This window comes from Thalia democratica, chromosome 1, assembly GCF_965202585.1.
Source record: "Thalia democratica chromosome 1, ktThaDemo2.hap1.1, whole genome shotgun sequence".
Taxonomy (NCBI): Eukaryota; Metazoa; Chordata; class Thaliacea; order Salpida; family Salpidae; genus Thalia; species Thalia democratica.
The window spans coordinates 109,111,048-109,255,226 of record NC_139165.1 but is presented as its reverse complement, the minus strand read 5'-3'; the positions used below and the strand labels follow the sequence as shown (position 1 = coordinate 109,255,226).

The 144,179-nt window shown below is 23.3% G+C and overlaps 2 protein-coding genes across 6 annotated transcripts; both read left to right on the top strand.

Annotated features, from left to right (window-relative positions):
- The first annotated feature begins 8,400 nt into the window (after nucleotides 1–8,400).
- Nucleotides 8,401–29,444, top strand: LOC145849218 (vesicle-associated membrane protein 3-like). Of its 3 annotated transcripts, XM_082954351.1 has the most exons (7): nucleotides 8,401–8,460; nucleotides 12,231–12,269; nucleotides 15,767–15,857; nucleotides 17,301–17,374; nucleotides 18,250–18,334; nucleotides 22,104–22,155; nucleotides 28,361–29,444. In XM_082954351.1, exons 2-7 carry the CDS (start codon nucleotides 12,232–12,234, stop codon nucleotides 28,387–28,389), a joined length of 369 nt encoding a protein of 122 aa, XP_082810477.1. In that variant the 5' UTR covers nucleotides 8,401–8,460; nucleotide 12,231; the 3' UTR covers nucleotides 28,390–29,444. The 3 variants fall into 3 exon arrangements, with proteins under 3 accessions (XP_082810477.1, XP_082810479.1, XP_082810478.1); XM_082954353.1 differs by lacking the exon at nucleotides 12,231–12,269; XM_082954352.1 differs by lacking the exons at nucleotides 8,401–8,460; nucleotides 12,231–12,269 and adding an exon at nucleotides 14,355–14,418.
- A 9,710-nt stretch (nucleotides 29,445–39,154) lies between these two features.
- Nucleotides 39,155–76,407, top strand: LOC145849273 (phosphatidylinositol 3,4,5-trisphosphate 5-phosphatase 1-like). Of its 3 annotated transcripts, XM_082954430.1 has the most exons (29): nucleotides 39,155–39,345; nucleotides 40,294–40,357; nucleotides 40,839–40,980; nucleotides 43,372–43,480; nucleotides 45,969–46,088; nucleotides 47,487–47,636; nucleotides 49,674–49,770; nucleotides 50,054–50,152; nucleotides 50,452–50,556; nucleotides 50,793–50,916; nucleotides 51,219–51,413; nucleotides 51,929–52,128; nucleotides 54,162–54,261; nucleotides 59,873–59,987; nucleotides 60,583–60,705; nucleotides 61,007–61,125; nucleotides 61,389–61,559; nucleotides 68,020–68,109; nucleotides 68,561–68,683; nucleotides 69,235–69,290; nucleotides 70,202–70,319; nucleotides 71,193–71,316; nucleotides 72,561–72,630; nucleotides 72,864–72,937; nucleotides 73,259–73,326; nucleotides 73,911–73,977; nucleotides 74,438–74,521; nucleotides 75,775–75,862; nucleotides 76,217–76,346. In XM_082954430.1, exons 1-28 carry the CDS (start codon nucleotides 39,209–39,211, stop codon nucleotides 75,821–75,823), a joined length of 3,093 nt encoding a protein of 1,030 aa, XP_082810556.1. In that variant the 5' UTR covers nucleotides 39,155–39,208; the 3' UTR covers nucleotides 75,824–75,862; nucleotides 76,217–76,346. The 3 variants fall into 3 exon arrangements, with proteins under 3 accessions (XP_082810556.1, XP_082810573.1, XP_082810565.1); XM_082954447.1 differs by lacking the exon at nucleotides 74,438–74,521; XM_082954439.1 differs by lacking the exons at nucleotides 73,911–73,977; nucleotides 74,438–74,521 and having other exon boundaries at nucleotides 76,217–76,407.
- Nucleotides 76,408–144,179: the final 67,772 nt, after the last annotated feature.

The window sequence follows — 144,179 nt, the reverse complement described above, 5'->3', positions numbered from 1 at the left end:
ATATGCTTTTAACTTATGTTTATGAACTTTAGGACTAAATTGATAAATTTTATCATCTAAAAACTATATTACTAGTTCTATTTTAATCAGCCAAATATTTAAAAAACAAATTGCTAATGAACCTTAAACAACATTTAGAGGCATAAAAGTTATGTTTGAGTTTTAATATACTTAAAAATTGATAAATCTCATCTACTAAACAGAATGTACACTATATATAAAAAGAGTATTTCTGTTAGGTCATTTAAGTTTTTCAGACTCTTTTTTAAGTTTCAAGTATAAGTCTTGTACATAGTCTTTATATACTATAAGATTTGTAGACTAGTTAGACACTTCTGTAAAGTAAAGAACAAAAATAAAAAATAGACTTTTACTAACAAATATTTAGTTCTAAGGTTGTTTTAACGTAAGTTTAATGAATTATCTGGTACGCGACGTACTTTAGCTTGAAATATTTTTGTGTAAGTTTAGATATTTTTAATAATAAGTGCTTTATAATTCATTTTAATCTTTTCAAAAAGTTTCTGATAAAAAATAATGGAAAAATGGTTTCTGTAAGAAATTTTATTAAACTTTTATAAAGTTTTCAAAATCTATGTTCTTATAGTTTTTCAATTACATGTTATAAGGTATTTTGGTCTTGTATTACAAACTATATATAAAAGTGGATGTTTTTTTAAATAATTGAAAATCTATTTATCTGTACTTATTCATTTTTTGTTTGGTTTATTATTAACATCACTGTGTAAGTAAATTATTTATTTTATTTATTGTTCTATGCACCATACACGTTGCTTATATAGGCTTATTGTGAGTTTATCATTAGTTTCTTTTTTTTAGCTATAATGTATTAAGAAACAAAGTTGCAAAGAATTACAAAAAAAAGTACTTTAGCTTTTTTTAAGTATTAGTTTATCAATATTTACTAACGAAACACATAAATAATAATTTACAAAACTTTTACACTCTAAAAGATTACATTCGAAAGAAAAATAATGTATAAATAAAAGACCGTCAGTGAACAGTATAAATTGTTAATTGTTTATTGTTTTTGTAGTGATTATAAACCTCATCAATGAGGCATCAAAATAACGTCAAAATTAAATGGGCGCAAGGTAGTTATAATAAAAAAATTGTAAATCAATATGTGCATTTTGTTAATAATATTTTCTGTTGGAAATTTAAAATTACGTCATTATAACGCTGAGAGTGCTTGATTATTTCACGCTTGATTTAATTTAAGTAATTATTGTTTTCAATATTTTTGTGTTTCAAACTTCGAATATAAAGTCACTTTATTTGAAGTTTGATTAAAAATAGAGACAGCTGATTAACCCTTATAGCTCTACGAAATACTTTTAAAACTTACTGTAGTTTATTTTAATATAAGCTCTGTTTTGCTTAAAAATAATTTTTCCAATATATTGCTTTTAAGTTATCTAATTGCGTATAAGTTAAAATATTTTTTTCTTTAAATAAAATCACCTTGACTAAAATGTGTGTAATTTTGCTTTTATTTAGAACTATATTTTTACAAAGATATATTTTATGATTGTTTGATTTATGTACTTATAAAAAATTTACATGATCTAGAAAGCATTTTAACTATTTTTTTTATTTTTAAGGATACTTTTTAGTTTTCTTAATGCACCCTTAATTGACTTAGTGCTTGGAAATAGTATTTTGTTAGTTCAAATACCTATCAGAACCAGAATTTTTATTTTCTGAATGTTACTACAAATTTTGTTTAAGATTGAAAATAAATATATAAAGATCTCTACATTCACGAAATTCAACCTTATTTAAACACAATAGGAGGGTTGTCATAATTAGTTTTGTTTAACTTGTAATTTGTTTTATTTTTTAGACTAAAAACTTTAAATATATATTCTGCGACTGTTCTAAACAAATTATGCTAAAAAAAATACAACCGATCAACTTAAGACACTTTTTGTTATAAAGGAAAAATTTTAAAACAAAGTCAGTTTTGGCTACATACTCATAGTTACAATGGCAAGAATGAAAATCGAAAGTTTTTAGTAAGGTGCTCCAACCTACTGTGCTATAAATTGGTAGATAGTATGCAAAATTTGTAACTTTTCGCGAAATAAACTTAGTTAATTTTATATTATATTTATTTCAAAACAAAATTAAACCAAGTTAGATCATGGTTGGTCTCAATATCTTAATTAAAAGTCATAAAAAAACTGATACAAAACTTTTTTCATCTAATTAAAATTCAATCAGTTTATGCATTTGACTTGCGCACTTAAAAGACAAAAAAAACATATTGCTATATGTATCTTTTTTTTGCCAAGTAGGTCATTAAAAAGAGCTATAATAATTTTTCTTAATTGTCATAAAATATTTAATGATTTTGAAACATAGTTTACGATAAATTTAATTCTACGAGAAATGTGCTGGACATGACTTTAAACTGTATTCTAGTGGTGTATGACTCGATAACCAAAAGGTTTTTTCGTACATCAGGTCCTTGGACCAAATATTTGAGCGCTTTTTTTCGTTTGAAAAAATATAATAAACAATAATTTACGTTATAAACTCTACAAAAGAAAATATGACTAGTACGGTAATCGGTACCGCGTCATTCAAGGATAAGCTTCAACATTGAGCTAAACGGCCAAAAGTCAGTAACAAGTTTTCACAAGTTATGTAGTAATAAACTTTTGAAAAACTATTACTTTTGCATTTTAAGACAAAAAGTGTAAAAAGAAACTAGATAATTTTTTAAGTCGGTACGTATATTTTCTTTTATTTTTGTTTATTCATAAACTTTATCAAGTAAATCTTCAAAACTCATTTTAACAGTAATAAATTAGGCAAGCTATCCTTAAGAACACTAAGAAAAATAGTGTATATAGCCTTAATAGTCAAGGATGTTTAATCAGTAACAGCTACTATTTTTTGTTTTTTTTTAACTTGTTTCTTTATTTACAAATTTATTAAAACTTTTACAAATAAAATTTTATCAGAACTTATCAGTATTGTTAAATGATTTTGTATGTTATTTTTTTTTATACAAGTCTCAAATAAAAAACTTTAAGTTTAGTTCAATATTTCTAAAATGTGATGATTTAAGATCAAGCTTTTTTAATGTTTAAAAATCAATTATAAGGATGTTAAGCATTAGAAATTAACAATGTTTTGATTTTTTTCTTAATATGAAACTTAAGTATATGTTTTTGTTGTGTTTGAGATATGGAAACTGTTGATTAAAACGATAAAACAAAATATTATTAAATGATATATATATAAAAAAAACTTTAATACTTGAGGTTCATATAAAGAAACAAATCGAAAAATTGTTAATTTTAGTGCATGATATTGGTTATTTACAAAATGTTAAAGGAAACATCAAAAGTTTTACAATGATTTTTAAATTACAAACGACGTATACAAAAACAGTAAAAAAGTACTAATTTAAAAATTAAATAAATTTTTATTCCAATAAGGTAAAAAAAAACATTAAATATTTTTTATTGTATACCTGTTTAAATTTTTTTTTCCTTTTAGACCAATTTTTGCTTTTCTGCTTATTATTAATAAAAAATAGGTAAAAAAAAAAACTTTTATTTTAAGTTTTAAGGTATATTTTTAGTTTTATACCCTACTGATAACGTTTTGCTTTATTTTGTTTACGTTTATAGTGAGTTTTTCTTAACACCAAAATTAAAATAAGTTAAATTTTTATAAATGCTTGTTAAGTTTTAAGTTTTATTGAAAATAACAATTTAATTAATTTATTAAATATTTTTATTCGCTTAAGTTACTTCCTAGTAAAAATAAAATTTAAGTTCATATGTTATTATGGTTAGATTTGTAAAATGACTTTTTTTACTTAGTGATATCATTTTTAATTGATTACTTATTTGCAAACAACTTTTTACGTTTTAAAAAGAAAATTCGTAAACGATCAGAGTAAATTCTGATAAAACAGTTTTATATCGAATATTTTTTTAAAACAAAATCTTTCAATTTTTAGCTTTATAGTTTGTTTTCGTTTCCTTTATTGACTTTTTTTTTCAATTGCAGCTTGAGTCTTCTTTAAACTTATTCAATTTATTTACTCAAAAAGTATACTTAATCAAATACTCACCTATATTTTTCGAAAAAGTACATAAAAGTCATAGGATGGGCTTTTAGTAAAACTTTGTGATTGTTATTGTTACTGTTAGATAATATCATTTTTTAATAATACAATTTGCTAAGTTTATACCATAATAAGGACAAAAAGAAAAACAATCAAAATAATTCGTTTGTATGCATGGAATTTATTCTGTATTAATTTTCTCAAGTTATTATGATTCTTCTTTCTTTGTATATGTTTTAACCACGGATGCTTATTTAAGTTGATAAAAAATAAGAAGTTCATTATATTAATTATAGTTTTTTTAACACAAATCCAACTTACTTTATAAAACTGTCACTGAGCTACACACCACTTATTAAATAATCATATAGGCCACTCTTTTTTTACAAGTTAATTATAGACCATTGAGGGTCCAACTATTTTTATTACAAAAATTAATATTGGTTCTTATTTTAAAGTTTTAAGTAATTACTACAAGCCACATTTTATTGAATCTGAAGGTTTTATAATTTCTGAGATATTGTAAATTTTGTGAAAAGTTTAAGATAAGCTTATGAACCACAAGTTTTTGATTGTTGGTATTCTTTTTTTTTTAAAGGTAAAAAGTTTTCTTGAAGTTTTACAATCAGTAAACATGCTTTACTTTGAGAACCTTCAAATTTTCAAGAAATATTGTTTTTATAGTTTTAAAAGACTTTTAGCTTTGGGTTTTTAGAAATATTAAATATTAAAAAGAAACAGATAATGAAAATTAAAACATTCAATAAACTTGAATATGATATACTTGATTTGAAAATTAGAAGAAGATTGTTTAAAAATAAAGAGAAAATTATTTTTTCCCCCTTCATTTGGTTTTTGGTTTGCACCTTTCATAAAGAGTCTATAAAAGTCACATACTTTGAATGCTTATGTCTCAAAAGTTACTTAAAGTATCAAGTTAAGGGCGTAGGGGGGTTACCTTGATTTTTACAAGTTGATTTTATTTATAGAGTTTTATCTGAGTTATAAGACTTTTTTAACTGCTTGAACAATTCAAATATTTTTTTTTGAGATATGAGTGATCAAAGTCAGTGACCTCAATAGGTTCTCAATGGTAGGCGCAAACTAAAAATGCAAAAAGTACCATTTCACTAAAAATCTATCTACTCCTTCATTTTTTAAGCAATCTTCTTCAAATTTTTACAGAAAGTTTATTATTAAATTTTAAAAAGATTGAATGCAGGAATTTTTTATTTTTAAAAAATAGAATTTTTATTAAAAAAACCACCTACTTTTTGGTTTTTTTTATTCAAAATTTTATTTTAAAAATTTTTTAAATTCCAACATTCAATGTCTTTTTAATTATAAAATAACGTTTCTTGAAAATTTGAGGTCTCTAGCTCAAAAAATGAAGGAGAAGATAGGTTTTTAGTAATTTTTTAAAATTTCAGATAAAATCAACCCCAAGGAGTTTACAGTCCATACATTTGTATCTGAAACTTATTATAAAAATTATAACATCTCAAAAGTTTAATAATATTTTTATATTCTATAAAAAATTGCTTGTAGTTTGTACTCCAAGCTTTCATAGAAGATCCAATATTATTTTTAGTAAAAAAAATGTCGGACTCCCCCTATGCCCTTAATAAAGTATATTTATAGATTTTATATGGAAAGGCTGAGTAAAAAGTTATAAATTTTATTTTATACATCAAGGTTTCCAAGTTCATTCTCCTTTGGGGTCATTACAGAATTGTATTTGACCATGAGCATTAAAGGGGGAGACATGAGCAATAAAGGGGCCTCAGGGGGCCATGAGTTAATAATTTGAAACCTACAACAGATATTCGGGAGTTGATGATAAAGACAAGAAAAAAAGGTCTTAGGTGTTTTTTATGTAGACTTTTAAGAAATGTTGTTGAAGGGGGTCATAGCTTTTTTAGTTTTTTGAAGGGGGCCTTTTGAAAAAAGTTTGGGAAACTCATTTTACATGGTAAGTAGTAACATTTTGATTTAACACAAAAAGTCCATCATATAGATAAATATTTATTGTCATTGTCAAAATTTTCTTTTAATAAAAAATATATTTAAAGCAGCTTTACAGTATCTTTTCGATGTTTTAATACTATTTGTCAGAGTTTTCTACCTTAAACCTAATTTTAAACTACAAAAAAACCCAAAAATGTGTACTTTTAAAAACCTTGAAGAAGTATTTAAAATCTGGAGAAATTTTGCCAAAAACCAGTGGCAACCCTGGCTGACTCTATTCCTAGATATTTATTAGTATATAGTTTTAGCTTTCATATAACGTTCAATATTATTTTTTGTACAAAAATTTCTTGACTCCATAGCCTGAACAAAAGGGTTCAAATTTAAAGTGAGGAGCTTAAAAAAAAGCATGGTGTCTTCTTCTGCTACTTATTTTTTACTTCAATTTAGTGTCATTTCGTTTAGATCAAATCTATTTGATACACTTGAGAGATCATAAATGTAACATTCTTCACAGTCATACCTCAGTCTTATGCTAATATTTGGTCATCATTTTTTTAAATAGTTTTTTTATTTATGAGTAAGAGAATAGTTAAGATATTAATAATTTTAATAAGTGTTAGATCTATGTTTAAGTGAGATTTTTAGTTTTTTTATAAGAGTAAAGCCTTAAGGGGTTTTATAGAAAAATTTAAATAAATTCGAAATAGCTTGTAAAGTAATGCACTTTCATATATTTTTCTATTGTTTGAGTTTTTGAATGCTTAGTGTCATATAATCAGTCAACCAGAACGTAAGTATCTTTAAAAATGTTATCATTATTGTAATAGAGTTGTTGTATAAGGTCTAGAGCAGGGGTCGGCATGTCAAAACGGAACATTTTTTTATGTGCTTTAAAAAACATATTTAAAGACAACTTATTTGAACAGAAAAAAAATTAGGCAATAAACTATTGTTAAATTATAACACTAAAATTTAATTTTTGTGTTTTCGAAAATATTAGTATTTTAAACTAGTTGAATAAAAATTTAAATGTGGCCCGCGGGCCGCGCAGTTTGCCGACTCCTGATCTAGAGACTGAAAAGGAAAAGTATACTTGGTATACTCAAAAAATTTTAAACTTTTTGAAAATCTTAATACAACTTAAGATATTGTAATGCATTTTAATCTCAGGACATTTTTTTTTAATCTTGATTCAGGCTTATTTAGTCTATTTTTTTTTTTTTTATAATTTAAGTAAGTTAAATATCAATTATATATATTTGTTGATTTTTTTTTTATTATTTAGAAGAAACATGATTATGAGTTATAAATTTTTTTTTATTAAGAATAAACTTAAGATGACTCAGGAATATTTAAGTTCATTAGGATAGTTATTTGACTTAACCCAGTTTAATATTTTTTTTAAATCAGATATGTCAGGCACCTGTTAGAAAATATTTACAAAAATGTTGTAACTACAAAAAATAATTATGTAATTAACTTTCCTCTTATCCAATTAATTATGTGATAATTAATGCTTGACGTATAATTTGGTCAACAAAAACTTGGGTTTATTAAAATTATCAAAACATAAATGTATTTTCTTGTTTAAAAGTAAAAAGTGTTGCCACCCACCAAGTTGAAATTTTTGAAAATTTCAGAATAACTCAATCAAGTTATTTGAATTTGTTATTTTGGTTTGTTTAACTAAATTTAGTTTATGATTACTTTAATCTTTTAATAATGTTTTACTACTGATTTCATGTAAATTAAATATGAGTAGAGTAATTGTAATACTTATTTATTATTGTAGTTACATTTGCACTATAATAGTACTACATATAATGAGCTAATTAAATACTGTATTTTGTTATCTGTTTGATTTAAAATAATATATTTTATTGTATTTAATTAGTCAAATTTTGCTAATTTTAATTTAATTACCATTTACACTAATAAAATTAACTAGTTTTTGGATTATATATAAGCTGCATTTGTTCAAATATTCTATGTGTAAAATGTAGCAAAAACGGAAAAAATCAAACATTTGTTTTAACTTACTATCAATCTATTTCATCAGTATGTTGTATTAGTTTATTATTGAAAATTACTTCAGCTATTTTTAAGTTATTACACATATTTTGTATTATAAGTTTCAAATTTTAAGGTAGTGTAAATAATATTTTTATGAGATATAACTAATAAAAAAATTAGAACTTATAAGTTAACTAGATTTACATTTACAACTCATATTTATAGTTAACTATATTAATAATTAGTAAATACTCTGTTTTTTATTATTTATATATAATGGCTATTTTATCTTGATTTTTTTTTTCAGAAAATAGAAACATTAAGTAATTTGTTGTTGGATAAGTCTTCACACCATCTATAAAAATGTGAGTTGCACAATTAATTCTTAAAACTAGTTGCATGAATAGATGACAATATTTCAGCTAAAACTTGAGTAGTTTTAAGGTGATGAAAAATTAGATTTCATTTGCATGTAACAACCAATAGTATCAGATAAATAGATTTTTCTTTTCATAATCAGTTTTTTTAGATTACTGCCAAAACAAAGTTTGTTTATTAAACAAATCTTTTAAACGATTATTATTTTTTCAACTGAATCAAGTTTCCAAAAATAAAATCAGATAACCTTTTTTCTTAATTAGTAGGTTTTCATATTTTTATCAGGGTTGCCAAAAAAGTCTGGAATTAAAGAGAATTAAAAAAAAACCTGGAATCGAACAAAAATATAAATCTTGAAAAACTTGGTGTTTTAATTTAAAAAAAATTATAAGTAAAGTAATGAAATTTAGACTAGATACAAAAAATCTAACATATCAGGGTTCCAACCTTTTAGTCGAAAAATTATCCAGAGTGAATTAAAACTGTAAAGTCATTTTTTTTGTAATCCTTAAAAGAATTCAAAATTAGTATAATAAGTTCTTCAACTAAGTTGGTTACTCAATTTCAATTTATTGAAACCTTATCAACTGACTTTCAAAATCTAGAAAAAAACTGGCCTGTGGTTTTCATAAATCTCAAAGTTAGCAGGGTTGCCACATATGTTTTGAAATTTTGAAAATTTTTCATATTTAGGATAATGAAGTTTCTTATAAAAACTCAAGAAGATTTTAGGATTAGAAAAAATCTTAGGACATATTGTTTTGTTTTTCAATGAGAATTTTTTTTATAAAGCACATTAAAGTAGCATTATAGTTTTTTTTCAATATTTTTATTTTTTAAAACTGTTTTCTACCATAAATTTAGTCTTAACCAATAGTGAACAAAAAAAAAACTTGCACCTTCAAAAACTTGGAAAGTATGCAGAAAACCTAGAAAAAGTTATAAGAACTTTGCCAACCCTGTATTACCTAAATTAATCCTTGAATTTGAACCCTTAAAACCATTATTTAATTAAAGCACTTCAGTTAATAACATAATGTTTTTTACGTTTTTGAAGTAGAAAATTTATTATTTTCTGAAACTGCTTAGTAAATGTAGCATGTATTAAGCTAGCTTAATAATTTTAACAGTAAAACTATTAGTAAGTAAAACTAGCTTAATAATTTTAACAATAAAACTATTTAGTAACTAAAACTGTTTAAAGACCTTAAAACTTTGTGAGTTAGTTAACATAATTTAAGTTTAAGGTACCAAATACTCAATGACATCTACTGCGAATAACTTAATTAAGCTACTATTTTATTTAGATTCTGCTTTTATAATGATTAATGTTAAGTTTTTATATAGTTGAGTTTAGTAAGCTCTGATCTATTTATTTTAAATACTTGAATCATAATTAAGTGTATAGTATAATTTTATTCAAGGTCATATAAAGATGTTTTCAAATTTTTATTACAACTAAACTAACATTTAAAACTTTCATTTGCCTTGGTTTGTTCAATTTAACTTAAGGCCATAGGAGGGGTACGACACAATTTAATGTTGATATTATTTTAAAGATCTTTAAGTTAGAATGCAGTTGCTTTTTACTTTGTTAAAATTATTAAAATTAGTGTTTGAGATATAAGGAAATGAATTTAAAAAGCTTAATAGGTTTATTATGGAAGGACCAATGTAAAATGGTAAAAAGACTTCTACTATTTTTATACTCTTGATCTTAACTTTATCAGTAAATAATAAGTATTCATTTTGAAGAATTTTTTAACTTGGATAACAAAAAGCTTACTAAAAAAACAGGTTACTTTTTATTTTAATCATAAAAATATTTTTTTAAATCGTACGTTCGGATTAGTTTTCTATCAATATAAGAAACATTTCTTTAAAATTTGAGTTTAATATACAAAAATAAAAGAGTAAATAAATTTTTAATACGTATTTATAACTCCAAAAAATTGGCAAATATAATGTTTTTTCATACATTTGCAATGGAAAATTTTTACACAACTGATGATATCTCAAATATTAATGAATATGCTTTGTTCTGTGAAAAGTAGCTATATTAATAGCTTTTATTTAAGGTCTAGTGTTAATTTTTGTAAAAAAAAAAGTTGGCTCTCATATGAACTTAGTATGGCAGTTTTCTCAGAATTCAATAAAATTAAAATACTTTTTATTATGGTGTAAGAGTAATTTTCCTATAATTTTTAGAAAATAATTTTTGCAGTAGTTTAAACAGATTAACAAAGTATTTAAAATTACTTATTGCAAAATTATTTAAAATTTTTAAAGATTAGACTGAAAAAAAAACAATTGTTTGGAGTAGAAAACATTTTTGTTGAATATTTTTTTTTACAGTCTTAGTTTGTGCTTTTCAACTAGAACTTAAAGAATTTCATAACAAGATTGTTTAATGCTTTTATCTCAAGCATTACTCTGAATAAAAAATAATATGATAAGTAATTGATAGAAAAAAATAAGGTAATTGTATAAAAAGTGTTGAACTCCCCTATGGCCTTATTTTAAAGTACGCATACATATTTAGATTCAAACTTGGTATAGTAGAAATGCTTTAAACTTCTTTAGTGCTTATTTAGTTATTTTTATCAATATAAAGCAGTTTTTGAACTGAATTTTTAAAAACTTTTGTATCAATAATTATTGAATAAAGTTTAAAGCTACACAAATATATTAAGTGTTTTTGTAGATATATGAATTTAAAGTTTTTGATATTAACAAAAATGTTTTTTAATTATTTTATTAATATTTTTCAAACAAAAATTGGTTTTTGTGTTGACTAATTTTTTTTTGACTTAACTTTAATTGTTAAAGACTTATGTTGAATAAGTAATGAATACAAATATAGTTTTTAATTTTAGCCTATAGCAAGGCTACTTTTCAGTATAAATGTTGGAAAGTATAATGTTTATTTTAAATAGATATTGGACCACAAATAATTTGTTTAATCTATTAACTTTTTCAATATTAAAGCTTGATAACCGATAAAAAGTTTCAAGTTTTAAGGCCATAATGGGGGGTATAAAATTTTTTTTCATTAATTATTTAATAAAATAAGGTTTTTGTTTAAAAGTTAAATTATTGTAATTTTGAATTTTCCACTTTTGACACAAAAATCAAAGTTACATAAACTTTTAAAAGTCACTATAACCAACAGGGTTGTCAAAAAAACAAACAATTTGATAATTTAGGCAAAAAACCTGGAATTAAAATAAATCCTGTTAAGATTCACTAAAATAAGTAAAAAAACCTTTAATTATATGAAAATTATACATATAAAATAACAAAACTTGACTAGACAAAAAACTCTTATTATATATAAAAGTTCTATTGTTTTGGGGGAAGGCTAAGATTATTTTACGTTAATTATATTTGACCTTTGTTTAAAATAAAAAAATTGTAAGATTGAATTATCCAATTTTGGTTATCCAAAACAAAGTTACTTAAAATTTTAAAAGTCACTAACAGCGTAGTAGAATACAAAATATGAATAATTAAAAATTAAAATGTTGTACCTTTTATGGCCTTAGTTTGATTATAAATTTGTTTAACATAGTTGTGTTTTTAAAGAGCATATAAAAACTTTAATTTAATTAAGTAAATTATTTTGTCAAGGTAGAAACTCAACAAAAAAATAAAATTGTTTTACTAATTAATTTCCAAAAGTAAAATATATTAAGTTCATTTTTTAATATAAAAAATACCATTTATTATTTTCAAGTTTTTTTTTGTATATTAATAGAATGTCTGGATATCAAGCTGTACCAAATGAAAATAACAGGTAATAATAAATATAAGCGTTTTGTTATAATACTTTATATATTTGCAATAAATATCTTCATTAGCATTCTATTCTAGCATGTATTTAAAGCAGGTTTAATTTTTATTAATAAATAATGTAAGTGTTTAGTGTAATAATAAAGCATGCGTTTAAATCTATTTGGGTTTTAAAGTCTGTCTTTGCCTATTTTTTGTTTACTTTTAATATTGTTAATGTTATACCTATATGTTAAGTGTTTTTTTATTTATTCGTTTAAGTTGCACCACATACACTTGATTATGTATGATAGTCTATCCTTGAAAATTTAAGTTTTAATTTAATAGCTTACCAAGTGCTATGAAAAACACAGGGTTGCCACTTTACCTGGAAGTCTGGAAACACCTGGAATTTAACAATTTTCACATGTTCAGTAGTAAAATTTTGATTTGACTTAAATAATCTACCATAAAAAAATTGTCATCATCAAAAAAGTAGCTTTACAGTGTCTTTTCAATGTTTTTATACTATTTAACACAATTTCTTACCTTAAACTTAACTTTAAACTTGAAATAGACCCGAATGTGTCCTTTTAAAATCCTGTAAGAAATTTGGAAAACCTGGAAAATTTTCTGAAAAACAAGTGGCAACCCTGAAAGCATGAAATAATTTAAAAATACAAGTTTGTGTTTTGTTTTTCTGTATTAGTTACTAAATTCAAAATTAATTTGTTTTCAAATTTATGTTTATGTTTGTTAAGTATATGACCCAACTATGAAACATTCAATTAGGTTAATCTTATACATTTTGCCTACATTAATTTTTTTTTGCTGGTAAAAATGTGCTTTTTAGTTGTAACTGGTTTATTTTACTTACCCAATAAAAAAAATGCTAGCTTTGTTGTCAGTAATGACAGAATACAGGATTGATTTTGATAATATTTCGTTAATTTATTTATTTCCAGTTTATTGACTACAAAAAAATTTTATTAATTTTACATTAATTAAAAATACATTAACTTGTGAAAGTATTCAATAAAGACCACAAAACCAAAAAAAAAGACAAACTAAATTACAAAAATAATGTCACAGCTTTTGAAGAATTAGCTTTTGTATATAAATTGTAAAATTTAAACTTTATACTTGGTCTATTTAAAGTAATTTAACTGAAAAATATTAAAACATTTTCCATCTTAGTATGGTAGATTTTATTTTAATTAAGCAAAATCTGAAGTAAAAAAAAGTTTAGCTGGTATTTTTTACTAAGCTAGGGTAATATTAAGTTGTTCAGTAATTATAAAATATACCTGTAGCATAATTTTTATGAACTGCTTTTTATAGAACACTTACCTTTTAATACCTCAACTTTTTAATTTGTGTTGTTTAATTATTCTTAAGCTAGGGGGCTTAATGTTAAATTGTAGTTATCAAAATAAACCTGTAGCATAAATTTCATGAACTTGTATTTAAAGTAACTTTAATTTTTCAATTTGTGTTGTGTTTTATTATTTGTTAATGTTTATTCAATTGTTGACCGTATGTGTTGTATTAGTAATCAAGTTAGTAATCATATTAAAATTTTTTCATTATTATACTTTTTCTTATACCATGGGATATGTCACCATACTTTTTGTTTAACTTTAAAAGTAGTTGAGTATAACCAACTAAAAACGTCACCCACCCCTATTCTAGTCTGTAAAAGTGGTCCTAATTTAAGCTTTAAAAAGTTTTTATATGTATTCATATAAAAAATAATAACTTACCATGATTTAATTGTTTTACTTTTCATTTTATATAATGAAATATAAACTATATTTAAAACAGTTAAAAAATATAAATTATCATTAGAAAAGTATTAATTTTAAAAAATGGAATTGTTTTGATTCATCCACAACAGTAAATAATAGTTTTTTGTTATAACTGTCATTATGTTTAAAAAGAAAATAAGTTATCAAGTAGAAAAAATTTACATTAAAATGTATTTGTTGTTATTTGTCCATAATAAACTTGATTAATTCCATATTTGTTTGTTGTATTAGAGTTGTATATATCTTTTAAGAGAACAGTTTATATGTAGTACATATTTTACATATAAAACAACTCATCCAACAGGTATTTTAAAATAAGTTAATAGTTTTGATGGAATCAAAAACTCCCTTACTAGCCGAACAAAGGTAGATAATTTTTACAAATGTTATTGTATTTTATGCTGTAAAACTTTAAATATTAGTTTAAGTATACATACCGGTGATTTATTTTAAATACTGTATTTATTTTTAACGAGAAACAATCTGAGTCTTTTTATAAGTGTCTTAGTTAAGGGCATAGGGGGGTCCATATTTTTTTTACTAAAAATAATATTGGGTCATTTATGAAAGCTTAAAGTACAAACTACAAGCCAGTTTTTATGAAATTAAAAAATCTTATCAAACTTTTGAGATATTGTAGTTCTTATAAAAAATTTCTGATACAAACGTATGGACCACAAATTTATCAGGGTCAATTTTCTTGGAAATTATAAAAATCTCTAAAAACCTATCTTCTCCTTCATTTTTTGAGCTAAAGACCTCAAACTTTCAGAAAACATTGCTTTTATAGTTTAAAAGACTTTGAATGTTGAAATTTTGAAAATATTAAAAAATAAAATGTTTAGATAAAAAGAAACAAAAAAAAATTGGTGGTTTTTTTTTAATAAAAATTTAAAAAAAAAAAAAAAAAATTCTGCACTTAACCTTTGCAAAATTTAATAATATACCTTCTGTGAAGATTTGAATAAGATTGCTTAAAAAATGAAGGAGAAGATAGATTTTTAGTGAATTGGTCTTTTTTTTTGTGTTTTTAGTTTTCGCCTTCCATTAGGAACCTATTAAGGTCACTAACTTTGATCGCTCATACTTCAAAAAGTACTTTTAATTTTTTCAAACGGTTAAAAATGTCTGGTAGCTCAGATAAAACTCCATAAAATTCGAGGTGAACCCCCTATGCCCTTAATCTAATATATTTGAAAGTTTGTTATCTGAATTATAAACAAACAAATAGTTTTGCATGGTTTTCCAATCACATTTGTTGTGTTTAATTAATTAGCTTGATTTTTATTTAATGACACATATAAATTGATTAAAACAGATTTATTAAAACAGTTTTTGTAAACCAGCTCGGTAAGTTAATCAGTAAGTTTAGCTTTGAAACAAAAAAACTGAGTTTTTAATACAAATAAGATTTGTTTAAAACACCATCTTCACTTATTACAGTTTTACAAAAGCAACTTACGGTGTAAAATAATTTATTGTAACATCTAGTTTCTCCTTTCTTAATATTCAGGTTCAAATGCACCATTTCAGAAGTGCACCTGTATAATGTTTTATTAATTTTTTGATATTTTTTATTTTATTTAATTTTCAATTTCTCATCTCTTTTAAGGAGCATATCAAATTTTATAGTGATAGTTTTTTTAATGTTACAAGTACACACATCAACCTAATGTTTTATTTGTTTTTTTATGTAACTTGATTAATTTCACAGGTCATACGGAGGAACTTCAAACCCACAAGGTAACTATGGCGCTTCATCCACATCTAAAAAGTTGCAGCAAACTCAAGCTCAAGTTGACGAGGTAAGTGTAAAATTAATAAATATTTTAATTGTTATATTGCTGTTTATATATTTATTGCTGTGCTTCATCAACAAGTAAGTTAAGCAAAGTTGAATAAGAAATTGAAAAAAAAAAACTTAAATTTAGTTATTTGATGGCCATCAATAGTTTGTGATTCAATTCAATAAAAATGTAAAAAGCTAATGCGATAAAACTAAAGTTTTACATTATGTAATGGTCTGTTATGTAAGTTTACTGGTGAAAAAGTCTCACATAAAGTTTAAATAATAAAATCCAAATTTTAAAATGTAATGTTTAGTTCCAAGTTCAAAATATTTTGTTTGTACATGTTATCACTTGTTGGTAGTAGCCCATCATGCTTGGTTAACTCTTTTACCTCAAGTTTTCTTTATTCTGTAAAAAGTGTATGTCATGAATTAAATTTGAACTAAAATCTAGTTCTGTTTTCACAATATTTATATGTGAAATATAAGCTTTATTTAAAACAAGGTTGCTTACCAGATATAAACCATAAAATTGCAATAACCTTATATCACTTGTAATGAGAACCTTTTATTGTCCGTCACTATTTAAAGAATAAGTTATGCTTTAACAAGTTATCAAAATGATTTCTTTTTGTGCATTTAAAACTAAGAAATCCAATTTTTATCTGTATAATAAATAGCTCAGGATTCATGTGACAAAGGAAATTAAACCTTTTGTTATTTGAAACTTTTTTATGACTCCAAAAGCTAAACTAAAGTCAAATTCATTATGGAACTTGATATTAAGTTGATATATTATAAATATTTTAAATTGTTGTGTTTTAGGCTGCTGTGTAGTGAGATTAGACTTGGCATTAGAGATAGATTATAAATTCATGAAACTTAATTCATAGGCCACTGATGTATACTTATTTAATTCATGAAATATTTCGGTAGTGATATAATGTGTTATCAATTCATATAATGGTAATTTAGATTACTTTGATCATGAAGTAACTGCCATAAACTAAATAGTCTTAGTTTTTAACAGATAAGATTTTATGGAAGTTTATAAATATCTTAGAGATAAAAAAGACTCTATAGGTACCTTCAAACTTAAGCTGCTTGTTTCCATTATAACACTTATTAGGTAGTGGATGTAATGAGAACGAATGACAACATAGTTATTCTGATTACAACTTAAATATTTAAAATATAAAAAATACATCAGATTTCTATGCACAATAAAGCAAATTATTTCAGGTAGTTATCTATTTATTTTTATCACAATAATCATTTCAGGTAGTTATCTATTTATTTTTATCACAATAATCATTTCAGGTAGTTATCTATTTGTTATTATCACAATAACTATTTCAGGTAGTTATCTATTTGTTTTTATCACAATAATTATATTTCAGGTAGTTATCTATTTTTAATATGCATGTAACATTATATACAATAAAACAAATTATTTTAGGTAGTGGATGTAATGAGAACAAATGTGGACAAGGTGTTGGAAAGAGATCAGAAATTGTCGGAACTCGATGACAGGTCAGTAAATAATACTAGTATATAATAACCATTTAGTTTGTTTATATAATAAAATAAGGGACCAGAAATTGTCGGAACTCGATGACAGGTCAGTAAATAACAATAATATATATTAATTATTTAGTTTGTTTATATAATAAAATAAGAGATCAGAAATTGTCGGAACTCGATGACAGGTCAGTAAATAATTTATAAATAATAGACTGTAAAGTAAAAAATAAATAATCAATAGACAAGGGGTAGATAATGATTTCTTTATTATTTTTTAAACTTATTAAATAAATTAAATTATAAAATTAAAATTAAATAAATTGTCGAAACTTGATGACAGGTTAACAATGTTATATAATTTGTTAGGTGAATAATTTTTTTAAATAAAAATAAAATGTTTATTTGGGACATGTTCAAAATCCACCCAATCAAATTCGAGAACCGCTTACCGAACGAGGTTAGGGGTAACAGTGAAAGTGAAAAATAAATAAATAAAATTCAAAAAATATTTAAAATAAATTAGTAAATAAAGAAAGTGTAAAGAAAAATAGGGTTGATTTTGATCGGGTGGATTTTGATTGTATACCATTTATTCACTGGTTGACAAGTATATAATAACTCATTTTTCAGTTTGTTAAATCAATAAGCTACCAATTTAATATAAAGTAAATGTACAAAAGGTGAATAATAGTTGTTTTGTTTTCAACTTATCTAATACAAACTACAGGGCGGACGCTTTGCAGCAATTAAAACTGAATTAATGAGATCCTCAGTTATACTTATGAATATGTCTTATTGAATAAAACAATGTTTTTATGCAATAACTTTTTTTATTTAAATTTAGTCAAAATAATGATAATATTTTAATATACAACAATCCACAGGGCAGACGCTTTGCAGCAGGGAGCCAGCCAGTTTGAAACGCAAGCTGCTAAACTGAAGAGGAAGTACTGGTGGAAAAATTGCAAGGTATTTACTGTTGTTTAAATAAAAAAATATAAATATAAAATCTAAATTTAAAAGTAATTATTAAAAATACCGGTCGAAGAATTGCAAGGTATCTATTGTTGTTTAGATTTTAGAAAATACAAATATAAAATTAATATTACTTAAAAATAAAGGTTTTAAAATACTGGTGAAAGAATTGCAAGGTATTTAAATTATATAACTTAAAATGTAAAGTGAAATTAAGTTTACTAAACATTGTTTTTAAATCATGCTGGTAGTCAAAATATAAGACAATAAAAATAGGATTGTAAAAGTAAGTGTCTATTAAATTGCAAAAAACAAAGGGAAAAATTTTGTAGAAATTAATATGTGGTTGGAAATGTAGTAAAACCAAGGGTTTATTATATTTAAAAAATAATAATAAGTATGATTAAGTAAGTAGCTAGAAATTGTTTAACAAGCACAAACAATTAATGTGTATTTATTAGTCGGGTTTAAAAAAGTTGTCCAGTATTTTTTTTTTATTTAATTTTTATTGTTGAATATTTACTCTGATAGTTATTTAGTTTTATGATAAATGAAATATAAACAAGTTAAAGTGCTACATTATTTATATACTATAGTTTTACAAAGTTTGTTATTAAATAATGTGTAATAAATTTTAAGTTTTGTTCAAAGAATAACTTGAATGTTAAATGCAGTAATTAAACTTTTTTAACCATATTGCAATTCAAAAAGTATAACAAACTAAGTTTTACCTTAAAAGTCTATGTATAATAATTGTGTATAATAATTTAAAATATTACAATATTAGTACATTAAGTATTACTAAAGTAGGTGCAATTAAGTTGAATTAGGTATATTAAAATCACAAGTTCTACAATAAATAAAACATAAGAACAAATAAAAAGTTAGCAATGTTTACTTTACTTTTTGTACTCTTTAGAATAACAATGATGTAATGAACATAAACATATTTGTTCACTGTATTATTTCATAATATCTTTGTTTTGATAATGAAATCATTTTAGACTTATAGGAGAAAAAAAGAACTTAAAAATGAGCTAAAATGCATAGAATTAGACAAAAAATAATAATTAAAAATTTACATGTTTAAATACAATAAGTAACACTTAATGAAAATAACTAATTTGTAATTTCAATAATGAAGTATATTACTAAACTATTTGTTATCCATGTCTTTTTAACTAATCTTTTAATTCCAAAAGTTATGTTGCACAGTTTTATAACCAGTTAACTGACGACAAAAATCTTTAAAAAAGAATAACTTGCTGTATATTTAGATTCTTATAAGAAACGTTTTGAAATTAAAACAAGGAAATTGTTTTTAAAATTATCGAAATAAAATAGTTGTTTTTAGACTAGCTTCCTTATACAGTTGTGCAGTAGGGTGTTATAAAATAACTTCATATTATAAAATGTATATTTAGGTTCTCATAGGAAACGTTTTGATATTTTAAAACAAGGAAATTATTTGTTAATGTTATTGAAATAATTGAGCTGTTTTTAGACTAATTTTCTTATATGACAAAAAAAATATTGTTTTGTTCCTTTGACTGAAAGTTAGTTTTGAAGTTCAGTAGAACATTTTTCAACTGAACTGAAAATTCACAGTTTTAACTTTGTATGTATAACACATAAAATTTTTCTTATTTTTTTCAAAATAGTTTTTTTCTACATTCAGCACTAATTCTCTATTTCATAAAATAGTTTTAATACACTCTTTAACTTTTATTTATACTTTCTTTTGATACTACATTCTTAGGTTTTTTTAATTTGTTCAAGTCTTAAAACTCAATGGTTCGATATAAAATTCTTATTTTTAGAATGACTTGAAAATTTTTTATGGATATTTTGTTTGCATAAGTAAGTAAAAGTAAACAACCGTTAAACTTTTAAGACTTGAAAATTTTCTCATAACTGTTTTAAGTTGTTTTGCACCTTTTTATTAAAAAGTAGGGATTACATTTGCATACTTGCTACTTTTACAAATTTAATTTTTGTACACTATGATGTATGAAAATTTTAATTTATTTAAAATGTGTTACAATTGTGTTCTAAAGATAAACAGAATTCAAAGATATATAAGATAAATTTCACTAGTTGTTTATATATTATATTAAACGTAATTTAATACTGTAAACTTTTTTGATTAAGTGTATATTTAAACAATTAAGTTAAACTTACTTATGTACTGTTAAGTAACCATTTAAAATAATTATTAAAACTTTCATGTTTAAAAAGATATATTAAAATATTTTTTTTTTATTAATAAATTAATCATGCAAGTTTAGTTGAATCAAATTTTGTAGTTCCACTTACAATATAAAATTCCAACTTTTTATAAAAGTAAACAGGTGTTACTTCAACTATGTTTAAAAAAATATCGATTTATTATAAACCTAATCTAAATAATATACTTTCAATCTAAATTTTATTTAGTATATTTTCAGTAAGCAATTGTTTACTAAAGTAAAACGTAAACAAACATTGATAATAACTTAAGTTAAAATTATATATTTTTAAATCGAACGAAAACTACTTTCAAAAACATGAAAACATATTAAAAATATTGTTTATGTAATTTTTTTAAAATATACATTTAAAAGGCAACAAATATTGAAACACAAATAAATGTAAATAATATATTTATTTACGCTTCTAAGAACGCACACAAAATTTCAAAATGGAATTTCGAAAAAACACATCAATTATTTATCAGCCTAGTGAGAGAACGTTTAATTCTCTTTCTGAAGATAATAAAAACTGCTCCCTATCTGAAGTTTAAATTCGCTTCACTTTCTTATACAATGATGTTTATATTTTTGCTCACAAAGTATTTATAGTTCTCTAAATTTATTTATCTATTTTTATTTAAATCTTAGTATTTTTGTCAAATAAAGTTAATTTAACTCTGGAGTTGAGTGAATAGTTCACAAAAGAATAACAATTTTAAATGTTTTCTTTCTATACAGCTTATTTGTATCCAAACATAACCAAAAAATGTTAAATAAACTAATTATTATAATGTAGGGTTAGAACACCATAAAAAATTATATTCATAATATTTAATAATATTCACCAATTAAATAGCAAGAAAATTTATGTTGATGTGTATGGCCAAAATTTTATTTGTATTGTTTAAAAATAATTTTATAGTTAATGATAATTAGTTTCTGTTTTAAACATTTTATCAAAAACTTTTTAATCATAGTTTTAATACAATTTTTTTAAATGCTTACTAATTGTTCTGATATTTAAATATTTAACTCCTAAACATATATATATGTTAATATATATATATATTAATTAGTTAATAATTTTGATTATTTTCCAAAACAGATGATTATCATTTTATCGGTGATAATTGCTATCATCATTATCTGTGTCATTGGTGAGTAAAAAGAACATACGAAGACAAATATTTATGTAGTAAAATTTGTAAAAACTGTTGCATTATCTATGTAACTCGGCATATATGTTGTGAAATTGAAAGCATTTTCGTTCAGCTGAGTAATCATAACTACTTGATAAATAACAATGTATCAATTTAATTGTTCAGAATAATATATATATAAAATTTGTATAGGAGTAAACTTTAAATAAATACTTAAAGAAGTTCATGATTTAATCTCAAGCTCAATTCATTTTTAGTAGTATACACGCAGATTTAAGGTCTGCATGTGCTATATTTGTAAATGTAAGCATACAATTGTATATATCTTTCGTTGTAAAGCATGATTTTTATATTTGTTGTATTTTTTCACAGATGTGGGCCATTCTAATCACTGTTATTCTTGCCATCATCATCATTATTATTGGTAAGATTCTATTTGTTCATAGTAAGAATAATTAAATAAATAAGTAAGTAAAGAAATATTATTATACTAATCACTGTAATACTTGCAATCATTATTATTGGTAAGATACATTTGTTATTTGAATTAACATTAACTTCAGTAAATAATATTTTTTTATTTAAAGTTAGTAATTATTATAAGTTAATGACATAGATGAATACTAAATTAAAATAAAAGTTAGTTAAATATCACTGCAGTATTTCTAAACATTGTAAATATTATGTATATTTTAGGTATTGGTAATTTAAAATTTTAATAATTGAGTATATATGATTAAGTTAAATAAACGAATGTTAGGTTCATATATGTAAAATTATAGTTTTTATAACTGTAATTATGATAAAGAATATACTATTTGTTTACTGACAGCTATGTCGGTAATTATAAAATATGATATTTTTTAGTTTGTAATATACACGTTTTTCAATGTAAAATATTTTTTTTTAAACTTGAGAAACTTTTTATGTTTTTTCGCATTTTGTTAGCTAGTATTCTGTTTATTAAATCTTTATTTATATTTATCCAAAAGCAAGTAATATGGTTATATAATATGTTAATATGGTAAGTAATTTTATTAGTTAAGTGTACTGATTTAAACAACTATATGATTAATTTTATAATCAACATAAAAACTAGTCAAGTATCTTGCATAAGTCATCAAAATTTTAAACATGCAACAATAAGTATACTTGAAAAGTTCACAGCTATAAAAATTAGTATTATATTTTGGTATATATAAATCATTAGTTATAGTTAAGTAGGCTTAAAAAGTAAATTTTTCATGATTCATGTATATAATTCATTATTTGTAGAACATAAGTTTTACGCATTTAAGTTGTAACTTTATTTAAATGTTGTATAAAATAAAACAAAATGTTATAGAAATATAACCATTAGTGTTAGTTAAGCGTACTTAAAAAGTGCTGTTAAATAAACCGCTGATCAATAATTTATTTTGTTTATTTTAAACACGTGTAAATTTTCACAGTTTATACATATTTTAAAATTGAATTAACTCATTATCCTTATCAGCTTTCTTCTATACAAATATTCTAAATTTTCCAAATGAAGTTATTTTGAAAAAAAAATATTTACCTTAAATACTTGATGTTTAAATTTATTGATTTGGTTGAAGTTACTTAAAAACTTATTTAATTTCCTAAATTTATTTTATGAAAGTAATATAATACTTCTAGGTCACCTATATGTAGCATAAAAAACTTCATCACTTATTTATAAACAAACTTTAAAGTCAAAGCTATTTATAAAAGTTTTTTAAAAGCTACTTTAGTTTACTCTGTTGAGATTTGTATTGATTTGTTCCTATCTACTATTACTTTCTCCTTTTAAAAAGTCTCTTACCTTTTCGAAATTTGTTTTCACTGGTTTTAATGACATTTTATTGGTTTGGGCTGATTATTGGTTTAAATCTGTATACAGGTTGTTCATTATACATGTAATTTTACTTCAGTTGTTTTAATTGTATTATCTTTAAAATAATCATATACTAAAAAAAGTTTATCAGGTTTATAACTTGAACAGTTTATAAAACTTAATTAAAAACCATAAGTAATTGATTCTTCACCTGGTTCTATAACCTAGTATTTAGACTAAGTTTTGATTATTTGATATCTTAATTTTTATTATAGTGCTGACTAGAAATACCTTTTTACTAGTAAATTAAACTTTAATTTGCTTTTAATTGAAAAAGTTGAATGAATGGAATTAAGTTTGTCTTTAAAAAAATTTAAAATTTAATATGTTTATAGAAAATTAATTGTTGAAAATTTGTTAAATTGTAAACTTAGATAATTAAAAAAAAAACTTATACCAGCAGTCTTATATATTATATTAAGTTTTTTTGATTTTTTTTCATTTTGTCCATTTTAAATTTATAACATATAAATTTACTGTAAATCCAATGTTTAATTTCAAAATATCACCAAAAGCACCTTAAGGTAGTTTTCTCAAAAATGAGTTAGAAGCTATATACATATTGACACCAGATAAAAATACAAAATAACGATTAAAACTGTTTATAATAATTTTTTTATTGTTTAAACTAATTAAAATAAAGTCAAATATTTTAGAAACTAATGTATAATAAAACTGGACATGTGATTTTAGATTAAATGTAAACAAAGTAAAATACAATCAAATTAATCCATAATCCAAAGGTTTCATGTTCTATCTATCTCTTAAGTTTTTATCGTTCAAAGTTCGCAGTAATATTGTTTTTTTTTCAAAGTTAACTTTTTAATTAAACTGGACACACGTATTAAAAAGGCAATGAATCAAAAACTTAAAAGCCCCTGTTTAGTAATTGAAACGAAATTAAACAAAATTTTAAATGCGTAATATAAAAATTTATTGATTTGTTTTAACCTTTCACTAAGAAGGTTTTTCACAATCGCATTTGAGTTTTGAAATATTTTAAAAGTTAAAAGCTATCACTTTTAACGTTTGATTAAAGGTACATTTGGGAAATAATTTAATAAATAAAATTTATTTTTTCTGTACAGAGGGTTAGTTTTGAGAGGCGTGATTTATTTGTTTTTAATACTATATTATAAAATTATTTATTTGTTGTTTTTATTTATTTATTTAATATTTTTGGGTCTTAAAAATATACAAATAAATTTTTAAGTAAATTTCAACGTCATTGTAAATTTCTGCATTATTTTGATGCAAATTTAGTAAATTAGTTCTGCGAAAGTTATATTATTTTGATATTAACTTAATTGAAAATTATACTAGTTGTTCTAAAATATTTTATTCTTGAATCAGATAACTTGGATAGCTATTATAATTCATTAACTAGTGATAAAGTGGTTTTTGCATCATACTTTTCAATACTTTCCTGTGTGTTTATTAGTCATGTATGAAAACTACATGACTAATTTGTTGTTATTATGATGTTTAAATGTAATTTACCTTAAACAGCTAGTTTTGAAAGTATATATGTTAGGTTTAACAAATTTTTAAAATTCCACCACAAAATCAAAACGTTTTTAAAAGTTCGTTACATAAATGTTCAAACAAAATATTTAGAAAATATATACATAATTTGATTATGCCAACATATTTAGTAAATAGTAAGTTTATTAGTTAATAAAATACAAAAACTAGCTTGATTTCTTAATGGTTCTTATACCTTTTTCTCATATACTTGAATTATTTGATTTTTTAAATTTTTTAAACTTTGGTGAGGGAAATTTGTGAACTAGTTTGCTTAAGTTTGACAAAACAGTTCTTTTACAGACCCAAGTTATGTAATTTTATTAAAAAACAAGCTCTAAAACCAGTGTCCAAGGCTTTATTTTACGCTGAAAAAATGAGTAGACTTAAGCTTGAAATTTATATAATCTTTTATTAACTTCTGTTCACTTCTATTGTTAAAATATGAGCTTAAACGCTACTCTTACATATTCCAACAAAGTTTTACACCACTGAAAGCATCAAGCACAAAATAGTTTACAGAAAATCCACTTAAACTTGAACGCTCTTGAAAGTTTGCACTTGAGCGTTTGTTTGAATATTTTTGTCAATTTCCAACAAAAACTTTCACCACATTTTTACACCCCTTAAGTAAATAACAAAAAAATTAAGTAAATAATAACAACTTAGTGCGAAATTTTCTGTCAAATAGCAAGTTATTACGTATTTTGTCACTTCTGGTTGAAAAAATATGTTTTGTTTATATTATTTATATTTGTTTTTCTCCATATAAAAAATTAGAAACTATAAAAAATTATCAATTTTTGCTTAATTAAAACAAATAAAAAGTAGCATTGTTTTTAAGGGTATTTAAAATAATTTAACTGTTTATAATGTTATAACAACAATAAAGTTATTGTTATAACTTTTATAAACACAATTAAATTAAGTTATACTATTTAGTTATATATTTATATTCATTATTATGCTTAACTATGATTTAAAATATCTTGTTAGTATACTAGTTATAAAAAATTATCAATAAAAAAATTAACTTAAAGCTTAAACATTTGTAAATAAAAATATCGTGTAGTTATAAAAAAGTGAAAATATAGTTTCCATAAGTTAATTAATTTGAATTAAAAATGAAGTACATATTGTAAACAACTGTTACTTTTATAAATAATAACTTAAAATTAGTTTAAAGCTAATATACCCTTAAGTTATAGTTATTATTCATATTTAATTTTTTTTAATTTCACTATTTAAAATTTAAATTTTTTAAATAGAACATCATTAACATTATCATGCAACGCTTTTAGCATGTGGTAAAAAAAAATTAAAAATTTACTTATAGCTACATTTTCTTAATAAATTTTTGTAGCAAATTTGAATATCGTGAATACAGCTTTATATTTTTGAGTAAAAGTAAAATAACTTCAAAAATCTGAAAGTTATATAACTAAAAAAAATATAAACACACTTACCAACTACTGAGGTAAATATTAAGCAATTGTAGCAAATAAAAATACATACGTCACTGCAAATTGTAAACGACATATGTTTTGTTATCTCAGTATTTAACTTATCTTTAAATAAATATATATTTGCATGTGTTGACGTTATTTAGTTGTTAAACTGATAAAATTGTCTTATTGTACGCACTAACTGTTGTTAAAATTAGATTCTGTCAATGTTTGTTTGATTATCTGGTTGTATTCTTGTAGCTAAAAATAAAGCTTGAACTATGTATTAATAAACTATTAATAAAAGTTTTCATTGTTAATTAGTTTACTGTGTTTATTAATAGAATAACACTTAATAAACACTTTTTTTAGTTTATCAATAATAAGATTCTTTTAAGTTAAGTTTTTTGATCTTATTACTAATCTAATGAGAGACTAAAAGCAATTGGTTTTAAAATAGAAAATTATTTTAGAGAAGTAAATAAATAGTTTAAACATTAATTATGAAAACAAAAAGAGTTGTCAAATTTTAAAAGTACTTTTAAACGATTTTTAATCCAAGGTTTATATTAATCATTATATTATATTAATCAAAAACGTTCAGTTTACTTCACTTCCAAGTGATTGGATTTATCAGGTCAGTTTTAAATGTCGTAAAAAAAATTGATGTTGTTTAAAAAAATAAATAAATAAATTTTTTGATGTTGTGAAAAGTATTGATGTTGTTTCAATTTAATATAATAATGTTTAATTAAAACAAGTTATAAATGTCAAAAAATAATTGGATATTGTTGAAATAAAAACTGTGTAAAATATTTTTATATTCATCAAATAACTACAAGTTTTTAATGCCGTAAAATATACTGTTGTTGTTTAAATTGTAAATAATTAAAATGATAATGTTTAAATAAATAAAATCTATAAATGTTGTAAAACGGTGTGTAAGATTTATATATCCTTATGGTTGAAATGTTAAACATTAAATATTAATTTTTTTAATTGCTTCGGATGAAATTAATATTTATTACAATAGTTTTAAGATTTACATGTGGTAAAAATATTTATGTGTTACGTATTAAGTATTTAAAAAGGATTTCGTCATTTTTCTTGAGTATGATGGTTTTGTTTATGTTTATAAATTAAAATTTGACCAAAAACTATATTAACACAAAATAATTAAATGAATTAGTGATAAAAAGTAAGAACTAATTTTTTATTAATCATAAGTGTTCATACATTCATTACAAATCTAAATCTGACTTGATTTTCTTCTATGGAAATATATATTGTTTTTTTTATAGTTTTTATAAGTGTGACAACCTTATTTCAAACACAACTGTATTTAATTGGTGTTGTACTTGTCTGACCTTTTTTTAAAAAATTGAGTGTTTGAGATTATTCTTTAGGTTTGTAAAACAATTCTTCAAACAGTAATTTTTTCAACATTTTAAGTATTTATTATATTTTCAAGTATCAGTAACCTTTTCCTGTAACAAACTAAAAATTCAATTGTCCAAAGTAATAGTATCATTGTTGTGTTTATAATAAAATAAACTAAAACTAATTATTTTTCTTTTGCAAAACTTTCTTTATCATTACGTACTTTATGTCAAATTTTTATATGCATTAAAATAAAAAATAAATTTAATCAAGTTTTTGATAATATTTATAGATTAAATTTTCTATAATGTTACGATGGGTTAAATATTAAAAATAAAAGCAAACTAATATAAAGCTAATTAGATCAAATTAATTTTCAACAGTATCAGTAGCAGTAAACAATCAGAACTGATGAAAAAAAAAGAAAATATCAAAAAAAAAAAATAAAAACTAATAAAAAAACATCATTCCCTGATGAATATTCTATATAGAGCAATATTTTTGTTAAAAAAGTAAAACTCTGTTTTCACAAGTTTTTTCTATCTTTGTTTATTATATTTATTTCTATTTACACTTTAAAAACTTCCTAAAATGTTATGTTTTTATTTTAAAACGGAATCTTCTTTTAAACTAAAAAAATATTTGTTAACATTTTTAAAGTTTGAAATTTTTTGATAAGTTCATCTATTTAAGAAACAAAAAAAATGAAGATTTTTTAAAGTTTTTAAAAATTTTAACGTCCAGTAATTTTAATTGTGCTAAAATTTTTGCATGCAAATTTTCTTCTGTGTCTAAAAGAATTTCTTTTTCTAAAGTATCAAAAAAATTCTACTTTAAGCATATATACTATTCACATATTCTCCAGCTTTGAATATTAATCTTCTGATGATAAAAGTGTCCATAGATGTGCTTATTTAGGCTTCATGTGAAATAATTTGATAAATTGTTTTTATATAGTATCTTTTTAATAGCATCTTTAATATGTAGTTTAAAACGTGTTTAAAACTTCTAGCACTCATTGGTAATTGCATTTATTTGCACTAGAAATTAGAAAAAAATTGTTAAATACTACATTCTTAGTTAAACCCAAATACAACTGAGTTTAAAAAAAAAAGTTATTTTTGTTAAATAAGCAAAAGTTGCTAGTATGACGGCCCCCTTTGTTAATAGATTTATAAAAATTTTAAATTATATTAGTCCAAATAATATTAAAATGCTTTCATTTTATTTTGACTGTCTAGGTTAAAGTAGTTTTTACTTTTTAGTCAGAAAAATGCACTTAAGTTTGGAAAAAGTCCTACACTATTCTATTATTCGTTTAAAACAATTTACAAATACGTTTCTGTTCACTCACTATAAATATTTAGAAGCTTTCCAAAATATATATTAAGTGGTTTTCTTACTTTTTTGTAATCTTTGGTGTTGTATTCGTTTGAGTGTATAACAGCAATAAAAAATATTTCTTAATTGTTAATTGATTACTATTTTAAAAAATATTACTTATTACTTTTTTTTTTCTATTTTAGATCAGGTTACTTAAATTAACATGTAAATTTAAACTGGGTTAAAATTGAAAGTAATTCATAGCATATACTACTCTTTGTTAAAATTGAGTTTTACTACCCAGCTTTTATGACTTCAAACATTCCATTAACTTGATAAGCTGTGAAATCCTTTTTGTTTACATATTATAGGTTGATATGATGGAAAACGTTATTTATTATGATAAAAATCATCGTATTCAGACCAAGTTCTTCTTCAAATATGTTAAACTAATGTTGTTGTTAGACACTATAATAAGGTCTTATTACAGGGTTGCTACCAGAAGTAAAAAGAAATATAGTCAGGAAAATTGATACAAACATGCACTCGAAAAGAAAGTTTATATCATCACTAAAAACTGCATTTAGCTAATGTTATTTTCTAAAAATTTTTGCTTTTACAATTATTTTTTTAAGACACTAAACCTTGAATTTGACAACTTAAGTTAAAAAAATGAATTAAAGAAACTTTAAAAAAAAACCTGAAAATTTGAATAAAAAACCTAAAATTTTTACAATGATGAATATTAAATTAAAACTTAAATTTGACACAAAAGAATATACCATATAGATAAAAATTTTTAGCCGTCATCAAATTTTTTTTTAGTAAAAAAACACATTTGAAATAAGTAGCTTTACAGTATCTTTTCAATGTTGTTATATTACTTTACACACTTTTCAATCTTAATTATAAACCAAAATTAGACCCAAACACGTGTAATTTTAAAAATTCAGAAAACCTTGAAAAAATTGTCGTAAATCAGTGACCACTCTGTCCAGAATCTAAATAATTAAATGGTTAAATAGAGCAAAAGAACTGTTGTTTTAACCTGTGTAAAAACAAGGTCGAAAACTTTACACAATTACAAATCTTTGCTAATGAATCAAAATTTATTAAGAGTTTGATTTAGAAAAGTCAGTTTTTTTTTTTCAGCTCGATCTGTGGCAACCCTGTTTTTAGCAATTAAGTTACAAGATATCTACTTATACATATTAAATATTATGTTTAAAAGTATTTTCTCTTTTGGTAAATGTAATCAGGTTTTTTTTGCTTAGAATTTTAGTTCTCTTTTAAAATGTTTAAAACATATACTATTCTATTGTGCTAAAATTATTTTGTAAAATCGGTAAAGTTTTACATAACTTAAAAAACTTATCTTGTTTTAAGTATCAAAAATCAGACTTCGTACGCGTCAGGCTGAATAAGTTTTTTTTTTTTGAAAAAAATGTCAGTTTAAATGCTTGAAAAGTTTTGAATGTCAGATTTCGTCATTTAAAGTGCTTTAAACATTTTTTAGTAGTAAATTATAAGTTGGGGAATACTTTTGAAATGAGCATTTGTTTTTTAGCCTTAACCATACTAAAATTGATACAACATTGGCTCTAGGTTGTTTCGGATGATGTTGTTGTTGATCGTGAAATTAACTTCAATATTTATTGTTGATGGTGCAAAGCATCTCAACTTCGTTTATACTGGCCGAAATAAATACTGGAAAAAAGTTCTTTAGGAATTTTTTTAGTTTGGAAATACATTATAACTTCCTTGACAAAAGATTAATTTTCTGAACAATATTTTTACATCTTGCAAGAAATAAATAAATGCTTTAGTTTCTGTTGAAAAAAGTCTTAAACAAGGAGATATGATAGAACAAATGCTCATTTGAAACAAATCCCACAACTTATAACTTAATCAAAAAAAAAATTTAAAGCATTAGAAGTTCATTAGAATTTAGAACTGACGAATACTGATATTCAAAAATGTTAAGCATTAGAACTGATATTTCTCTCAATTTAACAAAACTTTAGCAGGTACACTGTTTTTAAAAACAACTAACAAATTAGTTCTTTATATGACTTTTTAAACGTTTATACAGATAAAGTTTAGATAATGGTTTCCAAAACTCATTTTTATAAATTCTCTTTGTTTGAATTTTTAAATAATAACCAATAACTTAGATAGTTAATTTATTATTTAACTTTTAGCCGCCCACTAAAGGTGACGATTTGGAAAACCTCGATTCAGATATAAATTATTGTATAAAAATGCTGATAAACTTGAATATGTTTTTAAGTACCAGCTTATTTTGATCATTTAACTTTAACTTCAACATAAAAGCTTAAAAGATGTTTTTCCGATAAGCTTAAAAATTAGTAGTATAACATAATATTCCTTTTATCTTTTTTCTTTATATAAACTTATTGTTAAACTTTTATTGCGTTACGCCGTTTCCCTGCAGAGCAGTTCATCAGACGCTAAAAAAAGCTGAAAACAAAAGTATACAGGGCGATGAATTGGAAAATAAAAATACACACATAAATGAAAATAATATTTACATTTGAAATATGAGTTTTAAATAATATGTAGTTTACAAAAGTTAAATTTTAAAGTTAAGTTAAATTAAAATGAAATATAGGTAAGTTTAGTTTAAATAATTTATTAACTATAGATTTTATATATTTTGAAAATTTATTTACTAAGCATTTAATATATTAGGATTTTGAAAAAATGTAAATACTAAGATTTGTAGGGGATTTTTAGAAAACAGAAATGGTCTTTTTACGGGGATGTTGTAACTTTAAAACAAAATCTTTACACAATACAAACATAAATACAATGTAACAATATAATTAAATAGAATGAAATAAACTAATTAAACTAAGTTAATGCGATAAAAAATAAACTAAAAGTATTCCTTAGGGTAATGAGGGCATTGCGTGACTAGTTCATTTCTTTTATTAAGGATTTTTCTCTGGTTAGCATTTGCTATAAACAGTCTTTCAAGGTTACATATCGAGCACATGAAGTTTGGTTTAAATCTGCTTTCTGTCTGTCGGAGAATTTTCCATTCAATAGTGGGTTTCTCGCCTTTTTCATATAATTTCCACATGTAGTTGGCGAGTTGTGTACAGTTGGCGGGCTTCTTCTTGTTGGGTTTTGGAAATGATACTCTATGTTCGTACAATCTATTTTTGAATGCTCTTCGGGTGGATCCAATATATGACATTCTCTTATTTTTCTCAGATGAGACGATTGCTTCGTATATTACATTTTCTAATTTACATTTATTCATTACTGGACATTGCTCTCTGTTTCTGCAGTTACATAGCTTCGGTTCTATTTGTGGTTTTTCTAGCAGTTTCTTATTATGTCCACTTATTAGTGCTTTAATGTTTGGGGAACAACAGTATGATATTTTGGTGGAACTTCTATTGAAGATTTTGTGTAATTCTGTTGATAGTGGGAAGTGCTTGTCAAGCAGTTTTAAAAAGAGGTTTCCGAATTTGGTTTTCACTGATTCACAGAAAGGTGGGTTGTAAAATATACATTTTCTTTTTCTGTTTTTTGCTTTGTTGTTATTAATTGTTGGATTATATTCGAGCTTATGATGGAAGTTGCTTTTGCTCAAAGCGTTTTGGTAGATTTGTTTCGCGTTATCAAATGTTTCTTTGCTTTTTGTTAGTTTTGAAATTCTATTTTCGATCATTTTTGGGATATTTTTCTTAATTGTTCTAGGATGGTTAGAATCTTTGTCAATATAGATGGTCTTTGCGTTTGGCTTTACATATGGGCAATAATCATCAGTTAGGAGGTTTAAATGTATGTCTAAGAAGTTGGTGGAGGTTTCACCTGCGCTAATTGTAATTTCGAATCCTATGTCTGCTAGTTTTTTTGTAATTTTGTTTTTTATTTTGCAAATATTACTCTTATTTTATCTTTTTTCTTTGCCTACTTATCATATTTTGTATGTTATGTAAATGGACTTGTTAAAAAAAAGCAGTTAAACCAAAGGGTTTTGGAAAAAAAAAAGATTATTTTTTTTTTTTTTGCAAGATTAAAAATTCTATAGTTTTTACAGAAATCTACTGTAACTTAATCGAAATTAAATACAACAGATGTTTTTGTGTTAAAACTTCATTCCGACTAACGGCGTTTCAGTGCTCTCAAATAAATTTAAGAACAGATCTACGGAGTCTCAAAAAATCTCTAAAAATTCTCTAATAAAGCTCTGAGACTACGTAGATGTGTTCTCAAATTCATTTGAGAGCACTGAAACGCCGTTAGTCGGAATAAAGTTTTAACACAAAAACATCTGTGGCATATGCTCCGATAAGCTGAGCTTATCAGGATTTCTAGGATTTAATGCTTTTTAACGTTACATCTTATAGAAATTAAAAATAAATTTATTTTGCTTTATTGCCAAATTAAATGTCTAAAACTTATTTGTTAAAATTTAAACAAAACTTTAGTATTACAACAACTTTTTTACGATTTTTTTTATAAAGTACTTTTGAAGAAGAATGTATTTTTTATTTGCACTTTTATTCAAAAACGTCCTAGAAAACTTTTAAGTTGTGATAACTACAAACAAGAATAAAAACAATACATAGATTTTTTAAAAGCTATTCACTTTTCAGAAATTTACCAACTAAACTAAGTCCTTAATTTAAGCTATAAGCTATAAAAAATACAAAATCTATTAAGTTAGATCCGAACAATATTATCAATGAAGACTATTAAAAACCGATGTTTAGACTAGTCAACACTGAGTAAAAGATATTCTGTTTTAAAAATTACCAAATGCTGGTAATACATACTCCTGGTATATACTGATAACATATAGTCCTGGACTTTAAAAGATATTGGTGGTTTGCATTCGATAACCGAAAAGTTTTTGGTGCACTAGGTCCCAAGACCAAATATTTTGAGCGTATTTTTTTCTTTCATTAGAATATAACATGAACAAACAAAAATATTTAATGAAAGTTAATACACATACATCTATGACAATGGTTTTTTTTCACTTTACAACAAAAACTGACTAATCATTTAATTTAAAAGATGAAGGATATATATCCGTATTTGTATACAAAATTATAAATGTTTAAGTAAATTAAGTAATCTAATTACTAACAAAATCGATTAACACTACCTTAAAAACAAAAAGAATTAGCTTGAAAAGAAGTAAAGATAGTTTTAGCAGTGAAAACTAAACTTAAAATTAAGTTTGTTTTACTAATTTACTCAATTAAATGAGGAAGAAAACCAGTTTTTCTATAAAAAGTTTTACCAAAAGTTTATTCTTATCATACAGGTACTGGTTTCAATTTCAAGGCTTAAAATTGTTTGTATCAAGTTTAAATTTTTAAAAGATTTACAAGAAACTAAGTTGTACAGTAATAATCGTTGTAAAGAATCACAGACTTCGTAAACAACACTAAAAATTAATATTTCTGATATTTTATTTTTGTTTTATGCTGATAGAGCAATCATAAAAATATGAAGGCCAATTTAGTGTTTCAACTTGAAGCTTATTTAAAAAACTTGACGTCTTTTTTGTCAAGTTTCATGTATAAAGTTTCTTTGAAATTATAGTTTGAAACAAACAAGTTTTAGCTTTTAGTTATATAATCAAAAATTTAAACTGAAAAATACTTTTAATTTATAAACTGCAAAACTTGTTATACATTAAACGTCTATTACTTCTAACTATATTTATATAATTTATCATTAATGGTACTCTTTTGTAATACTGAATTATATTACAAACATTGGACGTTTAAATCCTTAATGAGACAATTATTTAACTGTATATTTAAAAGTTTACAGTAGTGATTATAAAAATATATTTTTTTTTTTTTACTATATACAAAACTAATCCATTTAATAAAAATTCAAAAAAGTTTTTTTAATTTTTTTCTCATTATACTGTTTGAAGTACTTTCAGATTGAACTTTAGCAAACAAGTTTAATAAATTTATTGTACTAATAATATTAAGTACTATACCATTGTTGTTTCTTTTAGACATTTTCTAAGCGTATTTTCTATTAAACCTAACCCACAGACTGAATATTATTCCACTTATTAGGACGAAGTCGTTATTTTAGTACTTTTAATTTAATGTTTTCGAGATTTTGTTTGCGCAATTTTTAAAACAACAACAAATATCTATCATTAATTTATATATATTTATAGTACAAAATGTTAAATATGCGGAATTTTGCAAATATATGGAAGATTAGCAAAATTTTTAGTAAAATTATTTAAGTGTTGAACTTGGTAAAATAACAGTGTTACCTACTACTTTATTTGTAGTAACCATTTTATACAGCTGTTTTTTTTTCAATTTGCTAAACTTTGTAATGATTTAAATGTTAATAACACATCAATAAAATTCATTGCATTAATTTACTACTAAGTTGCTGATTACTGCGATTTAAAGTGTTAATTAGTCTAAAACAACTCACAAAAACATTGGCGAATGTCAGCAGAGCAGAAGCAAGATCAAATTGGTACGATCAACCCTTATGTTAGTCTAAAATGTATATTTAGTAGGAAGCATCATAAAAAGTTTTGTAAGATGTTTTAAAGTTTATGTATTATAAATTAACAATGAAACTTTTCAAGTGAATTTGAATTGTGTCATGTTTTACAAACACCCGTGCCAGGCATGTAAGAGCACCAGATCGCTATACACTTTACACTTAATAACATACCATTTAGAAAAAATTCAAAGCAAAAAACTTATAATTGGTCTTTAAATTTGATAATTAGTATATATTAAGGCTTGATTTTCGCTTAAACTACAAAATTTTGTTAAGAATAGTTTTATCTTAGTGATACTTTCTTAAATTTTAGTAACTGCGGCCCACGGAACGGAAGAATATTTCTACAGTAATGTTTTTTAGGAAAATTAGTTGGTGACTTATTATAAAGCTGCCAATGTTATAATTTATGACATAGTTTACTTTATCGATAAAAATAATAAAACAATACCAGAAATAAAATAGATTTATTTATTCGTATATCTTAACACATTTTAACTGTTTGTTCAAAGTCATATACTAATTGAGCTTTTTTTTTGTTTTGTTACTGATATAATTGTCTTTTGGTACAAACTTTGTGCATAGCTGACTTTAATGTTTACATAGAAACAAATGCTATTCAAAAGTATAAATATAAGTAGTAAGCTTTTGACAATTTTTTTACAAAAAAACTTATATATTTATTTTTAACATTTTGTTATATTATTTAAAAAACTTAAGTTTTTAGTTACACGTGTTTTTTTTTATATGTAATTTTATTCAAATTGTTGTAACTATAAAATTTATAGAGATAACTGTTGAAATATAAATTGAAATCAACAAGTTATTTGTTATAATATAAATTTACTATCTTCGACCAATTCGAAGCTCGTAGATCGTTAAATTATTTTTGTTTTAAAGTTTTATTATTAACATAAGTTCAATAACAAAGTAAAAAAGACTAATATGCATTTTTTATAATAAAACACGTTGACCAAAAATAATATTAATACTTTTTTTAGGTTAATAGAAATATGCTGACTAAAATAATTTACATACAATATATTTTTTTTACCTTAAAATACACAATTAAGTATTACAATTTGAAAAAAAGTTTAATTTCTATGCTCTTTCATAAAATTTGATCTTAAAGAATTCTTAATACGTTTTTGAATAATAATTTAATTTTTATGTCATCTTATTTCTATTCTAGTTTTATTTTTAATTTGCAATTTAAAAAAAAGTCTGCTTTTTTCATGACTAAATATGAAACGCCCATAAAAGTAGCTCAAAACATTGTGCTTATTTTTAGTTTTATCAAACAAAGATCTTAAATCTACATTTAGATATTACTATATTTAAATTATAAGGTTTTAAATTAAAACTAGTATTCTAAACTAATAGTATTAATCTTTAATAATATCTAACAACTTATCAATTAATTATCAATTGGTAGCTTTGGACCTTCTAAGAATGATAATTCTATATAGTCAGTGTACTAGCTTTGGCTTTGGTTAGAAAAGCATAAATTGACAATATGCAATTCTTTTAGAAGATTAGTTAGATTTCAATTCTGAATATAGCCATTTTTCTGACAAAATTTCTGTACATAGATTAAGAAAGTTTGTATATGCACTATTCAAAACCTTTTTACATCAAATTTTTTAATGTGAATAAATCTATTCAATAATTATGATGTCACAATATTAGTTCCAAAACAACCTAAATATTAGCATTTTTTTTTTGTAAATGTGTTTTTAACTGGGTTTCGATCTCGCAACATTCAACTAAGTTTTACCAGCCTATATGATTGAGTCTTACCTCTTCAAGCCACAGTCATAGTTTCAGTGTTTACTTTCCATAACATTCCAAAATATATAATGTAAGTTAAAGCTAAATCTTTTTATTTTTTCTTCACTCCAAACCTTGAATATCTTGTGAAAGTTTCTTAAGCTTTCTTAAACCTATGTTTCAACAGAAATTGCATGTTAGGGCACATCTCATTTAAAATAAAAATAATTGCCACACTTCATGGAGTTTTTATGTTAAACGTAGGGGCTAGGCAGCAGTTTAAAGCAGGCCCCTGCTTTTATTATATGAGAAGCTTAATTTACAAAGCAAGGAAGTTATATAGGACATTTGTGAAGTTGAATTTGATTTTTTACTCTAAGTGTTATTATTTTTTTATTAAATTATCTATTACAGAATATGTTCTTTTGTTTAAATATGTAAGATGAGAAAATGTAATTGTTGATGTAAAATTAAACTTATCTCAATGTAAAATTGTATCGTGTCAACCATTTGTTTCTCTCATACTTAAATACCTATAAATTAAAAAATGTATATTCAGCCTTCAAATAAATAAAAATGTTACAGCATTTTATTTTGATGTTTAAGTTAAGTACATACTTTTAGTTTAATTTTCTATGTGTTGGACTAATTTAAGTCAAATAGTTTTGAACACACTTTGTTTTTCTAAAACCAGTTTTTATGTTACTGTTTTAAAGCCATATATCCACAGATTAACAATTACTTCATGTAAGTTTCACCAAAGTGCTAAATAAAAAACCATGGCATAAACTTACAGTTGCAGACATATTACATTAATAAAAATAGATTTTTACTAGTGTTAGCCGTTTTTACTTGTGACAATATAAACTTTTGTGTTGGTAGTAGGTTATAAATTTATTGAAGTTGAACTAATTTTATACAATATTTCTTGGCCCCTTCACCTTGCTCAAAATTATTTTAGAAATTTAAATTTTTAAGTATTAAAAGTTTAAATTATTTTTATTGATTACTTGACTTATAACCACTTGTTGTTATAATGATAAAATCCATAAAAAAAAGTATTTTGTGCAAAAAATGTCATATTTACTTCTTATTTTTTCAGAGTTTCTATTCTATATAAGTGCGGATTCTCGAATTTTTAAAGCCCTTATTAACACCTAACTAAAATGCCAGTGAAAGCTATTTTCAAATGTTTAAGATATCAGTATACTTTGTACACCAAAGAATAAGCTAATCATTTTTTTTTCAGACATTATAAAATTTCATTTCTTAATATATGAAAAAAAACTAAGTCTGAAATTATAAAGTCTAAAAGATTTATAAAATACTGGTAAATCATTGAATCATTGGTAGCTCATTACTACCTCCTAACACTTTTTTGTTTTGTTTGTTTTTGTTTTGTATAATCAGTGTCAGATAAAACATTGTATTATACAGTATAAATTTAATGTTTAACTATCAGTATACTTATAACGACATATACTTTTATACTCAGAATTATATTAATCAATAGTTTTTTCAGATTTACCAATTTAATTTACTAGTACTATTTTTCTAAACATACTACCTAACGAAACTGCTTTTTCTGATCAATCATGTCTGATAAACCATGGTTTCACAGTACCACAAGCAGGCAAGAAGCTGATGATTTACTTTATAAAGCTGGCTTGGATGGCAGTTTCATTGTGAGGCCAAGCGGAAGTATACAGGGTGCCTACGCTATCAGCTTGCTGTAAGTTTATCTTATTATGTTTATTATTGTACTTGTGTTTATGATGTCTTAAAGTTCATACAGGGTTATACATGATGTCAGTTTGTTATGAATTTGAAAATGAACTTGTTTTTTAAATTGTTCAAAATTGTACATGATAACTGTTATAACTTGAAACTTTTCTTTCTATTATAAAAACTTAAGAGGAAGCATACATGGATTTATGTTATAAGTTTGCTCAAAGTTATGTAGTTATAATACATGCTATTAACAGTATCATACTGTTTTTTATCTGTTTGATTTTTTGTAATAAGTTTTTATTTGTTTCAAGTTTAGTTTACTGTGAGCTTACTGTAAGCTTTAAAATAATTTTGCATTGTACATGTATAATTAACCACTTAATACTAGTTTTGATCTATTGAAGTGAATGTATACAGGTGCAAATGCTATCAGTTTGCTGTAGTTTTAAAACTTTTGCTTTTTTTAGTCATGCAAGAAGTATTTACAACAATTTTATTAAGTCTTGTTAATACTTTGTTAGATGTACAGTTAAAAAACATAAACAAGATTTTTTTTGAATATTTTGTTTTCATTCCAATTAATTTTGTAGTCAGTCTACTTTGAAATATAAAACTAACTCAACTACTACTTTTGAAGTTGTTTTGTTTAAGTTGCTTGCAATGATATAGTTGAACAATGTTTTTACAACACTTTCAAAGAAAAAAAGTTTCAAATACAGATAAACGATAAATTTAAAAATTAGCTTGATCAATAATACATGTATTACTGAAAATAAAACAGATTTTTGGTTATGTTAGTCTGAAAGAAAGATGATTAAACAGCTCAATTTTTTATTAAAACATTTAGTTCTCTCATAAAACATACTGTAAATATTAAAAACCTAAAACAACTTAATTTATTTTTGAGTTTGTACTGTTGACATACTTTTGTTATTGTTTTATTTTACAGATTCAAAGGGTCAATTCACACATACAGAGCCCTACCCACAGAAGATGGAACTCTTAGTATTCAGGTTTTTTTGAGTAAAATATGTTTTTGTAAAATTGTTCAGAACACAGCTGATCATTGTACATTTAATAAGTACCTATAGTATGTTTTTTGTACATTTTGGAGTGTATAAGTAAATAAGTTTTCTTTATAGAAACTTATTTATTGATGTTTATAAACAGATAACTTTAAAAGTAAAGTGGTAAATATCATAAGTATATAAACTTTTGGATATAAAAAACCATTTTTTGTATTTTATCTATATATTTTTTAAAATAAACTTTTAGCTGTAAAATAACTTTGCATTGATTGGTAAAAAACGTTTATAATATATTTATACTTACAACTGTTTTATAAAAAAAGCTAACTATGAAAATTTTTATTTTGCTTTTGTTCTGTAAAGCTTTAAAACTGTTTGACTGTTTAACTACCATTTACAAAACACTTACAAAACATTAAATAAATAATAATAAAATTATTTAAGTCAATAAATAATTTTTTCACAGACATTAAGAGGAGTGCAACAAAGGAAGTTTGCCACAATAGACGAACTAGTAGAAGCTAATGAAGAGGCTTATGGGCTTGTTTGTGGACTTACCAATCCAGTGAGTAATGACATACCCCCACCTGTACCACCTTTTATTAAAGGTGAGTAAAAATATATTCTCAGAATTATAAAACATTTGATCTAAACAAATGCTTACAGATTAGTTAGTGGTCTTACTAACTGAGTTAAACATTTAAATAGTGAAGTACTTGTACATTTGCTACCTTTTATCAAAGGTATTGTAAATATTTTGTTTTATGTTTGTAAGGATCAGTTTGTAGTCTTACTACTTCCATAAAGAAAATTAAACTTTAAATGTTTCACCCCTATACATCCGTTTAAAAAAGTTTAATATTTTGATAATATATGATAATTATTTATCTAAAATTTTTTACTTGCATGAGTTGGTTAGTCGGTCTTATTATTGTAGTCTTCAAAAGTTCAAAAATGATACACGACAGTTTTGAGAAATATCGAGTGTTTATTGTTTTTGTATTATAAAAAAGTTTATTGGTTGGTATAAGGCTTTGATAGTTTAGAAAATGAATGTACTTGAACTTTTTACTTGTTTTAGTAAGGTCAATTAATTAGTTTTAATATTCTGTAAAACAATTATTTTTTAAGTTTCTGCTTTTAATATTTAACTCATATAGTCTAACTATTCTTTCCATTTTAATAATTATAAATCAAGTAGTTGATGAAACACATAAATTAATTTATGTTAAATTGTTTTGTTTGATGTTATATGGGTAGCTTGTGGGCCATATACTTATCAAGTTATATAAAATATTCTTCTTGAGTTAAATTTGCATCAAAATAGTTTGGTAAATAAAGTTTGTACTTTATAAATTAACAGTTACAACTTAATTAGTACACCATTACACAATCTGGTAATTCTTAACTTAAGGATTATTTCACTAGTTTTGTTTAAAGAACGAATAAATTGTACACACATAAAAAAAAATAATGAAGGTTTTTAAATATTTTTAGATTTTTTTGTAACTGCTATTGAAACTGTTAATTCAAGATTAAGCTTGTGCCAAATTATGCATTCTGAGTAGTTTAACAAGATTAAATATGTAAATGAATTGACCAAATAAATTTATATAAATTTTAAATAGTTTTGTGTTGTGATATCTACAGCTGTTGATAAAATGTTTTAAATAAAACAACTGTTTGTTTTCCCAGAGGTAAGTTCGTTTTAAAATGTTTAACCAGATGAATAAAAAATAACTATAAACTAAGTTAGTATTGAATTTAAATTAAATTAAATTTTGATGTGTGCATTGAGATCTTATATTTAATTAAATAAAACCTTTTTTATTGAAGTAAAATAAATATTATTTCAGCTGTAGAACTTAGTTTAAATAGTATTTTGAAACAAATTTTGAGCTAAACTTAAATTATATTAGATATAGTAAAACTTTTCGGTTTTTAATATTGACAATTAACAGATAGCAAATGTTTTTTTCATTAGTAAAATAAACCTTCTTATTTTATGTAAAGCAAACATAGTTGTTTAAAAAAAATAAATATATACAAAATTATGTTGAAACAAAATGAGTTGAAAGTAATAATACAGAATTAAAAAAAATAATATGAACATTAGTTTAGCTTATTGTGATTGATTTACTTTGATGAGTTCATAAATAATAATTTCATTTTACTACAAACCATTTTTATTTATAGAACATAAACTTAAATACTACCGGAAGCATAATGTAACATGATTTGTATGTGTAAAAGATAAAAAGTTGAAAAAATTTCAAGTAAAATTAATGTTTTTATACATTTAGAAAAGATTAAGTTTACTTTTCTACAAACTATTTTATTTTTAGAGCTTAACTACTATAACTGCTACCGGAAGCGTAGTTTAACATGATTTGTATGTGCATAACTATTTAAAAGTAGAAAAAATATTGTAGTAAAGCTAATGTTGAAATACATTTTCATCCTCATAAAAAGTTTCTCAATAATTTCCATTTATACCTACTTTCAATAAACTATCTATGTAAAATTTTCAAACAGCTGTTTTATAGTTGTTAATTCACCAGAGAATTTTTGCAATATAAATTTATTGACAAACGCTAAACTTTATATATATAACTAGTATTCTAGATTTTTAGTAATTCAAAATTAATTAAAATCATAGCAATAAAACAGTTTATACATTTTTTTATTAGTTTCAAAATAAAAAATCATATCATAAATTACAAAATAAAAGTAATTTAAAACCTCATCAAAATCATTAATCACCCTTATTTTATTAAGAAATATTTAAAAACTTATTTTTTAACTTTTATTATAAGTTCGCTAATTATGCATATTCGCTAACAAATAATTATTAGAAATCAAAATAAATTAAAAATAACATCAAGTGTATTTGTTACTAACTATTTTTGTTTTTTGTTTGTTTTTCATATATTTATTTCTTAATTCTTTTGATTTTAAATAATTTAACTTATATATTTATTTCATAATATTTTTCACAGGTAAAGCATACTCACCAACAAACAGTGAGCCCCCATCTAATTTGGTTGCTAGGGCTAATTGTAATGCTCCATCGTTGCCAGCCAGAATTGCCCCACCCCTGCCCAATAGGTTTGTATGAACATAAGATGATAAATTTAATAGCTTTTTAAGAAGTTACTAAGTTTTTATTTACTAAGCTTTTCAGAGTGTAAAAATGAATATAATTTTACAACTTACAGATTACAAAAATGTAAGTATTTTTATATATTTATATCTATTACTTAAAGTTACTAAAATAAGTAGTTTTTATCATAAAATAGTTTCTGTACTTAAAAAAAAAAAAAAAAAATATTTTGGTTTACTCTTGTCTATAAGAATGTGATACCATAAATAAATATATGTTTTAGTTTGTCACCCTTTTTTCTAAACAATTTTTGTTTGCGAAATGTGATACATGTACCTATATATCACAGTTAAAATATGTATGTTTTTTATAACTATTTTTTTATTTTGTTCATGTCCACAGTTTTAAAGTATAAATGTTTTTAATGTTGCAACATTTAAAAAATTGATATAAACTTAAAACTTATTCAAGTTTTTAAATTTTAATTGTTGTATTGATTTTAAAGGCTTTTTACAGTTTGTGTAGTTTTTATAGTTGTTGAATAAATATTTTTTTTTGTTTAAATATCCAATATTAAAAGTCAAAGGTTTTCAATATTAAGTAATTTTTTAACAAAGTCTATGTACTTTTTATATTAAATGTCATATGGATGTTATTTTAGCGAAATCTAGCAAACATATATATAAAAGTAATCTGAATAATCTGCTTTAATTTTTAAATTTTTATAACTAGCTTTTAGCAATAAATATTAAAAACAATTTTATTTTTGAGCAAACAATAAAATTATAATCACCTAGTAGCTTTTAATTTGATTTTATCAGCTTATCAATGTTTATTTTTAACTCATGTGTGATTTATGATTTATTTACTTTATTAAGAAATTAGTTGATTAAAAGCACAGTGTTTACTTTTAAATGAATTTAAGTTTTTAATTGACTTATTGTTGAACAAAATAGCATCAAAAGTGTTTTTAGTTTTTAAACTGTTTAAATGATCATACTATTTAAGTTCATTTTGATGTCAAGTATAAGATTAAATTTAAATATTTTTATAATTATTTTAAAAAGTATATGAACTTTAAGAACTTTCAGAAGTCAATAAAAATAAGTTTAGTAATTTTTTTAATAAACTAAAAATTGCATTAACTGCTCTTTTGGTCTTTTAATGCTGATATTTTTATATTGAAACTTATACATATTTATTTCAAAGCAATTTAAAACAAATTATAAAAAACTTAATAGGTTTTGAAAATAATTTGGAAATTTTAATTACACATAAAAAGGACCTAACATTGACTAATTCAAAAGTTTTAACAATTTGTTGTAACATTTTATGAATACATTTTAATAATTATAAACTTAAAACAAAAATAAGTGTTGTACTTTGTAAAAGTAAAAGTTTAGTTATGAAATAAGCACAAAAAAGATATTTAGTTTTGAATTTGACTAAATTATTACAAATATAATAGTCATAAACACTTTTGTGTTAGTAATTTTCTTTGATGTCTACATAATGCTATTATTAACTCGGAATTTCTGGTACTTTTATTAATATAATAATAAATTGTAATATAATAATAAATTTATGAAACTAAAGGAAAATAAAACTGGTTTTTTACAAAACAAACGAACAAAAACGAAATATAATACTTATTTATACAACAAAAACTGTGCAATATAAGTCGAACCTAAACTTATACATTTTTATATACCATGATAAAAACCAAATACTTCATCTAAAAAAATATTTAATACATTCGATATTTCTTAGTTTACTTTATAAAAACTAATGTAAAATGACAAATTTGGTACGTTAAGTTTTATTTAAATTTCAGTGTAAAACTTTGTTTTACGTTTGAGCTTTCGCATTAATGTAAACGAAACATAAACGAAACGTCAACATTTAATTAATTTGCTTACAGAGACTCAACTAAATTACTTAAGTTATTTAAAGGTAACTAAAATTAATAATTAGTACAAGCTTGGATATAAAAATATCAAGTACATTAAGCATATTTACAAGTTAGTAGTTTAAATTATGGCAATTTAAATGAAACAATAGAAACTAGTGTGTTATATAAAATTAAATATGCCCAAACAAGTGACCAAAGCTGTGAAGACAACACTAATAATAACAAGTTTAATAAGCACTAATATAAGTTTTTAATTTAACTAACAAAATTAAAATTAAACAATATTATGTTTGTAGTAGTTTTGTTATATTTTACAGAGATCCAAACAAGTCACCAAAGGCCATTAATTTTACTCATATTTTTGTAAAATTTTTAACTACTTAAAAATTACATATCAAAATGTAATGTTTCATGTATGTCTGATATTTGTATGTAGATGCGATTATATTGTAAAGCCGCTCATCCTTGAAAATCTTTTAATAAACGAAAGTACTAGTAAAACAAAAGCGTGTGTTTGTTCGTTTTTCAAATACAGTAGAAGCAATATTGTATTCTTTACAATATATATTTTAATTTTACAGAGACCCAAACAAGTCACCAAAGCTGCCAAGACCACTCAGCAGTCAAATAAAATCAGCTGGTAAGGAAAAAGTTCTGCAAAACAGTCTCATGTCCAGATTTGAAACTATGCAACTAATGGGGTCAGTTTTATGTTTTTATTGATAACAATTTAACAATATTAATAAATAAAACAGGGTTGCCTCCCTGAAATTTGACAAGTTAGGCTAAAAAAACATGGAACTTGAGAAGTTTTAAAAAAACATGGAATTTTGAACAAATATTATTGAAAAACCAATTCTAATTTTTAGTTAAAACAAATTCTAATTGTTAAGTAGTAAAGTTTTATATTGACGCGAAAAAATTTGCCATATAGAAAAAAAAATCTTAAAAAGCAAAGTTAACGTAGCTTTACAAATTTATTTTTCTATGTACTATACTACTAGGCATAGTTTTGACCTTAAACTTTTCTTTAAACTAAAAATAGACCAAAAGACATGAACTTTCAAAAACCTGGAATAAGTTCAGAAAACCTTGAAGAAATTTCCTTAAAAAAGTTTGGCAACTCTGATAAAACTAAATCAGATCAAAACGATGTGCATAACTAATTAAGTACATTTTAGTTCATACATTCAGTTTTATACATCAGACAAGTAAATTATTATTTCATCAAAGTAGAACTTGATTGTATTTTTCCGAATTTATTTTTAAAATAATGTAATTGTTAAACAAATCTATTTCTCACTGTTGTTTTTTAGAAATATATGTAAAGTAAAATTTAAAAGTGAAAATAAATCTATAAATTATTTTACTTTTAGTTATGAGTTTTGAAATTTTACATGACTAATAATTTCCTTTGAAAATTTTATGAAATTGTGCCAAAAAATGTAAATTTTAGTTATAAATCATGATTTATTATTTAAACTTTACATTTTAGACAAATAACCAACTTAGATTTGTAAAAACAAATTATGTGAGGTTAACAAATACTAAAGAATTAGTATACAAAATAAGCAATACTAAATAAAAAACACTGATTTTACTTTTATTGACTTTAAATTGTGTATATAAAGAAAAATCTTAACACTAATTAGTCTCAACTTCTATATATCTTACGTAATAAACTATTACTTTCAAACACTGTAACTAGAGCTTAAAAAAACAAATAACTGTTTATATTGTATATTTGTTATATAAGTATATTAGGACATTTAATTCCATTCGATATGCTTTAACGTTATTTATTAGATAAATACCAAATACTTAAATTATTAAGAAGATAATTAATTGTTTAAAAAAAGTTATACTAATAATTAAAGACAGTTTTTCAGGACTTCTTAATGAATACTTTGTACGTCTTTACAAGAATGATAATAATCATATCATACATGAGTTTCACTTTAATTTCTCAATCAAACAAGGTAATGCAATGTTACCACATAAACATAAGATCAACAATAACAATTTTGTTCATAGAAAAATATTACCTGAAACAAATCAGATAAGTTAAAAAGTTTGGTCAAATAAAACATTAAAAACAGAGTACCTGTATCGAATTCCTTCAAGGAAGAGGTTCGTACTTATCTGGCAGGTAAGAAAATTTACGATGACATTTCAACAGTAACTACGGGTGGGTTTCAATGCGCTCAATTGCAAAGTGTCATCATGAATCAAGCTGTAACGTTGAAAAGGTATTATTTAGTTTTGTTGTACTTATACTTAAAATTATTATTTAAAATGTACTTAGTTGTAGTCTGTTATTATTAGTTTTGCTGTTATATGAAACAACTACTTTTAAGGGGTGAATGTATTGTTTAGTATAATTCTTTTCATATAACTAATTATAAATTTAAGTAACTTATTTAATAAATTTTAATAACTATAAGTTTAAATGAGTCCAATTGCAAACAGTTTTTTTAAATCAAGAGGTAACATTAAAGGTTAATGTTATTTATTTTTATGTTTTTGTATTATTAATTACTTATTTATCTTATATATAAACTTCGTATGATTGTTTGAAAAGACAAAAATGCTTATTTTTAAATACTCTTTATTTATTTTTTAAAATCAATGGATCTAAAATACCAAAATGATAAAGTTTCAAACATTATGTTGAAATAAAAGATTAAAAAACTTAAACTTGCTTCAAAAAAATAGAAAAATATAGCTTACATACAAAAATAATTTGGGTAAAAATAATAAAATATTTTTCTGGAGTGTATTCTAAAACACGAAAAATAAACTATAAATAATTAAAAATTTTACCTCTAGTTGAAGAGAGAGTTATTGTTATTTTTGTTTACCCTATAAAATATAGGTAACTAGGTAATAAAAAGATAAGAAAATTTTATTGCATCAACAAAAGTTTCAATTTCACTTCATTATCAAAGTTGTTCAACAAAACATATGGTCATAGAATATTTGCTTTAGTAAATAACTGAATGTTATAAGTTTTTCATTTGCGACCAAAACTTAATTAAAGTTTGTTTTATTAAACAGCTTCTGTTTTTAATTATGATAAAGTACTTATTAATCTAAAAAGTTTGATAGTTTCTCAGTATGTACTTTTAAACATTTGGATAAACTGTTTTTTTTTGTTTTGAGAATGTCAGTGTTTGCAATTTTTGTCAGTGTTTTCGTAAAAATAACTAAAATAAGTATTCATTTTACTAAAACATTATTTAAAAACATTAAGGTGAATGTAATTTTAAAGATTAAAGTTTTGAATTTAAAACAATCAAAAAAGGAGGTTTAACTTCTAAAAACAAAACTATTTTTGATTTCTGCTAAACAAATAGAACGCTATTCGACCTAGAAGAATTGAAAGTCTTTAAATAATAAAAAAGTGTTCTTTACTAAGTTATCATATATATAAAAAGAATTATTAAAAAAGACATTTAAAGTAGCTTTATAAAAATCATTTCAATGTCTTTATGCTATTTAAACAGTTTCTTACTTTAAACCTAACTAAAAATATGGACCCAAAAATGTGTACTTTTAAAAACCTCGAGGAAATTTTGAAAACCTGGAGAAAATTTTCCAAAAACATTTGGCAACCCTGAATTTCTACAAACATAACATAAAAAAACATAATGTAGTTTTTATCAAGTTTGATTATATACATAATTTTCAGTGAGTTGAGTGTGTTCTTAGAAAAAATACATTCTTTACAAATACTAAATGATTTGCAAACCAGTTTTTGTATATATTTTAAAAATTGTTTGTTTTTATTACAGTAAATTTTACGTCTTCTTAGGAAACTACAATTTTTACAAACATTATACAGTTTACGAAATATTTCTAAAATAATTTAATCATTTGTTAATTTTACAGTGAATTGAATGTATTTTTGGAAAAAGTACAATTTTTACAAACACCAAACGTTTTTTATTTTTCGAATAATTCACGCAGTCCGGTTATTTTCTATAAAAGAGCTACCAGTCTAATGTTAATCCTATGTAAAAATATTTTATATTCTGTTATTTAATCATTATTACTGAAGTTTATATGTATTAGTACTTTTCTACTTGGAATTAAATGTGTTTTTTTATTGCAATTTCTATAAAACATAACATAAAAAAAAACATAATGTAGTTTTTATTTAGTTTGATTATTTACATAATTTTCAGTGATTGAATGTTTTTGAAAAGACTACATTTCTTACAAAAATTAAATGATTTGGAAAACAGTTGTTGTATATAGTTAAAAAATTGTTTGTTTTTTTACAGTGAATTGAACGTATTTTTGGAAAAAGTACAATTTTTACAAACTTTATACGATTTACAAACTCCATTGTCTCAACAAAATAATGACCAGCAAAAAAGAGTAAGTTTATATAGTTATAAATTTATCGATTATGAAATATCAAAATCCCAGTTTAAAAAAAATGTTAAGCTTAAATAATAAAATAATAGAAAAAAGTAAGTAAAATTAAAAAAATTAAAAATAAAAGAGTGAATTTTATAATATTTTGTTATATTAGTTTTACAGTGCTTATATAAACAATGCTTTTCTAAGCTTTTTATTGTTACTATTTATTGCTTTTAGAAAAATAGTTGGCCTTATAGTTTAAAACATATTTAAACTAAAAGTAAGTTCTATTTCTTAGACAAACGGAGAACTAGATTTAGAAAACATACTGAGGAGTTTAGCAGATTGCGGAAAAGTTGTACAAAAACTAAACACTACTGCCCAACAAAATATACAGGTTTGTTTTATTTAATTTTTGTATAGTAAGTCTTAATGAAACTAATTTATTTCAACAACATCTTTACTTAATTCACAGTTACTTTTGATAATAGTTATATAACAAGTTTTTTTCTATACTTTTAAAGTTTTATTTCAAATTTAATTCTGATATTTTTTACTTCACTGTGCTACACTAGTTACACTTGATTGTTTATTAACGATATAAACATATAACCATAAGTTTATGCATATTTAAATTTGAAGATTTCTTTTAACTGTTTAATTTTATTATTTCAACTAAACTTAAACTTATTACAGAAAACCTTGAATCTAAACGTTCCTATTAACACGTTAAGACATAAAACAACGAAAAGAAAAAATTACGAAAGAACCACAGCCATGTTTAAAAAGAAGAGATTTAATGTTTGTTTAACATAGTGTTTATTTGCATATTTTTCTAACTTTTACTTCAATATGTATAATACTGGACTAATAAAAGTAAAGCTACTCTCTTTTTTTAGTTGGCAATAAACATCTTCTGCTAAGAAATTTATTTAAGTTTAAACTTCAGCTTTTGTAATTTTTTGAAACTATGTTCTATGATTTTTCAACTTATAGAGATATGAACCAAGTATCAAAAAGTATAATTATTTAAACAGGTCAAAGTAGAGGGTACAATATTAAAAGCATCTTCTTTTAATTTAGAACTAGATATGGAGAGAGGAGTTTTATCTATATTTAAAAGTGATGGAAGTTTGTTCCAGACATATGATCACACTAAAAGTTAGTTTATATAACTAATATATAGTTTTATCTATTGTTCTTTTGATATTTAAACCAGATGATTTATTATACTAAACTTATAATCATACCAAAATTGTGTTTAGTTTTTTTTAAAGTAACTATTGTTATTTTTATAATTTTGGATGAAACTTGTTTTAAACTAGTTGTTATATAAAAAGTAAGTAGAAATCTGTATTGTCTACAAACATAGTATATTATTTGCTTTTATCTTAGATTCACTGCTGTTATAGAATACTAAAAGTTTAACTAAAAACTGTTTTAAGTAATTTTATTTTTTACAGTTCTGCAAATAATAAAGAACACTAAGGGAAAAAGCAAACTAGTCTGCGTTTTCGAAGACAAGAAAAGAGAATTCACATTTGAAGAAAACCAGCAGAGAGAGATATTCTGTCAACTGATCCAACAAATAAGGAACTCACACAGCAAGACGTCAGATCCTGATCAGATATCTGTGTTCTGTGGGTCCTGGAATATGGGTTAGTAGTTGTTAGTATGAAAAAAATTTACTTATAATTTTTGATTTACGAATTGTAAAACCCAGACTTCTAAGGTTCTCTTAGGGTAATGGTTAGGTTAATTGCAAAAATTAGAAGGTTTGCAAATATACCAAGTAAAAAAAATATGCAAATTATAAGCTTTTCGGCCAGAATAGTTTTTGTCATTACTTATTTGAAAGTATATTTTGTGTGTATTAGATATTTTTAAACAATTTATTCTTTTTAACCTATTATTAATTTTTGTTACTACTGAGAATACTTTACATATTTATAAAAATATATTTACTGGAAAAAGTCTAAATCTGAAATTTTTGCTGCCGTATTGTATTGTTTCAAAAATTGTTATCAAATTATAATCTTTAATGTCAAAAAAAAATCAAAAAATAAAAAAATTGATAAAAAATCTATTTATTTCAAAAAAAAAAAGAGTTTAAAGTAAAAGAAAAAAAAAACCAAAAAAAAAAACCGTTTTTAAATTCATTTTTCTTCACCAGGCAACGCGCTCCCCCCTGACGACGTGAACTCGTGGTTGCTATGCAGCGGACAGGGGAAAACCCTGGACCCCTCGCTTTCCACCGTTCCCCACGACATCTACGTCATAGGGGTTCAGGAATCGGGTTTGAGCGAGAAGGAATTGATCAGGAAGATCATGGAGAGTTTGAACTACCTGTTTACTGGAAGTAAATTTCATTTGGTTAGTTGGTATATATATATTTGTAGTTCTTATGTTAGTTTTTTATGGAGAGTTTGAATTACCTGTTTACTGGAAGTAAATTTCATCTGGTTAGTAATTTGTTTCAATATATATATTGTTTTGGTTTTTTGTTTATTTAAACAAAAAGAATTGATAAAGAAGATCATGGAGTCGTTGAATTACCTTTTTACCGGAAGTAAATTTCATCTGGTTAGTAATTTGTTTTAGTATATATGGATATATTATAAGGTTAATATACAAACTTGAACACCTTCGACCGAGCCCAATTGAAGGGCTTTTAAATAATTTATTAGAAAAATAAGATTTTAAAAATACTAGAACATATGTTTCATAAACACAAAAAAGGTTGTCTTTAATCTTCAGCTGGTTCAATTTAAAATAAAAAAAACTTTGGTAAAATTCTTACGTCATATTGTTTTTTGTTTTTTGTATAAATTTTGCATCTCTGTTTACCAAAGTGCTTTTTATTTTAAATTGAACCAGCTGAAGATAAAGACAATATTTTTTTTTATGATACGTATGTACTGGAATTTTTAAAATCAAATTTTCCTAATAAATTATATATATATATATATATATATATATTCCCTATATTCCCTATATTCCCTATATAAACTTACCAACCTTGTATTCTAACAACTTTATAATTAGATAGCGTTTGTTTTTATGTTGCTTTAATTGTTTGAGTTGATCGGAAAGATTGAATTATTTGTTCACTGAAAGCAAATTTCACTTGTTAAGTTTGAAATGTATTTCTTAAACTATACAAGTGTGAAAACATTTGATAGAAGTTATTGTTATTTTATTTTATAATGGAAAATTTTAATTAGTTGTTCACTAGTTTCATATTGTTAGTTGAGTATTTTTTGAAGTATATAATGTACATTATGGAAAGTTTAAACTACCAGGTTTAGCATGTTTTTTTACATATCGTTTTTTAAATCTTAAATTTAACCTACTGTTCTGCTTTATAAACTTTTAACCTGAGTAATAAGGTTTTATGTTTATTTGTTTTGCATTGTGTATTTTCAAGTGTTTTTATTTTTATTATAAAGTTTAACCTCCAGATTAATTTATAGTACTTTTAATGTCTAGCAAAATGTTTTTAATGTCTGTGGTTTTAACTTTTGTAAAAAAATGAACTTCTTTAACCTATTCATAAATTAATTATCTCACAGTGTTTTGAGACATTATGAAATACGTCTAAAATATATTTTTCCTTATTATTTTGTAAACTAATCTTTTAGAAAATTAATTTATAATCTTGTTTTTAAATTTTTACCCTTTTTTGAAAGGCTATTACCAGTTACCAGATTTACCCCCAACATTCAATAAAAAGTTTGAGTTGAGGAAAAAGAAAACTAGATATTTTTGAATTTTAAGCTTATTAATTGTAAAAATTCGTAAAACTTACACAGTTTATTTAACTTGAAAAATAAAGTTAAACACATAATAAAATATAAATATAGTTAAACAATTACTTATTAGCTAAAACGACGAAAAATGAATATTAATTTACATAATTTTTAATTAAGAAAATATAACCCCTAAAACAAGGGAGTTTATCCCTGGTTTAGAATCGCTGTCTTAGAATAATAATAAGATATTTAGTAAATAGTTTAAACAATTTGTTTTCAAAAATAAAATGTGTTTTATTTTATTTCAAATTTTGGACTAAATATTATCAATTTTTATACTAATATCCTGTAATCAGCTATGAAAAAACAACATTGTTTTTTTAATCTTACTGATCAAATCTAGTAGCATACGTTTTTATTGTTCGGAGTTTAGCTTTTTCAATTCATTAAAAACTAATGTAAAACTTGTGTTTACAATATTATAAGGTAAAAACTAATCTTCTAAAAAAGTACGGTTTTACTAAAATGTTATTTGTTTATTATATGTTGACTATTTTTAGTTGTAGTATGCGACTCTTTATGGCATTTGATAATGGCCGTTATAATTAATGATATACTTTATGTATAAAAGTGTAAGGTTTTCATATTTTACAGGTAGTATGTGATTCTTTATGGCAGTTACGAACCGTTGTTATTGTAAAAGAAGAACACAAACATAGAATATCACATGTGAAAACTTCAAGTGTTAAGACTGGTTAGTTAGTTTATTAAAATAAAATATTTACAGACATATAAACTTTAAAAAGCTTGTAGTTTAAACGGGTATATATTGTTTAAGTTTATACCCGTAATTATCAATATACCCGTAATTATTAATATACCTTGTAATTATTACGAACTAGAATTAAAATATAAAACAGTTGATATTGTTAAACATTTAATAAAAAATGTTAATAAAAATTTAACTTCTAGTGTAATGACTGTAAATTAACACGAAAAAAAACAAAACTATCAATATATAAACAGTTGTTTATCATAATTTATGTTGTGGGAAATAAATCATCTTTAATCATATAGTTTTAATATTAGAAAAATGCAATACATAAGGCAAATATTTACTAGTATATTAAATATCAACTATTAAATTGTGTGTTTTAAAATAGTCTTAAAACAAACAGATAAAAAAAAACCTCAAATGGTAAAAGTTTTCCGTTTTACAAAATTTTTACATTGTTTAAATTAATTACTTAACTATAAATACAAAGTGTTTTGTTTTGTTTTATTTTTATTTTTTGCAATAAAATTTCTAGTTAACACATTTTCAATTCGTATTAGTTTCTCGTAAATGTGTTGTAAATAAATATATTGCAACATATAATTGCGACTAGAAAGTTTTACTAAAATAAGAAACTAATTATTGCTGCATAAAAGAATAGATTAAGTTTTTTTTTTCACAACAGTTTAGTGTTTTCAAAATATTAATTACAAGTTAAACTAAATTTAACACAAAAAGTATATGTATGTACAGGAGCATTTTATAATTAAAGTTATTACTTGTTTTTGCGATTTTTTTTGTTAGTAGAATAAAATATTAGATTTACTTTTAGTTCTGTTAATAATAAAAAAAAAAAGTATTTTCATACAAAATACAGTTAGATTAAATGAAAAGCTTGGATCAAATTTTTATTTGCCATTCAAAAAAACCTTATCAAAATAAATAACAAACTTGATTGTATTTGAAAGACAAAAATTTCACATTATGTTTGTATTAAATAAAAAGAAAAAAATCTAGTCGCACTTAATTAGTGATAAATTTCAGTGAATTAAAAAAAAACATAATTGAATTTGTGTAGGCGTTGTAAATAAACATCTTGCAATGTTACGTGTTTCCTTTGTTTTAAAAAACAAAGTCTTGTAGTTAAACAATCTTTGTTATTTACAAACAAAGTTTTGTTGTTTATTTATATGTCTAAACAAATATAAAATTTCTAGATAATTGCTTTTTGCTATTTAGATAAACTAAATTAAAACAGTATTAGGTATATGTGAAGAGTATACCTTTAACACAAAAGGTCTCGACAAAAATTATACCAGATACGATACTAAAATTAATTTTATATACACATAGGCAACGTCGTTTCACACAAGTAGAATCTTCGGTCCTTTACCAATAATATTTGGGTGAAACGACGTTGCCTTCGTGTAAACAAAATTAATATTAAAACAGTACTATAGAAACTTACATTAACTTAGTTTGGTTTAAAATACTGTATTTTTCCGTAATCATTTGTACAAATGAACTTTTGTGGACTGGAAAAATTGAAATATAAATTAATAATTCTATCGCTTTATAAAAAAATTTCATGATTTGCTTATACCACTTTTTCATAAAGTTTTTGAATAATTGTAATTCAAAAAATTGTTTTTAAACAAAACAATGTTTTCATCGATAAAAGAATTAAAATTAAAATAGAAAAGTTTAATTTCCTTAAAATAATAACTGTCTGTTTGTTCCGTAACATTTTTATTTAAAAACAACTTTTGATTTTATGAAACGTTTATTTTCTTTTTATTGCTTTGAAAAATAAATTTTCATTTTATAATAGATATCATTTTATTGATTTTTAAGAATATTTGGCAAAAAACTATTTTTATTTTAAATTAACTGCAATAATGAATAATGGATAGGCATACTTGTTAATATGTAATATATCATGTAAGTTATTTCTAAAAACTAAATAGATCAATAAACATTGTTTTATAAAATAACTTAATTTTCCATGAATAACATAAAATTTTATAAAGATGCTAAGTTACAGAAAATAAGAAATGTTTTATAAAACTAATTAGATATTAAACAATGTATAATATATGAAAGCAACCAGTGTTAAGTTACTATAATGAAATATAAAATTATTTGTAACAGGAATTTTTTTAAGCAAAGGGATCATATAGTTTGAGTAATTTGTAAAATTTTAAATGTTATTGTTTTTATTTCTGCTATTTTTAAACTTTATCATAAAAACAAGAATCTAGTGTGAATAACTATTTTCTTATATTTTTTTTCTGCAGTTATTTTAGTAAAAAACTATTAATAGTGTAAATTATTTTAGTTTCATTAAAAATATCAGTGTTATTAGAGTATGACATCATATTAACGCATTTCCGTATATCGTGCGAAAAATAAAAAGTATAAGTTTTTTTGAATCATTAAAAAGTTTTATTTGAAACGTTAAACTTTTTATTTGAATCATTAAACTTTTTATTTGGTTCATTAAAATTCAATTGATAACTGAAATAATAAATGAATGATTGAGTTTTGAATTGCCTTCACTCTCTTATTTGCTTTGACTCTTTAATAATTTTGAAAAGCAATAATAGTTTTAACTTTTTTTTTAAGTCAGCAAAATTTTTAATTGTTGATTCAATAAGTGTTTTTAGAGAAATTGAAGTAAATAACTTGATGAATTATCAAGTAAATAAACGTAAAATAAATTTTTATTAGAGCTGTTTAAAAGTTCAACTAAATACTAAATAAATCAAATGAAAAAATAACTGAAGTCTTTAAATAGTAAAATGTATTTTAATAATTTTTATGACCTTTGAAGAACTTAATCAAATAACTTAGTTTTAATTTGAGCTATTAAAAGTTTAGTTATTTTTTTTTTCAAATCAAAAGTCGTTTAAAAATAGTCAAAAGTATTTTGTCTTTTAAATTGTTTTAAATTCTAGCACACTTTCTAGCGAAAATTTCTAAATTAATTACTTCAAATTATAAATTTTGCCCAAATCTAATTTAATATTTGAATAAGTTTGTATCTAAGAATTTGTAATTGATTTAAGCAAGTAAAACTTCAATTTAAAATCTAGAAAACAATTTTTAGAATAAATTGCTTCATAATGAAAAGTTATATAAACTATATGAAAAGTTATATAAAAGCAATGAAAGTTTTAATCAAACAGTTGTTGAAGTATATGTCTGAAAAAAATATTTTTTATTTGTTATTAAATGATGTAATAAAGGAAGTAGTAAAAACCATTATTTTTTATTTAAAGTTGTTTGTTTAATTTTTACAACGTAGTCAGTTCTCTTAAACTGAAAATTAACAATTAAGTGCTTAAAAAAAGTTTTTGAAGATAAGTGTTTCTACAAGCTCTTAAAATAGTATTAAAGTATTAATAAACTTTAAAAGTACATTAATTATACTTAAAAAAAAGGATATAAAAGTTTTAAAAGGTTTATTGACATTTTAATTCTTAACTTTTTCAATACACACTTTTAACTTGTATTATGTTTATTTTTCACGCCTTAATCATAATTTTTAAGCTATTGATAAATAAATTGTGTAAAATAAATCCTGTATTCTTTTCAACTTGTAAATTTAATATTCTAATAGCTTTTTTTTTAGTTCAATGATTTTTAAGAATTCTTATTAGTAAAAGTGTTGCATAAACTCTAATATTTAGTATTCAAAATTTAGTGTCAAAAAAAATTGATAAAAATTTAGCTGTTTATTAATTAAACATTTTGCAAATAGTATTAGGATCTAATATGGTAAAATGTTACTAATTAGCAAAATAAAACTTTAAAAACTTGTTTTTTTTTATATTTAGTTTAGGAAAATATTGTAATTGTTTTATATGTATAATAATTTTGTGTGAAGAAAATACACTTATAATAATTAAAAATAAACACAATAAACCCTTTTTAGTTTAGTTTTTAAAACCTCACGTCTTTGTGAGCACATCTGAATAAAAAATATTTTTTAATACATGTTTATTTGAAAAGTTTTTTTTAGCTATTGGTGTAACTTAAAGTTTAGTTAGTTTAAACAGATGCAAACATTTTAGCTTTATTTTTTATTTAATTAAAAACTAATAAAACAAAAGTTGTTATAGTAGGGTAATTATTCAAAAACTTTCCGTTTGATATGATTTAAATAAACTTTAAAGTTTAATAAGCAAAACAATTGGGTTTTCAAAGGTTGATGAACTCAATTCAGAGTTTGTTTGAGTTCATTTAATAAAGTTTTGCAACAACATTCTATTTTTGAATAGCAACCTGCAATAACTTTTAATGAAAGTTTGTATAAAGTTTACTTATGTACGTTAAGCATTAATACTTATTTACTATTTGATTAAAATTCTTAACATTTTAGGTTTGTTAGTCTAATTTAGAAAAAATATTTTGAGATTATTTCTGGTGAACTTAATTCAGAGTATTTTTGGGTTTATTGATTAAAGTTTTGCAATAACTTTTAATTTTTGAATAGAATTTTCTATAAATTTCAATTTAGGTTTGTATAAGTTTATTTGTGTACGTAAAACTTTAATACTGCTTTGCTATTTAATTAAAACTCATAGCACAGTAAGTTTGTTGTAAATAAAAAATATTTTGAGAAGAGTTGAAAATTTACAAATAAAATTATATGGCATGGTATTTTTTTCTTAAAATATTAAATTCATTAATTAATAGATATATATTGCTCTAATGAGTTTACATACGTTTATAAAAACATTAAAACAGTGTTTTGTATTAGTATTTAAACACTTTTATACAAGAAAAAGTAGCTAAACTAAATAATTTTATATATTTAAAAAAACTGTTTTATATACTTTAAATATCGTATTAATATTTTAAACAGATTTTTAGTTCTTTCATTTTACAAAACTCTTCTTTAAATCAAAAGCAAATACTTATTACAAAAGCAATAAAAAACATTCAATAATAATATTAAAATATCATTTTAGAAATACTTTCAAGATTGTTTTTGTCTCTTGGGACTTCTATTTGCAGTTTATTTGTATAATAGTTTTATAAATTTACAAATTAACTACATATTGAACATTTTTTAATTCTCTAAGGTGTAGTAAACTCTTGTAGTTAAAGTTTCGAAAGCATACTAAACAGGCATAAATTTTTGAGTTTAGTTAATATTTTAATTTGATAAAAGTTATAAAATAAAAAAAAAATATTTGCGGCTCTTTTATATATTAATTAGTAAAAAAGTTGAAGAATATAACTAAATAAAGCATAATTGCTTGAAAAAGAAAACGTTTTTTTAGTTTTAATATTAATTTTTATATCATTTGAAAGTGACGTTTGATGTTAACCTAGTTGAAATCATTACACTAAAAAAATATTATTTACAATAATTGTTTAACTCAACTACACAAAAAAAACGAGTATACCTCAAGTAAAAAATAGCAAACACTTTAAAGTTTATATTTAATATTGTATTGTTTAGTTGCTCCATTTTTTATTTTAATTATATTTTCCAATGGTATAGCCGTAGTTCTTTTAGTACTATATGATGTATGCATTATCGTTTATCAGTAACATTGCTTTATTCTTATTTTTTCAGGTATCGCCAACACATTAGGTAACAAAGGAGCCGTTGGTGTTTCGTTTTACTTTGGGGGAAGTCCATTTTGTTTTATTAATTCTCACCTTACAAGTGGTGCCGAAAAATTACAAAGGTTAATAAAACTTTTAAAGTAACTGAGTAACTTTGTTTGTTTTTATTTTCTGTTTTATTAATTCTCATATAACTTTAAAAAGGGCTGAAAAGTTAAAAAGGTTTGAAATTATTAAAAATTATATTTTATTTACTCACATTCAGCATTTCATCATTTTTTGATAAATTAAAGGTTTAATATTTTTTATAACTTATTAATTTACTTAATTTTGTGAGAATTCAATTTTTGTTATATTAGTTAACATTATACAGAAGGTTTTTAAAAGCTACAGAAGTATTTATTGATTAAAAATGAATAAATTATATCAATGATATAAAATATTTAAGAGCAAATTTAATTTTAACTTTTTGCTTTGATCTAGGAAAGGTCAACTTTATTATTTTCAAATACTCTTTTTTTATGAAAATCATCCACTTACCAAATGTTTTTATTTTATTTTAATAATTTTTATTAAATAAAATTGCAATATAAACTAAAATCTTTTTAATTTCTTAAATATTAGTTCGTAATGAAGCTGATGACTTAAATTTAATTTAAAATTTACAAGTTTGATAAGTTTAATTATTTTATAAATATAAATTTATTACTAATACAGACGGAACAACAATTATCATGACATCATCCAACAACTAGCTTTGGGATCTGATGAGACACTAAAAAATTACTGGTTCACTAATAGATTTGAACACATGTTTTTCTTTGGAGACCTAAATTACAGGTTTATTTAGTTTGGATAGAACTAAGTTACATAAACTTTTGTTAAATTTTAAACACTGTATCTGAACAGACTATGATGTATATGCAAGTTGTATTTTGAATAAAGTTAATAGAAGTAATGTGGTCTATTTTCTAAAATAAAAATTTAAATGACTACAAACTACTAAATTATTTTTCAAATGCTTGCTTTCCAAATTTGATAAGTTTAAGCAAAGTTAATCATATTAATTTAAGCTAATTTGAACAACTTATAACTAAATGAATAATTTTGATAGATTTCCATAAAACTTTTTATTTTACAGATTAAATTTGAAATATGAAGAAATTATGCAACATTTAGGCAATGAAAACTTACAATATTTATTAGATCATGACCAACTTAAAATAGAACAACAAAACCTGAAAGCTTTCAATGGTTTCGGTAAGTACATCAAGTTTACTTAGATTCATCTTAGTTATTTTATCCTCTTTTACATATTTAAAGGTTTTTTTATAGTCAAAAAATGTTAGTCTCTAAACTTTTATTGAGTGTAAAATTTTTTTAAGAACTTTAGGTTTAAAGAAAAAATTGTAAATAAATAAATTGAAGTCCTGTACTTTACATGGTAAAAATATTCACTTTATTTGGTTAAAACATTAAATGATCTCCTCAACTTAAGTTTTAATAAGGTTTTTATTTTCTAGATGAGGAAGAAATTCAATTCCATCCGACATATAGATATGAGAGAGGTACAAGAGAAAGATACGCTCATCTTAAAGTAAAAACAACAACTGTTAAAACAAACGTGCCTAGTTGGTGTGATAGAGTGTTGAGAAAATCACATTCTGGTTGTTACTACTTGAGCAGGGCTTATGGTTAGTATCATGTTAGTTTATATGTACTGTATATACATATGTATATATATATATATTTGGTATCATAAATGTTCCTAGTTGGTGTGATAGAGTACTGAGGAAATCACATTCTGGTTGTTACTACTTGAGCAGGGCTTATGGTTAGTATCATGTATAATAAGTATAATGTTAGTTTATATGTACTGTATGTATATATGTATATATATATAATTTATTCAAATGGCGATTTTAAAAATTCTGGAACATATGTTTCACAAAGCTTTAATTTTTCATAAAGCTTTGATCATCAGCCAGTTAAATTCAAAATACAAAGCACTGTACTAAACAAAGATACAAAAGTTATGCAAAAAACAAAAAACAGTATGACGTAATATTGTACATTACAAATATTCAGTACAAAAATCGATCTACCTTCTAACTAATTAAACAACTAAAATTAACGAAAACAACAGTTAATTGACTATAAAATGCTTCAAAATTTGTTGTGTTTTAAAAGAAGCTTTTTTATATGTCTACAAGACGATATAAATTCGCTTCGCTTATTTAAACAACCTTCCTTTTTTAACGCATACATAACGGCTGTTGATTCTTTTAAGCACAGCCTACAAACAGGGTTGTTACCATCTGCTATTGGCTGTGCTCTTTTTATCACCTCCCAAGTTAATTTAAAATCAATGTTTTTGCGCTTAAGGCCGCAAACATACTTCGAAAGCTCAGTTTCATTTTCGTATACACAACCTTTAAAGGATTTTTTATGGTTGGCATACCGAAATCTGAATTGAGTGGAGCATAGGCCGATGTAGAACTTCTTTTCAAGGTCAGAGTTAACTGTTGCCTTGTAAATAATGTTCTCTGACCGGCAATTGCCCCCCTTCAAATTGTATTTACAGCCACCGGCGCAATTACACTGATTTTTGATTGGATTACTTTTGTTTAAAATCCTTTGATTATGTGACTTGATTAATCTCTCCAAATTCGCCATACATGAATAACTGATTCGCATATTATGTTTGTTAAATATCTTTGATAATGGGTTATTTTTGTTGAAATGTTTTTTTACTAGGTTTATAAATTCTCTGCCGATGTTTGTTTTAACTGAAGTACAGAATGGGGGATTATACCAAATTATATTTCGCTTTCTTTTACTTTTATTGGTCGTTTTGTTTTTTTGCTCCGTTGTTTCAAAATTAAGTTTATCATTGTAACCGCATTTTTTCATTATTAGTTCGTAATCTTGTTTTGTCTTTAAAAAGTTTTCTTCGTTGCTTGATCTTTTATTTAAACGTTTATTAATTATTTTTGGTATTTGGTTTATAATATTTTTTGGGTGGCTAGAATATTTATTTATATACATAATTTTTGCGTTTTTCTTTTTATAAGGCATATAGGAGAGATCATGCAAGTTGAGCTTCACATCCAGGTAGTCAGTCGTCAACATTGGTGATTCAATAGTGACTCTTAACCCCATAGACTTGAAGAAGGCGTGCGTTTGTTTTTTTAGCCTTTCAACTATAAAGCCAGAAGAATTGGGCAGTACAGCTAGACCATCGTCCCTGTACAACCCAACTCTTTCTAAACCAAAGATATTCTTCAACCCATCTAACAAAAAAAGACCTACTAATTCACATAACTCTGCACCCATGAACGATCCCTGCGCTACATCAAAAAGAGAGCTGGTGTTATTTGCTCTCTTCTTTTGCCACAGGTTTCCTTGTTCATAAAGTACTGATTTACATGCGTTTTTTATTAGACCTAAATCTTCAGTAGGTACGCTAGTATAAATACCAGCAAATTTTAGTGATTTTGTTACCAATTCTTCGCTGATAGAAGGATAAAAATCGACTACATCAAACTTAAAAAAGCTGTACGTTTGTTTTTCCAAACCAGTGAACCAATTTAAGACTTGGTCTGTATCAGTCCACTGCATAAGTTTAGATTTTAAACGCACAGCCTTATTAATACAGTCAATCTTAACCTTAACTATACGACCTACATCGGACTTAGAAGTATTAATCAATCTACACTTGGGATGTGTCAAAAAGTTATCTTTATGGTCTTTGACCGTTATGTATGCGTTTTTCAAAGGCAATTTTTTAATCCTATCGTGTATTTTTAAGTTTTTAGTTAAATTTTTAGCTTCTACATTAATATCATTTAAAGTTTTATCAGTACATTTTTCGTAATCTTTAGTAATATTGTCTTTTAATAATTTTTTATAGTCATTTACTGAAATTTCGTAAAAATTAGAAGTTTTATCAGAAGGCACAATCAAATTTTTGCACTTACTTATGTCCTGCACAATCTTTGAAAGTTCATTTTGGAAACGGCTTCTACTTGTTCTGAACTCCACGTCTTGCACCATTTAGTCACATAATCAAAAGAGATTAATCAAGTCACATAATCAAAGGATTTTAAACAAAAGTAATCCAATCAAAAATCAGTGTAATTGCGCCGGTGGCTGTAAATACAATTTGAAGGGGGGCAATTGCCGGTCAGAGAACATTATTTACAAGGCAACAGTTAACTCTGACCTTGAAAAGAAGTTCTACATCGGCCTATGCTCCACTCAATTCAGATTTCGGTATGCCAACCATAAAAAATCCTTTAAAGGTGGTGTATACGAAAATGAAACTGAGCTTTCGAAGTATGTTTGCGGCCTTAAGCGCAAAAACATTGATTTTAAATTAACTTGGGAGGTGATAAAAAGAGCACAGCCAATAGCAGATGGTAACAACCCTGTTTGTAGGCTGTGCTTAAAAGAATCAACAGCCGTTATGTATGCGTTAAAAAAGGAAGGTTGTTTAAATAAGCGAAGCGAATTTATATCGTCTTGTAGACATATAAAAAAGCTTCTTTTAAAACACAACAAATTTTGAAGCATTTTATAGTCAATTAACTGTTGTTTTCGTTAATTTTAGTTGTTTAATTAGTTAGAAGGTAGATCGATTTTTGTACTGAATATTTGTAATGTACAATATTACGTCATACTGTTTTTTGTTTTTTGCATAACTTTTGTATCTTTGTTTAGTACAGTGCTTTGTATTTTGAATTTAACTGGCTGATGATCAAAGCTTTATGAAAAATTAAAGCTTTGTGAAACATATGTTCCAGAATTTTTAAAATCGCCATTTGAATAAATTATTTAAAAGCCCTTCAAGTGGGCTCAGTTGAAAGTGTTTACGTTTAAACATTAACCTTATTTGTATATATATATATATATATTTGGTATCATAAATGTTCCTAGTTGGTGTGATAGAGTACTGAGGAAATCACATTCTGGTTCTACCTTAGTAGGGCTTATGGTAGGTTGAAGTCATTTTAGTACTTCATGTATATATAACCATGGTCAAAAAAGCATAACAAGAACAGCTTTGATGTACCAATGGGAAGCTTTCATGGCGCAGAAATTTGCGAACTGGTTGGCCTATACATTTTAGATAAATTGAAGAAGGAGAAGATCTTTAGAGATGGTAATTTTGGTATATACCGTGACGATGGTTTAGCAGTGGTGGACATCCTACCGGGACCAGATATGGAGAGAAAAGTCAAACATCTAAGAAAAGTCTTTAAAAACATTGGTTTTGATGTCACCATCGAAGCCAATCTGTTTGTAACAGACTTCTTAGACGTAACATTAGATCTTCAAAATGAAAGCCATAAGCCGTACAGAAAACCAAATGCGCATACGGTTTATGTGAATAGCAAGTCAAACCATCCAGAGCATGTGTTAAAACACATACCGGTTGCAGTGAACAACCGCCTCCAGAAGATTTCTAGCAGTCAAAGCATTTTTAAGGAAACAACCCAACAATACCAGGAAGCTATAAGAGAAAGTGGATACGATCACGAGTTAGCCTATAGCCACAAAAACGAGAAGGGTAACAACAAGAAAAGAAGGAGAAGAAATATTTTATATTTCAACGCTCCATTCTGCAAAAGTGTTGCAACACGGGTTGGGAAGCGCTTCCTAGAGATTGTGGACAAGAACTTTACTGAAAACCATCCATATTGTAAAGTTTTTAACAGGAAGACACTAAAAGTGTCCTACTCCTGCATGCCAAACATGAAACAACTTATAATGGCACACAATCGAAAGATGTTAGACACGCAGTACAAAGAGAGGAGAATGTGTGACTGCAAAAAACAAGAATGCCCAGTAAATGGAAGTTGCCTGATGGAAAATGTTATATATAAAGCGACAGTCATAACTGATAACCAGACCAAGTTTTATGTAGGGTCGACTGGACTATCGTTCAAGAATCGCTACACAAAGCACAAGTACAGCTTCAAACACGAAAAATATAAAAATACGACAACTTTATCGCAGTACATTTGGAAATTAAAAAATGACGAAGTTAATTTTAAAATTCAGTGGGAAATATTAACAAGAACGAGAATAAATACAGTTTAAAAAACGGATGTAAATTGTGCAATGCGGAAAAAATCGAAATTTTAAAAGTTAAGAAATCTGAATCTTTAAACAAAAGAAACGAATTACAAACTGGATGCATACATTATAGAAAGCAATTTATCTAAAAACTCTGTTAATAATTTTGTCTAAAATCAACTATCTATTATTACGTAATACCTAATTTTGCATAATTTTATTGCTGTACTTACAAGTTTGCTTTTCATTGAATAAAACTTGGCTGAGGACGCGTATTAAACGCAGAAACAGCTGTACCAAGCAAAAGTTTATTTTGTGTATGTTATTTCTATATATATATATATATATATATACAATAAGAGAAATATACGCTCCATGTACTATGGTTGTATAAATTAATATACATACCCAGTTGTATAAATTATAAGCGAGAACTGGGTATGTATATGAACAGCTCTTAAAACTAACGTTCTACCGTGTACACCTTAGATAGTTTAATAGACTGTCTAAGAAAAGCCTGGTATAATTAACAATTTTTTTTTGTAATTCTGTATAACTCAAAGGACCACAAATAATTTTTCTTTATTGTTCACTTTGATTAGCTCAAAAAATGATATTCATATTATAATACTTAAATATTAACAATATATCCTGTTTTCTCAATAACTTGTGGTTTTTATACATCAATGTTTATACATGTTTTTTTTATATATAAAATCGTTTATGCTTGATTTTGATAATTTTTGTATAAGATTACAAGTTTGTTGAAAAGTGATTAATAACGTTGAAATGCAAATAATTTGTTGATAAAATACTCAATTGCAAGTATAACTTTATATGTTAATGACTCATTCACTTAAAAATAATTTTTATTAAGCTACAATTATTTTAAAAAAATTGTTTTTTACTTTCAACAATTTTTAAAATGTATTTTCGAGTTCCTTTATTATGATTAAATAAAAACCTTGAAGTAGCTTGTTTTGTTTTATTGTAACATATAAAAGTGTTGTTATTTGACTAGGCGACCCGATTATGTTTGCTTAACCACTATATTTGTTATTTAAAGTTAAAATTAAACACAAACTAGGTGATAACAAACATTAAACAGTAAGTGTAACTATTTTTGTATAGTGTTCTGAATATTTGTTTATGAGTTGCAATCATAATTGCTAAATAAACAGAAATAAGCTTTGAATGTAAATGTTTACTTTACATAATCTATTGTAATTGATCGTTTGATAAAAGATAAATAGTTTCACATATTTATTTTCTTCTATAAAAAATGTGTGTAATTACATGTTACTTAATTAACATCATACTAAAGTAAAAACTTTATTTTATAGTACATTCTTTGTATAAGTCGTTGTTGTATCTGGTTTAAAAAACAACAAAATAGTTGTAAAAGACTATATTCACATTTATAAAGTTAGTTAATAAGTTTGTTTAATTGTATAGCGTCCACTACTAATAAAATGAATTCTCGTAAAAATTATCTTATAAGTTGGTTGTAAATTTTTACAAGTAGTGTATTAAATTTTATTTACATTTTGTGTAATTTTCATTACAAAAAAAACTTATCCGTTTTTTCTGATTGAATGTAGAATATTTAGATACATTTAGCAGTTTTTCACTTTTTAAGATGAACTATTCTTTTAATATTGTTGTTAAAAACTCTATAACTATACGAATATGTGTATTTTTATATTACTACAAATTTGGAAATTAAATTTAATGAAGTTTACAAAATTATGACAACGCTTACCTAATATGTTGTGCAAGTGGTGTAATAGATTTATTCTCGAATATTTTATGTACAATAAGTATAATAAAAAATCTTACAAATTAAAGTAACTTCAAACTATCAACATTTATTTTCAAGGTTGTACAGATCATATAACGATTTTAGACCAAAGTCTAATATTTCCTATATAAGAAATATAATAGAAAATGATAATTTAATTAGTCAAATATAAATTATCTATTTATTCAGGTTGCACAGATAATATTATCGCAGTCTAGTATTTTCAGTTTACTAAAATTAAGTAAATATAAATAATTATGTTTATTTTCTAGGATGCACAGATGATATTATGACATCAGACCACAGTCCAATATTTTCCAGTTTTAGTCTCGGTGTCAAGCGACAATTCGTTTCAAAACAAGGTATTTCTACAATATTTTTAATTTTATTTGATTTCAATAACCTAATGATACAGATTTGTAATAACTAAATTAAAGAATTTAATAACTGTTATATACTAAAATATTTCAAACAACTGGATTGTTTATTTTAAGTATTTAAATTTCAACAGATAAATATTTAACATCATAACGACTTGCATATAAAATAATTTATTCATTGCTGTAATCGTTGCAAATGTTTTGTTATTTAAAGATGTTGTTTATAAATACTTAACCAATACATTTTTGCACAAAAACCAAGAAATACATAGTTTTCTTACATGTGATTATTAAAATAAATTATTTTTATTTGTCTTTAAATTACTTTAGTGATAATATTAATAAAACAGTTAAACAGAAAACGCGCATATATCTTTAAATACTGTCATAATTTAATTAGAAAAGTTTTCAATAAATAAATATTTATATTCAGGAGTAAATAGTGAGACAGAGAATGCACAAATAATATTCACAAGATTAGAACTGAAGTCATTATTCGGTGAAAAGTTTGAAAAAAGAAACTACATTTTGATGTTCCACTCTGAATGTTTACATAGTTAGTTGTTTTATAGTTAAACAGAAAATATATTTTATTGTTTTTGAAATGAGTAATTTTTGTTTTAAAAAGTTTGTAGCAAAAATTTATACACGACTTTAAACTAATGATGTGTTCACACTTCTTTTAATAATATTTAATTGTAAAAGTGTAATATATAAGTAGGTGCCATACTTATTTTGTTGAGGCGATTTACTCTTTGAATAAATAAACTTTGCTTGAAAGCCTTAAAATTCTAGCTTTTACCAATATCTTCTGTATATAAACTTTTGCAAAGTTATATATTTTATAAATATTACTTAAATAAATAGTCAATAGATTTATGCAAGTTATATATTTTATTCGCGACCGGTTTCGGTGGCAAAAATAGCAACCGTATCAAGTAAATAAATTAGATTTAAATAAATAGTCAGAAAATGTATATATGTATTACGAAACGGTAGTATAAACCTATTGTTTTTTTTATAATCAAATAAATATATGTATATGTTTAAATAAATTTAAATTGACTACTATTAACAAGTTTAACTAATTATTGTTTGTTTTAATAGAAACAGAGAAGACGGGAGTTTACAAATCGGTAAAAATTACAACTAATAACCATCAGGTGAGAAAACATTTAACAAAAATTTATAAATTAAAGTTTGTATTACAAAAACAAGTGTTTAATTTGTTGTAAAGAATGATGATAATTTGATAAAATTAATTTTTAGAAAAAGCTTTAAAAATTTAATTTAATTAGCTATATTAGCATTTAATTTTTATATTACAGTTACATTTTTTAGTTTTTGTTATTATTTTGTTCGTTTAACTATGTTTGATCATAATATTTTTAATATTAAAAGTGTACTAAGACAACTAATCAAATCAATAATGAACAACTTATATGCAATGTTTAAATTAAAAAATGTTATATAGTATAATTAAAAATGTAATAGCGTGTTACAGATACAAAATTAATAAAATTTAATTAAAAAAAAATAAATAATGTATACAGATATACCTTTTTAATGTAACTATAGCTTGTTGCAGACATAAACTTAATAAGATTAATAAAATGCTCTGTTTTACAACAGGCAACAGATATTTAAATACTTAATATATAATGAACTAGTACATAATATTTTTCATCACTCATTATGAGAGATATTATAATTGGGCACACAAATTTATAGTTCAAATAATAATTTCTAACCTTAAATATTTAGTTAAAAGATATACGAAATAAATATTATTTAATACAGATATAAATTGAAGAACATTAAAAACTATATAAATTTTGATATGTAAATAAAATAAAAATATTCTATACAGATTTACAGTTGTAAACAGATATTCAAAGTTTAGCCAATTATTTCTGATCTCGAATATTTAGTTGATCAGCATTTGTAGTATAACTAAACATTTTTATCACAGATATACAGTTGGGAACAAATATTCAAAGTTCAGCCAATTATTTCTGAGCTTGAATATTTACTTGATCAGCATAAATAATATAACTAAACATTTTTATTACAGATATACAGTTGGGAACAAATATTCAAAGTTCAACCGATTATTTCTGATCTCGAATATTTAGTTGATCAACATTTGTATTGTGCATTGATAATAGAAGGAGAAGAAAATGAATATTTAGGTAAATTTTGATTAAAAATTTAATATTTTATTATTTATATATTTTACTTGTTTTGTAACACTACTAATAGAAAGTGATTGAATTTTCAAATGAATTTAATGATATTAAATTTCATTTGAAACTTTAATATTTATTTATTAAAATTTATTTGTTTTGTGCACTACTAATAGCAATTTGAATATTTAAGTAAATATCAATTAGTTATGTATTTGTATTAATTAATTAGTTTATGTTTAAGTTGTATTGTGCACTGATATTAAAGATATTTAAAAACGAATATTTAGGTGATTGAAATTTATCTATATAAAAAAATACGTATAATATAACATGCGTTGTAGTTAATATTAAAATTATTAGATACTTAGGTTTATAAGATGTCATTACACGCGATGTATGTTTTTTGATTTCTTAACATGTTACATTTACTTTAAATTAAATTCTGCGTCATTTAAAGTTACAGTACAGTTTATATATTTGTTCTAATGTACTTACTAATAAATATATTTTTAAAATTTAATACTTTTAGTTTTGTGATTTCCAAAATTAAATAAAAGTGTTTATTGTTAAAAAAATAGGTTATATATTACTTCGGTACCTAAAATTTATATCACTTGGCCACAATTTAGTGTAGTTATTTGATAATTTAAAAATTAATTTATAGTTTTTAGTTTAATTCATTTTTAGGATTGTCATTAATACTTGTTGTTAACAACTTTTCACCGTTTTTTAAGCCAATCTTTTTCAAATTTGCTTTTATTAAAATAACTAAATGCTGTTTGTACTGCTTATTTCATTATATTATTTATTAATTGTTTGTATTACTGTTGTATGTAATTTTCACAGGAACTATTGTATAAAACATAATTTTCACAGGAGAGTGTATCATCCCACTGAGATATTCAGGCGAGAATCAACCTGAATTGTTCCAGGAGAAAATGACTTGGAGGGGCACACATATTGGGTACATTCAAGGGTTAATCAGTATCACAAGTCCTAGGTTCGTTAAATGTTTTGATAAAAAAAATTAAAGAATGATTAGTATATTTAGTCCTCGGTTTGTTAAATGTTTTGAAAAAAAGTTGTAGAACTTTCAAGTATTAATTAGTATCATTAGTCCTAGGTTTCATAAATGTTTAGAAAAAAAAAATTCTGAAAAATACAAGGATTGATTAGTATCACTGTAAGTTTGTTAATTGTTTTGAAAAAAAAATTGTGAAAGTTCAAGGATTAGTCAGTATCGTTAGTCCTTGGTTTGCTAAATATTTTGAAAAATTAAAAATGTTTGTAAAATATTCAAAAATTGATTAACATCATTAGTCCTAAGTTTGTTTAATGTTTTGAAAAATAAAAAGAATACTTGTGAAATATTTAAAAATTAATCAGTATCACGAGTCCTAGGTTTGTTTAATGTTTTAATAGATAAAAAGAGATTTTTTTAAATATTAAGGATTGGTTAGTATAACTAGTCAACCCTTGACTAGTGATACTAATGTATATTTTGTGATACTTAGTGATACTAAGTGTGTTTTGAAATATAAAAATTTATTGTGTTGCATCGAAGTCATAATATCGTTGAAAAAATATAATTCCTTTTAAACTTTTTTTGTTTATTGTATACTTTAAAACCAAGAAAAATTGTTGAAAATTTAAAAACTATTTGTGATGTCCAAAAGGATTATTTAGCAGACTAGTTCTAGGTATATAAAATCTTGTTAATACCTTTTTTGGGCAATATATACTATATTGTTTTTAATAAAAAGACTTACTAGTAACATATTTTGAGATTTTAAGTTTTTGATTGTTGTAAAGACTAACTTTCACAAAAGTTAGTTAAAGTTTTGGTGTAAATATTTTACAAATATTAATTTGTTTTATTTGTACCTTAAGTGAATGTAGTAGACGTAAGCCAAAAAGAAGAAGATTAGCTAAAATGAATATGCTACGGTAAGTATAAAAATGTATGTATGTGTTTATAAGTTAAAAAAAATTATTCGGTATCATCAACATTAACTTCGTTTTTAAACAACTAAATAAAGGCAAAACTATTTGTTACTCAAAATAAGTGAACTAATGTATTCATAAACTAAAGTAAGCTTGTAGGATTAATAAAGGTATTTATCGAAAACAATAAAATGCTTTAACAATTTGTTCTAAATTCAACAATTTTTTATTTCTGTAGAATATTAATTTTGAGTTTAACATACTTTGTTAAATTTTAATAATTTTAAAACATTTACACAGAGGTAGAGCTAGAGAGAAGACTTACGAATTTATCCAGATTGGGAATTTCAGTAAAGAAGATAGCGATAAGGTTTTTTTTATTTATATATGTAATTGAAAAAAAAAATACCTATACACAATATTAATGTCAGTAAGTATGAGTGAAGTAAATTTGAATAATATACTTACACTGAATAAAGTTTGTTATATTTTTAGTTTTATCTAATTTTTGAAATATATGCTTAGTCACTGGTGAAAAAAATACCTAACAAATTATTTTTAAATAATAAATCTTAGTTTTATTCAACAATTATAATTTTAAAGGATTCACTGAGAAAATTAGAAATGAAAAAAGGAAGGTTACCAGCTGTTCCGTTACCACACATATCAACCCATCCGTAAGTTAAAAAAATATTTTTATTATTCACATATTTTAAATTACTGTCATTACGTTATATACCAAGTCATCCGTAAGTAATGTTATTGAAAAGCAAACAATAAATTTAATTATGTTTGTATATAATATTAAAATAAATAATTTTTCACTGACACATGTATCAAGCCGTTCGTTTGATCACAACATTAAACACTAAAAAGTTTTTTTTTAATTTGCTTCTTCAGCAAAGCTATAAAGTAAACAAGTACTATAAAATAAAACTTGACAAAAATTGGAAATATATATGTATATATAATTTATTAAATTAATTTAATTTTTACAGATCGCCAACTTTCCCAAGGAGTGAGCCAAGCTACCCGAGAAACAACCAACTGAATGCTAAGCCTAAAGGTCAGTCTTAAATAATATTGAAACTGAAAAAAAAAACTTTTTAAATTTAAAAAATATTCTTTGAACTTGGCATAAAACCTAAGTTAGTGATTTGAAAGATGATGATAATTTTAATTTAAATGATTTCAAATCTATAGATTTTGTTTAGCATGTTGCTCTACCTTTTCATATGAAACTTATACAGAGCATGTAGCATTATGTATATGTCAAAAATTTCTTTAAAACCAATAAAATGCTTTGTTAATCACTAATTTGAATAAATTTATTAAGATTTCGACAACTAAAAATGTACTTGTGTTTAATTAAAACCAGATAAATGTTGATGAAATTGAGAAAAAAGTTATAAATATTTTAAAATTATTTCACTAAATTGAGATAACTAAAAAACCTTATGAGAAAAATTTCATCATTTTTTGAATTAAAACGTACAAAAATTTTTATATGGCATGTAAAATATTACATTTCATTTCATACCTACCATATATTTAGCCACCCAAATTTAAGCTATATCATATTAATGCATACACAAACTTACAATTTTTTTCAACATGTAAACTACGTCTATCTTATTTTTTAATATTCAGCACCCCCGACATACGAAGAGGTAGATACCACAAAAGTTTCACCCCAAAAATGGAAGCCGCCAGTAATGTTGGTAAATTTATAAAAAAAAATAATGTTTTTGTGTATTTTAAATGCAATCAGCATTTTACGTTTTAAATTACATTACCCTTTCATAAGTTTTTGTTTTGTTGTGATAAACTTTATTTCTTATAATATTATTATTAGTTACTAACAAAGTTTATAACTGTTTTTTTTTTCATTTTTTTTAGTTTTGTGCTAATTCTTTAATACTAGAATCAAACAAAAAATGTGTAAGTTTTTATTTATGTTGAGTTACCTAAACAATATTTTTCAAAATAATTTATTTTTTAAACCTAATTAAATTGTTTAGCAGAAATTTAACAACAGACTAATAATAAATTAAGATAAGGATTAATATCTCTAGAAAATTTTTATCTGTCTTAATTATTTACCATTTGTTTTATGTTTTTTTTGAGCTATATTAAAAATAATATCAGTCATAAACATTTTTTTTGATATTTCTCAGAAAATCTATGAAGAAAAAAAATGCCGTTGAATTTTCTCCATCTGAATTGAAAAATCAAAAATTAAAATTAAAACAAGTTAAAAAGTTAGATAAAGTTGTAGTGGCTTTTGCAATACACAAGAATATTTGTTTTTGTATAGTAAAAGTTTGCACACTGTAAATAAAAATCACTCTGGCCTTTTCAAAGTTTTTATTAAAATACTTATCAAAATTGGTTTTGGAGTTCATTGGACTAATTAAGTCAAAAAAACAAAATTAAACATTCTAAAGTATTAGAAATAATCGTGGTGGCTTCAGTAATTTTGAATGTGAAATAATTTATCTCATAGTAAATCCAACACAGTTACCAATTGTAAAGTTATTTTTGGTAAAAACTTTTTAAGCACATTAATGAAAAAGAAAACAACTTAAAAAAATTTTAAGAGAAAAATAATATAGCAACAAAATCTAAGTTACCTACACTGTTAATTCAACAAATGATTTTTTTAGTATATCAATCGAATATGCATGATGCTTTAGTTTATTAATTTTGTTTTTAAATTAATTCTGAATAATTTAGAAAGAGATTGAGCTTTTTTTTTATAAAATTTAAAGCACTTAGTCACTAAAAAAAGTAACACCAAGCTTTTTTTTTGTATAGTTTTTTCTTTATCTGCTTTAGTCCTAAATTTTAAAAATATTTTGATGATAATTTTAAATTTAAAAAGTTTGTTAAATTTTATTTTAGATTATTGTTTTAATGTTTTAATTTGACTTGTTTTAAAACACTTATTATAATCAAGCAAGAAATTTAACTCGTTTATATTTTATATTTGCTTATTTTATTCATGTTTTACACAACACAAATGTAAATGGAAACAAAAATTAATAAAACAACTATATATCTTTAGTTTTAAAACTTAGTTTTATTTGAAGTGAAAAAAAAAAGTAAAAACTAAAAAAACTTTACTTTGATCTTGCATTAGTATCTTTATTATTTACAAAAATCAAAGTGATTAATTTATAATTAAAATAAATTTAAAAACTATAAAAGTGATTATAAAACATTGTTTTTTTTTTTCAATTTGTTCTTTCTTTTTAACGCTTTAAAATATCTTATATTAATATTTATTAAAAAAAAGTTGTTGTGACGCATATATATATGTGAGTTTTTTGAGTTTAATTAGTTTCAAGAAATTAAAATATCAGTCTTAATAACTTTTGACGCAAACTTAAAATAAAAAGAATAAAAAGAGTTTTAATACAAATAAGATGATATACTTTAATTTATTACCTTCAAATAATGAATTTTTATTTTAATAATTATTGTTAAATTAAATAAACAATTTTTTTAACAGACCTCGCAGAAATGCTAACCCAAATTGGGATGGACAAACATCTTTATAAATTAATAAATAGTGGATGGGATAATATTAATTTTATTAAGTTAGTTTTGTTTATAAATTAATAAATTACGGTTAGGACGTTATTAAATTTATTAAGTTAGTTATGTTTATAAATTAATAAATTCTGGATGAAATAATATTAATTTTATTAAGTTAGTTTTGTTTATAATAAATAAATTATAGATGGGACAATATTAATTCTATTAATTAGTTATATTATTAAATTGATAAAAAGTGAATAAATATTAATTTTATGAAGTTAGTTTTAATTCTAGAAGTTAAATATTTAAAAATTTATTAAAAAAAATGCTTATATAATAAAATGAATGACTCCAATCAGTTTGCTTAGAGAGTTAGTAAATTTTATTAATGATAAACAATATTATCTTCTCAGAGACATTAACAATGATGATTTAAAAGAAGCTGGAATTTTATGTGAAAATGAAAGAAGTATAATACTTGACACAATTTATAAACTATAAAAATGTTTGTCAAAAATATTTTTAGATTGTTTAAATTAAATTTTTTTTTATATTTTTTATTATGTGATACCTAAAGACCGCTTTCTTCATAATGTATTTTTTAAATAGCTAATTATTTTTTAAACATTTAACATAAGTAAGTGTACTGTTTTAATGATAACTTGGATTTTTTTGACTTGATGTTGTAAAATTTTTGTTATTGTTTGAGTTCGTAAAACCACTGATTTAATTTAACTAGTCTTTATCTAGCCATAGTTTTGAGATTGAATCTTTGTTTACAAAAACTTACATTTGTTAAAAATGTGTTTTAAACAACATTGGATTTAACAATGTGCAATGTCAAAAAGTATAAGTACTTTGCCATAAACTATACTTCAATACTTTTTTTTGTTATATTAATACTTAGCACTAAATATCAAAAAGTGCGTTCGTTTTACTAAAAAGCTTTTTCTTGCTTTGTTACTATTAATTTTATAATAAGTTTATAGATAGTACAAGAAGTGTTAGTATTTTAAATAATTTATGTTTTAAATATTGCATTAGTTTTAAATTAAAGAAATTTTAGTACTCAAAACTTTTATCAATTTAACATTTAGTTTGTAAGCTAGTTTAAATAAGCTATGTGGATCCAAACTTTTTATGAAGTCAAACTGTTAAAACCTTCTTATTAATTAAAAGAGTACTTCTTTTTTGTCGTACTTTTAATTTTTACTGAAAAGCAGGGTTCCTATACTTTATTTATCGCAACTTCTTTGCTTTCTTGAACTCAAATATTAATGTCTATATTCTTAAATAGTAGTGTGCACAGAAACTAAGAAATTTCATAACCTCTAGATCAGTGGTTCTTTACTCTTTTTTTTTTATTTTACCCTTTTATGGATGATTATAACCAAGTTTACCCCATGTGTATACCATTATTTTATTTATTAAGGCAAGTAAAGATTTTTTCAACTTTATGCTTATAACATAAAAAATATTAAAAACTAAAGAGTTTACTTAACTAAAAAAATATTACAGTTCAATACTAACTAATAAATGAAAAAGAATTAAAAAAAAAGATACATAACTTGTACTGAAAAGTTTTATCTCGTATAACTAGGGAATATACCATTGTTGAGAATAGTTGCTCTAGATCTAAGCTCCTTTTTATAACTGCACCTTTTTGTCCGATATATTTCCATTAAGTTAATTGTTCTGTTACTTTTTAGCCGCAATATTTTACCTCAGTTAGCCCAAATTGCCCAAAACGGATTTGGAAAATTCTGCTCAAGGTTTAGTTTTATTTATGAGAAAACTCTTTTAAAACAAACTCAGTTTTGGAGGTTTGTTCAAAAAATGTAACTCATGGTGAAGTTACTAAGAGTTGATAGTTTTATTGTTAAAAGTTTGTTGTTTAATCAGTTTGTTGGTAGAAACTTTTTGTCAGTCTTGGTTTGTTGTTACTTTAGCAAGTTTTCTCGGCTTCCAAGTCAGATTTACAGATTATTTTTAAGCATTCAGTTGCTTATAGGTCGAACTTTTATTAAAGATGCAAAAAATTAAGATTAAAATATACTATATAAACTCTATTAAAAAAAATGAGAGCCGTTAGAAGTAGGCTGTCTTGAACTATCGGACATAAAAATACTTTTTAAACTTAATTTTTAAGTCCTATCCAGGGTTGCCACTTTACCTGGAATTCGACAGTTTAGGCGAAAACTGGAAAAACCTGAAGTTTGAGAAATTTTGTAAAAAAACCTGGAATTTTGAACAAAATAACTAAAAAACCTGAAGTTTTAACAATCTTCACATTTTCAGTAGTATAATTTTGATTTGACTCAAAAAATATATAATATAAATTAAAAAAGCTTGTTATCATCTATTTTTTTTAAACATATTTAAAGTAGCTTTACAGTGTGTTTTTAATGTATTTATACTTTTTAACACATTTTTTACCTTAAACTTAACTCTAAACTAAAAATAGACCTAAAAATGTGTACTTTAAAAAACCTGGAAATATTTTTAAAAAATGAGTGGCAACCCTGCCTATCGAAATACAAGAAATTACTGTTAGAAATTGTGTCAAATTCTTCCTGTTGGTCAAATGTCGTCCGCAAAGCAATTTTAAGTAATAAAAATACTTGGTATATTTTCTTCTTAAATACAATTAGATACTTTTACTATTAAGGAAGCTAGTAGTCTAAATAAATTGTTTGTATAGCTATACTAATAAAGGTGTTTATGCTAAAGGCTCACATTTTTAATGGTAAAAACTTTCGTTTGATAACTACTTATTTATTACTTTATAAGTTTGTGATTTAAAATAGTGTTTTGCTACTGATTTTAAAAGACTACCGACCTCTGTGTTTGGTTTATTTTATTTCGTTTAAAGTTGTATGGACAGCTTTAGTTTGTGTCATAACTAAATATATAAAAGAATATTTAAAATAATAGATAACCAAAAATTAAACTAATAAAATTTAGATCAGGTTATTTAACTTATCGACTTATATTTGTATTATGAATAAGAAATCTAGTTCCAAATGAGTCATCTAAAATAACTAAAAGTTAAATCCACATAAAACTATTGAGTTTCATGAATTATATGTAGGTCAGTTGCTGTTAAATAAGAGTGAAAATTTGTACTTAGTTATATAATCAAAAGACAGTTTTGTTTAATGACAAACTTTATTGCTATTTACAATTATAACATGTTACATTGGTAAGGTAGTTGTAAAAATTCACGAAGTGATTTTGTTCAGGTTTTTTTTAACTACTTTTCAAAATTAGTAAGATTTTTATATAAGTTTAGTTTTTAATTAACACTTGCTTAAATTTAAAGTGGATTTATTTTTGCTATATAAAATTATTGATTTAGTTGAAAATTAAATTATAAAACTAAAATCTGTGGAAAAATGACGACTCTTGCAAAAGTGTCATCGTGCAACAGTATAAATAATAATCGTACAGGTTTTACAAAAGATCACAAAAACTTTAGCTGAATTTTAATCAATGGAATAAAGTTATTAGTAACAAACAAAAAATAAGAACTAAGTTTACAATGTGGTGCATAAGTATGAATTTCAAAAAAAAAATTAACAATAATTTAGGCCTATTGTTCACATTTGAAAAATGTTTTTCTGTTGTTCAAAGAAGCAATTTTAAACCTTAATAGTGAGATATTTAACGTGAAGGTCTAAATTTGGACTCAAAAACAAGATTTAAATACTAATTCATATGTTTAAAGTTGCTAGAATAGTTTTTAATTAAGGTCTTTTTTTTAGTTTAATTTCTTATATTAGAAACTATAATACTTGTTCTAGGAACGACTTATTTTATATTTTAAGAGATTATTTTTCTTACTTAAGCTAAACAGTATTAAAGTTTTTTTAATTTCTGTTACAAGTATAAAACAGAATTGACCAATGTTTACTGAAAAATTTTTGTTTGACCAAAAGTACTAACAATTTTTTTTTACTTGAATGTACAATGGTACATGTGTTTACAAATTTAAGCTCAATTTTAATTTGTAAGCATAAATTAAATAAGTATACTATAAACAGTTTTTATTTTAGAAGTTTTTGAGTTGTTAATAATAAAATCTTCTTGACTCAGGAACTATAAGTCAAAATACAAGCAAGTACTAAATTTTGAACAATGAAATTTTTGAAACATATTATATTATGATGCCTCATAAAAATTACTTAAATGAACATACAAAAACTAAATAGTTTTAGTTTTGTTTCTATATATAGTTTTTACTTTTTTATAGCATAACTTGTGTGATTTATTTGACGAAAAGTAAAATAACTTAAAAAATAAATTAACTACTATATATACATAACCTATTATTATTTTTTATTGAACGAAAAATATAAAGCTTTCAAAATATTTGGTCCTAGGACCTGGCGCACGATGAAACCTTTCGGTTATCGAGTCGCAAATCACGGATACCTTTTACAAATTAGTAATGTTTGTCTTGTCCAGGACTGTTTTTAAGTAAAATAAAGGTCGGCAAGGTACGGCCCACCAACAGAAGTAATAGTCAGTAACGTAGTTTTCAGCTTGAAAACATTTTACATTTGAATTTTTTATTTTAACTTATTTGAACTGTGCTTTTTATTTGGTTTTGACAACACGGTATTTTTCATCAAACTGTTATTTCATTGCAATTTTATTGCATTAGACGAAATATTTGGTTTAGTGCACGAAGAATCTTTCGGTTATCGAGTCGCATACCACGAATACCGTTTAAAATCTTGTCCAGGACTGTTTTGAACTAGAATAAAGGTCGGCAAGGTACGGCCCGCAGACCAAATCCGGACCACCAACAGAAATAACTAGCATGCGACGTATCTTTTAGCTTGAAAACATCTTGTATAAAATAAACTATATTAAGCTATTTTGTTTAAAAAAATTTGAACTTTTTATTTGGTTTTGAGAACACGGTAGTGTTTTCCCCACTGATAAACTAGAATGTTTTTCAAAAGCATCAAATTACTAATAAAATGTTGTTAATTAATAGTTTTTGCAGTTTAGCATTATATCATATTGCCTGAAAAACGACAACAACAAATCAAAACATAGTAACAAACATTGTTACAAAGAAACTTAAAACATGTATTTGTTTGGACATTAAAAATACACTTAACTAAGCTATAGCACATCAAATCTGGATGAACATATTAATAAAAAACAAATAAGTCCGCTAGTAGTTCACAAGAGTACTCTAAAACAGTATGTGACGTTGAAGTTAAAAAAGTCCCTTAGTTGACCAAGGCTACTCGAAATCGAAGTTATATACTACAAACAACTAGATTAATTAATAATATAATTAAAAAATTGTAATATGGATTAATTGATATTTTCAAGTTAAATACTAAGTACTACATACTACAAGAAACTATAGTAAGTACTAAATACTACTAAATAATAAGTACTAAATACTACAAGAAACATCAGTAAAATTTATCAGATCCTGGACTTTCCTGTTTTTTAGACAAGTTTAAAGTTTTTAAATAAGAAGTTTTGATCATATAAAATCGATCTTCAGACTGATTTGCGGCTGACTGACGAGAACAAAGCCCGGTTCCCAGTCTACCGTAAACTTGTGGTCTGATGATCGAATAGGTATGATCAATCCTTTTGATAAACTTGAGCTTGTCTCACGGCAAACGAAAGTCCACGCTTCTGCTTTTATGACTTTCGCCGATGTTTTTTGTTGAAAACTGTTAGTAGCTAAAAAAATAAATTATTCTTATATATTTAATAAACATTTAAAAAAAAAACTGCGACTATAAACTTGATAAATATTGTAAATGATAAAAACTTTTGCTTGATTAAAGTTGTCTAATTTTGCGCACCTTTTATAATAAGAGAAAGCAAAACAGTAGAAATATGATTTAGTCGTAAAAAATATTGTAAAATATTTTATTAGTTAAGGTTGTTTATATCGATGTTGTCTATTTAAAAAACAAAGCAGCGTTTTTTAAGCCACTTGTTGTAAGTATGACATATTTTTATGTGTCCAACCGAAAGGTTTTTTCGTGCACTAGGACTTAAAATTTTGAGCGATTTTTTTTGTCGTTCAATAAACAATATCAATATAAACTAACTAATAGATCATAAAGTTATAAAGAAAAAATCTGTAAAGATCATAAATAATAAAAATCATAAGATATCTGAAACTCCATATTCCGTTAGACAAGTATAAACACAGATTATCTAAGCCAAAATTTATATTGAAAGTTCTTCAAAACTTTATACAACAATATTAGATCATCATACTTCGATATTCAGACCAAAGCTCTAGGTTTATAAAACAGTTGTAAATTGACGGCTGCAAGTTTAAAGGTTGCGGCTGACTGACGAGAATAAAGCTCTGATAAACACAGGTCTATCAAAGCCTGAACGGCTGCAAGTTTTTCGATTATGACAGACTTTTGAGTTTCAATGAAAAACAAAACATGGGGCTCAATCTACCGAAAGCTTGTGGTCTGATGATCGTATTGGTACGATATGAAATTCTGATTGTTTAAAGCTTTCGATTTTTGCTTTTATTATAAGAGAAAGCAAAGTAGTAGAAGTATAAACTTAGTTGTAACAAATATTGTAAAATGTTTTCAGATTACCACTAATTAAGCTCATTTATATCGGTATACTATAAAAATCCACCTGCGTTTAAAATCTACCCGATAAAAATCCACCCGCGTTCAAAATCCACCTGATTTTTTTATATTTATTTATTGATTTATTTTATATATTTTGCGCATTTTTTTGTTGATTATTTATTCATTTTTCACTATCACTGTTACCCCTAACCCTTACCCTCGATCGGTAAGCGGTTCTCGAATTTGACTGGATGGATTTTGATCGGGTGGATTTAGAACGCGGGTGGATTTTGATCGTGTCTCATTTATATCGTTGTTGTTTGTTTTAAAATCAAAGTAGAGTTTTAAGGCACTTGTTGTAAATATTACAGATTTTTATAAAAATTTCACATTTTGAACAACTATTAAACTCAATGACGTAATAAACATTAAATCTATTATCTATCTTATTCTATTTGAATAAAATTTTAAACAACTGAAGATCTCGTTTTCAAACGAGTGAAACATTGTATCGTTAATAAAATTTAAAGTTTAATATTGATCAATCTCCTTTATTAAGTTGAGAACTTTGATTGCTTTAAGTTGAGAACTATTTTGTTGAGACCTTTAAAGTATAAAGTAAGTTATGGAATGTGTTGAAAATGCAGCAAAAACTAAATAACAATAAACTGACTTTAAGTAAAATTTAATAATTTTAATCTATTTAAGATGATTTTTAAAGGTACTATTAAATACCAACTGTAGATTAAACGGAAAAACACCGGTCATTTAAAATTTTTCATTAGACTGTTTTGAGTATCATTATCTTAAAATCGAAACTACATTGACAATAAACCTTATATCGAAAACTTATCGAAACTTTCCATTACGTTGGTTATAAAACAAATATTTGTTTTGACCAAAGATACAGTATTAAACTTCAAGCTTGAATGTTATTTTTATTGCGCGCCGTTAAGATAGCAATTTGTTGCTTCTTAAATTTGAAAAGAAATAAAAGTTTAACCAAACTAAGAGAAAATTTTAATTTGTTCAAGTAAAAATTATATGAAAATATTTTAGACAGAGAAAATTAGTTTAATTATTTTTATTTTTTTATTTTTTTTTGCTAAAGTTTCTTCAGATAGTTCAATTCAAGTACTATTTAAAGTTTAAATTTATTAGGTTAAATTAATGTACATAGAATATTTAAATATAACAGAAAAATTTAGACATTATTATCTTGCAAGTTTTTTTTTCAGTTATTCAAAACTTGTTTCAAAACTTTATTAATTAAAATAGGTATAACAGTTATAACAAACACAAATAGCTATTAGTACTTTGGAATAATTATAGACAGAAATTTTAAATATTTAGAACACATAGAGACTATTACAACAAAATTTCAAAAACATTGGGTGTATTATTTAAAACAAGACACTTCTTTAATGAAAAGGCATTATATTAGATCTTTAATTCTCTGCTTATAAGCAATGTTAGATATGGTTTGTTATGCTGGGGAAGAGCAAAGAAAAAATGTACAAGTGATATAAATGTTCTCATAAACAGAGCTTTAGATGCATACATTATAATAAATATGATGATAATGTAACACAACTAAAAACTCAGAAAAAGATTAGATGTTGAAAGTCTTTATCTATATGAGTTAGGTCTGTTTATGTTTAAGTTTAACAATAACTTGTTACCAGATAACTTTAAAAACTACTATAAAAGTATAAAAACTGTCCATAATTATCATACCAGGTCCTCAAAAAAATTTTTCTACTCAGATTCAACAGCAAAATAGGTCATAAATCGCTATTCTACCAAGAAAGTAAGTTATAGATTTAGCTAGCAATATGATTAAAAAATATAAGTCATTTTGGAAAGTTCCAGTATGAACTTAAAAATTATCTATTTAAAAGTGATTAACAAGGTCATTAGTGATCATTGAGACTCGTCTATTTACTTTTGTTTAAGAAGTTATTATTATTTGTAATTTGATAAGCATATTATTTTTTCTTGTGTTTTTTGTTCAAAAGTTAAACTGTTTGGTTACAATAACAATTGTTTAGTCTAGGTTGCAGCATTTTCTATCTGATTATTCTTTGGATTATTTGTTAATATTACTACTTTATAACTTAATACTGTTCATAAAATACAATTTCGATTAATAAAAAGTTTGAATTGTGTACAATTAACAAAACAGTATTTGTAAAACACAATAAAAATCAATTTTCATGATGTAACAAATTAATCAAAAATTTGATGCTTCGATACCAATCTAGTACAAGTCGCTTTAATATATTTCAAAGTTAGCAACTTTGTAAAGTTATAATTGTTAAAACTAAGCTGATGTTTTGATTAAACAAAAACATTAGCTTGGTCGTAATCTAAGTATTTTACTGCTGTAACGATGTACAAAATACTGCTTTACATTGATATATGTTGTTATAAGAATCATTACTTATAATTAGCGAAAAAACTACTACATACAGTACGTTTTATTAATAAACGAAATTTACAATTATCTTTGATGTTAAATATATTTGCTTGCATAAAATTTACATAAAACTTTTTTACGAACGAACTTGAAAATTTAATAAAATTTGAATATATATATATAAAATAAGGTTAATGTTTAAACGTAAACACTTTCAACTGAGCCCACTTGAAGGGCTTTTAAATAATTTATTCAAATGGCGATTTTAAAAATTCTGGAACATATGTTTCACAAAGCTTTAATTTTTCATAAAGCTTTGATCATCAGCCAGTTAAACTCAAAATACAAAGCACTGCACTAAACAAAGATACAAAAGTTATGCAAAAAAACAAAAAACAGTATGACGTAATATTGTACATTGCATATAAAAAAGCTTCTTTTAAAACACAACAAATTTTGAAGCATTTTATAGTCAATTAACTGTTGTTTTCGTTAATTTTAGTTGTTTAATTAGTTAGAAGGTAGATCGATTTTTGTACTGAATATTTGTAATGTACAATATTACGTCATACTGTTTTTTGTTTTTTTGCATAACTTTTGTATCTTTGTTTAGTGCAGTGCTTTGTATTTTGAGTTTAACTAGCTGATGATCAGAGCTTTATGAAAAATTAAAGCTTTGTGAAACATATGTTCCAGAATTTTTAAAATCGCCATTTGAATAAGTTATATATATATATATTTATATGTTTGCAACATTGGCATCAACTGTTTTTATAATTAAATTGCATTTATAATAGTTTTGCTAAAAATCTAAAACTTGGTTAAAACTCGATTTTACCACCTTAAGCCTGCTGATAAAAAGTTTTGTGTCAATATACTATCTTAAATGTTTTTTGTACACGTCGACACTTTAATAAAATAAATTTCAGCAATATTGACAGATTAAAAGTTCATTTTATTGATGTTTCATCAAATGTTATTTGTAAACATCAGCAGTTCTAATTACTTTAGATTAAATAAACTTATTTTACTTGTTTTATTTAAATTTCATCACCCACACATGAAAGTAAACATTAAAAACGCGTATAAAATAAAAATTTGTTTGATGGTCTTAACTTACAACTTTATGTTTAGTGATACAAAATTTATCACTTACACATAAAAGCTAACATTAAATATGCTTACAAAATAAAGTTTTGTTTTATGATCTTAACTTACAACTTTATGTTTAGTGATACAAAATTTATCACTTACACATAAAAGCAAACTTTAAAAACGCGTATAAAATAAAATTTTGTTTTATGCTCTTAACTTACAACTTTATGTTTAGTGACACAAAATTTATCACTTACACATGAAAGCAAACATTAAATATGCGTATAAAATAAAATTTTATTTGATGGTCTTAACTTTTAACTTTATGTTTAGTGAAACAAAATTTATCACTTTCACATAAAAGCAAACTTTAAAAACGCGTATAAAATAAAATTTTGTTTTATGCTCTTAACTTACAACTTTATGTTTAGTGACACAAAATTTATCACTTACACATAAAAGCAAACATTAAAGTCGCGTATAAATTTAAAGATTGTTTGAATTGACGTCGTGTAAGTTCAATGCACTTAAATTTATTACTTAAGCAAACATTTTAGTCACGTTAAATAGTTTATTGCTTTAACTTTAAAGTTGTTTTCTTAAGTATTTTTCTGTTATTCATAAACTATATATAAATCAAGATTTCAAGTGTGTTAATTTTTAAAACATCACTTTTTTAATTTTACAGCAATTGTTTAACGTTCAAAGGTTTTAACAATTTACTTCAAAATTTAAGTTGTTATATAACTTTTAGTAGTTTTTACTGTTTATAGCTTTCTAACTGTGGATATTAACATTTTAGATTGCTGTTTTAAAACTAATTTTAGTATATTATTACTGTAAGTGTTATAAACTTTTTTACATAAAGATTTAAAGTGTTATTGTAAATTTTTATATTGTTTATTAAAACTCCAAACATTTTTTTATACGTGATATATAATTTATTTATTTTTTAGCAAAACGCTCATTTATTACCAATAATTTAATTTCAGAAAGTAAAAGTTTAAGTACTTAATTTACTTTAATATAATAACACGAAATGGAAAACCAAATGACAATTGACACCATCGCAAATGAGGTATATGATGACGTAACAATTTACAAACTGTTCAGTAATCCCACTTTATTGGAAAGCCTCAAACGAATTGAAGACATTCAAGTTTTCACAGCTATTCAAGATTTTTACGTCGATGAACTAAAGGTTTGTATCCTTTTTTATTTTTAAAATGTAATTTCAGAGTTTGAAAACGATTTCATGGCAGGAGGAGATAGGAAGCCTTCAAGAAGAAGGGAGAGTTTACGAGGTTGTTGATCTGATTTTATACAAAGGAGCTTGTCGTAAACTAACGCCTGGATGGAGCAAAATGTTTCTTGCATCTCTGGAGATGAACAAATTGAATGAAATGTCACGTGATATTAAGCCTAGTGAGTTTTTTTTTTGCTAAACTTACAAAAAAAAAATTAAACCCAAGTCTTTATCAACATAAAGTATATTATTAACTAATTAAAGAAAAGCTGAAGTTTTTATCAAACTAATTAACATTTAATAAATTGTTTTTTAATATAATTTTATTAAACAGATAATGATGATTATTCAAAGTTCAATGAAAATGATGGACTATGGGGTAAAAGAAATTGTTGTTATATTTTAAATAAATTAAAAAATTGTTTTAATACTTTTAAATATTGTAACTAAATCAAATTAATACTTTTGAATACTTGTTTTGCTTATAGATAATTATGTTAAATTACTTACTTAAAAATTGCAAACCTTTACTTAAGTGTACAATTTTTAAATGTTAATATGCTGCATTTAATTTTATTTAGAACTTATTTTATTTATTTCCATTAAAAAAAAAGTATTTTCATACTTGTCTTTTTTGCATAGTAATAGTGGAAAACGAAATCTAATCTTTTGCAACTATTGTATTTCTCAAAGAATTAAGAAACTTTCAATATTAAGTTAAGATAGTAAAACATATAATCCGTAATAAAAGACAATTTTGAATGTTTTAGTTTCAAATGTTAGTAAATCATTTTACCATTGAAACCCTTAGGGCTTAAGACATGGCTTTACTTTAAACGGAGACACCTTTTAAAGTATAAAAATATTTTAGTAAATTGTTTGATTGATAGTTTAAAAAAAAGACTTGTCTACTAATAACCCTTTTGGTTAGGTCTTAGGTGTTTACAGTAATGTTTTTGATACCATTCTAGATTTACTTTCTGACTTAAAAAATTTATTTACTTGTTTTTGCAACAATAATGATATTTGTTGATTTATTTAGTTTTCCACTTTTAATAAAAGTGTTATTCATAACTCAAAATTGTTTTCAGTTGAAAACGTAAACTTCGTTTTTTGGATATATTTTTACCTATTCTGGTACACAAGAAAACAGTTTAATTTTTACTATGCTATCTTAAATTCTAAAAATATCTTTTTTAGTAAAATTGAGTGCATGCCACGCAATATAAATATAGATAAATTTATATTTTTTTAATTATATACAAAGCCAGTTTTATACAGCCGTTTCGTATATGAGATAATTAAAATATATTCCTCAGTAGAGCTAAAACTATTAAGTATGTTTTAAAGAAATTTATAGTTTTCAAACTTTATAAGTTCCATGACGTAGCACTAACAAAGGTTTATGTGTAGTCAGCTTAGCTTGAAAAAAAAAAGCTGTATAAAACCGTTGTTTGTTACGTAATTTAATAAATATTTAGCTCCAGTTTAACTTGTCGAGAAATATTGACAAAAGTTTAAAAAAACTTATAGTATATATATATATATTTATATATATTAAAGGTTTTATAAAAAGTTTTGGTCGATGGTGCTCGACAAATTAAATTGGAGCTAAATATTTACCTAGTTATATAAAAAACTACAATTTATACAGCTGTTTCATACATGAAATATAAAGTTTCATGTACTCCTCAGTAAGTTACAGTTTATTATAAAAGTAAACAGAAATTTGAATTTTGAATTTTTTTAATGATAATTTTGAAGTAGTTATGATACAGTTTATTGTACAGTTAGCTGAATTTGAAAATAATACGCTGTAGTTGTTAATTTATACATTTTAGGAAAGTTTAGAAATGTTATTTTAGAAAGATATTTTAATTCATTTTAATTTTGTTCATATAAGAACGTAACACTAAACAAGAAAAGTGAAAGACAAAACATATGTATCCATTATCACAAATACTTTTTTAACCAAATTAGAACCAACTAAATATTAAAATGAAATAAAATTTAAGCGGCAAACACGAGTATTTTATAAGATTTTTCCAAATGTCCAAAAATTATTTTCTAATAGCTTAAAATATCTTTCTAAAATAACCTTTCAAAACTTTCCTAAAATGCATAAATTAACAACTACAGCGTATTATTTTCAAATTTAGCTAACTGTACAATAAACTTTATCATAACTATGTCAAAACTATCATTAAAAAATTCAAAATCCAAATTTCTGTTTACTTTTATAATAAACTGTAACTTACTGAGGAGTACATGATACTTTATATTTCATGTATGAAACAGCTGTACAAGCTATAGTTTTTATATAACTATATATTTATAAGGTTGTTATTTAAACTTAAACACCTTCTACTGAGCCACAATTGACGGGCTTTTAATAAATAAATAAATAAATATATATATATACGTATATAATTTATTAGAAAAATAATGTTTCAAAAATACTGGTACACGTGTTTCATAAGACTAGACGCCTTAATCTTCAGCCAGCTAAATTCAAAATTTTATATATCATATGTTATATACATATTTATAATTATTATAATATTTAATATAATTTTATATAAATATATATATATATAAATATATAAATATATATATATATATTTATATACATTTATAAAATTTTATACGAGAAATATTCAAAAGTAAAATGTATCATCCCGAAATTATAATAAACTAGCTTCAAAACGTATAAAATCGTACAAAAATGTAAGCATCTTATTACTTTTTTTGTTTGAAGTAGTGTTTGCATTTTTTTTTGTTATTAACTTAGTTGATAATTGTATATTCACAATCACTTCAGATAAGCTAATAAAGATTTGCTCAGTTTAAAATTAAAAGAGTTTCAAATAAACAATTTACTAGAGATTTGAATTTTTTTAAACTACAGTTATATTAAATTGATCACTATTTTATTTAGTTTTATGAGTTATTTATATTTAGCTGGATCACTGATTTTACAAATGAAAGCAGTTTTGAAAAAGAACTGTGGTAACCTTTCTGATCCGATGGGAAAACCTGACACTGTTCAGATGAGTCAAGGTGTGCCAATCGTGCACCCGATAATCAAATATATCAGAGATAACTTTAAAGGAAACACAAGTTTCACAGATGGAACATATCGAATCCTTAAACAACAGAGAGTTGCTTACGAATATGCAGAAAAAGTTCAATTTGATGACGTTGTTGGGTTGGTAGGAAAATAATTATGCAGCATAACAAGATTTTAGTTCTTTTTAAACAAGATAAGTTGTTACGGCTATAATTGCTTAAAATAAAAAATAAAACTCTATAAATTTCATCAAATATTTTAATATTCTCTTAAGTTTTATATTTCATTATTTGCTAGTTTTTTATAGGTCGTTATAAACTAAAATTTTATTGATAGCAATTCATATATAAAATTACAATAAACATCAATACAAGTGGAAATTAAGTTAAAAATTAGTTTGATTTTTGTTTTCAACTTAACTTTATATGCTTAAAAAATCGTCTAGATGCATTAAAAAATAAAACAAAAAGTAAAAAGAAAGTTTAATAGTATTTGTTTTCACATATACGTTAAGAAAAATGTGTTGTGTTTGATGCTCGTCAATTTACAAATCTAACAGCAACGAAAACCAATCAACAAACGAAATTAGCAGACAAATAAGAACTTGCCCGAACCCATATATCTTGGTAATAGGCCCAGCTGGTTCAGGAAAAACTACTCTAAGCAAAAGAGTGGTTCTGTCAACATTTCAAAACAATAGTTATGCGATCTTTATTCCTCTCGCATTCGTAGATCCTAAAAATCCTATTGATTTAAAATATCTTCTCTTTAAGCTACCGTTAATGTACTTTTTAAGTGACGTTAAGTTTAGTGAAAAGCAACTGAATATAGCTTTTTCCTGGTTGTTAGCCAACCAACATAAAACAACCATCATTCTAGATGGTTTAGATCAGGCAAGATATTCTTTAGATAACTTTAAAGATCCTACAGAAATAGACATCCACAAAAAGTACTTAGCCTTTGAATTATTAAACTTGATATTATTAAGAAAGATATTACCTGAAGTGCGACTTATTCTGACATCAAGACCGCATAGTATCTTAAACTTAAAAAAAAAAGTACAACCAAATTATGTTTTGTATCTTGACGACCTATCTGAAGAAGATATGAAAAAACTGTTACGTTGTTATATTAAAACCGAAAGCGTTGATAAAGTTATTGAGAAACTGTTAGATAAGTCGCCACAAATTCATCAGTTAACTTTTTGTCCCTTGTTTTTGCGTTTGTTTTGTCATTTGTACGAAATAGTTGGTGACGAAATTTGGATAATAATCAAATCAACAGCTAACCTTTTTGATGAGCTTCTGAATCGTCTACAGAGCTGCGCTCACAAAGCCAGCCAGCTAGACGAAGATGAAGTTATGACAAAACTTTCTAAGCTGGCTTTCATTAAGACAATGCAACACTCAATTGTAATCACGCAGGAAGATCTTTTGGAATGCCAAATCACACCTTATGATGTCCAGGATCTCATGATTGGTGTGCAATCAAACTCCAACTCTGCTTTAGTCGGTCCAAGCCTTTTCTATTTCGCTCACCAAAGTATACAAGTTAGTTAAATATTTTTAAGTAATGTTCAATTAATTGATAGATGTTTATTTTCTTTTCATTAATTATTATAATGTTAGTTTTTTTTACTATGCTTCAAAAGTTTGCTTCGTGAAAGATATGTAATAACAAATACACTATCAATTTACAAAAGTTCATTTAACTAAAACAACCTGCTCAAAAGGTTTAATAATTTACATAAGAAAAAAAGAACAACTTTTTAAGTCATATTTAGCTAACTACTGTAGTTTTTGTTGCTTGTTAATTTTAATAGTTTAAAATGTTAATTTTAATAGTTTAAAGTTCTTAAAAGATTTTTGCTCAAAAATCAAAAGTACAAAGAAAACTATTTATTTTATTTTACCTATCTATAAATTTTAAAAGAGTTATTTGATATATTTCTACATATACATTTTTATGAGTCTGAGATAACTTAATTGCAAAATATTTAACAACTATACAACAAAAACAACATTAACTCTGCTAATTTAGTTCTATTTTTTAAAGTAGCTAAAGTTGTAGGAGCAATTAAACAGTCAGATAAATAGTACTAACGTTTTACTTTTTAATTTTTAAACTAGGTGAACATAAATTAAAAGCAAATAAATTTAATAATATACAAAACTTACCAAAAGTCGTTTTTAACTATAGTTTAATTTTATTAAAACTTCATATTTTTAAACAGGAATATTTAACAAGCCGATATGCTTGGCTGCACTTGCCTGTTGATAAATTTGACGAGTTTTTAAAGCTCATACTTCCTGAATTGTCTGAAAGTAAAACCGGAAACACCATGCTAGCTAAACTAGATGAGTTCGAAATTGTAAGAATGTTTTTTTTCTCCAATATCAACGTTCTGCAATTACGTCAGTTTTTTATAAAAAGTGTTTTATTTAAATATTTCTAAAGTTTTTCGAGTTTTATTATTTGTTGACGTTTCACAAGACTTTTAATTATTTTCCAAGGCGCCCCTTATTGACAAACTAACTTTGTTTAAATCTTTTGATACTTATTTATTATTTCCTCAAAGTTAATATTTAACTTTTTCATTGCTTGTTATCAAATGTTTTATAACTAAACTTTTGTTTTTTATTACAACTTAGTCAATTAACTTAACTCTTTTTTTAAATTTAATTAGTTTTACTGAATGCTTAATGGATTAAACTTTTATTAACATATATAGTTTATACAGTATTTAAAATCAATAACTAATTATTATAAATACGGTAAATTAGCAAAGCAGTTTTTAATGTTTTTAATGTATTACACAATCACAGATACTAAACTATTGGAAGTAAAAAAATCCAAATTTATTGTAAAATCAACAGAGCATATGTTTTCTTTACATAGACGTATTAGTTATGGTTAGTAAATTTGTGCAGTTATTGTTTATATCATAATATAAAAAAACTTCTTTATAATGTAGAACAGGTTTAAATATATAATGTTTAATTAAGTTATTATTTTGAATAAAACTGCAATATAAAACTTAAGAAATTACAGTTTCTCTTTTTACATTTTAACAGAGTATACTAAACTGATAATGGTATTTTTATTAAAAAAAAACAACGTTTTGTTTCATACATATAGGTGTTTTTTAAAGTTTGCTTTGAATAAAAAAATACAAACTTTACTTAGTATAACATATTAAATTAATAAAAACTTTTTAAACTTAAAAAACAAGTTTTAAGTGAATAAAATACTAGTTTAGCATGTGATCACTAAAGTATTTTTGTATAAAGGAGATTATGCAAAAGCAATTAGAAGTGATTTCAATGAAATTACAAACTTGGGCATAATAAATCAGTTTAAAGAAAAAATTGAAAATCTGAAATTTTGTATTCTAACCAACCATAGCCATATTGATAGTGATGAAAGTTTTATAAAGAAATTTGTTGTTAAAATAAATGAGTTAAGTTTAGAAGCTAATGAATCACACATAAATTCCACACAAATTTACAGTTCACAAATAAATTCAAATAACATCGACAGAATAGCTATTGCCTTACACTGTTCAAATATTAAGGTTAATTTTGTACGTTTATTATTGATTTTGCATAAATATACAGTCTATGTTTTTTGTAAATTTGTAGATGTAAACCATAAAGTCTAGCATGACTATTCAGAAAAACTTCTATTTTTAATGTTTTTATGTATTTATGAACTTTGAATCGTAACAAATGTCATGTACTCATCAGGAATTATTATAAAAATAAAATTAGTCAGATTAATAAAATAGGAAACAGCTTGTAGCTATAAAAATAATAAATTAAAATTTACATAACAAACACTTATCTATATCATGTTAATTTTAATTTGTAATTTTTATAGCTACAAACTGTTTCCCATTTTGTTAATCTACATCAACTTGTTTGTTATTAAATATACAATATTATTACGTATTTAAAGGATAAAAAGTTAAATATAAACAAACAGATTGAACTATTGAAAATTCACAATGTAGAAAAATATGATGAAAAGTTGTTTACGAGTTTTTTTGAAATTACAAACAAGATGGATATTGAAAAACTTGCAATTGTTTTGAGTAGTCATCTTAAGGAAGATTTGAGTTATACCTGCCTGAAAATAAAAGAAAAAATGGAAAGTTTCCAAACAACGAACATTGTTTCGAATGAAGTTAGTTGATTTATTTGATTTTTAACTGCTAAACTGTTTGTATTTGGTTGTGGAAGCCTAGAAGCTTATTTTTGTTTTAAAATTTTACAGATTTCTGTTGAAATAGAAGCTTATTTACGCAATGAACAGGTCAAAGCAGGTAAAATAACATTTGAAGGAAAGCTAACAAAAGGACAAACACCAGAACTTACTATTCGGTCTGTCAATCATCATTTTATTTTATGTTGTTATTTTTTGCAACGAACAAAAAAACATGTATACGTTTGAAACTTTTATCAAGTAAATTTATTAAACAGGTCAGTGAAAGTAGCTGTTTTAGATGAGCTTAACTCATTTGAACTGATAAAATTGATTTCAATCTTAGCCACGTTAAATGTCATGGTTCGTTTTGTTTGTTGTTTTTAGAATGCGATGTTATTATTTAAAGCCAGTTGAAAAAATAAATATACAAAAAGTCCTCGCTTATCCGGCCGGCTTCGATCGAGAAGTAGATTTAATGCTTTCAAATAAAGAGTAAATAAATTACTATTTGTTTAAGTTGCTTCGTTAAGAGCTTTTTTTAAAACTCCCCTAGTTTTAGAATGATTGTCATGTTAATGTTTTCACTTTAAAATTTAAATTTCGTAATGAAATCAGGATGCTAATATCATAAAGTTTGCTACATAAAGTTGATTTTGAACTTTGTAAAATATTATTTTACTTATTTTATTTTTATTTTAATAGCTTGGTCCTATAAAAAAATCTAAATAATTAGTAAATTTAGTGTGTTTTTTTTATAAGCATTTATTAATATAAAAGATGTAGATTACTTAAAAATTAAGTAGTATTTTGTTTTTATTCGGTTATAATCGTACCATAGTTACAAAGAAAAAACTCGGCCAGATTAGCGAGGATGCACAGTAGTTATAGAAATAGTTTATAAAAGTTTTAGTCGCATATATTCCATAGAACATATAGTATAGAGCATATAAATTTTATAACAACTTTAGCTTATAGGTTATAGAAGCTAATAACTGTTTCCGTAAATTAAATATTTTAAAAAAGTTTGCAACTTAAAAATGGCTATCAATGAAAACTTTGCGTTTTATGTAAATTAAATTAATTACAATTGTTTTGATAATCAAACAGGTTGGAGAATTAAAAATGGAGTTAGTGACACAATACGATGTACAATTATTTACAATTTTGTTTAAAGTAATAAACATAATTGATGTTAAAAAGATTTGTGTTAGTTTGTTTTTTCCATTAAGAAGTGACGTGATCTTCAAGAAAAAAATGTGCAAAATCTTTCACGAACAAATTAGATGCTTAGAAACACAAAATACAGTTTCTAATAATGTTAGTTGTTATATGTATTTTACAACTGAAGTTCATACTTTTATGAAGCTCATAGTTTAAGCATAGTTTAAACATGTTTAAATGACAATGTTAAGTTTAATTTTGCTTTAAATATTTCCAAATACAGATTACTATTGATGTAGAGTTTAATTACGAGCCATTACTTGAGGCAAAGCTAACAAAAGGACGATCGCCTTTGTTTACTTACAAGTTCGTTATTGTTTTTTTATTGAAGTTACATCTTGTAAAACTAATCCATTTGTTTTTTGAAAAGTATTCATGAATAAATTTCTAAAGTTAATAGTTTCGAAAGTCGTTTAACAAATTTCTTTTTACTTATAATCAATAATATTATTCAGTTCATTTTTTATAGAGTGACTAGTGATTATATATTTTATTGTATGTTAAAAATTATAAATGATTGTTAATTATAAAAATATAAATGTATGTTTATTGATATTCAATAGTAAAAAATTAAAAAAAAGTTAAAAAGAAAACAAAATATAAATTTTGCAGTTTTAAAATAAACTGGAAACCTTATTGATACTAAAATTTTTTTAAATATATTTAAACAATTCCTTGACTATAATTTATTGTTTCAGGGAATATGAGAACTTAGATACAGATTCAGATTCCGATTCTAATTCAGAATACTTGTTTGATGAATACTAATAGTTATATCACTAAAATTTCATTGAAAAGGAACATATCTTAACTATTAAACGTAATTTATTAATTCAGGTCTGCTTGTTTGAAAATTTTAAGTCAATTGACAGGTCAGAAAAAGTTCCTAGAAAATTTGTTTTAGCTTTGGAAATAAAAAATAAAACTATAGATAAGTCTTTTATAAATAAACATTAAACTTTTAAGTAAAAGTAATACTTTTTAACAGTATTTTGTAAATTTAAATTCTATTTTATTTCTGTTTTCAAAAACTTAAAATATTTTTTAAACTATTTTAGTTTTTACTCAGTTCAGTTTTTTTTTTTACAGAAGTTGTTGTTTTATAAAATGTGAAAAACTTATTACACACCATTTATTAAAGTTTAATTACTATCATAACTGTTTCGTATTTATTTGTCTAACGAACTACTCTCAGATGTATAAAACGTTTAGAAATATTTTAAACTTTTGTTAGAATTTTTACTTTTGCTTTTTGTTTCTACAAAAATTAGCGTTTTTGTAACTTTTGTTTTAAAATTTTGTTTTGATTTCAAAAAAAAAAAACTGCTTTTTAAGAGTTAACATAAAAATTTAACATAAACTTGGAACTTTCCACTTAATTTATTACAGAGTATTTTATTTGTTACATATAAGGGTGTTTTTAATGAAGTGAAAGTATTGATGTAAAAAATTTCTTTTTATAATTGACAAATTTGATTTCACGCTTGTACTTTGTATTTATCTCATATGGTTGCAAATTTAACTCAAAATGTCTTAAATTATAGATTTAAAAAACGAAATGTTTTGAACAAATAATAATCTAGCTTACTTAGCTTAATTTTATTGTATAACGACCTTATATTTCAACGAGTTTAAAATATAAAAGAAATCATTGTTTGCTTAAAACTAATTTTATGTTGTAGACATTTAAATTATTAGATATCGTGTTAAATACAATCACAAAAATTAAATTGACTATTATAAGTTTTTAGTTATCCAGCGTTTGTTATTCGTTGATGAAAATAATATTTTTACATTGATAAAAACATTTTTTGATTTTTGAAAAAGTGTGAAAATACTTTTACAGCATACTTTACACATAGCACAGTATATCGTGGTGTTATATTAAAACGAAATTTGCAATAATGTTTGTACGAAATGTTATTTATTTAAAACCTTAGAATGGCAAAGCCATGCATTTAATTTATTGACTATAACATAGATCATTATTTTGTTCTAGTGTAAAATTATAGTAATGACTATAGTAAAACAGATAAAATGTTTACAATTTTATGATAAAATTAAAACAAAAAATATACTAAAATTATCAAGGCATAAATTAATTAGCATTTACAACTTAATCTTAAATTGAATGTGTTTCTAACTTGTTAAATGTATTAATTTTAAAATATTTAGAAACTCTGGCTGCTTTACAGTAATTGATACAGTCTATTATTACGTCACAGATATTAATTACGTCATATCTGTACCATTTGCTTGATATTCGCTAAGCTGAACTTGATATAGTTTAATCATATAAGTTTTTTTTTATGAAACTTAATTAATTAAAAATAAAATAATGGTGTTATAATGTAAGATACAATCAGAGTCTCAACCGCTAGATTTATAAAAACTTAAACTGTGGATACTATGCTTAGTGCTATCCCTTTTTTATACCATGAAAAGAAAATTTTACTGGTTTTTGTGAGGAAACTTATTCAGAACTAGCGGTTGTAAATGACATAGCGTTTCAATTAACCCGTCTAGTCAAAACTAGTTTATCTAATTCTTAAATCTACTTAGACTTATACTTCATACAATTTATATATAGCTCTAAATTGTACCCAAATGCAAACTATGCTGCTGTTTTGTATTGTAGAAAAATATATTTTCAGGAAAGCCAGTTAGAAATAGTTTTGATTTTACAGAACAGTAGTGGATTTAGATAACTAAAGCAAAAATTAATTGCACAAATTTACCTGAGCAAACTAAACAATAGTAAAATCTAAAAATCTTATTTAAAATTTGCATTATATATTTATAAAACAAAGGTTTTTAAACTTTGTAAATTTGATTTAAAAAAAAGTATATGCGAAAGGTGATATATATATGCATTTAAGTATTAAATTTAAACAAGTGAGATAAGCTACAAAGCAACTAATTTAAAACAGTATATGAATATACTATTAATTATAATATCATTCAATATATAATTAAAGATAGGGTATTAAAGTACCCTTTTATCTTCACTATTAGAAATAAATAGTTTAATAAGACTGAACAAATAAATAATTTTTACTTTAAGAAATAAAAAATAAATAATGGATTTTAGGAACCTAAAAATATGATACAGCTAACCTTTTTCTTTTTCGACGTAATACTTTTACTTTAGAATTTTGTAGTTATTGTATCTACATACATGTATTTTAAACAGAAACCTTAACTTACTTTTAGCATTTAGTGAAATAAAATCCATTTAAGGTATTTAGAAATTTTTGTAAATATATTGTAGAGTAGTAAACTACTAAAGTTTATTCTACTGCAACATTAAATGATAAGTAAACTTTACAAAACAACTCTATAACTGTTTGTCAGCATACGAAAAAAAAAACATAGTATACTAAAAAGATATACAAAACATCATTTTTATTAGCTTTTGACTGATATAGTTAACAGAACATTATGCATCAAAAAAAACCAAATTATGTTATCTGTAAAGACAGAACTGTACACATTACATACTATGCTGTGCTCATATTTTATTTTAAAAATAAGTTGCTTTTAGTTTGTTCTAATTAGAAATATAATTTTAATTATTTTTTTTCTAACAATTAGTGATTAAGATATTTTTGTTAAACTATTAGGATTTATAAAAAAAATTATAAGAAAGAATACTGGTACTTTATAAACTTTTAATGCTTTAAATTAGGAGTAGAAAATTTGTTAATTAAATATTGTTTATTTATAATTTTTAGCTTAAAAATGGTTTCTCTAAAATTTTATTTCATACTTTTATCGATACTAGTAGTGGAAGTTTTAAGAATTATTAGCTGACGCATTGTAAAAATTTTTAGCCTGTGCTTCGATACTTATTCTGTAAAAATAATCTATAAAAAAGCAATAGTAAAAATATCTTTTGATTGTAGCGAAAACTTTGTTTGACAGCAACTGGTTTACTTATTCACAAATAGTTAAACATAAAACCCTTTCTTAACGATAATTAAACTTATACCCGGTCATTTAAAGTTAGATTCCTTCTAAATGGAAATCTTTTCAAACATGTTTTTGATTATTTTTTTGATAAGGTTACAGTATATGTACTGACTAGTGGATTCAAGTATTTAAGTATTACAGTGTTAAATCCTTAAGTTACAAAGAAAGAAAAACACTGCAAGTTTTATTCAAGTGGCTGAACTAAAACATAAAAATAAACAAAATTACAAAGTTTAAAGAGTTACAAATTCACTGACTTGATGTTTCTGTCAATATTATAGGATACAAAAAATTAAAAAACCAAACTAACAGGATTGATCATTTTTGTTGTAATAATACCGTTACTGCATGTTTGCCGATACGTACTAAAATACGTACCTGGACTATATTAATACTAACCGAAATTCCGTTTATGGACGTAACAATTTTTTCATTTGGCGCTACAACAATTTTAATATGTTACTTTAACGATAAAAAATAAGCGCCCAAATGGTTTGTCCAAAGACCTTTAAGCGCTTATTGGGGGTAAGAAAAATCCGTTTAGTTATCGAGTCGTACACCACGGCTCCAGTTTAATTTCTCGTCTAACACTAGTAGATTTAGGATTTAATTAATAAATACTTTAACTATCTTTGTAGTTTTTCATTTAATTTCTCCTAAAAGTAAGCTAGAGTTTAAAGATACAATAAGTATCTAAAATGGTACTAATAATTATATAAAAAAAGGTAAAATGGAAGCATAAAGTTGAACAAGATTAGAAACAGTTTTAACATACTATTATATACCTGAAACAAATCATTTGCCTATTTACAAATTTAAAGTAACAGTAATTGTTGTTGTTTATATGTTTTATATCATTTTTGTTTGATACAGTGGTCTTAATGAACTATAAATCTTTATAAATTGGAAAATACCGTAATACCCTAGTTTTTGTTAAAGTACCAATTGTATTCATTATTATATTGTTTATTGTGCAATGTTGGACTCAGGCATCAAAACCTGAGCCACTTAAACGGGACACAAAAAAAGAAAAAGAAAATAAACTTATATTCAACACTTTAAGATAAATTATATATATAAATATATAAAAACATAATTTAAATGAAAACACAAAGTTAAACACAATATGATATACAAACGAACTAAATTAAAAAAAAATCAAATCTAAGAATTTAAACTTATATATTACTTAGTACACCCATTAAAGAAGTTTGTCTAAAATCATGGCTTATAAAACAAAATTCATAACTACAAAATATATAAGTAAACTAATAGTTTGTAGGGGGGAGGCGTAGGGAAACGAATATTTTTTCTTTTGTTTATAGTGGAAAATTAGTGAATTTTACTGGTATTTATTGTATTTAAAATCTTTTTAGCTTTGAACGAAATTGTTCAACCCCCTCACAAGATACTATATTCTGAGGTAGTCTGTTCCACATAGCTTTTGCTCTGTGAAAAAATGCGCCTTGCCACTGACTGTTTTATAAATCATGTTTACATTTTATTTTAAAATTATTTCTTCTTAGTTGATATTATTTTGGGAAAAACTAGAAAACTGGTTAAAAAAACTTTTATATTTGCCGTTGATAATTTTGTAAAGAGTTAATAGATCAAATTCCCATCTTCTATATTCCAGTGATTCCCAGCCAAATTTGATCATTCTATCATTATATGATGTGTAAGATGTGTTGCAAAGATTACAAATATGATGGGTAAAACTCCTTTGCACAGATTCAATTTTGTTAATATCATTTTTTAAATGGGGTGACCAAATTTGGGTATTAAACTCAAGTTTAGGGCGAACGTATGTTTTAAATATTTTTGTCAGCATTGAAGCAGAATTAGTTATAAAACTTTTTAATATTTGATAACATGTAGTTTGTGCAACCTTATATAAATAGTTGATATGTTCATTCCATTTTAAATTTTTGGAAATATAAATTCCTTAATCTTTAAGAACTTTAACTTCTGGTAACTTGGTGTTATTGATAAAGAGGTCAGTTGGAGAAGATTTTTTTTGTTAATGGTTATAATTTTACTTTTGCTAGGATTTAAGTTTAGCTATCTTGTTTTTAATCATAAATAAATATTATCTAAAAATAGTTGTAATGAAGTATTTGACTGACGAAAGATTTTGGCAACATCTTCAAATAAGCTTAACTCACTTTTAATTTCAATGTTTGAACAAATATCATTAATATAAATTAAAAAGAGAAGGGAACCAACTACACCACCTTGTGGTACTCCACTGTAGATTGTTAAAGAGTCAGTAAGCGTATTATTGATGAGTATTCTTTGTGATCTATTATTTAAAAAGTTATCAAACCAATCAATTAAGTTCCAATGTAGCGCATACTGATTTAAAATTTTTAATAATCTTTGTGTGATACTGAATCAAAGACTTTTTGAATATCCGTATAAACTACTTAAGTAAGTTCATTTTTGAGATAAGGAACTAACCAAGAATGTAAGCATGTTAACAGTTTATTGGTTGATGAGCGGTTTGGAACAAAACCAAACTGTTTGTTAGTTAATAATTTGTAATCAAAGAGGTGATTGAGAATTTTTACAGATACAATATGTTCATAAATTCTTGAAAATCCACTTGTTAGAGATATTGGTCTGTAATTTAACGCATCGTGTATATTACCTTTCTTGTGCACAGGAATGATAAAATATGTTTTCCATTATTTAGGAACATCAGATAGTTCTAGAGAGATTTATATACTTTTATTTTGCAGCTTAAACTTCATTTGTTCAAGTAAAATATTTCAACGCTCATATGTATCACCTTTTGTATTATTTTTTTATAAAAGATCAGATTCATGAAATTTAAAAACTACATAATGCAAACTTAGTGTGTCATTTTAAAATCTTTACTGGAGTCTAATTTTCTTTAAGTAAAATTGCGCAATTAAATTTTTCATTAATTTTTTAAATACACTATTGTTCTGCATATTAAATGTTATTTCTGTATACTAATCAAAATCCATCCGCGTTCAAAATTCACCTGATTTTTTTTATCTTTTTTTTATTTATTATTTTTTTTATATAATTATTGCATTTTTATTTATTTATTTTATGTTTATTTTTCACTATAACTGCTACTCCTAACCCTTACCCTCGATCGGTAAGCGGTTCTCGAATTTGACCGGGTGGATTTTAATCAGGTGGATTTTGAACGCGGGTGGATTTAGACCCTAGGTGGATTGTGAACGTGTCCAGTTATTTTTAACTGGCTCTCCTAAAATAGAATTTTGTATGCATTTATTCTCTTACAATATAAACGAGAAGCAAAGTTTCAATTCGGGTACGATTTCAAAGCTAAACATAAATTCATTTTTTAATTAAAGTTCTCACATGAATTATAAGTCTAGGTGGATTAATTTTAAAGCAATAATTTGCATTAAATTCAATGTAACTGATTGTTTTTACTGTACGATTTATTATAGATTTATTTTGGATTTTTAAATTGTAACAAACTTTTTTGATAATATAAAGTATCTAAAAATTAAAAAAAAATCATTAAAATTATTTTCACTTTTTGATTGTTACTTTGATAATAGTTTTAACTTATATACTTTATTTAGTTTTAGTATGTGTAATCAGTATTTTGTACTGTTTTCCACGCTAACTGAAACTTTTTAAAATGAACTGTGAACAAAATCAAATGAAACAGTAAATCCATGTCTGTCAAAGTTCGGGTCTAAAACATCAAATTTTGATTAAGAGATTGTTTACTATAAAGTCACATAAGTACAGTTTAGCTGAATTTTTTTTTATTAATTTGTAATCTTGTTTAGTTAACTCTAGTTTATAAGTTGAAGCAATTGCAGTTGTTTTATAACAATTTCTTTGTTTAGACTAAGGGTTATCGTTTTTCCGACAACATAACTTGTTATTATAATCTGTTAAACTATTTTACTACTTTTTTTTGATAGATAATAAGTTAGACTTTTTATATAAAAGATACATTTTAGTTTAGAAATGTGCACTTTTTACTCGGTTGGTCAAGTTTATCAAATTAATTATTTCACAGGCCAATCTTGGTTAAAAGTTTTTTAAGGGGCTTCGTAATTTTGATAAATTTTACTACATAACTAAAATTTATGATTAATCAAAGTTGAACCTATCTAGTCGTTTAATAAAAGCTACAAAGTACTCTAAGTCAATTTTCGCAGCATAGTTCAAATTGTTTGTTAACACAAAGCTAAAGTAAAATAATGCAAGATGTTTTATACGGCCAGGAATTTCTCTTATCATTCCATTTTCAAGTTTCTATTAGTTTGAAAGTGGTAGTTTAGTTTTATATGTATTTAGGTAATACTTAAAAATTTTACTACACAAAAACTCTCACAAACTAAAGCGGAAGTTTTTTGAATATAACTTATAGAAAATGTAAAAAAACTAAAATATGCTTTTTAAGAGTTTTTTATTTCAAAAAAAATATGTAACAGTAAAATAATTTGACAACAAGTTTTAACTCGAAGCACTTTAGAAAGATTGAAAAGTTTATAAACATTTTATAGATTTCCTTTGCCTAAATTACAACAAAAACAAACAAACTTTTACACTTAAATTAATTTTCTTAAACTATTTTCAAACTGTATGTGATACTTGTACACACTATTTAACTATTTATTTTTTATTTCTGCCGTACAAAATCATTTGTATGTTTTTTTACTTCATTAACCGTTAGATCGTGATCTTGATTTTATACTAAAATACATATTTATAACACAGCATTCTTAAGGATATTTTTGGCTCATATAACTTTTTTTAAATGTTTTTTTTTAAATGATATTTAAATAATAATTTTAAATTGTTATAAATTTAATTAAAAGTTAATAACTTTATGTATAAAAAATGTTCTTAGATTTCATATTGTATTATTAAAGCTATATATTTAATTGAGACTTAAAAATAGAATCTAAGCCTACCTATATATGATAGAAGTTTTTAATAATTATAGCATTTTACTAGCTATTTTAGTTTTGCAGAAATTAAACATTAAATAGTTATATAATAAGCTGAAATGTCATACAATAATATTTAGAAATACTTATCTGATAAGTTTATTTTACTTAACTTTATATTGTCAAATAGAGATAATATAAAGTTAACAAAAAATATTTTCACTTTAAACATAAAGTTTAATCTTATGATTTTTACTAAATTTAAAGATTAAGTAAAACAATACTTTTTAAATTTATTTAACAACTTTTATTGAGTTAAAAAAATATTGTTCAGGAGATAAAAAAAGTTATTTCAAAGGATGTTTTATATTAAAAAATTTGGTTATAAATTATTTGTTTTGGTTTTTTTACTATAAAAATTAGCTACAACACTAATTACAGAACACATAATTTATATACAAAGTAAATCTAAAGTAAGAGCTTAAGTTTTAAACTGTGGAGTGCATATAAATTATTTTGCAGAAGTTTTTTGTACATTGTTTTCGATGTAAAGGTTTAAAGCCGCTAAAATAATAACGAAATATAAAAAGACTTTTAGTCATTAAAATACTTACCATTTATTTACTTAAAATAAAATAAAATAAACAGATAAACACAAATTTACAAAAACTTAATTAAACTTTAAAAACAATTGAAAAAACAAAAAAAAAAAATTAGTGCATAAAAAATGTATGATTTTCGAATGTTTGAATAAATTGCTTTTAACAATAAGCTAAAATTATCACCTTATGATGAATATAACACAAAGTTATAATCAAATTTTTAGAATTATGAAAAAAATCTTTACTTAAGAATAAATTTTAACTAGAACAGACACAAACATAAAATATGTGCAATAATACGAAAGAAATTACACGAAAGAAGCTGTACTTATGTCCAAAAAAGTATTACATATCAATTTTATTTATTTTTATTTTTATGTTTTTCTACTTTTATATAGTTTTTAAAAAAGTAAATACTTTATTACTAATAAGTCGATTGGCTTCATTTTCAAGTTTTATATGGTATATCCCAAAATGACAACCGTATTAAATGTGACTCTTTAAAAAATTATTATTCAAATAGATATTTTTTTACAGAAACTTATTCAAAATGTCGATTTTTTTATATTCATTCAGTATAGCTCGCAGGTAATGAACATTTTACTGTTAAAGAAATAAGGTCTATATTTTGAACCTTTGCAAGCTTTGTAATGTCAATTTTTATCAGCGGTAGTGAGTAAAAATGTTTTTTTAATAAGTTTTATAAAAATATCTGCTGTATATATAAGTTGTAAACTATAAAATATTTTAGCGTAAAAGTTAACTTAGAAAATATTGAAGTATTTCATATTTGGTAGTTTAAAAGTCTATGCAAAATGAAACAGTAAATAACTAATTTGTAGCACAGTTTTATAATTTGAACTAGTTGCTTATTGTAAACTAATGTTTAGACTATAGCTTACAGAACGCAAAAAAAAACTTTTAAAATTTTTATTCTGGGATCTGTTGTAAAAAGAACCTTTTGGTTTTCGAGTCGCAAACCACTTGAATACCTTTTAACGTCTTGTCCAGGACAAATTATATTTTTTAATTATATAGTAGTTATCAAAATTTTTAAAAAACTGAATCAGTTTACAACAGTTAAGAATAATTAAAAATTGTTTATATAAATAATATTTTTTTATAATAACCTATCATGAGTAATCAAGTTTCGTAAAAACTAACATTTTGATTTTAAAAGTATAAATTGTTATACGTATCTTCGTTTTTAAATTTTACTAAAATGTAAAGTAATAATGTTAAACTTATAGTTTTAAAAACTTAAAGCAATTAATTTGAATTGGTAGTTTAAAACTAAAAGTTAATAATTTTACTTTATTATTTTTTTCATATTTGTATAACTCTTCTAAAAGCAGTTAAGTAAAATACGTTATTTATTATTATTTTATTCTAATATATTTAATTGCTTGTTATAAATGTTTAAATTGAAACTATTTAGCCTTTTTTATCAAAAGTCAAACATAGATTCGAGAGCATTGTCGCAAATATCAGCTGTCAAAAATAGTGACGTCATGTGCTTAACACTGCAAAAAAAATCATTCAAATATACATATATTTGACTGATGAGAAAACTTTAAATAAAGTTGAAAGTATTCTGACTTTCATCTCCTTTACTGCAAATTTTAAAAGCTACAGAAACTGTGGTTACAAAAAAGTCTATGTATGTATAACGAAGCTTTGTTTTGTGAAACATAAATTCTAAAGCAAATGTAAAGTAGTTTACAATCAATATAAAAAGAAAGTTTGAAATCTTATATTTTGATTAGTGAAAACACTACTTTAAACAGCGATGTTACAGGATGCAATTCTCTGTTTCAAATAAATACTTTTATATATTAAACTAAATCATATTTAAAAAAATAGTTACAATAACTGTTTATCAATTTTATAAACAAGGTGAATATAATAAGATTAAAAACCTATTTACCAATAAACAGTTTTACACATCTAAGTTAATAAAAACTACTTTAATTATTTGTTACAAGATTTACGGAAATGTTAAAATATATGCTAGACAATTTTATTGGTGATTGTTTTTATATTAACTTCAAAAATCACAGAATTACAAGTTTAATTGTTGTTTACGTCAACGTACATATCAAAAATAAATTTAAGTTTAATTAACAAAAATAATTAACTTATACTTTTGAGTTTAAACATTGCTTATAATGTTAATAAAATTATAATAATACAAGCATACAGTTTCGAAGCTGTTTCTCAGTTATATTCATTAAGTTTATATGCATATTTAAAAAGAAACATAAAACATAAAATTACCTAAGTTTTAACTTATTAGAAAACAAAAAAACAACTTTAAATGTGTTTTAAAAGCTCATAGTGACGTCATATAAATTTTTACCCTGAGTTGGAGAAAACTTTTAATTTTATATACAAAAACTAGTGATTAATAAAACTTATCTACCAATAAAAAACTTATAGTTTGGTATTACAAATTTTAACAGTCCTAAAAAGGGGTTGAAAAAGCTGCTAATTATTTTGAAAAAAAAACTAAATTATTATGATTTTTAGTTTTAAAATTAATTAATATTTAAAATTTAAATTTAAAAATATTTAGCTTGACGTTACTAGAACTTTTGTTCTACTTATATGTATTTCACCAATTAATTGATTTACTTTTTACAGAAACTTTTGAATACTAAAAGTTGCAATGAAACAAGCTACACTTTTTGTTAATGTTAATTTTATTCAATTTTATAATGTTTGTTATATACAATTTTTCAACATTTTTTTTTGTTATTTTAGATCATTAACGACTTCTTTTAAATCACCGTTTAAATATAACCTTTTAATTTTATCTTACAGATACTTACAGTTTGTTTCAAAGGACATTTGTCTAAATAATAATTCCAATTTTTTATAAAAAGTACACAGCAAAGTTTTTGCGATATTTAGGAAACTGGGAGTGTTTTAGTCACTTTCTAGTTACCTAAAAATACTACGACAAAAATCAATTGAAAAAATATATATCAGTTTACAAATTATTTGGATATCTATTCACACTGTTGAAAATATTTTTTATTATTTTAAGCTCCATGAAGTCACCAAAAGTATATAATGCAAATTTTGAAACAATTTTCACAAATTATAAAAGTATTTTTTTAAATAATTTAAACATATTACTACTACGAACTACATGTTACTAGTTATTTAAAATACTGTTTAGAATACTTTTAAAACGATATGTCATCATCTTTTATAGCCTGTTGTTTAACGTTTGTTTATTGCTGTAAAATTAAGTTTAAAGCTGTTTATTTTTATTTCAATATCGTTTTTGTATCAAAATTTTTTATTTTATTTTAATCAAATTCTTAAAGGTTATGTAGCACATACTTTTTGTTTTTGTTGAGTTGTAAATCAATATGCTTGATAAAAACTTCGCTGTTGTAAAAACATAAAAAAAAACAAGTCAAAATACCAAATAACATACAAAAATAACATCTTTAGAACTTTTACTCATTGGCTAGTTTAACAACATAATAATTTTGGTTGAATAGAAAATAATTTTTGTATAGTATTATTATAGTTTATTGAACGACAAAATAAATTTTTCAAAATATTTTTCCATAGGACATGGTAGAAGAAGAACCTTTTGGTTTTCAAGTCGTGCACCACGGATACCTTTTAACGTCTTGTCAAGAACCATAGGTTTATATGGTAGTTAATTAATTCATCTTTCAACTATACTAATATAATAATTTAAATATTAAATTTTTATTAAAAACATGTTTTACAAATCAGTTCCTGTTTTAGTTGTTAATACAAAACTTTTGAAGGTTTAGTCATTACCATAATTTCATAAAAACTATTTTATGAAAGAAAAATCTAAATTTACACACAAGTTATAATTTAAAAAATTAATCGGACCACTTTTGTAGTTTAAACTGTTGTTTAATACTATACAAAAAACCTTTGAAAACGACCCACAGCTTAATAAAAAATTACAAACTAGCAAAATTTATAATTAAAATTGTAAAAAAACACAATAATAAAAGTTAAACTAGTGGAAAAACATGTTGTATAAGTTTTAAATACTAAATAATTGTTATTAAATATTAAATTATTAAATATAAATACTGGAATTTATGAAAAAAAAGTTATAGTAAATGTACACAAAATTTAAAACTTTAATAAAATTAGTGGTAGAAAAAAAATAGAACTTTAAAAAATTTAAACGTTAGGTTTAAAATAAAATAATAATCCTAGTAGCAAACATGAAAACAGTTGTAATATTGGTTTAAAGTACTTTTTATAAGCTAAAACCAAAATAAGCTTACTTATTTTTCAACTATAGAAAGAATAGTGACGTTTTATTTTTAAACCAACAAACTATTTTCTACAACATCTCAAATAAATAGAATGTTAGTTTAGTAAAATTCCCTTTATTTCGTTTGGTATTTTGCAAGTCACTGTACATGCTAAATATTCTTACATATCTTACAACTCATTTGTTATATTAGTTTGGACAAGGAGTCGGTAGTCTTTTATAAGTGAGAGCTGCTAAATTATTTTTTGCTAATTATTTTCTCTTTTTCTGCAGCTACTGTAAATCATTGTAATAAAAAACATTAAATAAATCTTGAACTAAATACTTTTTTAAATTAACAGTTATAGAATACTACAGTACTACAAATAAATGTTGTTTTAAACATATATCCTAGTTATTACCACTAATAAGTTTGTATAGAAAAGATTAAAAAAAGATACTAAACAACCGATAACTAAGCATATAACTTTTATAATGCTAGTTTTTGTCTAAAACTGTTGTTAAAAATGGCCGAAAAGAACCAAAACAATTATTTTTAAATATCAGTCTATGGAGATTGGAATACTAGAGATTTAATGTTTTATTATTATAAAATTATTATTAAACAAATAGATAGTATATTTGCTTAAAATTGATTAATATTCAATAAATTTTTAAATTTTAATTTTGCTTTATCTGTTTTGATTGTGCAGAGTAATGCTATAATGTACTTTAGTACAGCTTTTTTTTACTAAAATATACTTTTTGTGGTGTAACACTAAATACTTGAATGTTAAATTCATAATTAAAAACACTTATATTAAACATAACTTCGCTCTAATAAGCATTAAATTTTTTTTGACCTAATCATTCTGTATTATAGCTAACCAACAATAATACTTGAACTTATATTATTAAACGTAATAGTCTAAAAGTCTTGCGTGTTAAGTGAAAAATTATATTTAACAAAATCGCAATTTAATGAATAAATTTTTTAATCTGTCTTATAAAATTGTCAGTTTGTAACTTAACTCGGTGCATCTTTTATTGATAACTATAAATGAAATAGAATCGAAAAAAAACTAAAGAATTTTTCAAATGTTGCTAAACATTTTAAAAATATTTTTTTTTCTTTAAAAAATAACTTATTGTTCTTATAAAAGACATTTAACATTAAACTATTATGTATGAGATTAAATTAAATTTGTATTATATGTGTATATAATACACATTCAAAAATCAAAAACTAATTTATTCACTCACTAGCTTTGTTAGTAAATACTTAGTAAAAATTTATAGTTTTATGTTCATTTTTAAACTGTTAGTTTTCTAACATTTCTAACAATTTTTCTGCGAATTCAAAGGCTTTAATTAAATTATTTTTGGTTATACTAGGGTAAAACTTGGTGATATCAAATTTTATGAATCTGTAGTTTTTGTTAAACTTAGAATTTTTGAACCAGGTGATCACTTCGTCTGTATTTTTCTATTGGTTTAATTTGGAATTTAGACTAAGGAATTTGTGTTTAAATTGTTTGTTAAACTTTTTATACATCAAAAGTGCCATAACTTTTGAGCATTTAGGTTTTAACTAAACTAGTTGCATTTACTACAAACTACTTTTCTTATTATTTTTGATAGTTTTTTAATGGTGTAATTCAAAAGTAGACTAAAATAGCATCGATATAGAAGGGAATACAATATATGGATGTAATTTGAAACAAAATGTATTATGTAATGTCTACAGTAGTCCTACAAAGTTTTACTACCAATTTTTTTTACAATTGGTATGTTTTGCTATGAGGCCTTCAAAGTAAACATGTTACAGTTTTTTTTTAACTTAGGGTTTTTCAAAAAAAATTCTTTAGAAGAACCTTGTATATACTTCTAGTTCTATAAAAGTACCAGTTTTTCTCATACAGCCTAATGCAAAGATATTTAAAACAACCTGAACAAGAAAATATTATACAGCTAAAAAAAACAGCTTTATAACAAAAAACTTATCTCATTTTTCAATCGAAAACTACTCTATATTCTACATCTTAACGTTATTTATACAAAAATCTATTAAACTAAAACGAAACACTTATGATCGGACAAGTTATCTAAAAGAAATTTTAATTTTTTTAATATGTTATACAAATATTAAATAAACAAAATCTGATGAAGTAAATTTATTTAGATTATTATTAATAATATATAAACAGTTTAGTTTAAATTCATATGTATGTGAAAATCTAAGTTTGTATATCAAGTAAAGAATATGTAAAAAGAAATCAACTTTATTTTGAAAACTATAATTTCTTTATATTAAAGTAGAGACATTAAACTTTAAATTCTTTAATCTTTTAGTTCTCTTAGAATCGTTCTTCCGACTTAAACTTTTTCTGAAGTTTTAATCTACAGTTTAATAATAATTTTCTACTTAGTTTAACATAATAGTTTTTTTTTTCATTACACTTTACAAAATGCCCCTTCCCACAATAATTTCTTTGCTTATTCAGAATTTTGGTTTGCCAAAAACCTAAACTAAATAATTAGAATTTTTATTTATGATAAGTTACACCAGTTTATTAAATTTTTAGTTGCAAATAAATAAAAACTTAGATTACCTTTTAATGTAAAATGCGCTTTTCTAACACATATTTCTACTTTTTTCATGTTTTAAGTTTGATTTTTTAGTACTTTATTAGAAAACCTCTAGATTGTGTAATAGTTGTTTTTAGGTGTAAGTAAGTAGAAAATTATTTTAAAAACATTTTCATGTTATACGTAAAATGCATACAGTTAAGTTTATCTAATAAGAATCAGTTTTCATAACTGTATTATTTGTAAAAAATATTAAAAAGTTTGATAAGTTGCTATTTATAAAGATAAATGTCGTACAGGTAACCTGTTATATTTAGCTAAATAAGGTTAAACATTAAAAAATAAAGTTTATATTAAAATTTAGGTACTTTTTAATTTTCTTTGTAACATAGTTTTATTTGTACTTATTACACTAAATATTAAAATTTACTTATCAAGTAGGATACAATATTTCTTAAAAAATTAGCTAAAATATGTGTTGCGACTAAAACTAAAGAAATATATGGTAAAGTTTTTGAAGAAATCGATTTTAAAAATCAAATAATATTTATAAATATCAGTGCAAAAACTTTTAATTTTAAAATTAATGATTAAAAATGCAATCAAGCTACTTTTAACATTTTGTGAAAATCTGATTACTGCGCGCTGAAGCTTCTAGTGACGTCATGTAGCTTAAATAAGTAATATTATTTTCAACCTAATAAATATATGAAAAACAATTAGGAAATTAGATTTAGATTAGCTTTGGTGCTTTTTGAACAACTTTTTAAGTCACTACTAAATGACTAAAACTTTTCGTATTTGTTATTAACATAATTGGCATAATCAACCTTTTCTTAAGTTTGAGCTTGTCTTACGGCAAACAAAAGTCAAGGCTTATCTTCTACACACTTTTGCCAATGTTTTTTGTTGCCTATGTAAATATACGTTTTTGTTCATTATGTTAATAGATAAGAAAGGGTAGCTGTCAAATTTGCATGAGCGTAAAAAATTGCACGAAGGCACAAAATTCCACAAAGACATCTTTGCACGAATAGATAATTTTTTATCTTTATACATTTTTTTTTTACTAATTTTGTTTATACTTTGTTATAGATTTTTATTTTTTTATTTTACTATTCATGAAACCCCTTACCCTTCTACTCAGCTGATAACGTATTTTATGTATTTTATTTTTTCAATTTATTATATATTATTTTTTCCTATAATTATTTATTTTTTTATTACTATCACTGTTACGCTAACCCTTACCCTTGGTCGGTAGTTTTTTTTTCTTTATTTTAGTTGATTTTTTTATTTAATAATTTTACTTTTTTAAACAATTTTCATTAGTTATTTTTATATTATAATTTTTACTATCACTGTTATCCCTAACCCTTGGTCAGTAACTTTTTGTCTTTTTGTTTTTTTTATTAATTATATCTTTTTTTTTTTTATACATAAACATTTTAATGTTTTTTTTACTATCGTGCAAAACTGTAACTCTCGAAAAAATGACCTTTAGTGCAAAATTGTGTTTGTACAATTTTGTTCCTTCATGCAACTTTTTTCATTAGCAAAAGTATTTTCGTGTAATGTTGTCCACTAGTGCATTTTCTTACTGTTACCAGATAAGACAATTTTTCATACTTTAAGTTAAGATATTACGATTATTTTGAAATATATTTCAAAAAACATTGTTTAGATTAAACGAATATTTAGATAACCTTTGATGACCAGGTTTTAAAAAACATATATATAATATATATAATAAAATTTGACTACTGTAATAATAAAAAGACTTAAATCTTAAAAACATCGTTTATTATTGTTTTATTTTAGAAGTTCATTCAAAAATATTTTTAGTTATATTTTAAATGATATCTTCTAAAATTTAAACATAACAAAAAAATTTAGAACAACCTTTAGTTAATTTTTGTTTAAAGTTGCAAAAAAACTGATTACAATAAGTATTTGATTTTTATGACAATAAATAACAGAATGGCTAATATTAATAATTTGAGTACTACAGCAGAATATATATTAAGGTTAACTAACAACTCTATAATTTTTCATTTGTATTTGTTCAATATAAAAAGAAAAATGAGTGAAAAAAAATAATATAAAATGACTGAATTAAAAAATATTTATTGTCAAGTAAATTTATGGTAAATGTCTATAACTGTGCATTTATCAAAAACAAATACTTTAAATAAAACTAACTTATTCTTGAAAACAAACAGTATATAAAGAACTTTTAAGCAAAATAATGAGGGATTTTTTTTTCTAATTAGTAGCTATTTTCAGAACTTTTTCAGAAAAATATATATTAACTTTGGTATTGTGCACTTTAACAGTAAGATTAAAGTGTAGTATTCATCTTGAATTATGCTCAAAAGTAGTTACTTACCAAAAAAAAAAAATGCAAATGAATTGTTTTTTTTTTAAAGAAAACTGATAAAACAGGTTACACATTTATTAAGCATAAATTTAAAAGTAGTAATGCATTTTATTTATTTACATGCATATTGAAAATTATTTTAAAATTTGTGATTTTTGAATTTTTATACTAAGACAATATAGTTCGTTATTATTATTAAAAACCAATTGATTGAATGTTAAAAGTTTTGATAAGCACAATTAACAGAATAAACTTTTCAAATTAAGATTTGTTTTAAAACTAATATACTACTATAATGACTCAATTTTTGTTACAACAAAATTAAAAGTACAAAATAATTTTACAACAAACTTTTCGAATACTATTTTTATGAAACTTTTAGTTAACAAATAAAATAGAAATATCTACAGTATTGTACAATTCTTATAACAACGATTTTATAGCCTATTGTTACAAAGTTCAGATAAAAAAATGTTAAAACTAGTTCAGATTTTTGAAGAAATGGCATATTTTAATTTTAAATATTTTATGATTTATAATACTTTAAAAAATATTGTAATAATATATTTAAAAAATTTCTATCTATATAAAAAAAAACAAAGCATTAAAATAATTAAAATTTTGTAGATAATAATTTGTATAACTAGCTCAAAAGTTATTTAGTTATAAAAAAACACTACGTGATTGTTTGAATTAACTTTGAGACACACTTTTAGAATGTCATTTATTTTTAAGAAATATTCTTTTCTTATATACGAACTTTTAATATAAAGATACATGATATGATATAATTTTACAGATCTTTAACCCTATTTCTAATTCCAAGTTCTACTGCAAAAATTACCTATAAGGTAATTTAGGTAAAAATATTTGTAAAAAGTCCTGTTTAATTAATTTTATCAAATTTTAAATAAATAGTATTTATTTCAAGTTTATTCATTATTACGTACACATTATCAAGCTTTAAAATATTTTAATATTATATTCGATAGCTCAACTAAACACAGTAGTGGTTGAAAAGTGTGTTTTGAAAAAATACCTATTTTCAAAAAAATAAGAAAAAGAAACAATTTTTACAATTGTATTTTTTGTGATTATGTATTAATTAGTTCAAAATATTTACTGTGAAGAGTGATAAATGTAGAACAATGAAGTGTTAATTTTTTATAATTAAGGTTAATTATTGTTAAAAAACTTCAATATCATAATGTAGATACGTAAAAATCATTTCTTTATAACATACTTTTAGTTATACAGAAAAATGGATAAGTATGAATAACTTATCAAGTAGTAAAATATTATTGTTTTTTTGGATCAAAACCAGGTTAAACAAAACAATTAATACTGATGGAAATTGATAGATAATGTATAGATAAAATTTTTAGTAGTATTTTTAGTGCTTTGTTTTATTTATGTGTTTAATTTTCAAAGATTGTTATTATAATGTTTTTAAAAGTGTTATAATTTGCAAATATTTTAAATTATAATTTGCCTTTTTTAATAATGAAGAAAATTAATACAAAAAATGAAAATTGAAGAAAATTTACAGATAAAATATTTTATAGAAGTTGTTTGAATAAAACTAATAGTATTAATAGATAACATTCTTCAAACTTGTAATAGATTAGAAGAACAATCTAGCTACTTAAAAACTTTGTGCAAATCTGATTACTGCGCACTTAACCTTCTAGTGACGTCATGTACATTAAAAAAGTAAAAATATTTTCAACGCAGTACAAATATAAAATGGCAACTTTAAAAATATATAAAATGAGATTAAATATAGGTTAGCTTTAGTGACTTAAACTTTTCTTAAGTTTAATTAACATAGTTATGTAGTTGTCAGTTAAAAAAAAAGTTAGATTGTAAAAATAACCACATTTTTTAAAACTTTTATAACTATATATCACAATAAAAGTACTTATATTGAAAAGTAGAATAACTTTTAAAAAAGTTGTTTTATAATTAGTAGCAAACTGTCACAAACTATTAAGTAAATAAAGTTAGTTGTTTATAATTAATTTAATTTAAGCAAAACTTAACAAAAAAAATTCGCATATAACAGTAAAACAAACAATACTTGTTATAAAACTTATTCACAAGATTGTTTTCATTTTAAAACAACTTACTTTGAAGAAAATTAGAACAAAACATTTTTTGAAAAAAAAGTTACGATAATTTATAGAACAAACCTAATGTAAAAATTAATAATAGTTTCAAAAATTGTGCTATATAATGTTACACTTCAAGTAATAAAGCTATTTTTATACAGTTTTAATTAAGTACCAAATATTTTTATAAGAACTTTAGATCTTTTTTGAACATGTTTATAGTATAAGGAGGAAGCCAATAAGTACTGTATTATGCTTTTTTAAGAATGTAGATTTTATAACAAAGTTTTAATAGTAAAATTACAAGAACGACATTATTCATAATTGAAAAAACAAAAACAAACTTGTTTATTTTGATTTAAAATTTATAAGAAAATTATCTGATAAATTAAATGATTTAAATAAAACTTTGTAAATACGTCATGTATGTTTAACTTGCAATCTGCAATTGAGAACTTTATTCCAAATATGTTTTTTTGTTATCTAAAAGAGCTTTAATTTTTATTTTTAGTTTTTATGTCATTTAAACAATGACTGTAATTATAAGTCACAAAATTTTATTTTAATTTAACTAGACAGAAATTAGAATGCGAAGCGTTAAAGAAAAGTAAAAGAGAATTAAGAGCAGAACAGTTTGCATAAACCAAACTCTCAAACATAATTTTAACATTACGAGTTTAAAAGTAAAGTTTTAGCATAAACATTACCTCTATTATAATATTAAAATATGTTTACTTGACTCACTTCGACTAAATTAATGTTCGATTTTAGTGTTTAAGTATATAGGAAACTAATAATTTAATTTTATACTATGAGAATTTTTCTTTTTTATTCATAGAGATTTTAAGTCTTTTTATACCAATTCGTAATGTTGCATAATAATAGTTTCAGTTTAGTTATTTTTTATTTTTTAATGACTTACAAACTATACTAAAGACACTGATAAGTTACTCTGCAAAGTTATAAAACGTATACAATTTTCATAATTCGTAATTATCAGTTTGTGACTTTAAATTCATGATGTAATAATTATATTAATACAAAGAGTGTTTCTTAATTTAAAAACGAGTTTATGAATTTACTTTGCTACAAGAAAAAGTATTATAAAAAAAGTTTACTGTTTTCAAAGTATATCATAAAAGTTTGAGTATAACTTAATGTTTTATTTGGTGTTATGTAATAATAAGCAACTCAAGTTTTATAAAATAAACAATAAAAACAAAATCATATTTATTTGCAGAAATCTGTTTTAGAAAAGCGTATTTTTTTTTAAGACGTAAATAATGTAATTTATTTGCGTGTTTAAGTTTTCTAAAACAGATATATGTTGTTGTTAGAATAGTAATTTGTACCTTAAAAATAGAAATGTTGTTTTATTTTTCATTGTATAAAACAAACAAAATTTCGAAAGTCAGATGATGCGTTAAGCGTAGCGAGTTTAAATTTTATTTAACCGATTTTTTAAACTAAAGTTTAAGCTATTTAATAATTAATGTTAAAACATTATTATTGATTCTAAAGTTTCTTTCGTCCTAGGTTTTAGCATTCACCTACTGAATGAAAAGTTGAGTAAAATTAATCATCAAAGAAATTATTATATAATTTACTTAATTATGATTTATTTTTAAACAACATTTATGTGATATTGTTTACATCACATATAAGCCCCTGGATTGAAACATATTTTTATTCTAAGTTCTTTATTAACGCAAAGCTATCAAAACTTCTTAAACTGATTTAAATAGTTTCAAATATCTATAAACAAAAACTCTTTTAATTTAAAATTTATCCTAATGATGAATTTTATTTATGTTTTTAAACATTCTCTAAACTTTGTTCAATATTTTTTTACATAAATTTCAATTCTGTTAATTTTTTAGATATATATATATATATATATTTTTTAATATTATGAAATTTGTTTTAGTTCCTAGCTCTTTTAGAATCTAAACAAAAATACTATACGAATTTTACTAGTTTTAAATTAATAAATCTTAAACTAACTCAACAAACTTGGACAAACAGTCCCATAATTATCAGAAATTTTTATAGTATTATATCATTTTTACAACTTAAAATATTATAACACCACTTTACAAAGTTTAATGTAAATTAAATAAAGCATATAATACACTATTTGATACTAAAACATATTATACTTACCTATATTTTTTTTAAAGTTTACAATACTATTGGTGATTACAGTTATTAATATGTTACTTTATTTAAACTTAATTTTTAAACTTTAAGCATAAACTTTGTATTTTCTTACTTTTTTATTATGCTGAACTAGTGTTTGTTTAACAAACTTACCCTAAACTAATATATATGTATAAAAATTAAGAAACTAAATAAAAGATAATAGTTACTAAACCCTTGTTTAACATTGTTAAAATTTTTATACTAAGATTGTGATAAGAAAAATATTCTTTTTTCGTTTCAGAGTAAACTTGATAATATATTTAATATTTAAAAAACTTTTTTACGATATTAAAGTAGGTATACTTACTTATCTGTTTAATTTTTAATTTTTTATAGTAGTTTTTGTTAAAGGTGAACATATTGTTAATTTAAAAAATAATCTAAGACAAAGTAATTTAACAAAATGAACATAATCAATATTACAACGGTTGTTTTTGGGCTGGCTTAAAATTAAAGCATGGAAAAAAAACAGTTTATTTTATTAAAAAAACACTGTAAATCTTGTGTTGTATAATTAAATCAAGTTTTAATTACTAAAAAAAAAACCAAATATTCAGAAAATTATAAAAACTTATGGTTTCCAATTTTTCATAACTTATAATAAAAAAGCCGACTAAAATTTAATTTAGTAACTATTAACTTAAATAAAACCTTATAATACTTTCGATCAAGTTTGTAACAGTTTGTATTTTTTAAGGCTTTAATTAAGAGGACTAAGCTACTTATAAATAAAAAACATTTGTCAGATTTACAGTGACATACAAAATGATATTGTTAATCTAAATTTTTTTTAAATACTTTGCAGTTATTTTTTTTGTTAGTTTTCAGTATAAGTTTGTGTCTTTTAGTATGAAGCTCTAATTATAACGTTATTAACTATATTGTTTATAAATGTAAATACATTTTACTTTTGATCATATTATATTATTACATTTCTACAGAAATTAAAAGTGTATATTATGCAAAAATTTGATAGAAGTTTTATTTACATTATTATGTGTTTCATTTTTAAGAAGAAGCTAGCTTCATGCAACCAATAAACAAAAAAACACGTTAGTCACACTTGCGGTGACATACAAACTAACTATTAATCAGCTCATATTATCTGGGAATTGTGAATTTATTTATTTTATAGAATTTAGCACCAGTTTGTGATTTTTCATGAAAAGTTCTCGTTGTGAAGTATGTTTTGATTTTTACTGTTTACTAAAATTCATTATAGTACGCTTTTTGTGACTAAATATAATATCTTCTTCTTGAACAAAACTTCTAAAATTTGACTAATTTTTTTAGATAATTGTTAGTGTTAGTGCATTTTTCTGATTTTTAAATGAAAATAGAACTATAAACTTAATTATTTAAGCAAAATTAAAATGTTAAAATATATTTTAAATACTTAGTTAGAAAGTTATAAAATACAATGAATAACATATTCATTTATGTTTTCTGGATTCATTTTGGTATATCTATTAATATATATTATGAAGATGAAATGTAACGTTAAAGGGCGTTAAATCCTTGAGATCCTGATAAGCTAAACTTATCGGAATATATACGACAGATGTTTTTATGTTAAAACATTATTCCGACTAACGGCGTTTCATTGCTCTCAAATAAACTTAGGTCCAGACATTATCCGATAAACGCGTGCTTTGTTTTTTATTTATATTTTTAAAAGTATGTTTATGGTTAGTATATCTATCCTTAAAACTATCTGCTGTACTTACGATATAAATTTTATCTGGGCCCTTACTTTCAACTTTAACTGTATAAATTACATTTTTAATTAAACAATTACCTTTTAATGGGCAGTTATCTTTATTTATTTTACGGCAATTACATGTTTTAGGCTTATTACTTAACTTATCTCTATTAGGCTTAGTTTGTTTTGAATATTTATTTATAGTTTTATTTTTATGCATTTTACTTATACTTTTAGCGCTGGTATTACTTACTTGTTCTAAGTTTTCTTTATCATTTAAAAAATACTTCTAGTTATACGTTGATTATTATAATCTACTTTATTATTAATATTATTAATATGAATATTTTCATTATCATTAATATCAAAACTTATAAAGAATAATACAGCCTATATCTTTATAACTCCTATTTTTGAGAATTAAAAAGTCTAAACTTTTTTATTGTCGAGTAAAAACTTTATGTGGTAAAAACGTGTTTTAATTTGTAGATGTAATCAGTGTTACATTTATCAAATTCTTTCAAGACTTTTTACTGTAGTTTCGGGCAATTACCTCGTCAGTCTTTATATATATAATTTAGAAAGATATGTGAAGTGGATGGAAAGCCTTGAATATCCTCACTTTTAAAGTCTACACTTCAAAATTTAAAACTTAAGTTGTTGTTCATATGAAGTTTTATCTTTGCTTTTATAAAACTTTATATATATATATAGTATATTCAGCAAACTAAAACATTTTTAAAGCTAAAGCATAATTCAAATGTTTATAGTTAAAACAAACATGTATCTTAAAATCTTAAGTCTTTAATTGTCTGTATCATTAGTTTTATGTACGCTATTAAAATGTTTTTTTTTTAGTTACCATAATTAGCAATCTAAAAGTTTTGTAAAATTCAACAAAATTTCAAACTTTTGTTGAAATGAAAAAAAATTCCAATTTTAAAGATAAAAGATAGTAAGAATGTAAAAGGTTTCAAGGAAGACTAGAAGAGTCATATAATAATTAATAAATAACTGAATAGTTTGGTTTTGGTACTGGTTTTAACTAAAAAATATAAAAGTAAGTCACTCATTTAAAAAAAGTTTGTTAATTATTTTCGTTCAGCGCATCCTCAAAATAATATTGCTAAAAACTAATAATATTATGGTGTAGTCTTAGTTATATACAATAAATTTGAAAAGTCTAACTAAAATTAGTTACGTCATAAAGTATAAAAGTCTGTTAAAAAAATTCAATTAGAATCGATTTGTACTAAGCTAATTTAAAGTAATTTATAAGACAAAACTGCTAAAACAAAAACATTTAAAATAGTAGAAAAAATTTTACCTGAAACTAAACTAAATAAAAAGCACATCACACTAAAATTAGTTTATAAAAAATAATTAGGTTGTATTAGTTTTTATCAATAAGTTTTAAAATACTATTAAACACTAGTAACTTACCAACAGGAAGTTTATATTACTAGTTTACTTACATTAAAAACATTTGAACTTCTTAGTCACCTTTTCATTGGCTTACAAACTCAGAAGAAATCGATTTATTGACATGACAACAAAAATTTAATAAATCATATTGTTAAATGTCAATACATATTGTGATATTTATATTTTTTGACTTAATTATTATAAAATTTGCTTTTTTTTCAATTACTTAAAACAATTAATCGTTATATCCTGAAAATATATATTTTTATGAACTATTTGTTATTATTTTGTTATATATTTTCTTATAAAAGAAAGAAAATTGTAAAAATACTAAAAATTATTGCTTAAATTGAAAAACACTTTCTATAGAAACTCTGCAAAGTTCTATGTAAATATACTTAGTAATAATTTTTTAAATAATTTGGATGTTTTTAAAACAAGTAGCCGATTTTAATTAATTCGTAGTTTATACATATTTATAATGATTGTTATAGTGATTGTAATTTGTTGTTTATAACTGTTAGTCACAATGCAATGATTTACAAAATAGAGTAGCTAATCAAATACATTTAATTAAACAGATTCAGGAATTTATAGTTTTAATTGTTAATATAAATTAGTTACTTGCGTTTCCTTTATTAGTTATGCTATTAAGTAAGTAAGTTATGTATTTTTTTTTCTTATATTGGTATATAAGTTAAATTGTCTTTTTTACAAATCTAAATACACAATGTATCTTAAAATCTATATAAAATTTAAATACAAGCAATACAATTAATACAATAAAACTTTTATATATCTGTAAAAAATTGAAATAATGTAAAAATAACTTTTATTGGCAGTCATTAAAAAATAAAACTTGTTTGATAATAACACCTATACAAAACTGACACCGTGCAAAAGTTATATAGATTTTTTTTACTATATAAAAGTGACATGAAAACTTAATTGGTGAGAATTATTACGGATTTGAATTGATTCAGGTAGAAATTGGTTTGATTGTAGTTGATTCACTTGGGTTATTGGGCGTCTTAGATTAGGTTCTGATGAAAATTATTTGGATCCGAACTGAGCATGTCACAAATTTAAAACCATGTTAAAAAGTCTGTTTTTTTAATTTTAAAATGTTGAGTTTTTGAAAAATTAGCTGTTTTTTCTTAAAATAGATGAGGGTTATTTTATAAATATTATTTTTAAATTTTTCATTTTTTATTTATTTAGTTTATCAATTTTGCATTATATCTTATTTTTTATAATATATTGTTGTTTAAAAATATGCATTATTAATATAACAATATTTTTTTTTCGAAACTTTTATTAAGTTTCATCATTAAAAATAATATTTGTATATGATAAAAACGTTTTATTGTAATAATGATTATTTAAATGCCGTTTCAAGCTTGTTTTCTGTCAAAATGACGATATGTATTTAAGGAGTAGCAACTGGTACCGATAAATTTTCATATATACTTAATTTACTTACACTTTAACTTTAAGTATAAGTTTCAAAAGTTTTACGTTTAAGTTTAACGAACAAATTAAAAACAAATTTTTATAATTTGTTACTGCTGAGACTAAAATTGTCAAAAATTATTTAAAGAGCTTACAATGAAAAGTATTGTTATAATTAGATAACTATACATTTATTATGTTTAAATAATATTTTAAATTTATATAAAGCTTTTGTTTTACAAATATATAAACTTTGAAAACATTTACGTACAAAATTTAATATTGAAGTTGTGTATCACAGTTCTAGAAACTATTTTAATACTCTACATTTTAATATTTAACACAATAATTAGGACATAATGATCCTTATTGAGAATAAAAAAAGAAAAACATTCGTGACACGACTACACTTTTTAATATTTATTTTTTCAATAGCTTATTAAGTTAAGAACAATATTTCAGTCAAAATTACAGTGACTTACAAACAAGCAGGATCACTAAAACATGTTTCAACAAAATGTAAAAATTTTTCTTTAGATACTTTTTTTGATACCTTTTTTGATCTTTAAATTAATTAAAAAATCAAATTAATTTAGCATGACAAATTTATTTTCTGTAAAACTTATCACTTATATTGTCTTAAATGTAAATTTAATTAGATGTAAATTTGTTTAATAAGTACATCATTCAAACAATACTTTAAGTTATAAGCTAATTTTATACTCATATAAAAGTTATTGCATAAAGTTTTGTAACCGAATGTTTTGAAAAGTGTAACAACTTTTACAATTATTTCACAGCTGTTTAAATAAAACCTTCGATACAAGCATTATATAGCTAAACAAAATTTTAAACATACTGAAATGTTTTTTAAAATTGTTTTTGTTTTCTTATTTTTGTTTTCTGTCAACAAGGAATAAATATACTTAAACTATATATTACTTAAATAAAACATAATTAAGATTTTTTTATATTAGATACTGTTGTATAAAAATTAGTTCTCGCAAAACTTGATTTTTAGAGACAAATGTTATTGTGCATAATAAACGTAGTAATTTTTATTGACTTTATATACCAAGAGTTGTTATATCCATTAAAAGTTGATAAGCATATTTAAAGTTTTAACAAGTTATAATATTTACAGATACAAACGTTATTAAGATGCCTTAAAGACCTAGTATTGGTACATTTTACAATATATGAGAAAAATTAAATGTAATCAAACTGAAATATAAGTTTATTAAATCACAAAAACTGTGATTTTTAAGTTAGGAGCTTGTCGATAACATAGTCAAAAATAAAAATAATGGTAAAAATGATAATATCTAGATAAATAATATTTGATTTAATTAAAAGTTTGAATTTTCTAGCTTTATGACGTTCTTAATGCAACTCTATATATAACTTTTGTGGATAGCTTTAATTTAAAATGTACTCAAGGATTTTAATTATAAAAGAGTTTTTTGCGTTTGATATTATATTTAGATAACAATAAAAATATTATAGGGAAGTAAGTATAAGTAAGTTTTAGGGATTTAAGTTATGTTTAGAAATGCATTAAATCTAAATATATTTTTAGTTTGAACATAACTTAATAAATGTTATGTAGTGAGTAGAGTTTATAGTATTATTTTATTTTTTGTATTAGAAATAAAATGTTCACTGCTAGGTTCGTAAACTTTTATTTATAAAACCTCAAGCTAAAAGTTATTTACAAACTTTAATTATTACTATTATTATTAGAGTTTTTTGTGCAAAGATGAATTCGGGCATTAAAACCTGAGCCGCTTAAAAAAACACACGAAAAAAAAACAAATAAATTACATTCAATCAAAACTAAAAAATTATAAACAAATAGTCTCGTATGATCAAAATTAACTTAGTATGAACAAAAAAGAAAAAAAAAACTATCATATACAAACTTATGCATTGACTATAAAATATTATACATTTACAAAAACTTTGCATAACAACTTAACTAAATTAATAATTCTTAAATGAAATAATAAATAAAGTCATATTAATAAATATAGTGAAAGTTGTAAAACATATTAACAATTTATAACTAAGTTTGAAAAATACTTTGTATAGGAGATCATCCTCCGCAAAACTCTTTAAAATTGTTTGTAAATATACTTAGTATTTATTTTTTTTATATAACTTGGGATGTTTTTAAAAAAGTAGTCTTTTTAAATAAACTGTGATTGAAAATCATTGTTTACAATTTTTAGTCACAATATAGTGACTTACAAACTAGAATACCATACTATAAAGCATTTTCTGAACATATTCATAAATTTATAATTTTAATTCTTAGTATCAGTTTCTCGGTTGTATTACACTAAAATCTGCTTTTTAGTATGTAAGTTATTTAATCTATATGATAGTTCAATTTATTTTCCTCAGCAATAGAATAAAAAAAAATCTTGAAATTTATATAAAACTATTAAAGTAAGTTTTATATCTTATAAAAATCGGCGTCATCCAGACAAAATGATAACTGTTAATAACACCTATGCAAAACTGATTAAGTGCTAAAATGATTTTCCGTACATAAGTAATGCTGATTAAAAGTGGCATACAAAACTAGTTTGGTTGAATTAATTTGGAAAGGAGTTTTTATAGTTATCATTTTTGGTTGGAATTTATGAAGTGTTGTTTGACTCTTGTATTTGTGAGTAAAAAAAAAAGTTTTTATACTTCTAAAAACATAAGTTATTTCGTATTAAAAAATTAAACCGTGAGTAATTTTCAGACTCTCAGTCTCCGTATTTATGACTTTACTCATATTAATTGTTATAGTTTTACAATTAAAACTGTTTTATTACTTCATTGTGTTGAATATTCGTTAAAGCACTCAGTAAATCTAACGATTTTATTAATAATAGTTTTTCTAAATTAGGACTAAAACGTTTTTTAGAACGGTTACGAAGTCTTAGGAACTAACTTTTTTAAAATAGCAATTCTAGCCGTGTATTTGTTTAAAAATAGCATATATAAGGGATTGAAAAGTTGAAAGAATCTACAACATTTATACGATCATAAGTATAAATTAGTTAGTTTAACCTAATAGAATGATGATGAATTGTTAAAGATTAAACTAATTAAGAATCTAAAGTTTTTTGTTTAAAAAGGTGTCTCAATATAAAACTTTGTAGGCTAAAAAATTATATTTATCCAAACAAGTAAAAAGGTGTTTCACACCGAAGTCAGGTGAAAACACAAACTGACACTTTATTCTACAATATAAATAACTGAATAGTTTTAAACACCTAACGAGGTTGTATACTTTTTAGTTTTTAAGTTACTACTATTGTGACTAATGTTTTATCATTAATACTAGTACCTTTCGTGACATTGGTGATTGTTTCATTAAGTTTATAAAAACTTTATTTTGTGACAAACAAAACGAGAAAACATGTTTTAAGTAAAACAAATCAAATTTTATACACTGAAAAATAAACTTATCGTTATTTAGTCATGAAAATGTTTTTAGAACACTCAAAATAGAAACAAAATATAGTTTTAAAACTAAAGTATATCATCAAGTAGTTAATATTATTTAATATACTTTTATTACTAGTTAAAAAAACAACTACTTGAAAAATATAAAATATTGAACTAGTAAATTATTAAAAATAAAATAAATAGTTTTAAATACTTTTTTTTTGACTTATTGATTAATTTCTTTTTAATTACTCGTTCTTAATACCACTAACTACAACAAAATTTGTCCATTTAGAAAAAATTAGAAAGTTTATTTGTAAAACTTAATTCTAAGTTTGTTACAAAATTTAATCCTTAAGATTAACCTAATTAGTACATATCAGTGAAAAACTTTATGAAAAAAATTTTTTACTGCAATTTAGTTATACTAATTTAATGTTTTTGATATTCTTAGATGTTTTTTTTTACTTTTTACTGTTATCTCTAAAATCTTATAAAGTTTAAAACATTTTAGTCACAATTATGTTATAAAGTATAGAGTTTTAGAAAAGTGCTTATATTATAGTACATTTTAATTTATTTAAAAAAATATATTGTACAAGTATGTAAAAAAATTAGATTTTTGTTACTTAAGGTCATAAAAAACCGTTAAAAACTTAATACTTATTTCAATTCATTAAATTAATTAACCATAAAAATAAAATTAAAACCTAAAAAAATACGTTTTCGATGTAAATAGATAACTTTTTTCCTTTAAGTTTATTATAATCACTTTTAAAACCTTAGTTGCTATAAATATTTTAAAATAACAACTATGAAAATTGAAACTTGTAAATTTTGTTTAGTACCAAATAACAAACCTTAAAATAGAGAAAAAGTAAATTACTTATTGTAGAAAAGAAGTTATCACATTAGAAGCAAATACTACTAGCCACAAACTGATATTTGCATACAACACAACACAAACACTCAAAATGTGACTATTACATTGATGGTTAAATATGCCAAAAATTATTTATAGTTTAATTTATGTATTTAAATTCTATTTTATTAGTATTAAGTAATGAAAGTATAAATTGTTTACTTCAAACTTAGAATTTATTTAAACTTAAGCTTTACTTTAGTGTTTTACTTTTTTTTTACTTTTACCTATAAGAAAACTTGTAAAAGAAACATTATTTAGTTGGTGTGTGTGACAGTGTGACAGTTAAGTAAAAATAATAAAAGTATACAGTCGTCACAATTTTAGTGTCTTTCAAATTAAGAATTTTTAAGATTAAATTAAATTCAAAAAGTTTAATTAATTATACTATCTTAAAATGGCAGCTTGTAATATTATGTTACCTAAGTTTAAGTCTTCTCTTTTGTAGAGCTAGTTGTAACAGTTTCTACGCTTTAATATTGATAATTCTAAAAAACATATTTTTTTAATTATCTAAAAGGCTTAAAGCTGTGTAATTTGATGAACAGTTATTTAAGAATTCATGAGGTGTTCTATAGTCAATCGCTATAAATAGGTTGAAATGCTTTACTTAATTGTACGTTGTAAATAATATTGATGTCTGAGGTTTTAATCGATAGCAGATTTGTTAACTCCAACTTTAAAGAATTAAAAATATTTGAAATTTATAAGAACTACTTTATAAAAATACCTTGTTTTATTCTTTAAATAAATATTTTTAAAATAGTATATTATGTTATGTTATATTACTTAAAATAAAAGAGTACTCCAACTTAGTTTTATTCTACTGTCTTAAAGTTTTTTCAAGCTCAATTGTGTTACGATTATTATTTTTTTTATTTACTCCTTAATCTTGTCTTTTATACATTTAATGACCTTTTGAGCTTAACTCACTACAGCAATAACCCTATAGAAACTTTTAATTAGGCAATTTTTTTCTTAATAAAACGTATTTATAAATTCTAAAATCTATCTGTTTTAAGTTTCACCTCAATTATATCAGTTATTAATAAAATTTTGAAAAAATTTAATGTTGTAAGACTATAGTTTTGTTATATTTTTATCTATTCTATTGAAAATATTAGCTTTATTTTTCATCAAAAGCAGTCATATTGTGTCATATAAAAACTAAATTATTTATATGTATATTCGTAGAGTTTTTGTTTTTTAATTAATGTTTTAGTCATTAACAATAGTGACCTAAAAAGTTAACTCAAAAAATTATGATATTTTTTTTTTCAATCTCTATTATATTTGGAATCTTATCAGATACCGTTTGTGACAATAAGTATTTGTTAATGAAAATATTCAAAAAAACCTGCAAGTTTAAATATAATGAACTCACTAAATAAATTAAAAATTTGAAAATAAAGGTTTAAATAAATGTTCAAGTTTGTTTTGGTAAGCATGGTTGAAATAGTTAATGCTACTCTAAATAATTTACTACTTATACTACTAACATAACACATTTTGTAGGTTATATTTCTAGGATGAACAATTAAATTTTTGAGTGTTTAAAACGATAATTTTGAACAATTAACCATTAAACATAAAAGAATTTTTATTATTTAAAAGACTAAAAGTACTAATCATTAAAATCAGCTTTCATCAACCAAGCACCTGAAGAAGCTTTTGCTTATCTAGTCGTACACCACGGATACGTTTTTACGTCAATTTCATAAATAACTTAAAAACTATAAAGGAAAAAAATAAGATCAATCACATGTTTAGTTATAATATTTATTTTGAACAAGAAAAAAATGATTTGTAGTTAAACATTTATGAATGTTTTTAAGTAAAATATGCTAATATAGTACAACTTGAGTGATATATAAAAAAACTTCTGTAATCATAACATTTTAAAACTATTTTCTTTTGGAACCACCTATAATAACAATAAATCTAACTTAGACTAGGCAAACAGTTTAAACTTTTTAATAAGTATTTGATTTATCAGAATTTTAGTGTAACATTTCTATGCTTGTTAAAATATTCTATTCTTCCTCTCTACTCTTTATAAAATTTTGACATTGTTTAGTTTTTTAATCATATTAACATGTTGATTTTATGTTTTATCAGTTTTTAATGTTTTCAAGTGCGCTCTAGTAAAAAAAACAATAAATGTTTTAGTACTAGCTACCTGCATTTTATTCCAAATAAGTAAATTTGTTTTGATTTAGTCACTACTATAGTGACTAACAAACTGATACCCTTTAAGTTATAGCTCCTATTAACTAAATTATTATTTTTTTAGAATTTTATTTTTGTTTACAATTTGTGACCCTAAAACACATGATGTAATAAATATAAATATAAATCAAGTTTTTTTTTATGTTGTAGATTTTTCTAAAGCTTATATCACCGTTCATTACTATCATAAACTGTCAACAACTGAATATTCTAAACAGTTCAAATATATTTTTGTTTTTAATCTTTACTTCTTATTTCAAACTTTAATTTTTAACAAAAACTATTTTTAAATCTCCTATAACTAGAAAAACTTTAACTAGAGTTACGCGTATCATAAAAAAAAACATTGAACTTGAAGTAGATTTGTAATTCAAATTTCTATTTTTTTTGTTTTATTTTGTGATTCTAGACTACTTAATACTTCTCGTTTTAGAGCAGCTCGCACTTCTTTGATGTATAACTATTGGTTAGGTTAGATATATATTACAAAAGTAGTTCGCTGTAAAAATTTTCAAAGCAGCATTTTTCGATCTTTTATTCAGAAATAAATAGCAAAACTATGGTTTTTAAATAGCTTTAAAAAATATCAAAAACTACGTGAGTAAATTTTTTGCGAATAAATGTTAAAAATATTAGAAGCATCAGTCACAGTTTTAGTGACTTAAAAACTCACAAGTTACTTTTAGATTTCGCAATCAAATGCTGCTGTATTTTTAAATGTTAGCTGTAACTAATAAAACTTACATCACTAGAAAAAACGTTTCTTTCTTTTTTGCAATTTTGAAGTAAAGTTACCTTAAAAGTTTTGTTTAACTTTAATTTTTCTAAAATACCAATGTGTAATTACTATTTCATGTTGCTTTTATTTTTAAAAGTTTATAGTTAATCGGTTACATATTGAAATAAAAATAGATAGTAAGCATGTTGTAGTAATAAAAATTACTAGGTCAAAAATAAACATAATAATAAAACAAAGTATTTTTCATTTTTGCGTAGCTTGATAAATTTAACCAATTAATGAATTACGCTAAAACTTAAAAGTATCCTTTTTGAATTAGACTAAGTTATTATTGCTACGTTTTGTACATGTAAACTTTACTGAAGTTTTGTCACTATTTTTGAATAAGATAAGTAAAACATCTAGAACGTCAGTTTAAATAGTAATATATAACTGAAATAATTGACCATAATAGACATAACAGCTAAGTAGAATTACAATATCATTTTTTAATGGTTTGAATTAGTTCTCAATTTCTGATGTTCTGCTTTTTAATAGAGATATAACCCAAATATTAAAATGTTAAAATGAAATTGTTTTAAACTTTGATCAAAAACTTACGCTAAAATTCAAGTTGTTAAAAGAAAAATTACACCATGATCAAAGTTTTTTCATTTTTAAATATCGAAAGTACATAAGATAATTGCAGCTGGAAGTGTTAGAATAAGTTATTTAAAAAAAAAATTTATTAAATTCAAACTGTAAACGCTAAAAAAATATTTTTTTTTACAAAAAAACTAATCTTAGTTTTTGTTCTGGGACAAATAGTGAACACAAAGTTAGTTCTATATATGAAAAATTCATTAAATAATGGTTTATTCAAAATTTTAGGCTAACTAGAAGAACTTAATATAAAAACAAGGAATTTTTTGCCGCTTTACAGTAACTTCAAATATAAAAGTATGCGTATATATAACTTCCGGATATCTGAACAGTATTTGTACTTAAATAAAAAAACTTAGTTTTGTGACTTATATATATTTATGACGTCACTAAAAGAAACAAGCTAAAAAATCAATTATCAGTAAATTATTTAAATATTTAATTAGTTAGATGTAAATGTAATTAATAATTAAATTGTTCTAAAAAAGTTTTAAATAACAAGAGTAAATTACTTTAGAATAAAAATTAGTAAATAGATACAAAATCTTAAACTTGTAAAAAAATAATTTCTAGTTTTTTCTAAGAAGGTCTTTACATTATTACAACTGTTTAAACTAGTTTTACTTATGAATACTAAATTTTTACTTTCCGATCTAACTAACCAGATAACAATATAAACAGATTCATCGAAGTTATATTATACATTCATTAACTGTTGTATTAATGAGATCGGTAAATAGTTTTGAGATTATAATATATTTTAATAAACTTAGTCTTCATTAAAATACTTTTATGTGTTTACTACTTCGCATTAGAACACTACTTTGATTCAAAAGAATTAGAAAAAAATCTAATAAAATTTTTACTTTCTTGGTAAATATGTTTGTAATTTAATAACTTTAAATAAACTAATAAGTTGAATACTTTCTTAAGATTAGTTTAATAACTTATAAATTTTACTTTAAAATATAATACTTCAGTCACAATTACAGTGACTTATAAACTACCTTACTTGATGACAAATATTTTATCTAAAATCATTCTAACATTTGTGTTATAAGATATCAGTATTAGTTTGCGGGATAGAATTATGCTAAGTTATTATGATAAAATTTAAAACATGATTGTATAGTAATATTTTTGTAATCAGAGCTTATAAAACTTCTTACTTTATGTTTTTTTAAGAATTTAAATTTAGCAATTAAAATTTACAATTACCTATTAGTTGTTAAGAAAATTAATAAATATATAAAACTTGACTCTAATTTAAAAGTTATTCAAAATTCAAATCAATCTTTTTTTACTTGAAACTAATCTAAATGAAGATCATTAATTGAAGAAGTTTTACACTTTTTGTATATTATAAATTAACTTTATTGTTAAATAAAACTAAACTTTAAATATGAGCTTCTGTTTTGTTATATATTTCCATAATATTTACTGATCAATGGTTATAAACAAATGTTTTAACTTTACACTATTTCAAACCTTTTAATTTTAAGGTTTGCTAGTAATCAATTTTTTATATTAAAAAGCTTATTTCTTATTATTTTACTGAATAATAATTTCAGTAGAATGTATATTTTCAACATTAAAGAAATTTATATAGTGTTTTTCTCAAAGTTACAATTATAATTTAACCTATAAATCTCGAAACGATAACTCTACTGATTGTTTAAAAGTTATGTTAATCTAAATTTCTTAAAAAAAAACATTTTATTTCATAATATTTATTTTATATGTTTAAAGACCTCTTATTTTTTTATAGAATATAATTATTTTATAAGTGTTAAAATTTTGAATTATTAGTAAGAAATGAATAAATTTCTTAAAAGTGAAATGTTAGCTTATTTTGGCCTCGGATTTAAATGTCTTTAACTTAGCTTAACTAAGTCAAAGTCAATGACTTTTTTGTCTTTATTATTAGTTTTTAGTTTCAATTAATTTAACTAACAGTCTACAAATTCAAATTAACTAAAGATAACTTAGTAGTTAGTAAACCAATGTTTCAAAACATAAATATCTGTGTAATAAATATAATCTATAATTTTATACATTATTGTACTTTCTATTGTTTTCTTTAGATTTGTAAATACAATATGTAGTGGTAATCAACTGTGCAAGATACTTATGCATGAACTTTACGTTTCAAAACATATCTTATATACAAAAAGTAATTTTTAAATAACTACTATGCATACTTTTTTGTAAATATTACGAATTACGATACACTTATAATTCCCACTCTTGTTCATTTCCTACTTGCACAATTCCTACCCGCGCACAGTTCGAACAAAAAATTACTTTTTACTTATTTTTAGTCTATTTGTTTTTTATTCACTGTTTATTAATTTATATTTTTTCTATTACTGTAACTCCTAACCCTTATACTTGTCTGGTAAACGGTTCTTATATTTGATCGGATGGGTATTGATCGCGACTTGGAACTGAGCGGTTCCCGGTAAAACAAACTTTTTGTTAGATTACACTTTATTAGCTTACTAAATGTACAAAATAAGCAAAAAACTTACTTTACTTAATTATCTGGAATTTAAAATTCTAACTTATTTTATAAAATAAGTAAAACAAAAAAAAAGTCAGCGAAAGTCTGCAAAGCTTCCTTATGCCGTAAAATATTTTTTTATAAGAAAAAAATAGTGCTAAATGCCAATTTTTTTTTTTAATTTTTAGCTAAAGCTTTAGAACTTTTTATTAATTATTTTTAATGGTCGTCACAAACAAGCTCAAGTTTAACAGAAGGGTTAATTATACAAATTCCATTTGCATAATAAAAGTTAAATAAAGTTACAAAGCCCATTTGTAACTCGTGGGCAGCACTGTTTAAAATATATACATTCAAGGGCCGCAGTTATTTCAAAGTTATCTGTATAAAATAGAGTTTTAAAACAAATATAATATTAAATGGCCATAATAAAACACTAGTAAGGAGTATTTATTAAATTAAAAGCCTAGCTCTAAGTTTTGATACAAAACAATTTTTTTCTGGTTTTAAAAAAGTATGTGTTAGCTCAAAATTAGCACGCAGGCCACAGATACTTGGTTTAAGTCCCGCATTTTGCCCGCGGGCTGCAGTTTGCCGACACTTGTTTTAGTGTAATTTAACAAATCACTTAGATCTTATCATTTTAAGATTAAGAAATTTCAGTTCACAGAGTTTGTAAGCATTGTGTTTAGATCACAGCGCATAAGTTTTTAGTTTAACATCGATAAAAATACTGGAGAAATTTAAACGTTTAATTTTTTAAAAATTCTGTAACTTAGTAAGCATAGATCATTATATATTTTACTAATATACAAATAGAATTTTAAAATTAATAAGTTTAATATAAATTTAGTCTAAAGTTCCTCAACAAATTTTTCTATAAAATTCAGCAAAGCAAAAATAAATAAATAAATACATTAACAAACCTATCGTTATTAAAGTATCACTAACTTAATGAATAAAAAATTCTACATATATATTGAAATATATTTAGTATTAAATAAAGGAAAATAACTGTGGTCAATAAATTGGTGAGGAGAAAAACCTTTCGACCTCAAACCATTGTTTCGTAAACATCTTTTGATCAGTTTTAAAAATAACAGTAATAAAAAAACTTTAAGATCTATATAAATATTAGATTTGTCTATATCTGAATTTATATTAATAAACGATGTTGATCTAAAAATTGGGATGAACTTGTTTTCAAACCCAATTCCGTTAACATTAACTATCGTGTTCGATAGGCATCACACTGTCTTCTCCGTAATATTTCGATTTAACGATCATTTATGTTCACAATTTTCTTATTGCCCTTACTACAACAGCTATCACGAAAATAAAATAAACAAAATACAATAAGAAAACAATATTAAAACATCTGAACTTATATTTGATTATATATTAATAAACGATATTGATTTAAAAAATGGGATGAACTTTTTTTAAACCCAGTTCTGCCAATATTAACTATGAAAACCATAATGTTCTTACGTAAAAATTCAACTTAAAGATCATTTACGTTCACAATTTTCATGTTGCCCTTACTACAACAGCCGTCACGAAAATTCAACAAACAAAAAGCGATATAAAAACAATAACAAAACAAAACTGAGACGTGGTTAAATTGCTACAATTTACATATTTCTTTTCTTTTTTTATATAGAATAATAACGTGAGTATATAAGCATAAAATATAAAGTGGAGCATAACTTATTTCTTCAAAAACTTTAGATTTTTGTATATGCTAATAAAAGTATATAGTAAAACCATTATATTATGTTTTGTTATGTTCTATAATGTTTTTTTTTTAAGAATTTCGATTGTTTTTGAGAAATATTTTTATGTTACGACTTATTTATTATAAGTATGAAAAAAAATATTCACTTCATTTAATATGTTTCTAACGTTATTTTATGAAAATAAAGTTAATAAAATGTATTAAACCAAATTGTTCTGAAATAAGCTGTTAAGATAATAAATATTAATATAACTTAATAGTGCAACTGTTAAGTAATTAAAATAATTTTATTTTAATTGCCGTCATTTTAAAATACTATACATTTATAAAAGGATGTTATTAAAGCTATTTAAGTTTTTTAGAAGTCTATTGAATGAAGAGCACAAAGTTAAAACTTGTTCAGGAAACGCACAAATTATAAATGACATTTTAAACATTTAATTACTTACTTTTTCTACCTTTATTTCAAATTGTTCTTTGGTTAGTTTATAAGTCAATGAAATCGTGATTATTAGTTTTTATGTTTTCAGGCTAGAAAATATAAAACAAAATAGCAAAATGTTATCTTAACAAATTTTGTTTACTTATAACAAGTTGCGTTTTATTTATTTTAAAAATACTTGTTAAAAAACCTTTTTTTTTTTGTTTTTGTCTTTTTGTCAATAAAAAACAACTGTAAATATGTTATAGGTAATCTTTTATTAAATTTTGTTTATGTAATCAATAACATATCAAATCATAAAATAATATAATCAATATTTTTTACTTGCTCATTGTAGATTGTTTCATTAAACTAATATAGGTTGAATAAAACAATTTACAAAATATTCTATAATAATGTGCTTTAAACTATTTTTTTATTAAATTTATAGTAAATTTAGACAAAAGAGTTATACAAGTAATAAAGCTACTTTTATTTTTAATTACAACTGCAGTAAGGCTCTTCTTTGTAAGTTTTTTCATCTTTAATATATTACATAAAATTGCTTTATCTTGTCCGTGAATTAACTTTTATTATTGCTCATACAACTAAACGACAGCTCATCCTTGTTTTTCTTTATTAACATGTTTAGACAGTTGTTGTTTTTTAAATGATTGTTTATTGATAAAAAGAAATTGCTACATTTGTTTTTACTTATTCGCAAAATGGTGGATTTCATTTTTTGTTGTACATAAATTTTATAAGTCTGCTAAATGTAAGTATGTTTATTTATTTGTTTAAGTTTTAAAACTATAATATTGTTAAGTAGCTTAAATTTTCAAAAATTAACATAAACTAACCTGCTAACACTGTTATTTTCCTAAATTGTTAGTTTTAAACCCTAAGTTTTAATTGGACTTTTGTTTTAGTTATTATTTTTTAATTTCTTTATTCAGCCTATTGTATTCTTGCAAGTTTATGTAAAATGTTTACAGATTTTATCCAACTTATGATCTCATTTGATTTAGTTCAAGGAGTGAAACATTGTTTTTTTAATAAAACTTTAAATTTTTAACTGAACTTTAAAATTAGTGATTTAAAATTTTTGTTGATTACAATGTCTTTTATCGTAAAAATACTATAAGAATAAGACTACTAACTTTAGTTAAACCATCATATTTCATTTAATGCTATAATTCGTTTTACAACAGCTTTTTTGTATCAAAATATTAAATAGATTTTTAAAATAAGGTATAAATGTAAACAGTTTCAAGGTTAAAACATTAACTTAAAAAGTTTCATTTGGTAATGTGAGTCACAATTTTCAGTGACTTCAAGCTGGCTACGTTTAATAAATAATTGTATTAGATTCCATTATTAGGCTGTGACATAAAATTACCTTTATAAATTTATTAGTTTTATTTAATAGTGTAGTTACCATTTTACAAGGTTATAACATAACAAACTAAAAGTCACAATTCCATGACTTACAAACTGAAAAAATCACAATATACACTTTATTTTTAACGGTTGTGCGTATTATATTGTTACATGTTAGTACCAGTTTGTGGCTTTAAATATTATTAACAAAATTCAATAAAAATATTTAATTTCAGTTTCTAACTAAACTAGTAAAGCATTTTCAAAACTAAAAGTATCAATAATTTATTTAGTTTTTTGACGTCGTGTTAGTTCAATCAAGTATGAACATTTTTACAATTTTATTCCATAATTAAGTTTTTGTTTAGAATTTATTGGTAAAACTATGATAAATCAAAATATTGATTATAGCTCTTTTTTTGTTAAGCATAAAGTACAAGCATAGTTTTTTTTCATTAAAAACTATTAAAAAAACATTATAACAATTGAATAGCTTAATTATTTTTTCATGAATTACAAGATCAGATTTTGTCGCAAATTTTATTGATGTTATCTAAGTATTTACTCAAATTTAAGTTTGTTTTAGTTATAAGGATAGAAAAAGAGGAAGTTTTCTTATATAGAGTACGAATCAGTAGTATTTACTTTTATTTTAATTAATTAGAGTCTACTATGTATTACTTGCATTTTTTATTTTGAGTTTATCTTTCTGACAACAAAAACAAAGTAAGTTATGCAAAACATTCATGGTTTTTTAAGGTTTAGTAGTATTAATTTTTTTTATAAAAATCATTATTAGTTTAGTGCTTTTGTAAAGCTTTTAACTAATACTAGTAAAGTAAATCTGTGTAATCAAGCAGTTTATTATAAAAAACGTTCGAAAGCAATCAAAGTATTATTTTTTTATTGATATATAGTTAAACGTATTTATATTATTGTTTAATAACTTTCTGTATCTAGTATCGTTTAACATTTATTATAGATTTAAAGAGTTTTTCTTTATTTTATAAATTTTATACTGTGGCCACTATAGAAGTGACTTATAAACTTATTACCTAAATACAGATAATTATGATACACTTATCAATAATATAATTTAAAAGTTATCAGTTTCCATTTGTGGTTTTCTTAGTTTTAGACACTAAAGTACTCTAGAACTTTTTTGGTGTAGTTTTTTTTTCGATCATATAAAACACTTACTTTAAAAAAAATAAATTAAAAAGTTTAAATGCCTAAATTTAACATGTTTATTAATGTTCTGTAAGTTAAACATTTTTGAATAAAATTTATTCAAACATTTTACGTATCAAATACCGAAGTAACTATGCAATATGAAATATAATACTTTTTAGGTACGAAAATTTCATTATAATAAAAAAAAATCGCAACTTAGGTAAATTTTTGACTACAACTTCAACAGTATACTTATTAGCTCACACTACAGTTAATATTGTTAACTAACATAATAATTAAGTACGAGCTATTGACTTTTTTTTTGTATATAAATTAACAAAGTTTTTTGATATTGTTAAGCTAAATAAATCGCTTCATACAAAAACGCTTGTAATTTACGTACTTATGGTATAAGTCACTGAGTAAGTAACTTATGTGAATTCCGAGTTTATTAATTTTGGGAGAAAAACTAAAGTAGTTTTATTAGAATATGTTTATACAATCAACAAAATTAAACAAATATATGATAAAACAGAAATATATTATATATATATTTTTTTAAATTTATTCTTATAAATTACATTTCACCTTCTAAAAGTTTAAAGTTCGTTTATATATTTTTTGAGATTATAAGAGTTACTAAAAAAACAACTTAAGTTTTGATTAAACTTTAAACAAGAGTCAAACTTTATACATTTGTACATTTTTAAATATCTTATAACTAACTGAAGGTTTACTATAATACAATAAACTTATAAACTATTAATAATTTAAACTAATTTAATAACTTAAAATATACATTCTAATGAGGTTTGATAAACATAAAACGTTCATTTACACATACATTTTAACATTAAGAAGTAAAACAATTCTATCTTGAAAATTCGTACTGATATCTTACAACATAAATTTTAGAATGATCGTATATTAGATGTTCTTCATATAGTCAAGCAGTTTTGAAGTAACTGTTCTTGTTACTTATGTATACTAAGTATCAAATTATACAACAGCAACAAAACTGACCTCAAAAAAAATTAAACATATTAAATTTTTAGATAAACTAGTTGTTTTTATTTAGTTTTATTTGGTTATCATAAATCTGATGCAATGTTTAAATGAAATGAATCTGATTAAACGTGGCTACTTTCATAAAGCATTATCAAAATTTTTTTTCATAATAAGAACTCTTTTTTATTGTCTTAATTTAAATTTGCGATTATAAAAAAAATATTACTTAAAAAAAAATTTTTAGTGCTTAAGTGGATTGAATTAAAAAAAGAACTAAGTAAATAAGTAATAAGCTAATTTCTTTAGAAAAATTGTTTAAAACACTTTTCAAACTTGTAAAAATCTTAAACAAGTACTAAAAATTCTAAATATAGCGGCTAATTATTTTATAAATAAAATTTGTTACTTTTGTATTGTTTATTTGATAACACAATATTTTTTTCAACAAAACAATGTAAATTTAATATTTTAGGCTCGATAATTTAATAAAATAATTATAAGTTATTTATAGATTCTATTATTTACATTTAGTTGTAATGACTGAACTTATTTATTTTTATAAAATATGAAGTTTAAAGAAAAAATTTTAGTAGAATTCACGTTATATTTTATTTAAGATGTTCATATTAATAATTTGTAATATTAAAAAAAAAATTTCTATAAAACTGTAATTTAAATGTTATACCAGTAATAACCTTTATTAACCTGTTTTAACAACATATTATTAAATTAAAAATTTTTGAATGTATAAAAACTCTGTGTTGCTAGATTAAAACAAAAACTTTAATAATGAACTATAAACGAAATTTTAAATCAAATCAATTAATTTAAAAACTAATATTTCTGTATAATGTGAGTATAAAATGTCTGTATTAACAGTAAATACTTTAATATTGTTTTTTAAATGTATTTTGAAACTGAAAAAACTTTTTTCTTTTTATTTTTGTAAAATGAAAGCAGGTCTATTCTGTATTGATAGAAGAAAAGTTAACACTTTAATACTGTTTTTAAAAAATATTTATAGAAAAAAATAATTCTTCATCAGTAAAACAGTAAAACACTTTGTTGATATAAAGCAAGTTAACAATTTTATGTTTTTAGTAAATACATTTTCAAATGGAAACTAGTTTTTAATAAACTTTTTTAGATACAGTGAAAGTAGGAAAATTATACAATATCACACTTTTAATTTAGTTTTGTAAATATAGTTTTAGTTCCAAACAACTATAAAAAAAAAACAGAATTCTGAAAAAGTTAGTCAAAAAAATCTGTGTTTAAACAAATAAACATGTAAATTGACCACACAATATTAGTTACAATGGAGTGACTTACAAACTTACAATCAAAAATAAATAGATTTTATGTTGAACTATTTAAAGATTTATAGTGTTAATTGATCTTAACAGTTAGTTGTTTGTAATACCTCTATTTATAATACTAAGTTTTGCTTTGTAGTCTTTGAGTTTCTTATATTGCCTTAATTTTTATTAAGTTAATTTTTTAGTACAAATGTAAGTAAATAAAAGAAATTAAGTATAAAACAATATAAGATATCTATAAAAACCCGAGAAATCTTTTTAATAACTTTTAGGAAGTATAGCTAATAAAAAGTACACTTTAAATAATTTGATGGCAAAAAAAAATTTAGCTAATAATTACAAAGGTAATCTAGAATATATAAAATTAATTGGTAGTTTAAAAATTAAAATAGTATCTTTAAAATAATAACAACTTAATGTTTTAAAATTGTTTTAGGGAACATACTATTGTAAAGTATATTTGATAAACTATAAGTTCTTTTATTACTAAAACTACTTATGCATTAAATTACAAGTATAAACAATTAACATATGCATTATAGATGCATTATAGATTGTTGTTTGAAATATTTGTAAGACAGTTGTAGTAGACTAAAATTAATTCAAATTTATATTCTTTGAAAAGTACAAAGAAACACGTTTTTAATTTTAGTTAGATATTATGTTGTGAAAATAACTTTAAATTTGTTGGTATAATCAGTGTTATGTCATTTAATTAATTATAGTATTGAAACAACGTGCTTTTTCTATAATAACAATTGTCTTTAAAAAAATAAAAATTGTTAGTATGAATTTGATTTTAACTTATATCCTACGAATTTGGCATTTTGTATTTCTTTTATCAAAAAAAAAATAATCAGGTTTTCAGTAAAGCTAATTCAAGTTATTTACATAACAGTTTTAATATAACAAACTGATACTAACATCTAGCATGACTAAACATTGAACCGTTTTAAGTGTATAGCTTAGGGTAGAATTTCAGTTTGTAAGTCATTTAAACATTGACTTAAATATTTTGATTAGTTATGAATTCATCATCTTCGCAAAATGAGCTCAAATAATAATAATAAGTATACCTTTTATTCTTTAAATTAAATTAAAAATTTAATTCTACAAATTCTTATGGCATGCAATTTCATTCGTATTCAAAAAATCCATTAATATATCTTTATTAAAATGCAAGTTCGGGTTGGACTTGATTGGGTGGGATTTGATTCGTGTGGGAGTTGGACACTTCCCAGCCACCCTCTGTGCTGCAATGTCTATCCGTGCAATTGTGATTTAGTTATGATTTAACATAGAGTATGTATTAATTTAACGTATTTATAAACTCTTAGTTTTATAACTTACAAAAAATTCTACTTGTTTATCTTTGTTTTAGTATTCCTGCGGAACTTAAAACATATGTAGCATTAACCAATTTTTAATTGACTTGCAAACTATGAAAACGTATAATATTAGTATAATTATGCGATTTAATACGTTTTTATTGTTAGTTGTCTGTATTAGCTAAGACTTTCAATTGCCTGAATTTTTGGGCGAATTTAGACTTTTCAGTTTTAATTTTAAAAGACATTGAACATTCAAACTTTAAACTAAAAAAGGCTAATAAAAGTTAAGTTTTTAAACTATATTTAATAGTTAAAACTTCAAATACTCACTACTTTACTTCAAAAAAAAACTAAAAGAAAACAGAAGAGTCATATAACTATTGTTAAAGATTAAGGTCATATTAGTTATAACCAAAAGTTTTACAAATACTAGTCATTACCAGTAATTCACAAACAGTAAGATTGTATTACTATTTTACTTACATCTTAGAACTTTTACACCCGTTGGTCACATTATCAGTGAACTACAAATTGAGACGACAAAGAGCTAACGGCATGACAACAAAATTCAATAAATTATATTGTCAGATGTCACTACTAATTTGTGATTTTAAATTATTTGAATTTATTCTTACATAATCTGCTCCTTGTTAAAATACTTAAAACGTTTTTATATTGAAAATGTTTAATAGATTCAACCCGTAAAATAAATTGTTATAAATTATAGGTTAGTATTTTGATATTTTATTAAGTTTTGAAGAAATAAAGAAAATTGAAAAATTCTGAAAAATCATAACTTAGTTTAAAAAACACTTTGTATAGGAGATCATTCTTCGCAAAATTGCTTAAAATTGTTAATAAACATACTTTGTATGTCTATTTTTAAATTATTTTGTATGTATAAAAAAAAAAGTAGCCATTTTAAATAAATTGTAATTTGAATTTATGGTTTACAATTATTAGACTCAATGTTGTGACTTACAAACTAGAAAACCTTTTTATTTACATTTTACTAAACAAATTCATAAATTTATAGTTTAGTTGTCATTATCAGTTGTTTGCTTGTATTTCCTTCACTCATTTTTAATATGCTATTTAGTGTGTGTAAGGTCTAGTTATATCAGTATAAAAGCTAAATTTTACCTTAAAATTTTCTTTTTCTTTTGGCAAATCTAAATCACAAAAAATCTTAAAATCTTCATAAAATTTAAGCACAAGCAATACAAATAATACAATAAGATTTTTATATACCGGAGAAAAATTGACGTTATGTGAACAAAATTCTTAGTAGAAGTCATTATTAAATTTTATGATCATCATTAAAAATGACTCACTGTGCAAACGTGATGCTGTAAAAAAGTGACATGAAAACTTAATTGGTGGGAATTGATACGGATTTGAATATATTTGGTCAGAAATTGTTTTGATTGTAGTTGATTCACCTGAGTTATTGTGTTAGAATAGGTTTTGGTGAAAATTGTTCGGTTACAAACTGAGCATGTCACAATTTTTAAGGTAAGTAAATAAGTAGGTTTTTTATATCAAAGTTTTAAAAAAAAAATATTAAGATTCAAATAAAAGTTACTTGTTGTTTAATAAAAGATATAACGAGTAAAACATTTTTTGTTAAACATTCTGACTTAAAGGTAAATTTGATCTAAAATAATAATTGTTTATTTTTAATTTATTTAGTTTAGAACTTAGCATTATATCTAATGATGTAAAATCAAAAACGTATTGAGCAGATGGTAAAATAAGGCATAACTTATAAGATTAATAATAATGCATCAATATTAGATTTTTTATAATATTTTTTTGTTGAAAAGTTGTTAAATGATTGAATTACGTTTGTTATTTAAACTTATGTTTGCTTTAACAAAAAACTGAATTTTTTGTTTAAAATCAAATTACCTTTTAATCTACTTCTATTGAAACAAAAATAAATTATAAAAATCTAACTGTAGAAAATAAGGTTTAAACTTAAAAGGTATCGAAGTCTAAGCAAATATTTATATAATATGTGCATTTATAGTGTTTCATAACAGAAAATGGTTAAATAATA

Excerpts from the sequence above, each read along its gene's own strand:
- LOC145849273 (XM_082954430.1), top strand. The coding sequence starts at position 39,209 with ATGTCTGATAAACCATGGTTTCACAGTACCACAAGCAGGCAAGAAGCT. Across the intron at positions 40,358-40,838 it reads ATGGAACTCTTAGTATTCAG|ACATTAAGAGGAGTGCAACA; the intron begins GTTTTTTTGAGT and ends ATTTTTTCACAG. Across the intron at positions 59,988-60,582 it reads GGTGCCGAAAAATTACAAAG|ACGGAACAACAATTATCATG; the intron begins GTTAATAAAACT and ends TTACTAATACAG.
- LOC145849218 (XM_082954351.1), top strand. The coding sequence starts at position 12,232 with ATGTCTGGATATCAAGCTGTACCAAATGAAAATAACAG. Across the intron at positions 12,270-15,766 it reads GTACCAAATGAAAATAACAG|GTCATACGGAGGAACTTCAA; the intron begins GTAATAATAAAT and ends TTAATTTCACAG. Across the intron at positions 17,375-18,249 it reads TTGTCGGAACTCGATGACAG|GGCAGACGCTTTGCAGCAGG; the intron begins GTCAGTAAATAA and ends AACAATCCACAG.